The sequence below is a fragment of the Balearica regulorum genome, chromosome 1 (assembly GCF_011004875.1).
Source record: "Balearica regulorum gibbericeps isolate bBalReg1 chromosome 1, bBalReg1.pri, whole genome shotgun sequence".
NCBI classification, from domain to species: Eukaryota; Metazoa; Chordata; class Aves; order Gruiformes; family Gruidae; genus Balearica; species Balearica regulorum.
The window spans coordinates 64,759,882-64,898,920 of NC_046184.1; the positions used below are offsets into that span (position 1 = coordinate 64,759,882).

The following is a 139,039-nucleotide window of genomic DNA, read 5'->3' on the forward strand; positions in this document are numbered from 1 at the left end:
TGAAAAGCAGTTGATTTCTGCAGAAAGTTTCCAGTTTTGTTTTCTGAAAAGCTGAAAATGTTGAGTTTTCAGTGTTTTAGCTAAGACTCAGATTTCTGTAAGGAAAGGAAGAAATCTCTTGACCTACTTTGATGCAATCTGTTTTGGTTTCAATCAAGGTAAGCTTACAGATCAGCCTTTGTCCTCTTACCTACTTTCTCTTTGTTACTCAGACATGATTGACCATCTGAAATGTGCCATTGTGGTTGTATGGAGAGACTCTGAGGGCTTAAAGTGTCGACCACTACCAGGTGTTTTTTGATGGAAAGTGTCTTGCTCTTGATGTTCAATGTTCCTGGTGCTTAGCACCGTGATGCCAGGATTTCATTGAGAAGCCCTCAGGAAGGTGCAAGCTAGCTATCAAGGATCCATTCAACTCTGTGTAGTCTGAAACACAAAGATGAAGTATACTATTGAATGCTCATTTTCACTCGTCCAGCCACTAGAAAGAATATTCTCTCCATCTCAAGCCACCATTTTACACTGCAAATCAAAGTTGTTGTTTTAAATTACATCACTGTCATTAAATCTGCCGGTGGTGCAAATCCTGAACAGCCATGCCAGGACTAAACACATAACTGTGTGATGAAAAGAAGATGCCAAGGTGTGGATGGAAGGGAATAGTTTACTTTACTAAGAAAGACTCCAGGTGGGTGCAATTGCCCACGCTGGGACTAGCCACACAGTGCTTTTCATTGTCATAGATGGTAGGTGTTAGATGATGCAATGTGTACGGTGCCAGACAAATTACTTTTTTAGCTCATTCCTCTGGAAACAGGAGAAGAATCTGAACTGGATTTCTGTGCAAACCTGGAGCAGGAGCGGCAAGCTGCAACCTCAGCAGAGACCCGAGCAGTCAATGGGCTCAGTCTTTCAAATCAAAGCGGAGACTTGCTCTGGGGATCGGGAATTACATAGAAATTGCCTGGAGTTTGGAACAAGTCCACTTAGTTTTAAATTAAGCTGTGGACTGGGGAACACTCTTATTCAATGGATGTAATGAACCTAAAAGTTGGAAAAGCCTGCTGCTAAATGAAAGCCTTGATATAACTCCAGCAACCACTACAACCAGAAGCGTTGAAACGCCATGACAAAAGTTGTTCTCATGGCACTTTCAGCCCAAGCTGAAATTAAAAGCTGGGGTGGTTTTTTTTTTGTTGGTTTGTGGTTTTTCCCACTCCCCCCCCCCCCCCCCCCCCCCAGTATTTCCAGTCCAACACTGCCACGGTCTAAGTGGCGAGCTGGAAGTCAGCGACACTGACGTTAAAGCTCCCCGTACCACGACGGCCAAAGGCTACGAGGTAAAAGCTGTGGATGCTCGTGGCTGGAAAGGTAGCTGAAGCCCCGGCGAGCTCCCGCACCGGCCGGGGGTACCGTGAGGTGCCCCACCCGCTCTCGACTCCCCACCATCAGCGGCCGGGGCTGCCGTGAAGGTGAGGAGGGAAAGTTGCTTGAGCTGAAAACCCCGTTACCGGCCGGCGGGCCAAGCCCCGCCGGGCTCTCCCTCGGCGGCGGGCGCACTGGGAGCAGCTGCCGAGCCCCGTCCGCCGGCGGAGCGCCCCCGTCCCGCCCCCTCCCCACCCCTCCGCCCCCCCACCGGCGGCGGGGGCGAGGCTGCCCCGCGGGTGACCCTCCCGGCGGGCGCGCCCCCACCGCATCACATGAGGGGGCAGCGCGGCCGCTCGCTCAGCCCCGGCGCCCGCCTGCTTCCCGCCTGCCTGCCTCCCTCCTCTCGCCGCAGCCCGGGCTCAGCTGAGTCAAAGCTCGGATCAGGTTCCCTGCCTCCAGTATAAAAATCTCGGCGAGAAATCTCCGGCGGGAGAGAGAGACGGGACGCGGGAGGAGCGGGGTGTGAGGCGGCGGCCGGCGAGCCCGTCCGTGGGGAAGCGAAGGGACGCGCTGCGGCGGTAGCAGCAGCAGCAGCCGCTGCTCACCGGGGACGCCCGCGGCTCGCCCCTCTCAGCTGCGGGAGAAGAGCCTTTCGCCGCCCGAAGTAAGTCCGAGGGGGCGGCGGGGGCTCCTGGGGTCCGCCCGAGGGATGGTGCCTCCCGCGCTCGCTCCCCGAAGGGGAGGGTGGGAAGCGCTTCCCCCTCCCCGTCCTGCCCCGGCTCCGGGGGACGTGCCCCAAGCGGGGCTCCGCACCGCCGGCCCCACCTCGACTCTTCTCACCGCCCGGCGGGTGCCGGGCAGAGGAGCCATGGGGCTGGGTGGGATCCCGCACCCAGCGGGGTGGTGGGGAGCACCTGCAGTCGCGGAGGCACCTGCTCGGGGTGCAGGCGGGGGGGCGAGGTCTGGGGGTGCCCGGGAGCAGGAACGGGGTGGCGGGGGGTGGCGGGGCGCCGCGGTGCCCGCCGCGCTTTGCCGTGGTGCGGAGCGCCGCTGCCTGTGGCCGCCTGACGGCCGCCCCGCTCGGGGTGGCGGCGGTGGTTCGCTAAATGAGAGCGTTAAAAAGCCAAGGCAGGGTGAGAAGGACCAAGGTGGCGGTGAGGGACGTGACCCAGCGGGGAGGGGAGGCAGGAGTGCTCGGGCTGGTCCCTTTCGAGAGGACAAAAGGGCAGCGGAGTGACCCCAGAGCGGCAAACCCCCTGCGGGTCTCGGTTACCCTGTGCCAGGAACGTCCCGGCTGAGACTCGGGATAATGAGGTTAAATTGTACCCTCGGACCGAGCACTTGAACTGATATTTTTCTTGGGACTTTGCCGCCTTATCCCTAGTTTGCTTCTGGTGGAACAACTGAGCCTAGCAAGTGCTGATAGATCTATTTAAAACTGCCGTTGTTAGTTTCTGCCTTACGCTTCCCCTGGAAGGATGGGTTGGGAGAAAATCTGAGTTAACGGCAAAAACGGTTTCCTCCTGTTGAACATCCACATTATTCTGCAAATGTGTTATGGTCGCCAACACTGATGCTTTTAACTCCTTACCCTCCTTCATCCTTTCCCTTTTAAAAGTAGAGGGTTTTTTGGAGGGGAAAGGTACTCTTCATTCTCCGGGAGCTCATCTGCTCCTTTTACGTGTTCCAGTTGGCCGTCGCGCACCTCTCTCTTCCACATTGCAAGTGGTTTGCCTTGGTGGTGAATGTCTGCTGTGCGTTAGTTTAGTGATACGCTCTGAAGCGGGATTCTAGGATGTAAAACCTAGAGACCGGTTGGTTCTTCAGAGCGTTGTGCAAATGTTTGTGACGTGTATTAAGTCTTTCTCTGTGGGATAATCCTGCAGCTGCGGATAGTGGTAGGTGTTTTAACTAGATCCTGTTTGCTCTAAATGACTTGTATTACAGTGAGAGAACTCTTTACCTGTGGCTTATCAACTCTTGAACTCTCTGCCCTTTTCTTGTTTTCCATTTGGGTCTTGATTTTTTTTTTTTTTTTGAGCTTTTAGCAAAGTTCAACTTTTTGGACAAAAAATAGATGGAGTGCGTAATTGCTTGTATTAGGGTAAAGAAGGGAAGGGATGGAGAGAAAGAGAAGGGAAAGATATGTGAAGAGTTTTTGTAAAGAAATACTTGCCTTTTGCATTTTCTGGACAATATGCTTGAGCTGATTTACAAAGCACAATTTATGGGGTTTTTTTCTGTGTATTTCTGTTTACTCCTTCCAAACAAATAAGAACAAAAAAAAGCCTGAACTTTTGATCAAGATAAATGGTCTGAAGGGAAAAAGAAACCTGCATATTTGTGACAAAATTTTGTTAATTTGCTGTAGTAGTGAAAATTTGGAACTTAATGGAGAGAGTACTTCATTGGAGAGGATGAACAAAAAAAAAAGCAGCAATAAAAAAACCTGCTGCATAATTTAGTGACTCTTCCTAAAGAGAAGCAAAGAGGGGTTTAATATACTCCTGTCTCGAGGCGAAGCTAAACTCTTTGGTGACTTATTACTTATGAAGCTTTGGATGAAATTGAAGGAGAGAAACTTACTGACTTTAGCGTGCTCCAGAGCAAGCTCTTGGGTGGAAAAAAAAGAGAAGCTAGCAACAAACCTTTCTTTTACAAATGGTAAGTCTTTGTTCATAGTGTAGAAATGGCTTAAGAAAAACAGACTTTTTGCAATTATCCAGATGTCTATCACCAGTTATTTGAGATGCAGGCTGTGGGTGATACATCCTTGCCAGCAGAAGGTTGGTTTTACTATAGTATTACAAAACATAGTGCTGCTATCCCAGTACCATATGTCTGTATTCCTCTACGCCCCTGCTGACACTGGGGACAGTTTGGAGCCTTATCTTATTCCTGACACAGATGTACTGATGGATGGTTTGTGTAGATTCATCTTTCTGTCGCTAATGTGAAGATTATTACTTAGCTGACTTCCAGCCGTCACGGCTCCAGCAAGGTACTTCCTGACATGTCCTGTGTTTCTTCCCCATCATTCTGGGAACGATTGTTCCTAGGTCCTCAGATAACAATTAAAAATAATTTTTACAGGAGCTCTGAAAATAAACTCATTTAACTCATACTCTATTTTAGTGTGGTTTTACAGCAGGGAAGACATGATTTATCAAGTGTTATAGTGTAACAAGTGTTTTAGTGTAACACTAGGGCTTTAGGGATGGAGCTGGCATTGCTCACGAAACTTCCTGCTCTGTTCAGGCCCCCTCATTACCTACACTCCCCACCGTGGGGTTTTTCTGTGGGAACTGGTCTTTAACAATGTATGCTTTGGTTCAATATTTACAACCTCTTGCTGATCAGTGTATCAAAAGCATTTTCATTTAGAGGATTCATTTCAGGACTTTAATTGAGGAAATCTCTTTGTTTCAAGCCTCTATAATAAACCATTCAAAATGCTGTCTTTGAACGAACTAGGTCACTGTAACGCGCGGACACACAGAGTGATTCTCATCTGCTTAGGGTAGCCTGCATTCGGTCGACCCATATCCCTGGTGAGCTTGTCCCTGATTTATCCTTCTTGGACTGGCTTGTTCACAGGGAGCTTATGCTGAAAATTCACTGCTGGAGGTCATTCTCCATTCTTGGCATCTCTGGCAGCCTTAAGCTTAAATTGCAGCCTCATTTTCTATCCAATCAATACCACTCTTATGTTGCTGAGTTTCCATGGTGCCCCCAATCTTCTGTCTACATATTGATGTCTGACAGCAGGAATAGCATTCTGTGTCGCTATATATACTTACTAAACCTGTCAAAACTATTTAGGGTCTGTCGCACTAATTTATATCCATATCCTGATATTATTTGTATCTGTTGAGCTTTGACTGATGGAACTCGCTGCACTAAGGAATCAGCCCCAACAATGCACTCCAGGGATGGCTCGAGGGATGGACGTCTTGAGAAAGGGAAAAAGACTCTCTTCTAGAGTAGCTGGGGTAGTCTAGAATCCTTTGAGCACAATAGAGTCATTTTGAAAACATCCAAGTCTCAATGGCTCCAAGTTAATGCTTTGGAAATCATTCTCCATTGTGCTGCTCTGAATGCATAGAGGGTCCTCTCCGATGGAGCCGCGAGAGGAAAATAGAAAAGTGGGCATTGTCAAATGTTCAATGTGCATTTGAGGAGAGCTGGGGGAAATTTCAGTCAGTTGTCTCACATCAACTTTCTTCAGCAGAAGCACTGTGGAAAAATGAAATTAAAGGAGCGAGCAGTGTCTTCTGTCATGTGGATGTTTGTGTTTTACTGCAATAACCCACAGAGCACTGTAGTTGCATAAGAAACTGTATGGCCGTGTCCCTGTGGCCTGACACACTAAACAAGATGAGAAACGGCATATCTTCTTTGTGTTATTAACTTCCAAGGGACTGATACCTGTTATTTGTGCTGACAGAAATAGACACTAAAGACCAGTAGATTTGATTTTATTTTTTTTTTTTTAATTTAAATATGCTTTGCAAACCATTGATCTTGTATAAAACAGAGGCGGTCATCAGCTGGGGAAACGCTTTAATCCCACTACCTTGAACATGAGCTTGATCCAACCCATGAAATAAGAATTGGCAGTTAGTATGAAATTTGCAGCTTAAAATTTTGTTTGCTGTGAGTTGCCAGAAGAACTGATTTTGTGATGCCAAGTTCATGAATACTTTTCAGACCCTCTTCAGGCTCCCACAGTCTTTTCACTAGTGAAAAGTAAGGACCTTTAACACTTAAAAGGCCCTGTTGCAGGTGGTGTTTGACATAGTGGTATTAAAGTAGTTCAGTTTGTCAAGTTTTCAGCAATGGCTTACCTTATACTCATAGAGAGGAACTTTACCAAACTAGACACTCTCTTGGCCCATATGTCTCAGCTTATTTTATTCCAAGGAATAGAATCACTGAACCATTTAAAATATCTGGCTCTACCTCCTGCAGTGGCATTATGATGATTTTTTTTTTTTAACTTTTCTCATTTCCTTGCTTGCTTACATATGTGGGAGTGACTTTTTAAAATCTGTAGTCATCTTGCTTTTTAATGTCTTTCAGACCAAAGGTTGAGAGAACACAGCTGTAGGCAGTTTCATGGGAGATGAGAAGGGGGAATGTGAATATAATAAAAAGCTAGATATATTACTGGTACAGCCAGGTGATTTCTACCCCCTCTGTCTCTCTACTCCAGAAAACCTTTGCCCTTCCTTGCCTTCTCAGAATAGCAGATTCTGGTTTCAATGTGGATCACCTCTGGAGGGGAGGAGTAGAGTCTGAGGCAAAATCCAGTTTCATTAAGAAAAATTAAGAAAAATGTATTAATATGTTAATTTGGGCCCTAGGAGCATGTTGCTTGGCAAGTGCCATTGATTGCATGGCAGCTGCAATGGAAGGGTAAAGACTTTCAGCGCAGAAGAGCATTACAGGAGTTGAGAATTTTCTGATAAAAATAGTCTCTGAAAATAGCTAGTGCTTGGGGCTCCAGTCCACTGCCATTTAGTAAACTACAAAGTTCAATTTTAAAATGGACCTTTCTCTTCTGAGGCCTGCCAGCACTATTTCAGAGCTCACTAAAGGTTTCACGAGAGCCTTATAAAAATCTTCCTTCCTCGTTAATTTCTGCAGAGTTCCAGTGTAGCTTGGACTTTGTAAACATCCCCTATTTAGTTGTAGATGATGCCATCATCAAGTGCCTGTGGGGAGGGAAGAGAAAGAGAAGAAATTCTCTATTATCTCAGGCCAAATGCTTATTTTGGCACTGGTCCACAGCTAGCTAACAGCGTAAATGAAATTGAATTTTTGCTGTCTTCAAACAATATTTTTGGAGCAGCTCACTATCTGTACGAGTTCTCCTCCCAGGACAAAAACTAGACAGAATGACTGGGGGCAGGGGGGGGGGAAGAGGAGGCTGGATGGGCTCTTCTTTCGTTCAGCAAGCCTCTCTCTAAGCACCAGGGCTGATGCTCTGCTGTCTTAGCGGGGCTGGTCCAGCTGGCAGTGGAGATGGGCACAGCACTAGGGATGCTGGCAATGAGGTTGAGGTAGCCTGTTTCTCAGACTTGAGTGCAAAGTTGGTCTTGATCTTCTGAACTCATTAAGGAAGATAGACCGCTCTGCTGTTGTCTTCACTGCTGACTTTGCTACCTGCATCTGCCTGTTGCCTTAGGCTCTCCCTAAGGATTAGAAAGGTGAAAAACAGATAATTGTGCTCTACAGGTATAAAAGACAGGAGGAATTCCCTGTATATTGACACAAGCAGTAAATATATATCTGTGCAAGTCAGAATGTCCCTGTCTGATTGCAAGAAACAAAAATGACTGAACTGGCTTCTCAAATTCAGTTCCATGGGATATCAGGCACAAAACCAGTTTTGTTCTTGTGTTTTGTTTCTCAGAGCCATGCAAACAATGGCATTAGTTTCATAACCGACTAAAGATGATCTGACTATTGCATTTAAGGCTTCCTTGTTTCGACTGGATCACTAGTACAACAGATTTATTTATGGTGGTTTTTTTTTTTTTTTAGCTATACTCCTCACACATCATGTATCTTAAAGTGCAAAAGAGCCTTACTAGTGCAATGCAAATGTATGCGCCCATCTGTAGCCAGCAACAGAAGGCTCACAGTCTGGAGCATCTTTGTCTCTGTGACAGAAGCATCCAAACTGTGCTTCATACTGTGTGTAGGTAGTTCTCATATCAAAAACTTTGTATTTAAAAATAACTGTTTTACAGGTGTTTTGTCTTTTTTTTACAGGTTTACAGCATGCAAGCAACAGTGGGAAGAGTGACATTGGCTCAAAATGCCCATTTTAATATTTCTGTGATGGTCTTCTAGGCACTTTGTTAGATGGTAATGGATGGATCTCTTAAGAAAGGTCTACTGTCTGAAAGTGATATAGGAGGAAACTTAGAAATAGCCTTGGTAGAAAGATGGCACCTCTAATATGGTGCTGTCTCTACAGTGTTATGGCACTACAAGGTCACAGTTTGCTTTTGGACAGTTGAACTTCTTCCATTTCCATATTGAGATCTTTTTCAGCTCACTAAGAATCATATTCTTCCTGTCAAGCAGAGATTAATACTAAACCAGGCACACATCCTCCAACCATTTTTCAGGCAACGTTGATGCTTCAGCAAGAGCTTCATCAGAATAAGAACTATAGAATTCAGCCTAAGAAAGGGTGCCCACCCCTTTGTTTTGGTGACAATTTCTTCAAAATAAGACATGAATGAGTTATAGTGCTGGTAAATGATTGTGACTCTTCTTGCAGCAGAATCTCATTACTTTCATTAAAAGTGCCTTTGGAGTGAAGCACCTTTTAGTAAATTAGAGATAAATCAAGAGATTGTTCCGATACTCTGCCTTAATTCTGGTAGGAAAACACTTTAGTTTGAACTATAAAAATTACGTGGTCAAAAGTAGCCTCCCCACTATTATAAACAGAAATAGTTTGAACTACTTGTTCTACCTGGGGTGGTTTCTCCTGGAAACCTGGTCCTCTATGGTAGTAGCTTAGCTTTCCTTCTGATGCTGACGAAAGGCCCCTGAGATGCTCTGATTGCTTCCCGATAGCTTGTGCCACCTGACTGCCTGGTTGTTTGCTTGGATTGCTGCCTTCCCAGAGGTCACAAAGATGTTTTTGTTTGCGCAAGTCACTTGCTTTTATTAGAAGCCTGCCTGGGTGCAGCTGATATGCAGTAGGGACCGAGGGATGGAAAAAAAATCTGCTAGCTTTCCCTCTAAGGCCAACGGAAAGGATTTTCAGCAATCTTCCAAAAACACTGCAAGCTTTGATTCCGGAACTTCATGTCATTTCACTTATTAAATCCTCACTTTCCTAAGCTGTCCCTTCAGCCCATGTTTCTTCTTTGATTTACGTGTTGTCAGATGCTTTTGCTAATCTCTGTAGTTGATGTTTGCTTAAGTGATTATTTGGCAGAAGCGTGTGAGCAGGCGTGTGTGATTGCCGTTGGCATGGCAGTTAGTATGATATGGCATTAGCATACTTGCTCCGTGCTGCAGGCCTCCTCTTCTAGGCATATTTATGCAGCAGTGGGGGAAAAAAAAAAAAACAACAACAGAAAGCCATAGGGGAGCCAGTTACGGTATAGTGATCTTCTGGCCAGTTTGACCAAAGGCTGACAGAGTCCAGAGGAGCCTAAAGGCTGCTCTCGTTTTCTTTCTATTACTAATCATAAATAGATCATCCACCAGCAGAGGATTTATAATGAGCTGCGGGGATTATGGGCTGCCTAAACAGGGATATCTACATTGAGTCTAGTTCTCAGGAGTTTCCCTGCACTTGCAAAATAGTGTGGGTACAATGTTTATGGGGTGATAAAGAAGAAAAGGCAAGCTCCACACCCTTCGTGTTTCTTAGCTCAGGAACCTGTCTTTAAATGGGATATGCAGTTTAGTTTGCATCTTGGACTCGTTAATATTGAGTGGCCATTGGGATTACAGGTGTATGTGTTTTAAGAGATGTCAGTCTCTTCTCTGTCGCTTGTAATTTGAGCTCTAGTCTTTGCACATTTTGTGCATTGGAACAGCTTTATGGGCTATGAGTTACCTCACTGAGAACAGTGGAATTTACTTAGACAATGTAAATATAAAAGTATATATGAAACCTGTGCTTGATCAGCGCCTTACTTTGTAAGGTTAAACACATTTAGCTGAAATAAATCTCTCCGATGGTACAACAGGCATTCAGTTGCATGCCCTTTATGAGCGGGTGGGGATGAAACCTCTTGTGATAAGTTTTAGAGCACTGCATTTACTGTGGGGCCTTGGGCAGCTTCACTTGATATTTTTCTGGATGTCTGTCTAAGCATGAGCTGCTTGTGTGTTTTTTGGCAAAATTCAAATTATTGGAGAGCTGGTTTTCTCCTCCACTTTCTGATGTAAACCTTTTCTGTCTGTCCATGTCAATAACTACCTTTCCAAGACATGGTGTGGACCGGGCATAACCCCTCGCCAAAACATGTCCCTGTATGACCTTCTGGTGCTGTGAAGGTCCTGACTTTATCCTGATGAGAGGCAGAGGCTGCCGTCTTCCTGCTGGGATCAGCCCTCGGTGTTACCTCTGAAGGGAGAAAACTTCTGGGCTTAACATCTGAAATGTAAAGATGTCTGGAATGAGGACTGTAGGAAAGTGGGGAACACTTTCGCTCCCTGCCCCTGACCTACTGTAAAATTGGTCATGTTGTCATGATGAAAAAAATCTGAAGTTGAAAAAGGGATAGGAATGGGAGGAAAAGCGGGTGAACTCCCTGCTTTTACGCATAATTTTGATCTATAATTTGAGGCTGCTTTCAAAAACATTTATAGATCCTTTTAGTATTTTGCAGCTAATATTTACAAACACCTCTTATTTGGTAGCATAATGCAAACCATGGTCCTGGCCTTTCTCTGGCTGCTTCTCTGTGCCCAAGTACAGCAAATCTGTGCTAATTCTCACAAAGGGTGAGAGCCCTTGAGAATGGCTGGAGTTTGAATACTGCTGTACAAGGCAAGGACTAAAAACCAAGGGCAGCATATTGCAGCATGTACTTTGCTCATTTAATTGCTATGTACTATAGTTTGAATTATTTATGACTGTATCTACAAGGAGGTAGTCCTTTAAATAAGAATCCCTCTTTCTTTTACTAACCACAACTATAGGTTGAGTGGATATAGAGACTCTGTGCTTTTTATATAGGAAAAAAAATGAGATGTGTGGACAATTCACCCCAACATTGTGCTTTACACACATACTTTAAAAGTGAGTGTCTGTACAGAGAAACTTTCCAAACTGTAGGGATGTGTTATCTAACTTTAGACTTTCTAATTGCACAACATGTACTGTAAATGACAAGTTCACATCTTTCTCTATTGACACTTTCAGTATGTGCAATAAGGCTCTAATTCTAGCTGGGATTTTACCAACTGAGATTTCTCAAGTAATTGTAGGTGGGAATTTCTTGTGTTATTTAAATAGGAAATTCTGAAACAAACAAAACACTCAAAGCAGGAGAAGTCTATGATGTGTAAATTATGTGTCTAAGTCAAGAAAAATTGAGGTTGAAATATTTCACATCAGGCCTATTGAAGTGGAAATTCTTGAGTTACTGAATCCAAGATTTCTTTTCCAGGTCAGTGAAAGTCTAGTGTGTATCTGTACACTTGCAGCACTTAATGGGTGTTGAGGGAATGGAAACAAGAATTTGAGCCTACATATGAGATGGATACATTGGCTACAGTAACCTCCTCATGATGCCTCATGAAGTCCAGCTGATGCTGTTCATTATGGCATTTTGATGATCGTGATGTCTCACAAAAAGAGTGGTATAGTATATAGCCATGGGGAATGAGCACCATTTTCTCAAATTTATCTTTCCTCATCAGTTTAAATTTTTTTCAAAGCATACCTTTGAAAATTAGAATATAACTTATATGTACAGTACTAATTGTACGTATAATTTTAATAATTATAAACATTTATAAACAATTGTAGTAATTGTAAATTATTACAAAATTATTTGTATTACAAAATTATTTCTTTACAAAATAATTGTAAACAGCTTTATAATTTATAATTTTTATTTACAATTGCTACAATAATTATAGAATTTAATAAAAATGGAATTTTGATTCCATTTTTTCTCGAAAGACTTGAGCATGTTCTTTTCAATTGTTCCACAGGATGTTGTGTTTGCAACTATTTTAAATTTTTTTCTTTCTTTCCTTCCCATACAATCATAGAATGGCCTGGGTTGGAAGGGACATCAAAGATCATCTAGTTCCAACCCCGCTGCCATGGGCAGGGACACCCTCCACTGGACCAGGTTGCCCAGAGCCCCATCCAACCTGGCCTTGAACACTTCCAGGGAGGGGACATCCACAACTTCTCTGAGCAACCTGTTCCAGTGCCTCACTACCCTCACAGGGAAGAATTTCTTCTGAACATCTAATCTAAGTCTAGCATTCTACAGCTTAAAGCCATTGCCCCTTGTCCTGTCACTCCATGCCCTTGTAAACAGTCCCTCTCCAGCTTTCCTCTAGGCTCCCTTTAGGTACTGGAAGGCTGCACTTCGGTCTGCCTGGAGACCTTCTCTCTTCTCCAGGCTGAACAATGCCAGCTCTCTCAGCCTGTCCTCACAGGAGAGGTGCTCCAGCCCTCTGATCATCTTCGTGGCCCTCCTCTGGACTCGCTCCAACAGCTCCATGTCCTTCTTGTACTGGGGCCCCCAGAGCTCACGCAGTACTCCAGGTGGGAGTCTCACGAGAGCGGAGTAGAGGGGACAGTCCTCTCCCTTGACTTGCTGGTCATGGTTCTTTTGATGCAGCCCAGGACACAGTCGGCTTTGTGGGCTGCAAATGCACATTGCTGGGGTCACGTTGAGCTTCTCATGAAGCAGCATCTCCAAGTCCTTCTATTCAGGTCTGCTCTCATAGCTTACATTGCAAAAGACCTTTTAGCCTTTGTTCAGTGTTAAGTAGACCAGAATAAATATAGTTTTCACTGCCTGATGCAGTGTGTGTTTTGTGTGAAATGAAAGGGATATTTTTTTAATCTCATTTACATCTGCCTTTTGTTTGTCCGGGTTTAAAAAAGTACACTACGCCTAAAAAGTTTTTGGAGTAGCAGAACTTCCAAGGTGATCGCAGGTGAGCTGCCTGCATTGTGCAGCCTCGCCTACTTCTCCAGTTTCCTTGCTCAAATTACTCTCCGGACTCAGTTTTGCTGCCTTGCAAAGCTAAACCATTGAAGGCTGCTACTGCTTCTATAGCAGAAGCTGTATCGGGCTATGAAATAGGTCTGTATTTTTCTAAGACATGGATCATGCCCTGTGAGTAGCAGTGCAATTGTACAAGGTATGGAAGTAGGTGGAAGAGCATGGGTCAAGTTCTGTAAAACCAGGGTTATGTGGACTGCTTAAAACTCTTTGCAAGTAGCCTTCATCTTCCTTAGCTTTAAATGTGCATAGATCTGAAATGGATTTTTCCCCAGATAAACCACACCCAAGCTGTGTTGGTTTTGAAGGTGTATTTCCATAACTCTGAATAGCTGAGGTTTCCTTAATGTAACTTCTGAATTCCTGTGTCTCTAATATCTGTATTTTTATAACCACCAACTTCTCTTTGCTTTAACCTCTCTTCTATTTAAATAGTGTAGTAGGTCACCCTTCATAAATATTACACATTCTCTCATGTTTTTTGTTTTCAGTGGCCTTTTACAGCCCCACGCCAAGTTCTAAATCTGCAAAATGTTTCAGCTTCTTTGTTTCTAAGTATGCTCACAATTCTTGCCCCTATTTTAGTGAGCACATTTAGTTGAAATTTAACCTGGCATTCCACACTTGCATTATAATTTCTGTAGTCCAACTTTTTTTCATATTACAGTTTAAAATATTAGAAGCACTATTTTAAAGTTTTGTCTAGTCTGAAATGACTCCTCTGCTAAGCACAGCAATATGACATCTTTTGTTTCCAGAACTTTTTTGATGTCTAGAAGTTAATTCAGTAAACAGTGGTATGTAAGTGCATATATATATATATTGGTTCCATTAGACTTCAATGTGTCTGTGATGAATTTTATCTGATATTTGTGTTGTCCAGTTGTCCAAGTAGTTGTGAGGACAAGGACCTCCATACTGTTAACTAATACCATTTTATATGGGCAGCACATTTTGTTACCTTGTTTTTCATTCTTTTTCAGATACTTCATAAATGCACTCGACAGCACTGGTCCTAGGTTGAACTTTGGGTGCTACAACCCTGCTCCTCCTTCGTACAAAGAACTGATTATTGTTCTTAACCTGGGATTCTCAGTTCCTTGACTAATATTTAAAGAGTGACAGGACCTTACCTCTTACCCCAAGATTACTGAGCTCTCCTAATAGCTTTTTTCAAAGTCTTTGAAAATCTAAACAATTTACATCTAGTGAAAAATAGCCAGGATAAGTTTACAAAGGCTTCTTGTAGATTAGTGAGGCATGATTTATCATTGTGAAAAATGTGCTTTTTTAGACTTTTCTAGTTTGTGGCGCTTCTATTTCAGGCTAGCTGGTTTACACTTGCCTTTAACTGATTTTTCTCAGCTCTGGAAGCGCAGTTTAGTGCAATCGAATTTCTTGAGTTGTTTGGGTTTTTTTAGTTATTTACTTTATTTCCCCTAACTCTGTCTGGCATTTCTGCCTCAAGTTCTTCACTTGTATAACCCTAGGGCATGCATCTCTCTTCCCTGCTTTGAAGTGAAAATTGAAGCAGAGGAGCCATTTAACTTCTGTGCAATCTCCTCTGCCCTCATTGACTTCTCTGTATCAGGGCAGACTGCGGTACAGTCTGCAGGACCCACCGGCTCTTCTGGAGTTCCAGTTTCCTGTGTGCTTAAGGAATGCCTTATTGCTTGTCACTATGTATTTGCCTCGTTCCTCAACCTTGCTCTTGGACTTCTTAATCTCCATTTTGCGTCTCACCTGCCAAAGTTGTTCTCTCCTATTAGCTTCACTTGGGCTGGATTTCCATTTTCTTTCTCTTAAGGATGCTCTGTGAATGAATAAATTCTTAAACTATATTTAAGAAGGTTTTGGTTTCTTTCTTTCTTTCTGGCCAGGAGTATCATCAGTGATTGCACTTTGGCATCCTGTCAGAATATCTGCGCTTGTTCCTTGCATGCTTTATTAAAGAAAGGCTCGCAGGGAACAGAAAGAAGTGACTCACTGGTTCTCTTAGGACTGGTAGTGACCTCCCAATCATGTGGTAACTTTGGGGTGAAGATTTCAAAAGGTTGTGAGAGAATTCTATGTTTGCATCCTATGGAAATGTATCTGATCTGTGGCAATTTTCCCTTTGGAAATTAGTCTGGAAACATAGCCCTGTCTAATTTCTGAACCAACTCTTTTCCATTTTTTGGGACTAACTCGTTGTAGCCTTTCCTTCTGCAAGCTTCAAACCAGCTGCCACCATGTGAATTGGTTACACTGATGAGAAATCATTTAGAAAAAATACTGCATTTTCACGTTTCTAGAAAATGGTAATGTTGTCGTCATTTGATCACTGAGTATTTTACATCTATCATCTCTGGTCTGAATTGGAGGCTTGTATTTTATCATCCTCAAGACTGTAGCTCAGAATTTGTAGTCAGAAACACTCTCCTAAAGTACCTCCAGAAAAGTCAGATTTGTTCTTCTGACTTCTTCCTCTTTCTTACTTGGTTTGTGTGCAAGTATGGCGCAAGATTGTACGTCTTCTCCTTTTAGAAGAATTCCCTCTAAGCATTTAAACTAAAGTCCACCAAAGTAATTAGATATTTATATGTAAAAATAAATGTATGCTTGTATGTAGGCTCATTGTGATTTAGATTGGCTGTATAATTTGTCATTATCACTTTTTGTGTTACTGCCTTTTATTTTGATTAACACTTGAGCAAACTGTGCTCCAGGAAGCTGTTTGCGATATCAGAAATGCAAGCTGATTGCACTCATGTACATCTAATTTGATGCCCTGATGCTTTCCAGCTGTGGTAAATGGACAACTATTTGAAAACAAGTATGTTGTCAGAGTTGGAATATCCTGTGAAAACTACCCGTTTTCCCTTAAGTCTGGCTGTGTTCAATTAATCTGATGCTGACTTAGTCTCCCTGCGTTTCACAGAGAATGTTTTTAATATTAACTTCTCATAGTAAATGCTTCTAAAATGTCTTTCATTTAACTCCTGGAATTATTCATGTTCTGGGCAAAACTCATGCTCCCCTCCAATTTCTATTATGGAAAATCACGACTTGGCAAATTGAGGTTACAGGTACTGTAAGGTTATTACCTTTTAAGTCATGAATTCCAAAGCAAATCTTCGTTTTTTGAATGGGAAGAATCTTTTGTTGCATCCATCATTTGGAATCTATCCCCCATGCTTGGTGATGGTGGTGAGGACAGAGTTGGGGCATCCACTTATGTGCTTGCTCCTCAGCTGAAGGTCGGGAACAACCCCTTCCCCAGGTTGCATCTCTGTGCACAGATGGAGTGAGGGAGACAGGGGACAGCAGTGTTTTATCACTATGTGATGTCACAACAAACAATTTCAAAGCCTCTGTGCATCTTTTTTCTATTTTGATGCATGCTGGCATCTCTTTAGCAGAAGCAAATCAACTTATGCAGACATATGCCAAGAACAGGAAGGGAAGACTAATTGATCAGGAAGGCTGAAATGGTCTTCTGTATTTAACAGGATATTTTTTTTTTTTGTGCTAGTGGAACAAGATTTATAATAATCATTACTAATCACAAAGGTCACTTGAGCCCTTTCTTAAATTCATATCTTTGAAGAAAAGCATCTGTAAAGGAATATATGGAGAGGAAAGTAGCAGTTACAAACCTCAGCTAGGCAGTGCAGGCATGTTCTTACTTTTTTGCTAAAAACTAATTAGCAAACTAGTGCATGCAAGTTAGGTGCATTGCCACTTGTAAGCCCTGTCTCAGCATTTCAATGTAAGCCTGTTAACTGGATTGGGCTGGACTTAAAACAGAGCTCATTCCTGTTCTTGATGAGCTCAAGTGGCTTTTATGTAGGGTGCTGCGAATGGGCGCAAGGGCTTAGTGCTCCGTGTCATCGTGTGAGCCGCTAAATGCGTTGTAGCTTTTGCATGACACGTGCAGCATTGGCAGTAACAGAAGCCAACCAAGGCTGCAGTGACCTCCTCCTTCTAATGACAATGCTTTTAGATCACTTGCCTACGATGCCTCTGAGCGTGGCAAATGAAGGGGTGAGGACAAGTAGCTTTTGTTTAAATCATTGTTTAGGTGGAACAAGAAGAAAAATGTGTCTGGTTTTAATGGTACATCACTGCGCATAGGTTTTGGAATTGAAATAATGTGACCTTTCTTAATAGCACACCTGTGTTTGTGTTTCACACCCAGCTGCTATTGCCGCTGGACTGAACCACAGAGTTAGTGTACTCATCAGAAACATTTTTGTCATACAACAGGTAGAAACAAAGACCGCTGGCCTCCTGGGACTGGAGCAAGCCTCCAGCTTTGGATTGTGGGTCTATGGGATTTGGCAGCTCTGTTAATACAGCAGTGTCACGTTAGTCCACTGCTCTCGTGTTCCTCCCACCTCGGCTCATGCAGGATTCATGGTCTTGTCTTAGGGTGTGCTCTTCCATACGGGTGGTTTGCAGGCTGCAGGCAGCTCTGTGAGGTCCTAGCGTAGCCTGCCATTGACCCCATTCTCCTCCTTCCCTGTTTGCATGGTGGAGCAGAAAGCACCTGTGTAGAACTTGCATATCACAGCAATAGAAGTCACAAGCGTAGTAAAAGTCGAAATGATCCTGACAAATTGGACAGTTTCTCTGCAATTGAGAGTTTTTCACAGAGAAATGAAACATGCTGTCCCTTTGGGGTTAATAAAATGCGCACACATAAAATTTGGAAACATGGTTGTAGGATAGCAGGAGAACGTCTGACAGCAGTTTTCGTACGCTGCTGAGGATGCTGAGTATTCATGTGCTAACCCAGTCACTCCAGCACAGGTGACCTCTAGTCGTGGTTTGTATGGGTCACTACTATGTCACTTTGATGGACAGGGACTAACCCAGCCTCTGGATGCTTTCAGTCATGACACAATTTGGCCCGAGAATTTGTACCTCCAAGTGAGGATCGAGTGTAGTGGCTGGAATGTGTTTGACCCCGTTTGGTGCTACTTCAGCATCTGCCCCTTTGGAGGCTGGGTTTTTTAGGCAGAGACCTCTCATGGCATTTGGGTTTGACGTTTGTAATTCCTGCAACATCTGTCATCATTAACTTTCAAGGCAGATGAAGATGGTGTCCAAGAAAGGACCAAAGAGGAACACAGGGTGCTCTAAACCTGAGGACAGATAACTTGGATGATGTGCTGTGACAAACCAAGGCAGGACACACTGAGAAGCTTGCTCCCCCCTGTCTAACATTCGCTGTAAAACCAGCTGAGTGGCCATGCTCTTGCGCCCTTTTCCCAGGGCCGGGTCTGGGATGGCAGGTGGAGCAGTGGGGCTGGGATGAAGGGCTCTCACACTGTGGGCAGCAGAGGATGCCGTAGGTAGTGATTAAGAAATGCTGGCAGTGTGGTGGTAGGGAGTACAGTGACACAGATGGCAATGCATCTTTTTTTCTTTTTTTTTTTTTCCCCCTCTTGTGGCTAGAGCAGGACCGTGAATACAGAGGAGGTGCCATAGGGTAAGACATGCAGTATGGAAGTCCAGGGCAAGAGAAATGAAATAGTGCAGACACAGTGTGGAACGCATCTGTGGTGTTGTGTGGGAAGGTTGCATTTCACTTGCCTGCAGCCAGCTTGGTGTAGCTAATAGTATTTAATGCTCTGTTATTTGTTTGGGTTTTTTTCCCACCCCTTTAAGCAATGCATTTACCTCATAAAGGAAAAAGAAATGTTATTCATGTATGGAGTACCTTCCTGGGAACTAGGAATAGCACAGGGCAGTTTGCAGTTGACACAAACAGATTTATTCCTGGCTGAATAAGCTGTTCCTGAGATGCTGTGGGCCTCTTCCTAAGCAGGCGTGTGATCGGGCTTCCATGGAAATCTGGCTTTCTGTGTCATACTGTCAATTCAAAAGATTTCAGGAGCTTTTAAAAAGCTGGTCGTGATCTGGGCCCATTTCTTGTTGTTCTCCCCCATTCCCTTGGCCATTCTCACTACTTCTTTTAATTTACAGCACCTGAGGCTTGAGGAGAAATCCCATCACAAATCTACGTGGAGTTTCTGGATTCTTTACTGCATATAGAGTTCAGACTTTCTCTTGCTCTCTGGGGGCGGGGGGGGAAGAAAAAAATATCTATTGCTGACAGCAAATTGGGTTAAAAAGGCAAGAGATGAAATAAATATACATTATACTCCCTTGGATGTAAGGACAAATGGGTGGAGTATGAGAGTGCAAGGGAGCTAAGAGGCAGAGCTCCTTCAGAGATGATTCTCCAGGCAGATGAGGAGCTGGTTGGTCTGATGGCAGAAAGTTTGCGGATTCTTTGAGGAGGTTGGTGTTATGGTGCTCCTCAGAAGCCTTGGTGTTAGATAGCATCTCTTTCCCATTTTCCTGGTCACACGGCTGCATAAGATAAAAGCTTCATCGAGCTCCTAGAGCTTGGACTGGTCTTGCAAAATCCAGCCAGCCGTTGTGAGAGGGGTTAATTCACACCGTCGCCACAGAAGACAAAATAGATCTTTGAAACAAATGTGGTGGTGGGGGTAAACCCATCAATCATGTGAATACTGCTTTACAGTAATTCACAACTGCAGCTTTTTTCTTAAGCAAGGGCTGGCCGAGTCCGATCAATCCCTTGGCTCTCAAATAGGTCTCAGCAGGCAGTAGCTTGCTCCTTGTGGGTTTGTATGTACATGAAAGCCCACTTTATATTAACTCTGTGGAATAGTATTTTTTTTTTCCTCCCTCTAAACCCCTTAGCACTAATTCAGTGTAATTATACTCATTGAATACAGTACTGACAGCTCCACTCCTCCCCCTTTCCTGTCAGGATATTGGCCTAAAAATCACTAGATGAAGAAAATCCAAAACAATGCTGGGATTCTTTGTTCTGGCCATCTACATAGGTTTTTATTACTTTAATGTAATCCGTTGGTCACACTTTTAGGTATTTTCTTTAAAGCTAAAGACTGAAAATACATTATTTTTTTCCTTTTAAAAATTAATGAAGAATTAGACTTTAGTCTTTAAGGAAAATGCTAAATATTGCAAAACTCATTACTAACCGTGCATTGGCGTCATTACTAACAGCCTGAGGCTGCTGAGGACCTCTTTCTACCTTTCTTGAAATGGGGAAGGGTGCCAGACAAGGCAGGGAGCCTCTTTCCACCTGTTCCTTCCCATGTCTATGTCTGTGTCTTAGCACAGCATGTTTTAGTCTTTTCTAGCTCCATATGTATGAATGAAACTTATATAGTGGGAAATATCTGGAACGCCTTGATTAAAAAGGATTTTAGGCATTGGCAGGTGCGCTCTGAATGCAGTGCTGTAGAGAAATGTCTAAAAACAATTCTTGGGCATATATGTGAGAGAGCCAGACTAGGATGATGGTGCTGATGAGAGAGATACAAGGATAAGATGTCCTGTGTTGGTGTCAACATTTTCAAAAGGTGCAAAAAAGAAAAAAAGGAAAGGAAAAACTTTCCAACAAACTACTGGCAGGAGAAAGTTTGCTCTGTGACTTAAAGAGCTTAGTCTGCCTGACAGACTCAAGAAGAATAGATAACCACATTATAAATATCTTTTAGGGAAGAAAAATAACAAGTACTGAAGGCCTCTATAACTTACTGGGGAAAGCCATGATAAGAAAAATTCAATTACAAACTAATTTACTGTTTTACGGTGTTGATGGTGGGAGGCAGGATGATAATTTCTTACAAGCTTTCATAGAAGGCAGTGGATCCCTCATCTTATGAAGCGTAGACGGCAAACGTGGTGTCGTGGATTCCAGAAGATTGGTACAAGGAACTAACTGGGGACTTTTGCATAAGGACATCCATTTTGTCTTGACAGAAGAGTTTTTTTCAGCTGCTCAGAGGTGAAATGTGAGCAGGTCAGCAAAGCAGAGGTCTGTGTTTTAAAAGATAGCAAATGTGTCCTGCTTTAACAAGTAATGGAGTTCTCTTTTTAACTGTAATACACAAATACTGTAATTTAGGTGCCAATTTGCTTTCTACAAAGGCTGTAATATGTTGTGAGTCACACCTCTTGCGTTGCCCTTTATCGTATCGAATTGTAACTCAGCTGCTGTAAACCCAGTAGAATAGAGCCAAACATCATGTGAAAAACAGAGTGAACAGAGAAACATGCATTATAGAAACTAAAAGGGCCATGCTGGGATGGCGTTTACCATCAAAGTATAGAGTTGTTTACTTCTTCCTTTCTAAGTGTGTGTAGGTTTTTTGATGGTTGGGGTTTTTTTTTGGTTTGGTTGGGGTTTTTTGGGGGGGGTTTTTTGTTTTGTTTTTTTTTTCCTTCTGCTTACCTTGCCTTAGTGGAATGGTGCCTAACTGTGTGCTTTCCTTTACAACCAAGAGTGATTTTCTTGAGAGCAGACAGGCCACAGCCCTTGTGCCTGAAACCCTGATCCTTTAAGCACAAAAGGTCTCCATCCAAGCATTGTCTCACTGTCTTTAGGTCTTGCCTGTATAAAGCCTCTTGGAAAAGTAAATCTGAATGAAGAAAAATATGCATGTGAGGTACATTGTGTCAATTTTTTAATGTAAACAAATTTCTTAAGAGTGAAATAAACTTCATCAAACTAGGGTGTTACCAGCTCAAAGAAGAGTATCCGCACTATTGTGTGCTATTTCCTGCCCGCTTTTAGTTGGGGGATGTGCAAGCTATGGAGGGATAAGGAGGTCGTCTGGATTTTGCGAGACTGAGGAAACAGAGGCATTAGAGAAGAAGAGGGTGTCAGCTTTATTGGCTTCCTTTGCTCATGGGATTGAGGGACCTTTATTTTATGCTTTTTTAGTCATGAGGATAAGCTAGTTCCGTTTCCAGAATGAAGAGAAATGCTGATTTTTATCTCATTGAGAAAAATGAAGGTGCTTAGCAGCTTTAAGCTCTAGTTCAATTTGAGCACGGGCTATAGTTACAATAAATTGCTGGCTTTATTTAAGAAGATTCTGAAAGATCAAATCCCAAATAGAATTTTCCCAAATGGGAAAAACTTGTTTGTTCCTCTCTCTGAGAATATGGAACTATTCCACAAAGTAAATTTCCTTAAATTGAGTTTTCATGTGTAATACAACTTGGGTGGGGAGGACAGAGGTCAAAAAGCAGAAGTTGTAAGCCTGTGATGTGGCAAGTGGTTATAGTCTGCATCAGTTCCCCAGACCTTAGAGCAGCCTCTGTTCTTTCTTTCTCCTGCTTTGTTTTATGCAAAGGTCATGCTTCCCCAGTGTCCATTAGGACCTATTTCCTTTTGTTTTATCTCTGTGATTAATGTTGCCTAATTTAATGATGATGTTGATATAGTGGCACCATCTGGTGATCCAACTTCAAAAGGCTGAAGCTCTAGGCTGAGAACTTTGGATAGAACTGCCAGCATCAGGCCAACCTGGCTCCCGTGGGGCAGAGGGAAAGTCATTCTGGATTTCTGGAGTTGATGAGATATTTCTTCTCTAGCTTTATGCAGGTAGCTCCTCCTATTGCTAGAAAAAGTGGTTTCAACACGGTTTTGTCGTTTAGGTGAGGGCATGTTAATTTTGAGCTTTCTTCTGTGAGTAGTTGCCTAGATAGCAAACCTTGTAGTACAAGAGAGAACTTTGTTTAAACAACACGGACAATAAGTATCACCAGAGCCAGATAATTGCAGGTAAGCAGGCATCTTGATGAGATTAGAAGGGCAGCAGCAGATACAACAGAGGCATATACATGATGAGCTATTCTGATTAGCTCCTAATCCTTAAACAGACTTTACTGAACTCTACCTGGTTGAATTATTCTCTCTTGGAACATTGTTTTTTAATTTGTATTGCTGACACAGAAGATCCATCCATGCTACCTTTTGGGTAATTGTGAGCGGCCAAGGCTGAGAGTTCAAACCCTGGAGCAGACTGAATGGGGGAACAGCAGCCAGGAGCTGGTGCTCTTGCTGAACAGATGGTGACCCAGAAAGCTGTATGCTCAGCATTAAGTGCTTAATGACATGCAGGTGTCCTTCGTGGTTTGGAGCACTGAAGTTTTTAAATTTACTGTAGGAGGTTGGTTACTTTGAAGACCAAATGAGGCTTCCCACCTCTGTGGAGCCATTTATGGCACAATTTACTGCTACCAAAATCTATCCATTTAACGTAAACAGATGTGCAGCACTGAGCTGACCTGAACTTCCCTACAGTGGGAATTAAGCAGGAATCAACCAGACACATCTTCATTCAAGACAATTCAAAGCCTTAGCCTGAGGCCACCAGGGAGAAGAACCATTTAGAGGGTAATTCCTCACTAAGATATTACTGTTATCTGTTCTTAGCACTAAAACAAGTTGGTTTAGACCAGAGCTGTGTGGTTGCTCTGCCTGTGTGGAATAGCATCTTCCTACTAACTATTGCCACATCATGAATAAATAGTCATTTTTGATAACTAGTAAAACCTTTCCTAAGTGATTTCTTTCTTTCTGTTTGCAAGCCAGCTTTTGAAGAGGCAAAGCTACAGGGCCATGCAGGTGGGGAGAGAGGAAGAAGTCTCCAGGCCAGAGGAGTGGGGAGGATGAGGCAAGGTGCGAGGAGCAGTACTGTAAGGTTTCTTAGGCTCTTTCCTCTCCCCCTCTGCCATGTTGCAGTGTTCTCCCTTCTGGTTCTCATGAAAGATGAGGCGTAGAGTGATTCTGCATCGTGCCTTCAGTGCTGATGTCCTTCTGTAGTGAAATATGCTTCACTAGCTTTAACAGATGATACCTGTGGTCTTAGCCTTTGGGTATTTGGAAGGAATGATTCCCCTATAATGGGAAACAAGCAACAAGGTAAAAGCCCCACCTCAATAGTAGGCATTCAACAGGCGAAAAGAAGCATTATTTCTGCCTGCTTCCATTTGTGATAGACACGTTCTGATAGCTGTGGAAGAGAGACTTGGGATCAATGGAGAATGCCAGCTTTAGTTTCAGTTCATTTGTATACAAGTTGTCACTTCTATTTTTCTTTTTTTCAAAAGGCTTTGTGAATATACTGAGTCCCTCTCACTGTGACTCACAGGCTATATATACTACCTCCAGTAGCAGTCATCTGTCCATTGAGCCAAGTGGCTCCAGGAGGTCGTGCCTGTGCTGTTGGCGGAGGCACAGCTGAAGTGAGCCCTTCTCCTTGTGTGCCTGAACTCCCCTCCCTGGGGATTGCCCCGGGTGGCTCAGGCTACAGCTAGAATATGAGCCACTGTGGAGGGTAATACAGATTATAAAAAAGCCGAAGCTTAAGTATGAGCTCTGGGTCCAAGCTCGCTGGCCAGCAGAGGTGCTGATGCCACTCCCAGGAAGCTTGGCTTGCCATCTTGTTCACTGAATTAATGATGAATAAAGTTTAATGATTCTTGCCTCTCGGGTGATACCTTTTCACTAGAACACTATAAAAGGAATTAAATTGTGGCAAAGGGATTGAGGGAATGAAAGAGAATCATGCCTGATTAGCTTTTGGAAGGAGGAAAAAGAATCTCATGGTTCAGAATGGTAATCGGTCTGCAAGGGGCAACTATCTCCTGGAGTTATCACTTAATCTCTAGGTAGGCTCTCTTCTGAGTCGTACTTAATGGGTAAGCTTTGGACTGGCCTTTAGTGAAAAGGAGAGCTGCATTATCATTTCTCTGTCAGGATAAGGCAGGAAGGCAGTCTTAGGTAAGAATTTGCCTCTTGCTGAGATCTGCCCTTTACAGCTTTGCTTCCATAACCATCCCAAAGTGCCCTGTTGGCTTCTGCCTAATTTTTGGTATGCTTGAGATGAACTTTCGTTATTCTTGGAAGTCATTAATGATACAAGTATCCTAGTATAATCTATGACACTTTTATCCAGTACCTTCACAAAAGATTCTAGGTTTAGGGAATCGCTTACCACTGCTTCTTGCCTTCCTTCTCTCCTGCTTATCTCTTTTTCAAGTGGCGCAGGCAAATAAGCTCTTTGGAGCTGCTGCATCTCAGACTTTCCTTTCTCTCTTTCCCTCTTCCTTTCTTTCTGTCATTGGCATCAGCAAGCTCCCGCAGCTCTGTAGGACAGCACGCAGTAGCACATTTTCCTTTGTCTGACATTGGGATACATAGAGTCATTTAAATTTTTTTTATTTTTATTTTTTTAGTTTTACTGTGTATCTGTTTCAGATGCCCTGAAAGAAGGAGCTCTTTGCCACTGCAGTTATAGTGAGGTTGTGAGAAATGGGGAAATTAGAGGAACACACCAGAAAACTGGTACTATGTCTGACTGAATAAGCTATTGCCTCTTAAGTGCATTTGCTCCCTAATGCTAAAAACTGCTGTGATATTTGATGGATATCACATATCAGGATGAATCAAGCTATGTGATGCAGAGGTGATGGGGAGGAAAGGCAGGTGTATGCATTGGGGGCAAAATACTTCTGAAGTAGGGGATTTGATGAAGGGAATTGAAACACAGCTTTGTTTCTAATTACATTTTTTTCCTTGCAATGAGTTGCTCATCCTTCAGGCTTTCACTGCAGTTTATTTTCAGGCATGTCTCTCTTCTCCCCTCAATTTTCCATCCTTTCCTGGTAATCTGACAAGAAATTCTATCCAGGGAAGGGGCTGAGGAAATAACCCCTCCTCCCCAAATAACAGCATCTTTCTTGGCGAAATCGGCAGTTTTTGCAAGTGAACTATGTTCCCTCACACCTCCTGTGCTTTTCTTTTTCAAATCACATAACTTCCTGCATGAGGTAACCTTTTCTATCTCGGTCTGTCTCTCTCCCTTGCTTGCTCTCCCTCTGGCTTGCTTTTCAGTCAGCGTTGCTCTCTGGGTCCCTTGCTCGGTGATGAATGAGTTTCATTCATCTTTCTTTTGGGGGCTCTGTGAAAAGCTTTAGACTTTGCCTGCTCCCATTTTTTTGCTCGGCTATTCATTTCCATGGCAATGGAGAAAGGAGGGGGGCGGCAGAGTGGGTGGCAGTGGGGCCAGAGGTCAAGAGTGGCCACTTTCTGAATTAAAGCTTTGAATTCCATTAAAGGTGACACGTTGTAACCTGGAGTAACTCTCCAAGAACTTGGCTGTCAAAGTCATCAAAGCAAAGGGAGAGGGAGGCAGGAGAAAGAGAGAGATCAGAGGAGGAGGAACCCAAGAGCTTGGAGTTGCTGTCAGGATTACATCTGGTGACTTAATATAGGGGTAGTTCATTTGTGTTGGCATACACTGGGCTTCAGTGAGGCCGTGCTCCGAAATCTGCATGCAGATGGGGCGTGCGAGGTAGAGAGGATTCCCCTCATCCTTTGATTAGCAAATGTAATCTTCTGATTAAGTAAACAGCCCTTCCCCTCTGAGAAATGGGAGGGGGGAATTGAGTATAGATAAGTGTCTTGGCCAGTTTGGGATTTCATTAGGTTATTTTTTCATTTCTTTCGCAGAGGTGCCAGGCGGACTCAGCCAACAAAGATGAGGGATGTTTTCTTGGCATCGTGCAAATAGTCACTGAGAGAAAGTCTGTGTCCCAGAAGACAGCACGTGAAGTAGAGCAAAGTGTATCAAGCTGTTTCCAAACATCCAAAATTTAGGTGTTTTAAAAATGTTAAATTTGGAAACTTGCCAATCCACATATTAAAAAAACCCACAAAACCAAAAGAAAATCTGCTGAATTTTGTCATTTGCAGATGTTTCTGCTCTAAAGGTTGATTATGGGTGGGGAGAGGAATTGGAAGGAAGCACCAGGACCTCATGCCCTGTGTGCATAATATATTATGGATTCACATTACCTCTTCGAATGGTCTCGTCATCGTGGTAATCAGTGCCCGTGTTACAACTCCCCTTTCTCACTCGTGCCATCTGAAGAGCCAGTGGTTCAAAGCAGAAGTTTCTGTTAGTTCCCAAGCGCGTGACCTGGCTTCTGGCACTGTTGAGTTTCAGAACTTGTTATCCCTCCATCCCCAAGGTTATGCAGTTCTTCTTTTATGATGACCTGATCCTAATGTGTACTAGCAGGAAAGCCTACTAATTTTATAATATATAAAATTTTTCATCCTTGGCCTCATATGTTTTCTATATTAAATGAAAATGCAAAATTTGGTGCTAAACTCCTTGTGGAACTCACTTTGAAACCTCTCCCCAGCATTGTATTTCTCAGCTTGCTAAATCTGTCTAGATCCCAAACTGGACAATACCATTCCTGCCAGTCCTGAGTATGCCGCTAGCAAAAAATGCGCTGCACGCTCAGCAACCAAGATAAGTCTCTCTGTACTCTGAACCATGCTTGATGCCAAACCTTCAGCATCCAGGTCAAGTTGGGATGTCTGGAAAGATTCATTTTCTCCTCTCAGGGTACTTGACACCTCTTAGCTAGGTCTTTCTCATCATTATGGTTCCCCTGCCTGTTTTACTGTTCACTAACATCCCTGAGCTTCCTTGTGGCATTGTAACAAATGGCTTAACCGTGTTCCGAGGTGAAGGAGGATTCTGGGTTTTTTCTTTGGCTAGAAAATTGTGGCTTTTATTGCTGGAGGCTGTTAGGATTCTTTACCGAAAGTAAACTGTGACAGACTGTGTCTGTGTTTTGCTGTTGTGGGTTTTTTTTATTATTTATTTCTTTATATATTAAAAAATTAATAAAATTGCAAAATCTTTTAAAATAACAATCTTAAAGATTCTTTTTTATTTTCAGAGTTCATATTTTTGTGGGCTTTCCCCCCCATGTGTGGCGTATAAGACAGTAGTATCCAGTAATTGGTCCAGTAAGATAATGAAGTAATTTTTTTCTCTTTGGCACTTCTTTACTTGCTTTATTAGCAACAAGGAGAGACTCAAATCAAAAGGAACACTGGATTTTTAAGACCAAATTGCACAAATCTTGCATCTTTCTGATGCAGTAAAAGTAAGAACTGGGACTGTGTATAGTGGCCACAGGAGATAAAAGTGAGGAATTAGGAAAGTTATTAGAAAAGTTTGACATTCATGTGCGTGGTTTGTTTTGTTGGTGTGGGTTTTTTTAGTTTGTTTTTTTAGGGTAGAGAAGATAGGGAAGGAATAGTTTGAGGTGCCAGAAATACCCCAAACTGAGAATCAAAGAAGGAATAGATGCTTACATTACTGAATGAGAACTCTGTCAGTCATATGAAACTTTAGAGATGTTAAAAGCCCTCTAATTAGGGAGAGAATCAGCTGTAATATATATTATTCCATGCTAAAGGAGAGACTGCTGACAGAAACAGCTGTCACTTTGGAGACATGCTGCAGCTAATAAAGGAAACTAAACCAGCCAGGGAAAGGATCAAAACCATAACAGCAGCCACTGGTTCAGAGGTATGCAAACTCGGGCCGAAGGGACCTCAGAAATAGGGCAGAGGCAAAGTGAATGGGAAATAAAAGCATCGTAGGTCTTTTTACATGAAAGGTAGAAGGAAGCAGTGCAGGGACTGAGCATGGAGAGTTTCTTTGTTAATAAGAAAGATATTGACCTACTTTAGTAGACTCAGACTGTCAGTCTGCTGGCATGAGAATAGGAGGGGAGCCGCTCTCATATTTGTAATTATGGCATTTGATTGGCGATCTCTCTGTATCTGCAGGATGATGACGTTCGTTGCAGCATATTCTCAATGCAAGGGCGCTGTGAACTGCCCCAACGGCAGCTCTTGTACCAAGTGAGCTGGCTGGTGAACGAGGGCCATTCTCTTTTCCTCCTTGAGAGATTTGGCCCCTTTTTTAATCTGCTTTTGCTGGTGACATGCTTGTTTGAAACAAATCTGCTCCAGCAGGACTTTCAATTCTGTTTGTCCTCTCTCTATTCCTTTCACCTGAAACAGAATAAACAAGAAGTGAAGACAATGGGGAGGAAGCATAGCGGGTTGTTTTAATGTGGAGACTTGATTTACCTGTTCTGCTATGCTTATTGTACTTTTCTGCATACGCTTTCCTTCATGAGATGGTCCTGTAGTTTCATCCTCGGGGGTGTTGCCTTGCTTACTCTTCTTATATTTCTCTGCATTTTCATACCTGCTTGTAATACATTCTTCCCTTCTCTGTAGCAAACCCACCTGTTAGTGTTGACTCTCCTTTCAAAAGCCAGTGCCAGGAGAAATCACAAAGCTGACCTCATTGTTAATCTGTGTGTTATCTGAGGAGTGGGAGTACTCTGCCTTGCAGAGGCTATAATAAGATCGATTGGGTAAAGTGCAAGCAGTTTCCCTTCTTCTGTCAAGCCATTTTGAGAATTAAAATGCAGAAATACAGCAATACGTAAGCTGTAATAATTATGCCTTCCACTTAGAGACATATCTAGCTGAAAAGCAGATGTGACAAAACATTAAATCGCAGGACTTTTGCCTCCCTAGCCGACTGGGTCTTGACTGTAAAACTTGTACATGTTAGCATGAATGCCATGCAGTGATGTGGATGCTCCAGGGTCAGAAGAAGCAAAACCCCACGCCACACTAAGGGAATTTGACCAGGTCTGTGAGCATCCAGCCATGTACAAAACCAGTCCTGCTTGTGGTGTCAGGCGTGAGACTGTGGGGATCTTCCTGGCCGAGCACAGCACTGGTGCTGAGCACTGGCACAGGTTGCCCAGAGAGGTGTTGGAGTCTCCATCCTTGGAGATATTCAAAAGCTGCCTGGACGTGGTCCTGGGCAACCGGCTCTAGGTGGCCCTGCTTGAGCAGGGGGTTTTGACACGGTGACCCCCAGTGGTCCCTTCCAACCTCAACCCTTCTGTGATTCGTACAGACTAATTCTGTGACTCTTGAGAACTTGTCATGTTCAAACTTGTACTCCATCTCTGTCCTTCTGCTGGTCAATTTGTACATTACAGAACAGCAGTATATGCTAGTAGAAATGAGAGGAAGGCCATGCACTGTACATTATGTTAAAAGAGAAGGGGACAAATTATAATAAACTAGCTTTTTACTTGGAGGAACTAAGAGTAGAAACATTGCCATTTCAACTACTGGTCCAGTCATGGGCACAGACTGACATCCTGATAAAGTTTTGAGTCTGAAGAGACAACGTTCTTACCACTTCACCAAGGCTTAATTGCAGTGTAAGACAGCCTGGAGCTGCAGGGAAATTAGTCCTATGTTGTAGTTTATTCTGATGTAGCACTTAAGACTGCAATGCTTTCTAGGCATCCTGTGTGTCGTCTTTGGCCATGGAGCAGGGAAGCCAAAGTAGCCAGGGGCTAGCTTTGGTGGGAAGCTGTCTGAATCAGCACTGTCTTTACTTTACTTTGGAGGAAAGGCCAAACCTCCAGTATATGCAGAGGAACAGTTGGATATTTTGTGCAGTCTGAGTGGTGTGCAGAGGTCCTGATTGCATGAAGTGTTTAAATACAGCTTTCCCAAAACCCACGAGGTTGAATTGCTGCTAGAAAAACTGTTAGGAGTGTCCTGGGAACGGGTTGCTGTCAGCTGGGCACTGGAATGGCTTGAACTCCTCGCTCCTTCCTGCCCCCAGTCTCCAGCCTTTGTTACTAAGAGCTCTGCTTTTTCTTTCTAAGGTTATTTCTGGGTCAGTAAAGAGGAAGATATAATCCATGAGCCTTGTGAGGTAGTTAGCTTAATCATCCAACCTTCTTCTGGCAGAAAGCTGCTTACAACAAGCCTATCCTGTGACAGTGAGAGAGTGGAGGGGGGAAATGGGGTGGGGTAGCCTGGATCACAGATCTGGAAATAGGTACTGGAAATCCCACTCTTCTAACATAGAACTCCCATCGTTAAATCCCTCGGCAGCCTCTGACTTATATAAATGTTTATACGAGGGGGAATCAAATTACTCTGATCTTCTAGCAGTTGGAAATCTGACACCTACCTGTAACGGTTTTCATTTAAATTCTGCAGGGTTTAGCAGTATTATCTATTAAATTCTATGTTTCCATCCTTTGAAATCTTACAGGGTACTTTTCTTTAAAGTCTAGCCCGTAAGTTCCAGCCTAATTAAGCTACCATCATCTTGGATTGAGAAGAGAATCTTCTGAAGAATTTATTTTTCTCCATTTCCTTCAGTTTCTAAAAATGTCAGAACACAGAAACTAGTTGCCTGCTCTCAGGGTGTTTGAACAGCTGCCTTAGTCCCTGTGTCTTCAGCACAGCTGGTTGGGCTGAGCTTCATATTCAGATACTTTCTGTATCAGCCTTCCTCCTCAATGCACAGCCCACCGTCGCTGTGTCTCCTGGCCCATTCCATTCCTGATGATCATCTTCTTCCAAGTCCTTTCTCATCCCATCTGTTTTAGGCCTTTGCCATCTGTGACACAGTCCTCTACCCTGAAAGGTTTTGGAGTCTTTTCCTTGAGCGACAGAGTTGGGACTGATTGTTTTTCTGTTCAGTGTATCTAACATTCACACAGCTTTTGTCCCATCCCTGTCAGCTTTTGCAGACTTACCATGTCTACATAACATATATATGCAACATCTGTAAAAGTAGAGCCTTATTTTTTTTCTTTTTTTTTTTTTTCCCCTTGGGAACCTCTGAGCCGTAGTAGAGAGTCATCATTGTGCATTCTCTGTACCTTTTGGGCTGGCTCATTCCCTTGGGGTGGCTGTAGCATAGACCCTGCATGCCACGGAAGCAAGGGCCCTGTTGCTCTTCCTCTGCTGCAAATGTCTGCAATAAGATGGCATAAGAGGAGGAAAGGGACGTGGCACTAGCCTGCATCTTGGAATTTTATCCCTGGGAGAGAAGGATCGGTCCGATGCCCAGCTGAACTGAGCCTTTCTGTGTGCCCAGGTGCAGTCAGTCAGCAAGGCAGCATTCGCTGGGAAATGGGTTCAGGTCTGGGGGCTCAGGGAGTGGGAGGAAGGTTACAAGTATCACAGGCAACCTGTGTGAGATCCAGCCCTGGCTCTGGGAGGGCTTTTAGAGGGAATCAACTCTTCAGTCTCCGGCTTCATGTATGATGCTTGGGAGAGGTCTGTAAAAACAGGCTTCTGGTGTTACTCACATGCTCACTTCTTTCAGGTCCCAGGTATAGATGGTGTAGGTGTAAACTGTGTCGTGCCATCTACATGCTTGCTTTTTTTCCTATTTATAACTTTTGAATAGAAGTGCCTTTTTTTTTTTTTTTTGTCAGGTGAGGTGTGTGTGCTTAGACTGTACCTTGTATCTTCAGGAATGAATAAGACCTCAAGTGACAGGTCGTGTAGAAACACAGTGCTATAGTATATTTGCCTTTTTTTTTTTTTTTTCAATGTAAAAGAATGAGTAGACAAGGGGTGCAGACAAATTTGAATCCAAGTCCCTGTCCATTTCTCGCTGTGTTCATTGTGAGCGGATCGTGACTTTTCTCTACATCTGAAAAACTGCAAACTAGGCAAATGTTGACTCTGAGAAGACCAAGCAAATAATTTCTGCCCTTCTTTGGTTTGTACTGTTGCAGCATGAGGGCAGATCAATGGAGTGAATCAGAAGTCGAATATCTGCCCTGACCCGTAAAGACACATGGTCCTTGGGGTGGAGCGAGACGCTGGTAGAAGACACGCTGTCTTTATTCCCATCCGTTCCAAGGGCACACTGCTGGGAAGGCCAGTGCTGTTTGGCAGTGAGGATGTATTGAAGGTCTCTGCGCATCCGAGTGTCACAGTAACCAGCAGTGCCGCTCTAGGGACCTAGGAAGAGCACCAGACTAGCTGCTGTACTGAAGCTCTAATTTGCTCATTACTTTTGGCTGATGTGATTAGCAGTCAAGGCTAATTACCTGCAGGAGTGCTCCCTCTTGCCTCCCCGAATCCACACATGAAATAGCTGGTGGTGTCATCCTTGGCAATATAAGCCGTTCTTTCTTTTCATCACAGGAGAAGATACAAATATTAATGAAATGGAGACAGAGGAATGCTTCAGGATCAAATATCCTCTGTCCTCAACTTTTCTTCTTTCTGTATTCTGCTTTGTGTGGTTTTGTTTGTCCTATTGCTAGAACAAAGAATGTCAGAAATATTCTCAGAAGCAATCCCATACACATACACCTATTATGTGAACAGATCTAGGTATGCTCTGTGCCAGGAGTTTTTTACTGTTGGTGAAGAGTGTAACTGGCAAACATATACAGTACATTTATTTCCTTGTAAGTTAATGTGATGTAGTGACATTAGGAGGGGGTGGTAGAGAAGGAAGTTGATTGAAATGATCTGGAACTTCAAGCAAGTCTGAATTTAACGCTCCCTTCCTGCATGCCCACGTGCCAGCCCCTCTTTATTGGACAGGGAGGCATTCTTACTCAAAAGCTGAACTTTTCTTTTCTTAGCAAAAAGTAAAAATGGAAAAGAGCTAACAGATTTCAGTATACCATGTGGGTCACAAACTATCCAGAAGTGAAAAAACTAACATGGCTAGGCTGGCTTTGGGGTTTGATTCCTTGTCTCCCGTGCCGGCACACATCGCAGAAGGTGCATCCACCCTTGTTGAGCTAATTGTTTAAGAGTGGAATCAAGAATCATAAGGATTGATGTACAGGGAAAATTAAGAATGTATGACTGAAATCCGTACATCCTGCTGACTGAGTAGTAGCTTATGTGCTGAAGATTGTGTGGCTACAGTAATACAAAAAGGTAATGAAGTAAGTTAGGTTGTAATGAACCCTGTGAAGCCAGTGATTTCCAATATTCTAGCTATTCAGGATAAAGCTGAGCTACATTTATATTTAGCTGTATTTAAACTGCATTGCCATCTGAGGCGTTATCACCACTAGCTGGGCACTGAGCAGAAGTACAAAAGAACCACATTTTGTGAATCTAGGTGTCTCATGTGCCAGTAAGGTCCTAAGTCCCTCTGGACTTCTTATCTGAGCACTTGCCTGGTTAACCCTATCAGCACAACAGGTTACTAGAAAAAATCATGGAGTTTGTGGGATCTCCGCCCTCATTCATTAAAGGCAGCAAGGTGCCTTAATGTGGGTTTTTACTTTCTAAATCATGCAGCCTTACAGAAATGAACATGTGAACCTGTGGTTGTGTATGGGAGAGAAGATCCAGTGCTGGGATCCATTGAGTGTTTTGGAGTTTGTTTTGGATTTTTTTAAATTTATAATTACTTTTATTTTTGCAGAAGTTGAGGTGGGAAGGCAATATGTGTGCATGAAATTGTCCAGTACTTTAGGCTTTGTTTGTAAACAAAGAACCTTCCAGCTCTGCTTTCTCTTGGCATGTAATGAGCAATAACAAATAGCATCATTTTCAGAAAGTTTCAACAGTGGAAGATTACTATCAGCGTTGCTCTTCCATGTTTCAAATTTCCTTAGGAATCAATGGTGCCAAGAGTTCTGAATGCATGTAAGTCAATCAGAGATTTTTTCTATTTGAGCTTGGACTGTGCTACCTTACTCACACCTTATTGCAGTTGAAACTTGAACTCAATCCTCCTAGGTATTTTCTCTGATAGACACTAAAAGACAGTTTCAGGAAAGCTTAAATACCACTGTTTCTTTCAGGCAAGATATTTTGAAATCCACATTAGAGTTTTTCTACCTGCTTATTGGCAATAATTTCCAAATTCAGTTATATGGTATAGCTATAAAGAGAACAAACTGTTGCCAGAGTCCTCCCACTGCAGTCCTGGCCTCCAGGGACTCTGCAAACCGCTTTGCAATGTGCCGAGACCTTTGGGACACCCACACCCTGGGAGAGAAAAGAAGGATCATCAGTTTGTTTGGTAGCATTCTTGCATTGACTTTCTGACATTGCTATTAATAAGTATCAGGGATATATCGTCACTGTTCTACTTGGGGCCATCTCTAGCGTTGCAAAGTTGTTTTTTTTTTTTTCTTTCCCCCCCCGTGGATTTTTACGTGCTGGTAGATTCAAGACAGGACAGTGATCACATGGAGGTTTTTCACATTCTGATATATCATCATCACCAAGCATTTTCCAATTTTCCAATTTAAAACACAAATAGCTAACATTTTAGAACATACCTGCTATGATATAATCAGTCATGATATACAGTGTGTCTGAAATTCAAGAACATAGTCTTAAGAGCAATGTGTTTTTGTTTTGTTTTATTTTTTTCTCATTTGAATGGTTTTGCTTTAAAATGTCAAGTAGGGAATGCACCTGAGTGTGACATGTTGAGAATTTTATATATTCACTTGCATCTCTGACTGCTTTGCTGAACCATTTGCATTATGACTTATTCTCTCAGTCTTAAACTGGAGACCTCATCTGCGTCACTGATCATAGTGACTGCTGATAATTCCAAAACAATTGATAATTGGAATTACTACATGTTTCGGTTTCTGCCATCATTACAAGATCCATTTTGTGGCTTTGCATGTTGTTCAGTCACTGGTTCAAGGTGAATATAAAATGTTAATAGATCATTTTGACTGCTCATTTGTACAAGTATACATAATTAAATAAAGCACAAGGCAGTGAATAATTGGGCTGATGCTGTAAATTGTGTTCTCTAATGCCTACCTAGTCCATAAAACTCTATTTTGGCATCTAGGTAAACTTTGTGTTTAAGAATTGAGTTCTGGATAATATAAACCTTATCACCATTTTTTTTTTTTTTTTACTAAGTGTATAATTCTTATTTTCTGTCTGTCAGCCTTTTAGTGCATTCTTCACATTTTCATGTCTGAGTGTTTTCATGTGTAGTGACACAGACCTTTTGTAACATTTAAGTTTCTTTCCACAGTTTGTAAGCTGAAGTTGCTGGATTGTCAAATCTTTCCAACTCCTGGTGCTAACTTTTTTCAAGAGCTCAAACAATGTGGGGTTTGTTTTTTATTTTCATCGCATGTGGCTGGGGTTGATAATTTTCATATTAAAACACAGCCATTGCTCTCAGCTTGACAGTGCAGGGAGAAAATAGAAGCAGGAAAAGGGCAAAGTGCTGTTTGATACTTTGGAAATGCAGCATAATGCAATGGTGAAATGTTATGGTGGCAAAATTTAATTAGCTGTAACATAAGAGAAAACAAATCATGACATTTATTTTTAGGAAGAAGCCTCCCACAGAGAACTGCAGAATACCTTGCAGGGAGAAGCAGAGTAGAGTGCACTTTTTAGAGTACACATATTCTTATCAAGTAACAAAGCAAGAAAGTATCTTTAGAAACTGAGTTGGTTGTTGTTGTTATTATTATTACCACCACCCATGGAGAACAGTGAGTTGCTCCCACAGCAACTAGTGCAGAACAGATACATAACAGAGTTGGAATCCTAAGAAAACTAGGAGTATAAGTAACTGCTTTTGCAGACTAGCTATTCTGAAGAGAATATACAGCATATATTTTTGGTGGAAGAGGAAAAATGAGTAAAATGTTAAAATGAGACTAGAATGGGAGGGTAAGGTAGAAACTGAAAGAGAGAAAAATGATGGGAAAAGCAAGGTTAAAAGAAACCAAATGAAGAACCATTTAAGAACTGCAAGGGTAGACTATGGATTGGAAATTAGTATAAATGGAAAAGAGCTTTCTTTTTGCACTTTCTTTTTTTTCCGAAAGAGTATTTTGCTAACTCTCAGTTTCCCATATATTAGTCTGAATTAGCAGATGTCCTGACTCTCTGGATGTGGTCCCATTTTGCACCGCATCAAGCTACAGGATGTGAAATGCCCTGCTGTGTCTTTTACATAATCAGCAAGAATAATAGCTGAAGAAGTACAGAAATGGGATTTGTTGTCTTTATCTAGATCATATGGTTATAAGTAACCCATCACAGGCAGCTGTGTTCAAATATGTGTTTACATATATAGGTATACCTTTTTACCTGCATATGTGTGTGCATTTGGTTAGTTTTACCACATGTTAATAAACCAGGGAAGTGTCAGCAAATCATAGATGCTGAACAGCAAGAACAGACTAAAAGATTTGCCTTACATTGTAGTGCTGCATCTGGTTTGCCCTTCCTCACTCTTGTCATACTCATCATACCTCAGTTCACACTGTGAGGTAGTCTCCATATTCATACCTATGAAGGGATTGGAAATAGCACTGGACATTTCATAAGGAGATACCCAGAAAGGACGTGGTGGCGGCAAGCTTTTGTCTAGCAGGAATGCTGTGTGCTGGGAAACATGCAGTTGGATGTGACAGTCATGTGAAATGGACCTACTCTGGTAGGTACCAGAACCATGGCATGGGCTTAGCCAGAGTTCACCTAAAATTCAGCCTCTGCCTATTTAGATGATGTGGACCTGATTGTGCACTGATTCTGTTCACTGTTTGGACTCTGAGGAACGCATAATAGTCTGTGACTGTTGCTGGACCAGGCAAGGGCTAAGTCAACGCTGGCCCTGTCTGAAGCAGTGCTAGTCCTGTGAAAAAAGAAAGGTTTAGGAATAAGCATTAATTCACTATTTCATTCCTTATTTTGTGACAACATACTCCCTTGTGATAATTAGTACAGTGCTTGTTTAAAAATCATCCTCTATAGCTCAGCCAGAGGCAACTATTGCATGAGTAGGCAGCTTACAATCCAGCAGAGGGCAATGCTGTATTGCACCTATACAGATACCGCAAATGAGCCTGCCTCAAGGACCTTTGAATTATCTTCCCTAATGAGAAATCATGCATTTAATTCACGATAGATTATACTAACCTTGTGGTTAGGGTTTTGCAGTAAAGTCCTGGAGTGTTTCTGGGGAAGTTGCTTCTATTGGTGGTAGGGGTGTTGCCGATACAAGAAATGGACTGATTGCATTACCTGTTTGAGATGCACAGAAATGAAACAATCATGACTTGTCATAACTTTCCACCAAAACTATGAAGAGTTAACATCCCCCACCTTTCCTTTTTTTCCTTCCCCCACCTTTCCTCAGTACTTGCCTATTAACTTCTTTGGCTATTGCAGTTTTATTAAGGATTTTTTTCCCCATCATTGTTTCTTGCAAACTCATAAAAATGAGAAATGAAAAAACTCAGTAGTTAAAATTGACCATGTTCTTGGGAGACTCATTGAAACTGAATTCCTGTTGTACAGAAATTGTAACAACCATGCATATCACAATACTTTTCTGTCCATTAAACATCTGGGAAGAAATTTGAAACAAACGACCAATGGGAAATACCATTTAGAGTTACAAATATATTCAACTCTTTACTCCCTCCTGAAGTGTATAAAAAGCAGTGGAGATCTTACAAGGTCTGTTGCTCTAGTTTGATTTTGCAATCTCACAGGTTTATATGACTTTGATTTCATTTGCGGTCAATTGCACTCTTGTTGTCTCAGGACTCATCTGTTTGTAATTCTGGTTTAACTGAAGAGCCTTCAGGAGCTCTTCACTCTTACAAGGGTCCCTGGGCTCAGAGAGCAGCCCATGAATCTGATCTTTCAGCCACACACCAGCTCCCCTTTGTTACCACCATGGCAGCTCACAGTAGTAGTGTAGTCGCTGGGAAGCTGCTTTTACCATGCTGTTCTCCAAATTCCTCAGCCAGCAATAACAGTAAAGAGTTTCAGTTGAGTTTACAGGAACAGACACAAAAAGTGTTCCCAAGTGTCTGGACTAGAAGCACCTCTTTCAGAAACCTTCTGTACTTTCCCTGGCCTCCCAGGTTAGACTACTGTCTGTAGGTTGGACTACTGTCTGTAGCAACCTGCAGAGTCACTAGCAGTAGCAAATGGAGAAGGACTTCACTTTAGAAGTCCAAAATACATATGTGTTTTTGTCACACTTTTTTGGTTTTCCTCTGTTCCTACTTCCAAAACAAGTGAGCAGTGACTTCCGCATCTTGGAAGCCAGTTTGTTCTAGGGGACCAGCCACCCTTATTAGGATGTGGGGCATTGACTCCATTTGCTGTGGTTCGCATATCTGATTATAATTGCAGAGAGCAAAGGAGTGGAGAGGGTAGAGTGGATGAGAATGTTTCACTGGTGCTTGTCTCTAGGACTGTCAGGATGGTATGATACTGATGGATGACATATTGGAAAGGAAGGGACATAAATATAGCATAAGCCTTACTAATTTGATCCATGGGTGATAACACCCTTTTGCATTTAAATGTTGGTTTCTAGAGGCTGCCACTGTAACTACAGTAGAATCCAAAGAGAATGTACAAAGAGAACTTGCTGCAGAAGAGCGGACAGATGCAGTCCTTGTTGTGTGCAAGGTATACATGCCACTACTCCTGCTCTGCACAGGCACCGCATAAAGACATCCAGCCTGGGGCCAGCAAATTGCTATGATTAGGGACTTTTAAACCTTTATTGTAAAGAATAATAAAAAAAAAAGAACAAGTTAACCATTAAGGGGTTTAGGACAGTGGGGTACATGAGGGAGGTTGCTGTGAGCTTTTTCAGTGGCAAACTCAACAGTCTGGGATTTAGAACTAATCTCTGGGCAAACTGTTTTACTTAATTGATCTGTTCAGCAATGAAGTTGACTTTGGTTGCTTAAAATTCAAAGTCTGGAGCCGGTCACCTTGCTAATTCAGTGTGTGCATGTGGTGCCCTTAGTGATATAGACTGCCTGCTGCTTTCTAGGAGAACTGAGGGGCCTGGATCAAAGCTGTAAAGCCCATGCTGTACAGATAAGTGGCTTGAGCTACCTCCTCAGTAGGCACCGAGTCAGTGGAGCAGCCCCGAGTTGTACCAAGGGAGGAGGAGCTGTCTCAGGTGCTGTCACCGCTCCATACCTGCCTGACTGGGACCGTACCTGCCCGACTGGGACCGTCAAGGTGCTTTGGGGTTTTGGGTTCCCCTCCGCCTCCCCCCCCCCCCCAAAATATGTCCCCAAAAGTAGGTGATTAAAACTGGATGAGAAAATGAAATCTATTTGTACTGTAAACAACAGGCGTACGCGTGCAAAGAAGCATGACGAAGGCAAAAGACTGCTGTCACATTTCTCTTCTAGCAAGAAACAAAGCCTCCAAGTGTTGTTTATAAAACAAGCCTCAAAATCCAGCTTTTCTTAAGTCTTTAAGAGTGCAAATATAACTTGCAGCCAATGAAATTCCGTTGTCTCTGCTCTGTGGCAAAGTAAGTGTTTTAATTATACATTTTTTTAAGGACATTCGGACTAGGTCCCTGAATACCAAGTCCCAGCTGAGCATGAATTCAAATGACTGGGGCCTAAGCCCCTGATAATAAGGGTTTATTAAAGAAGCAGTAACGGAGCTGAACTGGAGAGGACTGAAATAATGGAATGCTTGTGGCAACCAGAAAATGATTGTTTATTGGCATAATCCCAGGATAAACTTCTGCCAAGAGCACACGGTCTTTCCTTGCCAGTTTCTTCATATGGGGAAATACAGTACTGAATTGCTGCACGTAATAGCAGTGCAGAAGAATGGGAGGAGGAGAAGTGGCAGTTTGTGTGAGGAAGGGAAAAAAATGTACATCTCAAATGGTGCAAACAATGTGATCCCTAGAGCTCCACTCATCATCAGGCTCTGAAGGGACCACCTGGGTTTCAACTTTAGGAATATGGTCTGAAAGATGTGTTTTAGGCTATGGAGTTCTCTCACTTGAATCTCTAAGTATCCCTGCTTGCAGCATGCAGGGAAGAAAAAAATTTGTAGCTTTATTTTAAAAATCCTGCCTTTATGATGGTTGAAGTGCTTACGAGCAGTTTCTTTCACACATGAAAAAAGAGGACTGTCTTGCAGCTCTGCTGAGAGACACGTTCTCAAGAAAATTCTGTTGAATCACACTTGGAAAATATTTTGTTCTCTGAGAAATGCAGTTATGAGATGCAACTATACATTACTGCAGGTTGAGTTTTAAAGTTTATGGAGTAACTGCTGCTTGTGCAAGGCAGAAGAGAGCAGTGAAGCTACGCTATATCGTACTGTCTTGCCCTTATCTAGTGATCTTTTGAATAGCATATTTAGTGAGGGAGTCGTGATTCACAGACCATCTCTGTTGGATTGGAAACATTTTTCTTTTCGGCCCAGACCTCTGTATCTGAATGCTATAAATACTATCCTACAAGGCACTTTCTAGTGGCAGTTTCTCCACATCTCCTGTGGAAGCTAATCATGTGATATAAAATACTTAAATATTCACTAGGGCATAATAATCCTACCTTCCAGGAAAATGCCTTTGAGGCCGTTAGAAACATCTGTAGTATGAGACAAATTCCCTGTATGGACAATTGAGATGCCCGCCTGAGAAATCTTTAAGCTGTGGCTAGGGTTCTCTCGAGGAGTAGGTAACAATGAAAACCTCAGCTATCAATCACAGACAGGATCTGAAGACAGATCTTCTAAGCTTTAAATTTTTGTTTTGAAATCAATACAAAATTCAACAAAAAAAGCATAGCTGTTAATGATTTTTCTCTTTTAATTTCTGCCAGTGAATTAGCACTAAGTTTGTGTAACTGATTTTTCAAAGTCCCAAAGGGGTCGTTCTCAAAGAGCTTCGGCAAGAGCCTAGTTGCTGTAATACAAGGTCCAAAGCTGAAAAACAGTCTAGTTTGGAGAGAAGTGGGAAAGGATATTGTCTGGAAACAACCGACCAGTACATCAGCATCAAATCTGAGCTGTTCTCAGCCTGCATTTTTTTTTTTTTTCCTTCTAGTTATTATTACATTTGGGTATGTGGCACAGATACAGCTTTTAAAAATTACCTTATTTATATGTTAATAAGAACTCAATTTGAATAAAACCTGCCTTCCAGCAGTTCAACTTCCTCCAGGGCTGTAGTCTCCCTTTGGAGGTTAAAAATGCCAACTTCTTCCTAAATGGAATCTTGTCTTTCTGGCATCTACTGTGCTTATTCTCTGATACTGTGATGATACAGTATGCCATGAGTACAGAAGTATGACTTGTCGCACAAGTCTGTGCAGAATCTGGACTTTATTTAAAAAAAAAAAGAAGTAAAAGCTAAAAACCCCCAAAAAACTCTTTAGCCATTGCGGTCTGGAAAGACAGCTATGAGGAAAGTTTTCAATGTGTTACCTGTTGCATTTTTATTTACCTGAATCTTGAGCAAACTGAAAAGTCGTCTTTGGATCATTTTGTTATTCTCAGCTGGCTATTAACTCTCTACACCAAAGATGATGATCTTAAATTCCAACATGTTTAGTACTTCTTTTTCCTCTCTGAGTATCCAGTTGCCCTGTTTGGACCCCCAGGATAGCAGTGGGTCTGGTTCTCCCTTAGCTGCCAAAATCTCCGGTTGTCTCCCTGAGACTTTCTGTCTCCTGCTTGCACAGTGAATACAGAACCTCTGGCAGATGCAGAATGAAGACTATGGGAACAGCATGAAATACGTGTTTGCCTGCCCACATTTTAAGAAGAGTTTCAGTTTTGCATTGAAAATTTTGCTTTAGTTACTCAATGAATTTTCAGTTCTCTCATTATTGGTGTGTATGATCTTCCCATCCAATGAGTCTGTTAAATATTTAGTAGTAGAAATAACTCTTAATTTTTTTTTTTTCCTTGTGGTCTTGCTTAATGTTCTCCCAGTGCTGTAAGTTATTCTGCGTTACAGAAGTGTAGATGGAATAGGATATGTGTCTGGTTTTGGAAGGATGTGCTTTCCCTTAGGAAGTCTCACTTTCCAATAGTTTGGTGAATGCTATCTTCCCCATTTGGAGAGAGGACTTTGCTTATTTTTTTGTTTAAAAAAAAGTTGTTTTAGTGGTCTTAAGAGAACTCTGTGACCTGAAGCAGCTATAAGGTGCAGAATGACTCATAAGGAGATTCTCTTTTAAAATGTGTGTGCAAGGGTAAAGGAATGAAGAGGAGGGGAGACATCATCTGGGATTGGAGATGATGAGATTTGGAAGGGTAATTGAAAGAACAGGGTGAAATGGTGACCATCAAATTGCAGCTGGGATGTCAGATAATAAGAATTTTTAATTTGAATGGAGTTTCTTTATTTTTTCCAATACCTTCCAGCAGATGGGGATGATAACAGAGAAGGCTAATCAGTCATGAAAACACATTCCCACCATCCCTGGGTAGATGAAAACAGGCATTTAAAAACTGAATGTATTTTGACCTGTTGCATAACCAGAAGGTAGCCAGGGCATAGTGTGCTTTGAGTAGTACTCCTACAGCAGCATGCAGGCTTATTCTGTAGCTACCAAAATTTTGCTGCAAGTATGTATTGACTACCGAAATGGAAAGATTTTATGGAATACAGGAAAAGAGCTCAACAGTTGAAAAGCCAAAAAGGCTACTCTGAAGTCTCATCTCTTATGTATTGCACACTGTACAACTTTATCCTCTGCCGTCTGCATCAAATGATATAGCTACAATATCCTTTGACATTTTTTACCTTGGATAGAAATAAGAAACTTACTGCAGATAAGGTAAGTAACTGGAGCAGGGGCAACTCTGTCTTCCTGGCCATATTTGAAAGTGGGATTTTCTGTCTAGGATGCTTTTCTGGTTAAGGTGCAAGACTAAAATTTTCTGAAAAAGTTCTCTCTCCATCACACACTTTTTTGGATAATTACAAACAAGTTGATTTATGTCTCTAAACTTCAGTTTCTGTTCTGCCAAGTGAAGGGGATTGTACTTTGCTCTCTTCCCCTGACTTGCTTCTTTTTAGGACATATGTCTCCTATGGATGGAGGCACCACTTTGAGGTGATGTCACAGAATGCAGCTGTTCACCATCAGTGCCTGACAGTGCTTCACCACAGCAGTTGAAAGTTGTTGCCCACTACTCGCACAAATATGGTTGTGGTGAATGTTGGCCAGGCTCCCATACCTGAAAAGGGAGTGGCACTGCATCCCAACTCATTTTTTCCTACCATTAAATGCCACGGTGAATGACCTTTTGTGAATTCAACGTAGGGTCCATCCCGAGTGGTAGTTAAATTGCACTGGAATAAGAGAGGCAGTTCTTAAAGCCCGAGCTAAACAGGAAGGGCTATGAAGTACCTGAAAGGAGATTGTAACGATGTAGGTGTTGGTCTCTTTTCCCAGGTAACAAGTGATAGGACGAGTTTGAATGGCCTCAAGTTGTGCCAGGGGAGGTTTAGATTGCATGTTAGGAAAAATTTCTTCATGGAAAGGGTTATCAAGCATTGGAACAGGCTGCCCAGGGAAGTGGTTGAGTCACCATCCCTGGAGGTATTTAAAAGATGTGTAGATGTGGTGCTTAGGGACATGGTTTAGTGGTGGACTTGGCAGTGTTAGGGTAATGGTTGGACTTGATGATCTTAAAGGTCTTTTCCAACCTAAATGATTCTATGATTCTATGACTATCAATGGCAGAAGATGAGGTCTGGGCTCTTCTCTTTCTTTGCTGACTGGTATCATATTGGAGGGCATACGTGCTTCAGAGATGTCATTTGCTTTCTGACTGGCAAAGAGGAGATAACATGCTACACCAGTGCTGCCCTCTGCTCACTAGCTGCTTTCGGAGGAGAATGATTTAAAAGCACATTCTAGCCCTGTCTTGCAACGTGGCTGAAACACAAATTTCATTTGCAGGTCACATTTGTTTTGCTTGAATTAATTTTTTTTCTCATTCTTTTTTGCATAGATGTCCCAGTGCCCTGAGATTTGTCACTTGAATCAAGGAGATAATTTATCTGAGAAAAAATAATAAATGTAGTCCCTCAAAAATATTAATAGAGGGCGTAGGTGAGAGGCCATGTGCTTTCAGCTTAAATAGATTTCTGACTGCATTGCGTATTTTGGAGTGCCATCTGAACAGACAGACAGCAAAGGAGACAGGGAATCATAATAAGTAAAGGAAATAAAATGGGCTGTTTTCTTCAGCAGTATAGAGTATTTCCCAGGGTCTGATTGGAGGGGAAAAAAAAAATCTCCAGCCTGGCAGTCAGCTTGGGCAAATCAAAACTTTAATATTTGACAAAATTTGATTACTTTCAAGGAACGGTAGTTATCAAAGTTAAAGGGGCTCCGCAGTGTCTTGCAGCTTTGCCTGAACAACGTGCTGAGCCATTGGGAGCTGCACAGTGTTGGTGTTTCTCTCCTCTGCCTGGGGGAGTCCGACCACCTTGCTCAAAGCCTGGAACCATGGAGGCACGAGATCCAGGAAAGCAGAGCAAGCTGCAGCTGATGCTGGATAATAAAATTATCCTCCCCTTCACATAATCATTTTTATTATGGGTTTCTCAGTGTTTTTTGAAGGAGGCAAGTGCTATTACCCTCATTTCATAGATGGAGAAGTGAGGGCAGTGACAGATGCTGTGATTTGCCTGTTGCAATTGAGCTGAAAGTATCCTCATTGGGGCAGAGGGAGAAAAAGAGAAGGAGAATACAGTGGAGGCATCTGCCTGGCTTGTACAGTACAGCTGTTCATTATGAAAATCGTGTCACAGCTTAAACAGATCTCAAATCATGATGCATTCACAATAATGGAATGACCACTGGGGCTGTGGTGACATCAGTGTATATCTGCACACTTTTTTTGGTCATAGTAGTAGTAATAATAATCTTTGACTGTGGACCTAATTACAAAAATAGTTCTATTCATTGATCACTCCTGTTTTTTCTGACTGTGGTACCCATAGGACATTGTTACAACTGCTGTAGTCAAGAAAATGAGGTTTCATAAATTTGTTCTGTTTAATAAATGAATTTATAATAGCAAAGAAAACTTTCTTTTGGCCAGACAGAAACGATGAGAGACTCTTTACAGCCCTCTGTTTAGAAAGTGGGTGGGAATATGCCGCTCCTTACTCTAACACTTTCAGAAGGTACCCAAATTCATCTCTGGTAGATGGAAATATATTAGCTAGCCAAATAGATATCAGCAGTACTCCTTATACCAGAAGACTCTCTATTACAGTGTTTATTTGCCCTTTTCTGGTCCTGTAGTGTCACGATACCTGAGTAGCAGAGGTCTGGACACTTGTCAGAGGCATTGCAAAACCATTAAAAAATGCTTTGTTTTGATAATCTCAGACAACCCGAAGAACATTAGGTAGAGCAAAGACAGTAGCCAGTTTGGGGCGGGAAAGGAGGCAGAAGGAATAGCTGTAATAAGAGCTTGTTTTCCCCCAGATAGGCATGCTTTGTCTCTCTGCCATTGTCAAGTAATTACATCCTTCGCAGGCTGGAGGAGCAGTGAAGGTGGAGTTGAAAGAGAATGGAGAGAGAGGATTTCCCAGTAGTTGTGGCTGGGGAAACTCATGACCACAACAGGTGGACTCTCCAGCAGAGACACATTGATGCAGATGATGGACAGGAGAGTTGAGCCAGCAGCTTGGCCTCGTTCTTACTGAAAGGAAAGTGATGGGGGACAAGGGAGGTGAGTCTCCTGTGGTCTTCCTGGGGGGTTGTTGGCTGGTCAAATCCAGCGCTGTTTAATCTCATCTTTAGTCTTGGGGAAATGAAATTGTAGAGAACCCCAGTGTGACTTCGTAGATAGTGACACAGCAGCTGTGATCATTGCGGGAAGAGCAGGGAGGGAAAAAAAATTGCAGTAACGGAAGTGGCTTAAAATGTCTTTTTTAGTTAGGATCTGGAAATACAGCAGAATGAATTGAAATATCAGCCTTGGTTTGGGTTTTTTTGTTTTGTTTTCTTCAGCATCTCAGCTAGAGCAGTGGGAGGGGAAGGTTAATAGAAGAGGCAGTTGCAGAAGTCAGTATTAGTTATCGCTCAAGAGCCCTGACTCGCTCAGACCCACTGCGAGCAAAAGAGAGGAAGAAAATGTGTTCATTGTGGGTGAGAGTGAAATAAGAGCTCGGGGAGAGGAGGGGAGAAAACTGATTTCAGCAGTGATGCTCATTTCAACGATGTAGTTTCTAAGAGAAATTTTGAAGGCGAGGGCTAAGGACATGATCTCTATACGCTGGCTGGGGACCAACAGAGAAAATAGCAACCGCCCTTTTTACATGTAATAAATATGCTTCTCTTGAAAGGACAGCATGTTTTTTCACCCTTTTATTGTCATGGTTAATTTCTTAGCATCAGCTTCTGATGCTGAATGGGTTTATGTTTTGTTCTTTTTTTTTTTTTTCAATTATGACATTTTAAAAGTATTAGGTGTGTTCCCTAAGCTTTCTGAAAATAAATCACTTTTGTAAAATCTTGTGTTGGAAACTTGGAAAGAGAGAAGCATAAAATTTTTAATCCCCTTTGGAGAGTTTTGGCCATCTCTCTTAGATTTTTTTAGTTCACTGGCCTTTTAACCGTCCATACTGCCTGTTAGGTTTGTTTAGGTCTGTGTTTCCACTTGCTACACTTCTTCTTTCAGGATGAAACTATTTGTTACCATTATATTTTTTGCTCACAATACTGTGGCATGAATGCTAAACTTTCACAAAAAAACCCCAAACAAACAAAAACTGGTTCCTCCTTCTGTGATCGGATGAAGGCTATAATGTCCTGAGTTGGGAGAATTTTGCTTAAAACTTGCAATGAAGGAATTGCACACCTCTTAGTGCTCCCAGAGACATGGAGCTGGTTAACGAGAGGTCCAAATGCAGGTTTAGATTTCTAGGTCTGATATTATGTTGCAGAAATATCTGGAGAATCTATGTATGAGAAACAGTAGGATACTTTCTATAGCTTATGTAAAATTACATTTTTAATGGAAGGGTATACAGTTTAGTATTAGTAAAAATGAAGAAAAAGAAAATTATTTTAATTCATAAAAATGTTTTCCAAAACTTGCCATCTTGTTGGAATTTATGTTCTCCCATAAAACATTTTAATTTTGGCAAAACATTTTGGAAGAAAGGAAGAAATGTTCCGTCTGTATTTGTTTGGATCAGCTCTTTTCTTGAGTCTTGAGTCAGTCTAAATTATGCTCAGCACTAAAAGGCAGAATTAATGTACCCAGGGGTATCTGTTATCAACTCAAACTATTAATTTATGTCTGGGGAGCTAGAAATATAAAATATCCACAGCATGTGTGTTTGCCTTAGCCTGATGTGAGAGACAAACATACAATCAACTATGCAAATATCAAAGGCTAGGGGAACTGTTATCCACAACTTAACTAATTACTTTAGCTTATTTACTTGAACAAAGCTAGATGGGGCATGTTAATTGATCATTGGTTTTGACTTTTTGTTGTTTATGTTTCAATAATTTTCTTCAGTCATGCAGTTCTTGGTTCCCTGCTTGTTTTTATAGCATTGGCATAACTTGCTGGCCTCAATGCTTATTTTTTCTGGCCTTTAATGATGTCCATGTTGAAAAGAGAACATGAAGTTGATTACATATTGAAAAATGTTGTCCCCGAGCTGCACACTGCAATTTTGGAAGTGATGTGTTTGACTTGGGCTTATCAGAAGGGTCATGCTATGATTTTTTTTTCCTTTTTAGCTAACTGTTTGAATCTGGCTTGTTATTATGGGTATGCTGTGCTGTAGCTGAGAGTAACTGCTGATTTAAAAAAAAAAAAAAAAGAGTTTGCAAAATACAGTTTCAGCCTTCTAGAGTTTTCCTGCTTCTCCCTGGCTGATCTGCCAGGGAGAAACAGATGGTTAAACTCAATTTTATTCTTTTTTAAATTTGCCACTATAGTGCTGAATAAATTGCAGCTTACCCAACTCTTTCCAGTACTGGCTCAGTTTGGAAGCAATTACCTCTTCCCTACCAGCTAGTGCTTCCCCTCTCCTGCATGGGGGCAGAGGCAATAGGAAAAAGAAAAGCTGAGAAGCACCTGTTAGTTGAAACTCCCTGATTCTCTATTATTTTGCCAGACAGAGCAACCGGCAGGCTGCACGGTGTCGTGTGTGTTGGAACGGGGACCTCGAGGTTGGGCGCTGAGATGCCGAGCCTGCTACCCAGCTGTCCTGCAGCTGAAATGCTGGGAGCTTTTTTCAGTAGGGTTTGGGGTTTTCCTACACCGTTTTGAACTAACTTGTTAGCACACAGACTCAGATCACCGGTGTCCACTGTTCAGTGTTGTTGACGCAGCTCCTGAAATTTCCTTACTGTATCACAAGAGAATACCAATCCCCGACGGAGAAGTAAAGGGAGTAAGGGAAATGAGCACACAGATTTGCTTTGGGCAGAACTGCAGGAACTGCAGGTCTCTGAATTAGTGATGACTTTTTTTTTTCTTTTTTTTTTGGTATGCTGATCAACCTCCCCACCCCCAAATGAGGGTAAAATATCATTTCATTACTGAACTTGTCCAAAGAAGAAAACTCAGTGTTTCATGATCATTCTAGTAGATTTTCTTTAATAAAATAATTCTGAACCATAACCATGGTTAGAAATGAGAATAAGGTGTGTTTTTTCAGCCAGAGATAGTATCATTTGGTTGAGCAATCAGTGGTTATAATTAAAGGTTCTTTCTTTCCTTAAAACTTGGCTCACTTTTAGGCTTAGACTACTAAGGCTATAGTAGTTGTTCTGTAGAAATGAACACAGCACTTGTTCAGTCCACGAAGGTGCAACTAAATGATGAAAATCAGCAAGTTGGCTCAAGGCTTTGTGCTGTGAGGGGAGTTTGGGGATCTTTACTCCTAAGGAAGCATACAGAGAAATGTATGTGATTTCCATGTCTACTTTTAGTACACAGGAAGGAAAAATAAGGTGAATAAGATTTAGCACTAGATAAAGAAGCAAAATTACAGTGGCAGGGTAGCCAAGACAAAGAAATAAATTACTGCAGTGGAAAACTGCAGTAGTCGGGGTGGAAAGACACTTAATGAAAAGCTGGTACCTAGAAGGCATTTGAGTGAGATCAGAGAGAAATATTGGGGGCAGGTGGCCTGGGCAATGAATTGGAGAAGCTGGAAAGAGGTGTAGTACCTGCAGATGGATTTTATTGGGTTATAGCCCACACACTCTGAAATGGTAATCGTGACTGGTAGACAGGACTTGAAGGTCCGGAAAAGATAGAAACCAGAGTAAAAGTGATATAGCTGTAATGGAAATTAATGATACACTGTGTAAACAAATAAGAACTCCTGGTATGCATAAGATAGGATTCATATGACTCAAAACTACTTTGGAAGAGTATGGAAAAATATTTACTGTTTTTGTGTCAACCCAAAGTTGGATGTGAATTTAATTAGAAGTCCTTGTAGTGTTATGTATGAGAACAATATAATAAGATCTCTCATTATAGAAGGGTTTATCTCTCCAAATTTAGATTAGAAGGTAAATGGTGCTAATAATAATAGGGGCTAATTATTTGTGGATATGATTTCTTCACTACCTACCATAGGACTATAAAAAGTTGATGCTATTTTAGAATTTAATTCAGTATGATCTTACAACTCATCCTTAAAGCTCATCCTTAAAAATAACCACTAATATCAAGTGTTAACAATCTGATTCAGTTTATATTACATATGATTATGAACATAAATCTAATTAAAGTTTTCAATTTTAAAAGTTGACTTTTAAGAAATTAAGTAAACTAGTAATGTGTGTTGGACCGATGCAAGATTTTTAGTAAAGGATTATTTCAAATCTCTTTTTATCAAAGTAAAAAAAAAAAAAAAAAAAAAAAGAAGAAATTTGTTTCCTCAAGAAAAAAGAGGGGTTAAAAAGCCTGTAGAGAGGAATTCCAAATCTAACTGGGGAGCAGCCTACTAAAGTGCTGTCAGGAGCTTGCAGGAATTTAAGAAGATGGTACTGATCATCCAAGCAAGTAGTGTCTTGGAAGTCCAGAAGTAGCACATTCCTGAGACTCACCAAAAACCAAGCTGACTTAAATCTTGCAAGGGAAATGAAAAGCAAATCTAGATTTTACTTTTTCCCCGAGTCCTGCAAATAAAGACAACAAAGGAAATGTGTATGTGTGCAAGGGGAGGGGGGACATTGTACAGTTGGAAGATTACAGATCACAAAGGTCTGGCTCCAAAAGTATGTGAGCATTTGCCTCGGTTTTCCATATGGGAGATCAGGTAGGACATGGGGCCGTGCACCAGGTGGTGAAGGAGAAAGAGACCTGGAGAAGCAGAAGTTTCCACAGATGTTACATAGGTCAAACTCCTAAGAACCGAATGCTTTTAACTTCTCTTTTACAGGAAAAACTGTGTGTTACCATCTCGGAGTACTGCAAAAATGGCACTTGACATTTCAGATTCATTAAGACTGTAAAAACATGCATCAAATACGTCCTGTTGTTGTACAACTGGAGCATAGCAAATACAATATTTGCTGCCAGAGGGGGAAAGAAACAGATCCAGGTAACTGCAGACATGTTCATCTGCCCTCGATGGACTGCAAAATAGAACACGTTTTGAATAAGAGAGTAATTTAAGAGGTGGAGGTAAATGCTAAGTTTCATTAAACACTGCATGTATTTACTGAAATGAGACTGATCTCCCAAACTATCTCACTTAAAAACTGATTTTGTAGATGTGACTAATCTGGCACTAATCAAACTGTAATTTATTAAAGTATTTGTTGTGGGACTTGATGAGAAATTATTCATTCAAGCAGGAAAAAGAGAGAGATTAATGCAAAAGGTAGTTCTAACATGGGTAAGGAGCTTAAAGAGTACTCAAAATAAGCAGTGTTGTGAAGAGAAATAATGGGCTGTAGGAATTGAAGTCTGCTTTTGGGATGCATTTTATTTATTCATGATCATGGGATGAAAATGATAGTGTACTAAAAGACAAAGCTGGGGCTCATATTTATGCTCAAAATATTGTTTATGGGCAAAGAGGAACCATACCTTTTATATATATTTATATGAAGTAAAAAAATTAGTGTAATTGAAATGTTAACAGTCTAATCCAAGAATCATCATTAGTGTAAATGTAATTATTACAGAGAAGGAATATGTCTATGCAGATGTTATAATAATAAGAACAATAACACCACCACAATTAAAATTGTTATACATACTCTTAGATTCAACTGCTTTTCCTAATGTTATGCTGACGCTTCCCCAGCTCCTCTCAGCCCTAAGGTTGGTAGTTTTGTTATAGTGTTGGTGGTAGGGATGGTTATGGTGACTGTCAGCATCTTGAGTCCTTTGCCAGGAATATGATGTTCATGTTGATGGTTTCTTCTTTGTCACTTTAGGATCAACTTGGGGTTGGTTCTGTACGTTTGCTAACGTGCTTTTATGCCTTTTGCTTTTTTTTCATTGGTCTGCAGCTCCCATGTTATGTCCAAAGTTACTATATATGGCGCCTTTTAGATATGTTGGAAACTATTTCTGTGTTCTCTTTCTTACTCCAATTTTGTCCAGCTCCAGATTTGCATCTCTTTTCTGACCATCAGTGAGTTGTTTATAGTTGAAGGGTCTCCATTGTCAAGCCTATGCCCATCTTGTGTATCCTATGCCTGTGCTCCTCTGCGCTGCACCCCGTGTCTCCACTTCTCAAGGCCTTTGCTAAGATACCAGTCCTGTATTTCTCTATAGTGCATTATTATAATAGAGTTGTAAAACCTGAGTAGCTCCGTACAATGATGAAGAAAAGTAAATCAAATTAGCCATAGCTAGTTAGTCAATTAGAAAAATTGCTGTTGCAGCTAAACCAAATGTGACGAAGCTGCAGACAGGCCAAGGAAAGCTCGGACAGAGCAAGCCTCGACAAGCCTCGGTCCTGAGGCCTTGCAAACTCACTACAAGGCCCCTGGCCTGTCATTAGCGATGACAATACATACAGCATTGCAGTACGTGCAAGGTTGCAGGGTAACAGCATTATTAACACAGCTGATGTTTGGCATATTATACTGGAATAGCTGGACGGTATGGATGGGTTAAATCATGTGAGAAAACCTGATAGTTCAGAGTGGGAGATTACACTCATATGGACTAATAATAAAATACTTGCTTCTGTAATCTGGGACCATGCCAGTAGCTTTGGAAAGAACAGATGAAGGGAAGGGCTTGTGAGTAATAGTTACTAACAGCAAAAAAGCCACCTGCAAAAGGCATATGTGATCCTAGGATGTGCCGCATATGCTAGTTTCAGTAAGGCTATGAAAAATAAACACTTGCTCACCAATGGAGCTTCATCTGAAATTGCTTTGTTGGATGCTTGTGTTCGGGAAAGACTTGTTCAAATGTGGGAAATGGAGAACCTGTGCATAAGTTAATTGCATGAGTGCAGATGGAGTTGCTCCAGCAAGCTTGACTTGCGGTAACAGAGACCCAAAGGTCTACTGAGCACAGCATGAAAACAGCTGGGCCACCTTGGGCTGCCAACTTGGGTATGAAGGAAGCAAGCTGCATTTGCAAGGTCTTGGATTGGAGGGAGTAAATTTTTTCTCTTGGGCTGTTAGACAAAGCCTGGCACTGCATGAAAGCGTCTGTAGTGCTTCTGGATCCAAATAGAAGTGTCTGCATGTGCTGTGCTCTGTGGATACTGGTTTGGGTCTCTGGTAGAGCTGGGATTTTGTGCTGCAGTCCATAGAATCATAGAAAGGTTAGGGTTGGAAGGGACCTCAAAGATCATCTAGTTCCAACCCCCCTGCTGCGGGCAGGGACACCCTCCACTGGACCAGGTTGTCCAAAGCCCCATCCAACCTGGCCTTGAACACTTCCAGGGATGGGGCCCTCCACAACCTCTCTGGGCGACCTGTTCCAGTGCCTCACCACCCTCACAGTAAAGAATTTCTTTTTAACATCTAATCTAAATCGACCCTCCTTTAGCTTATAGGATAGATATTTCCTCAAAAGAGTTGGTACACTTAGTCATGTGGACTGTACTGTATACTGTAATATATGATTTAATGAATCAGGTTCAGGAGAGATGAGTGCAATTGTAAAATCAGGTTGGGGGTAGTGAGGGATTTGGAATGGGAGGCTTAAGCTCCACTCAGAAAGTCCTTTAAACTGCAACTGTACCGTGACTTCTTCCTGACTCTCTTTCTGGTTCTCAACGTGCAATTGAACCCATGGATGTATAGTTGATGAAGTCATTAATTTTCTGATCGGCTCCCATTTTTTAATTTTCCTTTCATTTTTTTACTCCCAAGCAGAGATTGACTGTGAAATCAACCGTAAGACTGAAGTAATTCCTGGGCCTCATTTTTGTTGGCAGAAGCCACTTGCTATGGTGCATCTCAGCTGGGCTTCGCTTCTTACCTCGTTATACACGTCATGTTTTCCTAACACTCTCTGGTTTAGTGTTTAACCATCACTAACTACTGCTCCCATTCCTGTTTTGGTGCTCTTTTCATGATAACTCACTCTCTTTTTCTGCTCTCGTTCCAGCTCGCCATTTAAACTGTTCTCTTTTTCTCTCTCTTTACCTTTTCTCTCTTCTGAAGTTTCACCCCAAACATCTCTTTTCTTTCCTTCTCTTTTATATTTGTCTCCACCTGTTGATTGTAAATGCCACTACCATTTGTTTAAATGCTGATGCCATGCTCTGTTTAGGGGCTGTCATACAGGATTTTAGAAATGCTTTCCTTTCATGACACATGATTTAATTGTTACCATTGGTGCAAGATAGAAGGGTCATTATAAAAAAAAGTCAACATTTTGCATGTCATGAAACACTTGTTTTTCATTGCTATTAGAATTTTTTGGCAGTTCTTTAAACCAAAGTTTGCGCTAGAAATGTTATCACAGAATCTAATGAAAAGGAAAAATTGTCACCTACAATTTTTTTTGGGAAAAAAAAAAAAGATAAAGTTTTTTTTCAGTGGAATATATTGTTTTCACGAACCAGTCCAGTTTGACAATTTTTTCTCCTGATCCATCTTTTTAATGGCCAGTTGAAATATTTCCAAGGAAAACTGAAGATTGAACTCAAATGTTTATTGGTGGGTGGGAGTTTTCTGGCCTACTAAAAAAAAATCTTATATTTAATAGGTACTGTATATAGGCTGTCAGTGGCATTTGTAATTTTGTGGGAGCACCTGTTCTTGCTGATCTGTCACTTGCAAAACAATTATGCAGTTTTCTTTAGTCACCCCGGTTACATCAAATTTGAGGTCTAGGTGTGTTGTGAGGCAAGGCCTCCTTCTGTACAATATGGCTTTTCACTTGTTGGTAATTAATAGTAAAGGCACTTCTGGAAGCAGCCTGGCTCTTTCAGCCAGAGGGAGAGATATATATAGATATATATATGCAGGTTTAGTGTTTGCCTTAGTCTACTTAGCAAGTATGTTGGCTGTAGGGAGACTTGGAGTCTTAGGAAAACATGCTATATTAAGGTTCTGTAAGGTTTTGTTTATAAGGCTTCTGGAACATTTTAGACTCCAAAACTCAACTATTTTCCCTGCCTGTTTTGCTGAAAATAATGTTGATCAGATTTGAGTTCGAGTGTTTCTCAACTTAATACAAGGCAGCTTCCCTAGAAGCAGTTATCCAGGGCTCCTGGTGACTGCCCTCAGCCCCTGGGGTACGTGTGACCGCATCCCAGGTCCCTGGGGTGGGCAGCAGGGATGCAGGAGGGAGCCCTAAGCCCACTGCAGGCATCTCTTGTGTGGCGACATCCTGTGCAACACACAGCCCGATGCTGCCTTGCTGCAGCTTCTCACATCCCCAGACAGCGTGCTGGGATGGTGTCTTGAGGTTGTGGAAGAATTTGTCTCTCCATATATTTCCACACAAGTGCTTAATACTCCTTCAACGAGGGAGTCTGCTGAGTTGTTTAGAAGAGAGGAGGTGAGAAGATAAATTGTTGTGAAAGTGGGATGTGAGATGAGGTGTGGTGCGACTGGTGGTGAAGTTTCTCCAAGAGAATGGGGCTGAGAGGGGAAGTTTGGTGTCTCAACAGTGTTGCAACTGTGGTTATGGAGAACCAGTTTGAGGTAAGCCGAATAAAAAGGCAGGTTGTGTATTTTTTTTTTTTTATTGTTTATTTTATATATTTCATTATCTGTAAAACATGAGAGGCTCTAAGTGTAAACACGTAGCAGAAAAAAGGGAAAACCAAACCCAAGCTCATGCAGGACTCGTGCTCTCTAGTTTCTGGGTTCTGAGTTCACTGGAATTGCTGGTGGTCCTTCTTCATGACGGGAAATGATACTTTCTTTTGAAGTAAATCAAACTGGGGCTAATGACAGCTCTTTCAGACATTTGAATGCCAAGTCTCTTGCAATCTTCACATGAACTATATTTAAAGGAAACTATTAAATTTTCTCATCTGGCTTCTAGCGTGTTATTAAAGCTGAATACTTAAAAGTCTCTGTGTTTGGGATTCCTCTCCTGTTTTCCATGTCAATTACAATTATGTTGCTTTTGCATAAGAGGTTGCCAGCAGGGAATACTGAGGAGCGCCAAATTAAATTTCAAATACATTTTGTTCTTTGTTCATGGTGAGAATTATTTCTTCCCTAAGGTTGCTGTGCTCAGCAAAATGAGCTCAGGTTCCCTCTAAACTCTCTGTAGCATCAGTTTAGTGGGGTTTTTAAGGCCATCCTAGTGGTTAGCAGTGTTGACACCTCCTCAGAGGACTGGCATAGGATGAATGTCATGGTCCCTAGTTGGGAAAAAAAAAAAAAAAAGCTGGGGAGACTTTCCATACGAGTGATCTCCACTCCACCATCTTGGTACCCAGCTGTCTACTAGAGATATGTCTCTGGGAAATGGGGAAGTTGCTTATTTTTAACATATGTATTTGTTACGGCCCTTCTTTTAAGTCAAGAATGCCAAAATGAGACAATAAAATTATAGCAAAGTGAAAGGGAAATATGTGTGTAAGCCATTGAAATCAGCCAGCTCTGAATGACTTTTGGTGATTGGCTAATAACTGATGCTTCACCACCAAGCAGATGTTTTTAATACCTTTTTATATCTGAATATTTGCTTCCCAAATCCAGGTTTTTGGGTTCATTAGCATGCTATGGATGGCCTTTAGCTGTGTGTGGAAGTCCTATCTTTGTGCCTATTTTGCATTTCAGGTAATTAGCTTAATTGATATTAGGAGGAGACACTAATTGGAGGGGAAGGAAAAGGTAGGTAGTAACATGCCAATGACAATTAAGATAGTACATTATGTATTATCTATACAAGTTTTCATGAAAGAAGCTCTTTTCAGATGTCAAGTAAGCCTAATAAGAACTTGAACCTTGCAAAGTGGACAGTGTAGCATTCCCTACCTCATATGAACGGTTAAGGTGAAACACAAGGTATATGTTATGTTTAGTTTTACACAATAAATCACAGCCAGGGGTCAGGAAAGAAGGGAGTAGTTCCCGGCCCATCAGGAACCTTGATTCTCTGACAGGTTTCCTGAAGATGAACAATAATTACTGAACTTCTTGTGGCAAAACTCATCCATTGTATCAGTGATGTAGATAAGGGATTAGATACACAGGCTGGAAAATAACTGTTAAAAATCTTTGTATTCTCTCTGGAATGAAGGTAACTGCCCATTCTCCCCATGGCTAATTACGTTTGACCTGCTTGTGTCTTGTGGCCCTGAAGGAGAGCTTCCCAAAAACGCTGTAGCAACATTTTAGATGGGGGTCCCACTTTTTACAGTCTAACCAACCTTTTTTTCCTCTCTCTTGTTAATCCCCAGAATGCAACAGCAACAACAGCAACGTCGAATGTTCACAGCTGCCCTCCTGGCACTTGTTTTCATTCTGGCAGCTGTGAGTACCACCGAGGCCGGCAAAAAAGAAAACCAGGTAAGGTCTAGCGTAATCAGAGTTAATCCTCGAGACAGAGTGCAAGTGTGGGAGAATGTCAAATGCTTCTGGTTTTGTTATGAAATTCAGGTCATTCGTTAACCTTTTGACATACAAGGTAGGAATTTGTGGCTATGACGTGTTTTTCTGTGTTAAACAGGAAAACAGAAAGTAGTTTCCATGAAAGCTGGCAGCTTGACGGCCCTGGAGACTGGAGTCCTTAGTTTATCGCAGGTATTGCAAGGCAGCTTAAAATTTGCTCTGGAGTAGGTTCATGCTTGACTTAGGGAGAACCAAACAGGAGTGATGAAAGAGCAGTTATCATGTCGCTCGTTCAGTGTTGTATATGACAACGCTACGCCAATGCTGTGTGATGTGGAAATCCTCCGACAAAGAGTTGAACTAACTCGCTGCTGCATACAGACAGCCAGACGTCCAGCAGTAATTGCTTTCTGTCAGTGATCAACTCACACCTCATTATAGGAGAGACAGGCCTGGGGTGGAAAATTCATATCTGTCAAACCCAATTTTGACATTTTTTTAAGGAATATATCTTTCAGTGTTTTTCTTAAGGTCTTATTATTTACAGGCTACTTACACACCAGTTAATATGACCTGTGAGTCTATCAGAATTAGTGTTCCCATTAAAAAATGTGTTTTAACCATTGTGGCTGTATGGAAATACGAGAAAATGTGAAAGTAAATACACAAGAGCTAGAAGGAAAATAATTTTACATAAGGTTAAAGTTACTTATGATGTTTTGGGGGCCTAACTATTTTTGTGAACCCTTCAGTTTTATAACATTGCTGTCTTTTCTCATCAGACGTGGGTTTAAGGATTTAAATGAAATCACGATCCTTACTTTTGTCCCTGAGCAACAAACCCATCTGTATTAACAGCATTTAGAGAATGCTTCTGCATGTAGGTTTTTTTTGCCTTTGGAGTTTTGATCATATTCTGACATAAATGTGACATGGTATACCAAGTGAAAATTTGTATCCCACAGCTGTTCCCTGGAGGTGCTCGAATCCTCTGATACACAACGTCAACACATGCATTTCTAATCTGTGTAGTGTGTAGTACTTCAGTTGGAACTGAAAACATTTGCATGCCATCAGCTACTGGAGACAGAGGAGTGTCGTTTCTGAGTTAGTGCTCCTGCATGTTTTGGTCAGTGATCTCTGAGGGTTGCTAGATGATTCCCCATTCTGAAGAGGAGAATCCACTTGAGAATATCTAAGTGGACTAGCATACACGGTAGTGGAACTGAATTTGAACAATCCACCCTGCTTTGGAGTCAAAGAGTCTGACCTGTCTGCAGAACTGTGAAGAGGATGCCAGACCTTTTGCTTTTGAAGCGATTGTTTTATGAATGTCTTCCTTATTCACCCTTTCAGGTGCTGTGACTGTTCAGTGAAGTTTAGGGAACTTCTCCATGGGCTCTGGGTACTGACCACTTCTTTTGCTTGGGTTTGATTCCTTGTCTTCATCCAGAGAAAAAGGCGAAGAAGTCTGACTGTGGGGAATGGCAGTGGAGTGTCTGTGTGCCCACCAGTGGTGACTGTGGCCTGGGGACGCGCGAGGGCACTCGCACTGGAGCTGAATGCAAACAAACCACCAAGACTCAGAAGTGTAAGATTCCCTGCAACTGGAAGAAGCAATTTGGAGGTAAGCATCACTCTCTTGAGGGATTTGCTTTTGTTTTTACTTAGGTGTGGAAGAAGAAAGCTGTATTTTCTGCTTAGCTCTGCAAATGTCATGGTTAAGGGGCTACTTCTGTATTTCAAGTTCATCACAGCTAGAACATGTAAGGCATCAGAAGGCAGCTTCTTCAGAGCAAAGCGGCTCTTCTGCAGAGAGTCCATGTAACATATTTACTGTAAACTCAGTGTTCCAGCAGTGTGTTTAAATCTGCTGCCTTGTGGTGTACAACCCTAGCTAAGGCAGCAATGTAAGCATCGTGTGTTCTCTCACAACTGTGAATGTCTGCAGAAGTTGCCACAGACAGGCTTTCCGTGACCTTGCAATGTGTGATTTGCAGCATGGGGCATGGGTGGCTACCAGTGTGTGTATTGAAAGCAGCGAATGAAGACCAGTGTGTTTCATCTATATTATTTAGTTTGGAAGGTTCCTCTATAACAGTTCAGAAAGTTACATCAGATCTGTCCTGGACAAGATGTCTGTCCAGGACTCAGATCTGATTATTCTTGCAAACTTGACTTTTTTTCTAGTGAATGGCTTGTACGGCTTTCACATCATTGTGACCTTACCAAGGCAATCAGTGCAGCAGTTTCAGACTTGACAAGTTCATAGTTGCACATGCGCTCTTGAAACTATTCAATCCTTATTAGGTAACCTTTGACATCACACAAATGGAGGAACAGTCATATAGAATATGAATGACATTTCTCACTGGTGTTGTTTCTTTCTTTTATTTATTTTGTATCTTTATAGTTGAATGTATTTTCCTTTACATGTCAATAATATATATCCATGCAAAAGCAAGAGATTCCATTTTAAAGTATTTTTTGGGGGGGGAGGCTGCAATTGTCACTGCAAATAATCTTTAAATTTTTCTTGGGATTCCTTTCTTCAGTTGCACGATCATTTTGCCTACAAGCACGGGGTCTCCATGATATCCTATTAGAGTCATAACATCAGGACCAGTCAGCACGGGTTTATGAAAGGCAGGTCCTGCTTGACCAGCCTGATCTCCTTCTATGACAAAGTGATGCTCTTAGTGGATGAGGAAAAGGCTGTGGATGTTGTCTACCCAGACTTTAGCAAAGCCTTTGACACTGTTTCCCACAGTATTCTCTTGGAGAAGCTGGCTGTTCATGGCTTGAACAGGCATACTTTTCACTGAGTAAAAAAAACTGGCTGGATGGCTGGGCCCAAAGGGTTGTGATGAATGGAGTTAAATCAAGTAGGTGGTCAGTCACAAGTGGTGTTCCCCAGAGCTCAGTCCTGGGGCCAGTTCTCTTGAATATCTTTGTCAATGAGCTGGATGAGGAATCGAGTGCACCCTTAGTAAGTTTGCAGACGACACCAAGTTGTGTGGGAGTGTCGATCTGCTTGAGGGTAGGAAGGCTCTACAGAGGGATCTGGACAGGCTGGATCGGTGGGCCGAGGCCAACAGTATGAGGTCCAACAAGGCTCAGTGCCGGGTTGTGCACATGGGTCACAACAACTCCATGCAACGCTACAGGCTGGGGGAAGAGTGGCTGGAAAGCTGCCTGGCGGAAAAGGACCTGGGGCTGTTGGTCGACAGCCGGGTGAACATGAGCCATCTTTGTGCCCAGGTGGCCAAGAAGGCCAACAGCATCCTGGCTTGTATCAGGAATAGTGTGGCCAGCAGGAGTAGGGAAGTGATCATCCCCCTGTACTCGGCACTGGTGAGGCTGCACCTCGGGTACTGTGTTCAGCTCTAGGCCCCTCACTACAAGAAGGACATTGAGGTGCTGGAGCATGTCCAAAGAAGGGCAACAAACCTGGTCAAGGGACTGCAGCACAAGTCTTATGAGGAGTGGCTGAGGGAACTGGGGTTGTTTAGTCTGGAGAAGAGGAGGCTGAGGGGAGACCTTATTGCTTTCTACAACTACCTGAAAGGAGGTTGTAGCCAGGTGGGTGTTGGTCTCTTCTCCCAAGTAACAAGCGATAGGACAAGAGGAAAGGGCCTCAAGTTGCACCGGGGGAAGTTTAGATTGGATATTAGGAAAAATTTGTTCACTGAAAGGGTTATCAAGCATTGGAACAGGCTGCCCAGGGAAGTGGTTGAGCTACCATCCCTGGAGGTATTTAAAAGAGGTGTAGATGTGGTGCTTAGGGACATGGTTTAGTGGTGAACTTGGCAGTGCTAGGTTAATGGTTGGACTTGATGATCTTAAAGGTCTTTTCCAACCAAAACGATTCTATAATTCTATGATTTATATTTTCACACTCAGTCATTCTGGTTTACATATTGCCATTTATTTACTCATTGCAGCAGAGTGCAAATACCAGTTCCAGGCCTGGGGAGAATGTGACTTGAATACTGCCTTGAAGACTCGAACTGGGAACCTAAAGAGAGCCCTTCATAATGCTGACTGCCAGAAGACTGTCACAATCTCAAAGCCCTGTGGGAAGCTTACCAAACCCAAACCTCAAGGTAAATTCCATTTGCTGAAAACTACACACCAGTTCATATAAATTGCTTGATTTGTGGTGTCCCACGTGACCAGTAGGAACTCAGTAGTACAGGAGATTGTCCTTTCATGACCTTTCCTCAGTTCTGCACTGCTCCTCTCTCCCAGCTGTCAGGCAGACAATATTCCTGAGTTGCATAGTCAAGGCCATCTCACACAGAAGGGGTGAGCTGAAGATTAGAGATCCAATTCTAACCTTAGACCACCTGTACTGCTACCAGTTTGCTGATGCTCACTAGACCTCCAAAGTACAGATGCTTTTCATAAGTCACCTGCTGATGGGAACAGGCCAGTAATAGCACACAAAAAGGTATCATCTTGATAAAGACACCTTTTAGGTAGGTTTTGTTTTGGTATCAAATAATGACTAGTTGAAAAAGGGACTGCTTTCCTTCTAGACAGGTAGTATTGAAGGGATGTTCTGTTCACTGCACACTGAAAAGAGGGTATGCGGATGTTCAGCATCTTTGGGATTATATATTCTTTATTCAAAGATAGCAGGAAGGAGAGTATGGAATGTATATGTCTTGCATTTAAACACGAGTGACAGTGCAATTCCTGGTACACAGAAAGGCATATGCCCTGCATTTGTGTTTCCAGATGTCCCTTAGATAGACTTATTTTCTTTCTAATCATTAAAAGCCTTTTAATGTACTCTCTTGTTGGAGTAGCAGGTGTTATGTGTGTAAGGTGATTTATAGTGGGAGCTAAAACTGTGAGATCTTTTTTGAGATAGACAAGTAATGTGTTTTAAGTGGATTATACAAGCTATGCTACCCTGGCATTTGTTTGCTTAAAACCAGCTAGCTTTAACACATTCCAGGCTCTGAATACTTGGATAATTATGAAAACAAATGTGATTAGGAGTGACAGGTGCAACTTGGACCAGCAATTTTCAAATTGTGGATAATGGTGCACTATTGATCTGAGGGATACCTGCAGGTGGCCTGCTCTGCTTGTGCAACCAGAGACACGTCTGATGGGGTTGCAGATGCTTTCTGTGTGCACATGCATCCAGCTGCTTTGCAGTCAGTACAGCTGTAACTGGTCTTCCTCGCACACCATCCGTGGAGTTATCCGATAATCACTAAGTCTAGACCTGCGTAGATAACGACAAGCTGTGAAGTAGAAAGGATACAACTAGATTTTGAGGGACCACTGACTTGGTTGAGTGGCATCAATAAACATCATCATTTGGGGATGGAAGTGACTGGGTGGGAATGCAGGAAAGGCTTTGAGCTGTGTGATTTTATGTTTATTAGTTTGGGGTGGAAGGACTTTGTTTTGTTTGGGTTATTTTGGAGTAAATTTCCATGCCCAAGTCACTTTTGGAGTTTATTGAATGAAACTTCGTATTGTGCTGCCAGAACGCCGCTGCCACTCGAGCCACTAGTAGCCCTCTGCCTTGTTCTGCTCCCGCTGTCAGTATATTCTGTCAATGGCTGTTGGAAGAGGGGAGAGGGAGACGAAGCAGAGCATTGATGCAGCATCGTTTCATGAGAGCAGTGCTGTTGGGTGGTACAGGTTGTTTCGAGTTACAGTTTTAAAGGCAGATCTTGTGAAATTGCTGGATTGGAGTTAACCATAACTGATTCCGGATATGAGTGAGTTATAGCTAGACAAACTCGGATTGGCGCTGACTGCAGCAAACATAGTTATGTGGTTCGACTTAATTAGGAAATGCAGGAATGCAAAAGGAGAAATAGGTACAAACGTAGGTTGTGATCATAATAACTGTGGGCAGAAATTCTGCTCTCCTGATTGGCATTAGAAATCTCACGGCATCTTCCTGCATGCCACCTGCTCGTTCATCTGCTGTTGGCATTAGTAGGAGCAGCACGCATGGAAGTCACACGCTTGCAGCCTGCCTGGGCCCTGAGCTAAAGATAAGAAATCCATAATCGCAGATCTGTGGCATAACTGCATAGGAGCTACACCGGACAGTGTGTTGGCAGCAGTAGGAGGAACTAGAGTAAGAAATTAGGTCAAGGAGATTAGTACTGTGTGAAATGTTGTGCCCTACTGAGCTTTATTTCTGAATTAAAAATCTGAGTGCTGACATGTCAGCTGGAATAAGAGTATTTGTTTTCTTCCTGAGGTGAAGGAAATTACAGGTTGGAGGTAAGTCCCCACCCACATCTAGATAAAGGAAAAATTAAACTGTATTCAATCTACAGTTATAATAGGACAGATTAATTCTTTGGAGGTGAGAAGTAAGATCTAGATTATTGTCTGAGCACTTGGAATGGACTGCAGGTACATATTAGGCTCCCTTTTCACCATAGCTTTGCATCAATGGTTCAAGACTACAGAGAAAAGCATATGATACATTCTTTGAAAGCAGCAATTTTTTCTGAGGCATAGTGTTGCATAAGGTCTCTATTGATGTGCAGCTAGACCTGTAAATGCTGATCAAGTGCCGTATGTTCCTGCTGTGATTGCCTGGAGTAGCAGGGCAGTGGCTCTCTGGCATTTTGGAGCTCTGGCAGCAGAATGGGAAGTGAGGTGCTTACTGATTACAGGAATCTGTTCTACCGCTAAATGCTTACCTTTCTGACTGGTGTATGCTTCAAGAGCTGCATCACTGAATACATCTCTGACAGGTTGGGAGTACCAAAAGCAGATGTAAACTGACTAAGAATATTGCACTGAAAAATATATTCAGAAAAGGGCTTGTTTTAATGTTTTTCCTGACTAACCCCCTTTCCTGTGCCCTGAATTTTCCTTCTGTTAGGTTGTGTTTGTAACTTCTCCATTATATCACTCTTCCTTTTGATTTCATATTGTCAATGGGGTGAAGTAACAGACCCTATTTAGCTTCTCCAATCAATTGTAGTTTTATATATCTTCTGTTACTTTTGTCACTTGCCATCTTTTAAAGCTACGACCTCTGACTTAAGTTTTTTGTTGTATAACAATTTATCCACGATAAGTATGCTCTCTGCTGGACCTACCTAAATTCCTTCTATTATTTCTAAATCATTTTGGAGATGAAGAGACTGGCCTCTACACAGTGTTCCGAGCATGTCCTCTACAGATTTGCGTTGAAAAAGAAAATATCATTGTAATAATTCCTTTATTGTTCGTTACACCCACTAAATAACCCTCAATATATTTTCTTTTCATCACTGCTTGTATGTGGAGCAGATATCTGTATCTGAGACCTTCACAGTTCTCCCTACCTCTTATATTTTTTAAAAAAAGTTAATTAATGTGATTGGTTAAGAACCCAAGAAGGTATGTGGGTAAGGCAGACTGTTTCATCTAGGCTTGCCCAATGAAGCATTGTGTATCAGATTTCACCAGATACATTTACTTAGTGTGGCTTGGTGTCTGACGTTCCTCCTCAATTTCTCTGTTCTTTGAGAAAAATGCAAACAGATTGATGTAATCTGTAACTGCTGCTCTCCTATTGCTTATCCCTCTTTCCAGCTTATGAACACGCAGTAACTTTGCTGGTAGGATGAATCCTGAGTCTTTCTTCTCACCTAAATATTTGGAACACAACTGCTGTTTCATAGAAATTTGATCTGTGCTTATCAGAAAGGAAAATTATACCTGCAGAAAAATCCCAAGGGTTATCATTTTGCACATTTGCTGATAAAGTATATTTTGGTTTTCCAAGAATTTCTATGAGCTGTGGCAAAAATTCTGCTAAACTAAACCAGGAGATACTCATTAAACCTTGGGAATCAATGCCTCCTGCTTCATAAACTAGCGATCTAAGTGTTTCTTATGGATTTATTTGATTTATTTTATTACTAGTCAGCATTCATAGAAAAGCCTTAAAATCTTTTTGAAGCACTCTCATTAGTTTGGAAACTTTAAAAAAAAAAAAAAGTATTTTTTCCTTATTAGCAATTGCTCTATCTCAGAATTTTTTCTTCTGAACAGCTGACTCAGAAGTGTGGATTGTAGTCTGCATCACTGGACATTTTGGAGCTCACTGCTTGCAAGAGGAGAATTGTTAGAGAAATTCTGCTGTGTATCGGATTTAAGGGGGAGAGCAGATGGTGAATCAGGAATTTGAATTTTATTTGGATTTCTGATGAGCTCTTTTCTCCATAGGCTTGCTGAGGTGTTCTCAGATTGGAAGACAGTAGCTTGGTCTTGGGCTTACAAGAAACTGTAATCTGTTCTGAATATTGTGCATTTGGACAGAGAGATTTCAGCAATGTGACAGTGATATGCAGACACCATGGGTTTGTGTATTTAGTACACAAATGAGGTCATGAGAAAGCTTGTCACAAAAGGCTGGAAAGGATGAAAGGATAATTTTTATCACAAAATCCCAGTGGAGGCAGCCACCTCTCCTCTAGCACACACAATTGCATATTCTAATCAGTGTCTGCAAGGCCGGGGATGTTCAAGGTCTCCCTAAACTATCTTGACAGATGTGAAAGACTCAGGCACTTCTGTCGAGTGGCTGCTCTAATGGCCAGCTTGCGCTGAAGAGCAGAAAACACTTCCGACATACTCCATCTGGCCTACTTCACGGCCACCCAAACTTGATTGATGGGTTGTTCGGGTTCCAGCCAGCCAGAAAGTAAAAGAATGGGTATTGTTAGGATTCAGGAAACTTTTTGCTTTAACTGCTGAGAGAGGAGGAATTTATTTTTATTGAGCTGGCTTGCCTGATAGGCTTTATTTCTTTTTTCATTCTTTCCGTCAGTCTCATTCTTCCTTTCTCTTTCCCCATATCTCTTGTACTTTTAGCTATTTATTGTCCTGATTGAGATAAAAATTAAATAGAATAAGTACTCTACCTGCTCTTTCTGCAACGTACCCTTCATCTTTTGAATTATGCTCCTTATTTCTCTGACAAGCTTTTTCACCCAGCTGTACTTAGTTCTTTTTAATAAATCTCCTTTCCAACTTTTTATCAATTACAGTGTATCTGATCTGTGAGTTACTTATCCTGGCTCAGCTCAGTCCTTGCCACATAGGAAAACTATTCCAACTAAGGTTGGCAAACATTAACACTGCTTACACCACTGTTTTCTTTAATAATCGGGGGTGGCGTCCAAAGTCGCATTCTCCAACACGTGGTGTTTGGAAAGGTTTCTCACTTGAAGGCAAGATCTACCCAAGTTGGTTAATGGTTGTAATCTCTTTCCTGTAATGCAGATCAGGTATAGCATTTGAGAGTCTAGCAAGGCATCAGTGCCGTTCCCTGTGTTTGGCATGGTGTGCATGCTAGTGCAGTGGAGGAAAGACTACACTCCTTGTGTTTTTAATAATTTCATATTGTTTTGAAGAGCTTTACTTAAGAGTTTAGTGCAATATAAATAATCTGCACTGTGTTGTTTCTTTTATCTAGTAATCTTTTACAGGTAGCAATTAGCTAATCCTCCTATCACTGCTTGGAGCTGAGGAAGTACAATTTAAAGAAAAGTAATAATTGAAAGTCAGAAAGGCTAAATGATTTTCCAGGTTTACACAGTATCAGTGGCCGGTCCAGGCACTCAGGAATTGTTGACTCTTGGCTCCATGCTCTGACTAGTAGCTGCTGCTCCCTGTTTTCCTAGTCTACAATTACAATTATCAGAATGTGACCATTTACTTCAAGGTGAGTGTCTGAACTACAGTCTTTAAGTGGGGTCTTTGATTATGACATTATTAATCTCAGTGGACTTAAGACAGTAGTTGACCCTGATTTACCTTGTGTCTTCTTAGGGAGCTCGATGTCAAAACATAGAGCTGGACTTTGTTAATGAGCAGGTATATCCCCGTCCTTATTTTGCTGCCAGAGCAGAAAACAATGTGGGTTTTGAGCACTACAGTTGCAGCCTTGGTTTCTGCCTGCAGACAGGACATCTTACTCGCAGCGCACTGCCAGGACAGACTGACTGTGCTGTGGCAGGGTGACTTGGCTGCTGGTTGTCACAAGCAGCTGACAGTGATGTCTGAGTGAATTGCTCACCTGATAAGCTGCTATCCTTGCTCAGAAAAACTGGGTGCTGCACTGACAAAAGGACCAACTGTGGCCCACTCCATTTTGCATGCTGGGCAATCTGCTTTTTCTGGGGTGCCCTCCCTCAACTTTGCCTTTGTGCAGCAGCAAAATGTCTCCTTCTGAAGAGTAGCTGGAGGGGATGCAGGGGGAGAAGAAATGACTTATTAGGACTGCGATTTTCTTTTGTTTTAAAGATGCTGGTGTCTCCTGTTTTGGTATCACACTGATGCTGTATCTCTCTCCGTAGGTTTCAGAATTCCCCATCTCTAATGTAACTCATTAGTCGTGCAGGCATGCAGCTAGCGTAATAATTAGTATTACAGGAGGCAGAATAATAGGATCTGCTCAAACTAATTAGATACAAAAATGAGGGATTTTCTCATATTAGGAAACAGCTGTGATAGTTAAACAAAAACCTGAAAGGCAAAATTGGGAAGTTTTTCCCTTGCTCTAAAGGATGAGGCAGGTTTATTGAAGAATGGCCTCTGCACTGACCATGAGCCTGCAGTGAAATACAGTGATCTGAGCTCTGCGGGGCAGACACTGGCAGTGGGTGCCCAGTGGGAACAGCATAGCTGGCTGTTATTATTGTCGTTATCATCATGATTATTTGTATTGCATGAGTGCCCAGAGGCCTCAGCTGAAAAAGGGTGCCATTGTACTAAGCATCGCATAAACATCGTGAGAGGCAGTTTTTGCCATGAATAATTTATGCCTTATGGAGCTGAGAAATATGAAAACCAAGAGAAGAAACAGTGGTCCAGGGGGGGTGAGACTGGGTACTATATGCTTGGTTGCGTTTCCCTGTGCCCCTTGCTAGTCTGAGGACAAGGCTTGTTATTTCAAGATGAAGAAAACTCACTGGAAACTTTAGACTGTGAGGACACATCTCTGTGATTTGGCTCCTGCTGCTGTATCATGAGGAAATAAGATTTTCTCAATTTAAGTGGGAACAAGAGTAAGCTGTATAAGAAATGGTGGTTACAGCGTGGACCAGCCTCAAGCTGCTAGTAAGCTGCCAGTGCAGCCCATAACTAATAAAGTTTGGATGTCTTTTAATGGTGTTTTTTTCTGCTTCCATTTCCTTATATTTCTTGGAGGCTTTGCACTGTGGTTTCCCTTGAGATTGCTTTTGTACCTTTGAAAAATTATACTGTTTGGATAAATATTTTGAATGCATCGTTAGATCATAACTTAATATCGATCTGATTGACACAGCCCTGATTCTAGGGAGCTGGGAAATGCTTGTAGGAGAGGAAGAAAAAGAAATCTTTAAAAAAAAACAAAAAACAAAGTAGTATTTTTCAAGTTTTAGTTGTTCTGCAGCTTTTACAGGTGTTTTTGAAAAGAAAAAGGTTGGGAAGTTCCATGGGGAACCTAGCCCTCCATGTTTTCTCACCCCCGATTGTATTTCAGATTATTTTTTTTCTGTGCTACCCCAAAAGATGAAAAACTGGATGTAAACAAATGTTCTTATTTAACCCTCTTTTGCCTGCAGGAGTTTCTTTTAGGATTTAATACAGTCCTTTTGGGGGTGAAAGTTTAAATAGCCTTGTGTGTGCCAATTCTGTTACGTGCTCGTTGTCTCACTTTCCTGGCTTGCGAGAGCAGTCCAGCCTCCTTGGCAGTAGTCAGTGCCCTTGAGCCGTGAAAATGCCTGAAGCTGTGGGTGTTGCTGTGATAAAAGATATGCCATCAGCAAATGTTTACACTCATTACTGTTCCCAGCAGTGAAACAGAGAGAAAGCCCTGTTCCTTCTTTTCTGCCCTTTCCTTCCCTTTTCTACTTCTTCACTTCCTTTCTTTTCGAGCTTTCTTTTTTCTCCTTATCTCATTTTCTACGTCACCATCTCTCTATCTGTTCTTCTAGCTGTGCTTACTACGAAAGTTTGTGACTTTTTCAGAGTGTGGAGCACTGATCAAAGCCATGCCCCTGTCCCTTGCCCAGAGGGTAGATCCCATCTGGGGCAGATGCAGAAAGCACAACCGAGAAATGCGGAGAAATGTGCATTCCTGGTTTTCAAAAACTAAATCAAATGGGGTCTCTATGCACAGTGTATCACAAATAACTTTCTGTTAAATAGCTTTTATATATAATATAATATATATTTATATACAGTATAGGTCTCAGTTTGACATATAAACTGCCTCAATGTGTGATCTTTTTGCTATATAGGTATATGTCAAACCCCAAATGGATCATTAATAACTTTTGTTTCCAGAAGTCTCTTGCAGACATGCAGAGTAAACTCTGGATGTATCAGTCTGTGCCCACACCTGCCTCGCCAGCATTAAGAGGGATCTTGTGTACAGCATAGGCAGAGGGCTGAAGAGCCAGCTGAGCCGGGGTCCTCTCTTGTGCTGAGCGTAGAACATGACAAAGAACAATAAGAAAGTCCGTACCCTATGGAAGCAGCAGTACAAATGTACCAGTGGCAGATGAGAAGAAGCAGGACACAGAAGAGAGCAAAGTGAGCTACTTCGGGAAATCACTTACCTGTTAGCCAGACCCCTTCAGCAGCCTCCAATTGCAAAACAAGCTTCGCGTGAAAAGTTTATCCATTGCAACCTTCTGAATATTTGTCTTAAGGATCTAAAATCTTAGATACATGTGGTTCAAACGTAAAGAAAATGAGATTAAACTTTCCTGATCTTTGTCTTTGGCAATTAGGCCATCTGGCAAAATCAGAAAATGCGTGTGTCTCTGTGTAGGCAATTTTGAAAGTTTTTCTCCTAAATTTTTGAATGAGGAAATCACCAAAATTAAACTTTTCTGATTAAAATCCTTGGCTTCCACAAATTACCTCTTAAAAAAAACTTCCGGTAATTCCTGATGAGTTTTATGTAAGGATGTTAAAAGTGAACTTTTTTTAGGTCCTTTCATTCAAATGTCAGTTTAAGCAATCGCTTCTGACTGTTTAAGAGCGTTTCAGAGCTTTGTGGATGGTTTTAGAATAAATTGGATTAATTTTTCCCTGCTTTTATTTCTTCTTGCAATTCCAGTGAGAAAGAAAATGACGAGAAACTTTTTGCCATGAGTGGCGCTCTGGTCCATTTCTTTGTCAGATCCGTTAGAGTTTGTTACAGTCATAAATCTAGCTGATCCCCATTCATAAACACACATTGCAGCGTGCCTTCCTGTCTTACACGGTGCAGCTCCACCCTTTAGGTTTTGAATTGGGTCATCTTGTGTTCAACTGGGAACAAATCCAAGTCTATCCAAAATGGGAATTTAGCGAAGTGAGAAGCAGAACAAACTTGCTGGAGAGGAGTGACTGGAAGAGTCAAGAAATGAGAAACACTTACAGACAACTAGAGAAAGTAGTTAAACGGCACAGAGCTAAAGTTATAGGGGATATAATCAATTGTAATATATTAATGAAGTAAAAGTCACATCAGAGTCATTGATTCATTGGAGACATGCCTTCTACTGCTGTTTAACTAGTGGAGTATTGCTTTTTTTCCATCCAGTAGAACTGTGTTACTCAAAGAGGCTTTTTGAAGAATTAATTTTGGAACAAAATTGCTATCGTAATGTAGTTTTTCCTTCTTTAAACCATTTGAAATACATACATGCTGTATATAGTGCAGGAAAATAGGAGGAAAAGAAATTAGATGGCCATGAAAGGTTCTTTTCTCTAGAAGCAGAAAAAATCTCAGAAATCAAGGGATTTGTTTCTACAGTCATGGAATCACAGGATAGTACAGTTTCAGCTCCTGGAGAGCAGGATGAAACTCTTTTAGGGTGATATTTTTTTCACCGAGGGATAAAATCCTTGGCTTCGTCAAAGTCAAGACTACTCCCTTCCGCATGGGTTGGCATTTCATCCCCAAAATTCAAAAGTGCCCTGCACCCAGTTGCACCATTGCCCTTCTCCACCATAGCAATCAGTAGTTTGGAAAATTTGCCCCAGTGAGAGGTAGAGCGCCCTTTAGAAAACCTGCCTCTCTATATATTCAGTGGGGCTGAGTGCTGTTTCCTGGGAAAACTGTCCCCTGAACACCTGGCATTGAAATTTTTGTCTCTTAACTTTCCATCAGCACAGCTGATTTGTTATTTCAAATGATTTATACTGCTTTTGGGGACACTGCTTAATGTTTATATGTAGGAGTTCAGCAGTGCCCTGAGTGAATTTTTACCACCTTCTCAACAAATGAAAATAAATACCTGCAAATCTTGGCTTACAAAGCTTGGCTTCCATTAAAATGTAATTACCTCCCTTTTGTGCCTTATACATTAAGAGTGGCTTCAAATGGTATGTGGCTTCTGTTCGACATAATTGCTTTCTTGTGCTGCTTGCATAGTAAGAATGAGGCTCCAGAATAAAGGTGACTATTTAAAGAGGGCTTCTCTGTCATTCCAAATTGCATAGAGAAACTTCCTGCTTATCAAATTAATTTCTTTACTGGTAAGATCCTTACTGGAATTTTTGTTACTGGTCATCACAGACTGGTGGGTCCAGTGCTAATCCATGACCACCCACCTTTTAATCTTGCGAATAATTCTTAGGCATACAACTATTCATAGGGTTATTCAGGTGATGTGTGATTAGATAAATCCAGTGTGTGTGCACTGGCGCAGTTTGCCCTTGCAGGGCTATCTGTACAATGCTACATGGGTGTTTTTAACTTGCTGGAAACGCTCTGGGTTCCAGCGGGGAACAGGGTGGCTGTGCAGTGCTTGGTCGCTGTGCCCTGCAGGGACTGCCGGGTATTCTGAATTTGCTCTTTGCACGTGCCTGGTCCAGGCTCCTGGCCTCCATCGGAGCAAGAGCACTGCTAGGCAGCCTCTCGCTGTGGGATAGGAGGGAAGGAGGAAAGTGTATGCCGTAAAACAGACACAATAATTGAGGACTGTTTTGTCATCCTCATTAATCCTCTGGAGCATACGTAGCTCACTCCTCGGTACTTTTGTTTTGCTGCAAGGATGCACAGGCATGCTAAAGCTAAGTATTTCCTTGGGGTGAAGGAAGCCCAGTCCAGAGTGGAGAAGGCATAGCTCCTGCTTTCCTCAGAGTGGCTGTGTGCTGAGCCACGCCGGAGGTGGAAGGGCAGTTTGGCTGGGGCACTAACGCACAGTGCACCTGAAGCCGCAGGCAAATAGCTACCCTCGTCCCTTCCCTGTGCTGCGCAGCTGCTCGCCTCAAGCGTTTGAGAGATGGCGAGCGATAGCACCCACTCCCACGTCAGTGCTGACCCTGCTAGTGCTATCTGTAGGAGAAATACCTTTGCTAAGGCATTTAATGTATTTAAATTAATGTGTTTAACTGTAAATATCAAATGTATTTGTATACCTTTCATAAAGTTTTATTTTGAGATGTTTCCAGTTTTGTGGCCTGCAAGCCAGATGTGGTGTGTGGGATAATTCTGTTGCAGTTTGGCACTGAGCTCTGCTGAGCAGGTCTGTGAACTGGCCAAAGTCTGCACTCCTGAAATCCAGGGTTCTCATCTTGCTTTTTGCTTTGTTCCTTCCTCTCTGGATCCTGAACTCCACTATAGGTAGCTCATACCTCCAACTGGTGTCTGGCTCAGCACTGAAAAGACTGGACCACTTAGCTTTAAAGCAGATGCTGCAGTGAGTAGATTCAGATTAAAATTCTGCGTGAGCTGGTGTGAACCTGGATTTCATCTGGTCAGGTCATCTCATCATAGTGGCTCTTGATATTATGGTGGCACTTGTCTGCAGCAAACACACTCCCTGTAGCCAATGCACAGGTGATGCACAGATCCACAGCTCTGTCTTTGCAAATATTGCATTAATCAGGTAGTGTGAAGTGAAGGAAACTGCGGTTGTCCTAAAGTGCTTGCAAATGGCAGCGTTCTGCTGCTGAGCGTTCTGCTCAGGGTAGTCCCTGTCACTGTGCAGCTGTTCTACTTCCTTCTGGCTCAGTGGTGACTGTCATTGAGATCAAGGTGCTTTGCTAGCGCCAGTGAGATGTGGAGAGCAGCATAGTGGCTTCCCCATCCTAAGGCTGTTTCAGGGAGCACTGCTTGCTGGGTACTATAATTTCTGATGGCAGGCTGGGACCACATGGCTGAACCAAGGGTCTGCGTCCAGTCTGTGCTAAGCTGAATTGAATTTCAATAATTTTCCTGTATGAAATAGGAATCTGAATGGAGTTATTTGGAGACCGTGTACTTGGGGATCTTTCCGTCACCAAGTCAAGCCTGGCTACCCTTGGAAGGGACGCATTGGCAGACCAAACGATCAGGGTGGACATGGATCCCAGCGTGGCTGTGTGAGCTGACGAGATAGCATGCCATAAAAGTTGAAATAGTCATGTAGGGTAAACAGAGATGAGGACGATGAAAGCCTGAATGACACTGATGCAAAGAGTAGGTCTGAGCAATGAAAAAACATGAATAAAGTACGTCTTAAAGCATCTTTTTACTTTGTTAGCCATGGATATACTGTAGTCTGTAGCCTGACCATAGTCAAAACAGGTGGAGGGTAGCTGTGTACAGGCTTGTGCATGAGAGTGTGAAAGGCAACATTTCATGGGTCAGTACCTGGGTATTGGTTGTCTGTAGCAGGGTTTTTAAAAGAGCCTAAGGGACTGGGAAATAATTGAGCAGTGTTCTTTTTTTCTTTTTTATATTACCACAACTCTGGGGGTGCATGTCATTCCATGGAGCAAATGTGCTTTGCATCAATACAGCTTGCCTGTCTGAAAGGTTAAGCTGTGGTGGCGTGAGTACCTTTAACGTTGAGAGGAATTACATCCCACACATGAGGGTTTTACTTTGCTGAGGCATGACCAGGCCAAAGAAGCCCACCGTCTTTGTAGGTAGACAGGTTTGGCAGTTTGGGGATATGCAGGTTATCACAAGGTAGACAAACAGGGAGGATCGAGCTTTTGCTAACAGGAGCTGATATAGACCCTCAGGGCCAAGTGCAAATGAATAAACAGTGTGTTGTCTGGTTCCTCAAGTCAAGTGAGGACGGGGACCTGATGCGATCACTTGACTCACAGACCCAAACCTTCTTCTCGTGGTGACTTCACCCCCTACTGTGACTGCACGTACTCTTCAGCAGAGTCCTGTTGGTGGTCTGCCCACATTCATTTGTCTCCTCTGCCTTTAGTAAATTTAGTCTGCAGAGTGCTTTTCTGCTTGTGCTGGGTCTAAATAGATTTTACAGATTCCAGTGCTGGTCTGATTGACAAAATCGCCTGTTTCTTTCAGAGAAAGTGGTGTTGGGGTGGGAGGGGCGAAGAGAGAGTGGAGAGAGAGTGCAATCAGTACAGAATCCAGGAGGGTCAGTGATACAGGGGGGAAATTAGAGGAAGAGGGGGATGTGGATAAAGAAGATAGGAGGGGAGACAGCAAATCTGTAGGGGAGAAAAAGCTTTAGCTTGAAAGCAAGGTTGCTAATAACTTAATGAAAAATGACATTTGGGAATGACAGTTTGTAAAATAGTGCCAGATTCTGTGAATGGCTCTGGACCACAGGCATGCGTACCACACACGTGTGCATACACACGCCACACCCACACCCCCACACCCCCAAAGGTGGGGAAATAAAAGTAAAATAGTAAAAAAAAAATCATGTTCACATTTTCAGACTAAAACAAATTACTTCTTGTTATAAATTATTATCCCTTTAAATGTTAAGCAAAGTTTTTAAGGGAAAGAGATTTTAGAGCAGATTATGTGACTAAACCTGAAATAGGTATTTTATTTTGCTTTGACTAAAGGATTATTGGAAATTGTTTTAGTTTTGTTGAAAAAGATAAAGAAAAAACTGTTGTGAAATACTAACAAACAGGAAAAACAACCATCAGAGAAATGTGATAACCAAAGTCTGCTGTCTGCTGGAGGCACCCTGGCCCTATCCATAGCTGAAAGATGTCAGTGTAGCTCCCTTGACTTTAATGCAAGTAAGCTGGTTTCACCAGAGCTGATGATTGCTTGACTGTCCACACCACCCAAACTGGTCAGCGAGGAAAGAATCTTATTCACAAAGAAGAGTACCACCTTAAGGGCCAAGTGCTTGTCTTCTCATTCAAGGTGATATTTGTTATTTAACCTGAGATGGCTTTCATTGGTTTGTTTGGGTTTGGGTTTTTGTTTGGTTTGTTGTTGTTTCTGGTTTTGTTTTGTTTTGTTTTTTTTGGGGGGGGCAGGGGAGAGTATTGAGAAGGAAGAAACAAAGACAGGATTCAAAGCAGAAAAGCGAAACCTGGGTTAAGGCAAACATGGGTCTACTTGCTTGCTATTTTGGTTCCAGGAAAGATGCTTCGCAGAAACGCAGTTTCCGGCTCTCTGCAGTGCCTGTTGTGCTGTGTTTTGTGGTGGTACCCACAAGGATTTATTCACGTTCCCAGGCAGAGCTGTTGTTTCCTTCGTTACAAGGCGACGTGATACAGGAGTTCCTAATCCCCTTAATTCATATTCATTTTTTAGGCCCCTCTGTGAATTTCCTGTACTTGTAGAACTCCACACTACCCTATAGCACAGTGAAAGTTACCGCAGACGGTAGTATAATGTATAAACTTCCACTTGACCCTGTGCATTGTTCCCTTATTTACCCCAAATCAATCAGAGAAGCAGATGCTCCCTAGTCCCTTCCCCGTCCTGCCAGTACGAGCTGGCTGGACAGACCGTGATGCTCTCGTGACTCCAGACCAAACTTCAGTCGCCTCTCAAGTGCGCGTAGGTGTTTGTCCCAGACAAAGCGGGAAGGGTTGGCAATGGAGGAGCTAAAGAAACAAGTGAGCTTTCTCACCACGCTCTGGAGTCGCTCTCACATTCAGAGAAAGCCAAAGACTAACAATGAAATCGAAAGGAAGCCAGGGAGGGGTATGTGTGTGGGTAGTGTGTGCAGAGCTTGCTTCCAGCACTCCGCTGAGCCATGACCCGGTTTCTCCAGGAGCTGCCTGCTGTTTTCTTATTTTCAAAGTGAGTTCCTGAGACAATGCTTTGCATGCCAAACAGGGTGAGCTGCTCAGATAGGAATGGTTCTGAACCGGACATGAACCCCCTTTCCATCTTCTCTAGCGCCTCGATGGCTCGATTTTTTTCTTCTTTTCCTTCTGTTTTCCCTTTCCTTGTTCAGAATGAGGAGACAAAATTAGTTCTTACGTGCAGGGATGGATGAAATTTATTGCAGTGACTGCTAGATGCTAATTTTTTATGGTTATTGTTTTGACAGAATCCAAGAAGAAGAAAAAGGAAGGCAAGAAACAAGAGAAGATGCTGGATTAATGGAGCCAACTTGGGCAATGTGAAAAAGGGACATCAGCAAACATGATCAGTTAACAGTTTCATTTATACCTAGGCATTTTATCCTAAAATTATTTATAGCTTAATGGTACCGTAGGAGGAAACAAGCAAACACAGAAAAAAAAAATCCTTTTTTTATTACTTTAGTATTTTTAATGTATAACCCTAACAACAATTTTTAGAGGCCTGTAATAAAGGACTCCAAACTCATTTAGAAAATCATGTCTATTGTATATTGAACAATGTAGAAGTTTTTAAAATATTTTTTTCTCAAGTCTTGCCATAGGTCTCAATCTGGTAATTAGTCCATGCAAACAGAACCTGAACCTGTGTGGAGCTCCGCTGAAGCCAGTGGTGCCCTGTGTGAACATAGAAGTCTGGTTGGATGCAATTATATTTATGATTGGGACCTTATATCTGGAAAGAAACAGACTTATTTCTTAAGTTCTTATTACTTCTGGATAACTGTATGAAATTATTTGTTTAAGGAAAGGATGGGGGCATTTTGTTGAGTATTTACAGGCATAGAATTTTTTGGATGTGTGGTAAATGTTCATTCCAAAATGCCACCATCTCCAGGTAAAAAACAGTAGCACTCCTATTCTTGGCCATATTTTGGATGTTGGCAGTAAAAATGCTGAAATCTTTCAACGTAGAAGAGGCCTAATTTTTCATGATTTTCTAGCAATGATTTTTCCAAGTGGAATGATAGCAAAACTTTCCACTTTTTAGCATATCAATGCTGGTGGATGGTAGTGTCCTCTGTTTTACCTATAAAAGCTGAAAAGTGCTTTCTTTTATTTGTTTATTTTGCCAGAAGGGAGAATATACTTTTCACAAAAATCCAGTTGACATTGTTGCAATTCTTCCTGACCCAACTCCTTTTTATATCAGTGGGAATTTTTCTGTTGATTTTAATTATAGCTGGTTGAAAAATAATATGTGTGGTGGGAAGTAACAAGAAATCTGTTTGGAAACTGCCTGAGATATAGTTCATATTTTTGACCAAAAAAAAAAGGACAGTTTGTGGGACTTGAAACCAATAGGAATTAAATTATTTTTTGTTTCTCTCTTAGTAAAGCTGAAGGGAAATATAAAACCAGTACCTTTTGCTTTCTTCCATTTTTAGAGAAGCAAAAAAACCTTGGAGAAGCTCAGTCAAAATACAAATAGTTTTGTGAATTTTTTTAATTTTTTTTTTTAAATGGTCGCAGGAAAAAAAAAATTTACAACCAGCTGGTTTTGAGTTTGTTCAATTTTACCTGTTTTAAATGATAATAAGTCCTGAGAAAAGTGACAAAGTAGAAAAAAGATCTGACAAAGGGCTGGTCTGTCCCCAGGTAAAGGGTTGTTTAACAAACTAAACAACCAGCAGACCAGAGTTTTTAGAGGAAACATAAGGGATTTCAGTTCCCACATTAATTTCAAAATCATTGCTTTTAAAATTCTAAATCTTAAAATTTAACATCAAGAAATACACTTTGCCATTTGGGTAGGCTGCAGGCTTGCCTGCTGGTCAAGAGGAACAGTCTCCCTTGCACTGCTGTGGGTACCCACTGACTTCAGCGAAGCTGCAGCAGAGTATGTTCATCCGAGTAAATCCCATTGCTCTCTTGGCATTAGCTTGTAGACAAGCAGAGAGTCTTTCTTCCAGACTAACATCGCTCCCCTTTTCTATGCAAAAAAATTATAACAATTGCAGACCTTGCCCTCTTTTTTCTCACATGGAGGGTATGGCTGATCTGAACTCACAGTGAGGCAAGTCCTTCTGTAGATGTTCCCAAACCCTTTTGAAGCCAGCTAGCCAAGGCTGCACACAGCTCAAGGTAGACTAGCCACACAATTATTTCCCAGACTTCTTGGGTGTATTTTGCAGTCTGTGTTAATGTCCTTGTTATTTTGACTACGCTGTTAGACATACTTGAGCCCGTGGTATAGCTAAAAATGTCCCCAATATGTGGTGGATGTGCAATGACCAAATCCAAAATCATAAAGGCTCATATTTGGCTGGTTCTGGGTGCTATTTGGTTTGTTCATGGTCTGATCAGGTCTACCTGTGCTTGTGCCTCAGAATTAAACTAATGGATTGGTAGGTCTGATTGACAGCAAAGGGAGAAAGAAGCTTTTTCACTCACCAAAGGTTTGTCTGTCTAAATGCTGCATCAGTTCACTTAAAGTGGTTCAGCTTTGAGTGCAAACACTGTTGCACCATTGTCTTACACTGGTTAATCTAGTCCAAGTTTCATGGGGAGCTGGCAGGGGTTGGGAATGATTCTGAGACCAACAGTTTGACTATCCTTTAGATGTGACTTCTGATTTCCACCTCTGTGAGTAAGAAGAAAATAAATTCCCCTGTGTTTCCTCTGACACCTTATGGCCCTTATGATTAACTGCCCATCTGGCTTGTTAAAGGAACATTCCTAATAGTTTGAAGGAATTCAGTTCCTATGGCGGTACAGGGCCTCCATGGAGAGAGTTTACAGAAAGCAAAGAAACAAACAAAAAAATACCATGTTAGGACCAGAAGAATGCAGCAGTCCTGGTAGCAAAGGGTGTGAAATAGGAGAACACTTCCTCTGTACTACTCAGCCACATATGTTTGGATCTATATTGTCATCTTATTGTTGACAGTAATTGGAATTTTATCTGTCATAGTTTATAAACAATGAAGAAAATTTCCAAGAAACCAGCAGAAAACATTCTGTGGAAACTCTGGCTATGAAGGAGATGATAAAAGGATAAAAGTAATTCATGGCAGAACATAGAGGAAGTTGAATATAATAGGTCAGTCAGGTCAGCGCTGGTACCTAACAGGAGCAGTTGCTTCACTAGTGACGTTACCAAGAAAGCAGGAGGCAAGTATCTGAACAAAACCTCTTCCCACCCTATCTTGCTTAGTTTCCACTTGAGTCATTCTGAAATTTCTCCTTATTTGCTTTCTAATCTTCTACCCTCCTTCCTTCAGGAGGGCAAGCTTGTCTGACGGTGCTGTGGGGGCAGCAACTTCAGATGAAATGTGTGTTTTACCCTCTTGGTGCTATCCTGTTACAGTGGAAAATGACTTAGCATAGATGTGTTGCTTAGCTAGTTTAACCAGCTGAGGCTTGTTTCATGAATGTCCCTCTCAAGAAGTGGTTTCCATCTTCATTTGCCTTAGCTGTAATATGGTACGGGGAGAGGATAGAAATCCCCCAAATGACAGCCTTTTTCTGAGCACTCAAATCTCTTAGAAAAGAGAGGGGTGAGTTGCTGAACATCAGCTAAGGATGAATCTGCATCCAGACTCCGAATTCTAGCAAGTTTAAACTTAGGGGAATTTGGGTATAGCTCCCTTCCCTTCATCTAAGTAGGCTGAGCCATGCTTCTAAGCAATTAGGCCTGTCTATATCTTGATTCAAAACAATGTCTGAGGATTGGGGCATTTTCAGACTTTGACATGTCTCCTGACAGAAGTGCCCATATTGAAAGAAAATCATTGCTTGTCAGCCCTGCATATTTAACGGACTATTAAGTGCAGCAACACTACAGGGCAAGGCTCCAGGAAGAGAAAACATTTGTTGTACATGCAGGTAGATACTAAGTTGTAACTTACTGATTCTCATCTTCTAATGCCATAATGACATTCTGGACTGTACTGTTTTTCAAAGGAGAAAAATTAGAAGAAATGAAGGAAGAATAATAATAAAAAAACATATCAACAGACAGTGTTGGAGACTTTGTCAAGAAGAGACAAGTATGAAGTCAGGAGCATTTTGTACAAACTTCTTTGCATGCTCCTTGAGTAGGGATGGCAGGATTACTGGCTGGCACATTTGTTTTTATGCTTTGCTTGATTTGTGCCTTAATGAAAACTAATCAAATGTAGAATGTTGCAGAGAAGTCCCACTCCAACCTCAAAAGGACGTGTCCAACAGGAGGCAATGTCAAAAGGACACAATAGTATGTCTGTCTTTTCTGGTTTAGGAATGCAAGTTATGATGATGTTGACAGCAGAAAACATAATGTATTTCTTTAACTTTGGTGTATATCCTTCACCACTTGGCATGTGGCAATGGACAATTCAAATAAAACAATGGAGCATTAGGATGAACTAAAAGGAAGTGAATACTTATGGAGACTGTTTATGGAAACAGGCCTATAAAACTCCTGAAACTAACCATGCTGCTAGCAGGGAGCTTTGAAGGTAAACATTGTGTAGCATTCCCCTTTCTTTAATAGAATTCCTTAACATATGATGAACTTTGTCTAAGTTTCCTTAGTCTAATGTCAACGATGAGGGTGGGACAGAAGCCAGCCTGACTTTGCCTCAGTCTAGGAACTGCAATAACATTAACAATGTAAACCTGCCACTTGTCTAAAGCAAAATACTGGGGCGGTACATCATTTTAACGGGACACAGTAGTCTTTCACATGTCCCACATTCTTATAGGAAGGAGAAACAGTACGTCAATGGGGGTAGGTATCTCATATTTAATCGTTTTAAACTCTCCAGGACAGCATCTTCTGTGAACTTCTGTGTTCCCTCCTTTGCAGGGACAGATTATACCTGTTGCCTGCCTTCCCCCACTCATCCCTAATTTTGATAGTATTTTTAGATTTTCTGTCAATTCTCCTCTCAGCCAAACTTCTGTGGATATTGTGAATCCTTCCTCATGCTTGAGGCTGTATTCTCTATTTCCTCCTGGATTGTTGCAGAACAGCCCCAGCAAGCCCCTACCATCAGGTACCTCTCCTTGTGTCCTTCTAAGATTAAAAGGCACAGTAGCAACTTGTTTATCAGAAGATGACAATGATCAAGGAAATATGAGAATGAGCAAAGAGATTCATTGGGAGGGTGGCTTGCCGGTAAAACCTTTGTCATAGCTCAACCTGGGTGAGGCTTTCTAGGGAATAGAAATGCATCACATTTGATCAAAAATTAGAATGATGAAAGAATATCAGCCCTCAAACAGAAAAACACCTTAGCTAGATAAACAGTGGCAAGAAGCTGCCTCCTTTCCCACTGTGTCCTCTTTTACCATCAAATTAAAGGGAAGAGGCGTGGCACATCATAGAACTTCAGGGATAGTGGAAGACTTGCCTGAGCAAAGTAGAGCGCAGATAGAGCCTCTTCAACCCCATGGTTGTTTGCGTTTGGAGAAGCAACAGAAAATTTTGTGTGGTTTTGGACCAAAACTAAACGATGCTGAAGTCTAATCATTTTCCTAATGTCTCCTTTCTGCTATTCTTCAGAAATGACAGTCTGCCTTGTGGCCTCATCACTCTGACCTGAGCAGAAATGAGATATTTTAAGGAAAACATGGGAATTCAACTGTTCAACTATCATTATCTCATTGGTGGGGCTGTGCAATCCTTTCACCCTTTCTGCAGTTTGCCATTCAAAAGAGTAGTGTCTTGGGGTCCCAGATGGCTAAAAACTCAGTAGGTGTCTCCTAGCCTTTAAAATGCTTGGCTTGGAGTGAGTTGCCTGTGAAAAACCTGTACCCGCAGTTCTTATTCCTTTCTTTAAAAAAACACAGTAACAAACAAAACCCACAACAAAACTGAAAGTTTGTGTCCAATGTATAAATTTACTGATGAGATAAAACAGAGGCTCCCAAGTATTCCCATTTCAGAAGGTCATTCAAAGTTAAAGACTCTACAGAAGCTTTAGCCCTGAATTCTGTGATATAAAGCTAGGAAAATGGATAGCCTCTGCGGGGCTCTCTTCCCCATAGCCAATTTCATTCAATTAATTACACTGTTTGAATTCCCTCACCCTAATCTACCTGGCAACAAGATATTATTTAACTTTTCTCATTAGGTCGTTCATTACACTTCCCATATTATAATTACATAGTTCATCTAGATTTTTACAGCTAAAGGAAATGGCTCTGATAATCCAGCGTGTGTTGTGGTTGCTGAGGGGACCTGAAGCAGAAGCAGACTAGTGCAGCTGCAGCTTGGATCTGGAAACCACTAAGGAGGATGTCAGCATCAGGCACAGCAGCTCTCTAAATATACATGCATACATGCTGCCTATATGTATCCATATATGGGGAAGCAAAACTCTATTAAAAAGTGCATCCATAACTCAAAACGTGTCTCACAACTAGTGCTGCCACGTTTCCAAGCTAAAGTAGAAGTGAAAGAGCTTTTTGCCCTGTGGTGTTATTTACATGAGGATGCAACAGTAGTATGTAGGATGAAGAGCTAGGTTTCTTCCCACTCGCCAGCATATCAGTTTAAGGATAGCGGTGTCTGAGGAAAATGCGAAACACATGCCAGTGAAATGGCCAATAGGACTTAGTATCAGAGTGATGTTCTCTTCTGTCACGCCAAGTACATGGAAGGGCTTTGTTCAAAGCCTCAAAGTGGATGAGCTGCTTCAGTTAGGCGTGAACATAGAAACCCAGGCAGAAAAAGTCTTTTTCTCTGCCAATAAAAAGTGAGGAAAATGGAAAAAAAAAAAAGGAAAAAAAGTAAAACAGAAATCATCTTGGTACTTGTAGTTTGGGTATTAAACAGAAAGAAGGAATGAAAGTCAAAATAACAAATTAAAGCCTGAATATCATGTTAAATGGATTTCTAATTCTGTATATATCTATTAAACCAGTGCTATATGATATCCTCTCATGGGTTACTCTCTTTTTCCTGTTCCTTTTCCTTTTTTTTCCAGTTTGTATATTGATTTTGTAAGCTAGCAGTGTGTTACCTTTTCAATTTTTTTAAACTTGTATGAAAGCCATATATCCGTATTGTAGAATGAAAACATTAATCCTGTAACATCCCTTAATGTTTCCCTTAGCTCTGTGGGATTGTGGGAGGTTCTAGAGAATGTATATGTTTACCAATTGTATCGACATAATTTACTTGCTCTTAGTGGCGATAAAGAATTAAATAAACTAATACACAGAAGCGTGGTGTTCTCATTTGGTTGTAGTAAGTGTAGTAGGGGACTTCTGAAGTTTCTTAAAGTAATTCCAAGTATTCTTAGTGGTCCATCTTTATTATACTAATTTCCCATCGGGTATAGGTGTTGCTTGTCACAGAAACACTTTTCTTTGTAAAGTCACAAAAAAGTTTTAGACCGTAGAAAGAAATCTGCTAGAAAATTATTCTGGCAGAAAACAGCTCTTTGGTTTGTGCATACTGAAGTCTGTCTGCCCCAAACTCCTGACACTTATCAGATCTGTAAAGCAGCTTGTTTCAGTATACAGTTATTTCAACTTGTATAATACTGACACAATGATGGGTTACAGATGAGGAGTTTGATTATTTTTTTTTAATTACTCTATTAGCTAAGCAATGGGAAGACCTTATTCCCAGCCCTGTCATGCTCAGCTGTTTGACTTTAACAGTGACTTTAATGAGTGCATGTGTTTGGTGAGAGATGATTAAGCCTCAAGAGTAGAGCAAAGAAGTTAAATTACATTAATGGACTAAATAGAATTATGCAGAAATTCAGGTAATGCTCATTGTATGTTAATTTCTTCTCCTTTCTTTTTGTTCTTTCATTATCCTTTGTTCCTAAGTCTATTTTCTTTTCCAAATACTTTTCTTGGTTTTGTTTCTGTGTCCAACTATTAGTTAAAATGTTAGAAAAATTAATTACTCCACACAAACCATTCCATCACTCACTGCCAAAAGAGGGAGATGCTTCACATTGTTTACAAGACTAGGAGATTTATACAGACTTCTGAAATTGTTTGGAAGAAAGTGAAGTATTATCAAATATGAAAACTGACAGTGTGTTCTTCAAACCACTAATAGACTCAGCAACCTAAATCCTATCACCGGAAAGGAGACCAAGTACTCACTATTGTTTAATTACAAAAGAAAAAAAAATATTTCTTTTTAACATGCTACTTAGCATTTAGTTACATTTTTAGGTTACTGAGCAATGAGAGAGTTTTACGATGCTCTTGTTCTTCCGTAGGAGATATCTGATCTCATCAGTAAGCCTGAGCTGCTTGAGGATTGTCTCAAGTCCTGCTTAGCTTCCCAAAGCTAAGCACATCATACAGGGCACACAGGTCTCTGATTTCTCCTGTCCTTCCCACCTCTGTCCCCAAATGCTGACTGAGCTATAAACAGGCATGGCAAAGAGCTCTTAGATCAGCTCCTTTCTGGTGGGTTGCCTTCATGGAATAGGGTCGTAGAAGGCCATCTCTATCTTTACATGGCCTCTTTTTGTTATATATGGAATATATGAATGGAGAGGACTTCGTGCAGAAGAGACTTGAGTTCTGCTCTCACTCTGTGCTCCAAACTTCTGGGAGCGATGGTTCATTAAGTGGGTCTATGGATGCAGTGGTGAGTGGGACGAGATGTCCACACAAAAGTAACCACCAGCAGTGTGGAGGCTACTTTGAGAACTGTTAAGAGCCCAGAGCCCAACCTATGCGCTACTACAGCTGAAGTTAAAAACCTGTTTGTACTTCGTCATCCTTCTGGCCTTGCACAGGGTAGAATTGTAATTAATACTCAAATGCATGATAGTTGCACATGGACACACACAGAGACACACTCACTTCACCCCTTCCCTTGTAAATGACAGAGCAACACCTGATTGTCACTGAGAACACAGAATTTGCACAATCAACTGTTCATGTTCAAGATGCAGCATTCCCACAAAGTAGTAATACAACTCTTTGTCCATTATCATCTTCTACAGTGATGTGGGAAGTCACCTACATGGACATCCTCTCTCAGTTTATCTTGCTTAGCCTGTACTAATCATCTCTACAGAAACCCAAATAGAAGAAAAAAACTCGGTAATCTTATAGTAAAACACAAGTCTGTCATAAAATCTTCACTGTTTACTGACAGCATTTCTTAAGAAAGACCATTACACTTGCCTTGTGGTCAAATGAGATTTGACATTAAAAATAAATACACACGCACACACACCCCAACCTGTGTACACACAGTGTCTTTTACAGAAAAATGTCTCCATCCCTTCCGGGTACTCTGAGTTGTAGAAGGCTCCATTGCTACACAATCACCATTGAAACTATTGTCTCCATTGGCAAAAAATATTTTTATTTGTATTTAGTCAGTCTCTGCTTTCTTAGTTACAGTGTAGTCCTTTTAATTTGCTGCTTCCCTCCATTTCTACCCCAGGAGCAGAAGATAAGAGCTTGGATCTGAAAAGGTCAGTAACTATTTTTTGTCCTGTTCATTAGATAAAGCCTCTCCAGAGCAGAACACAAGAAAAAAGCCTTCTTAAAAAAAAAAAAAAAAATCAGTTAATTGATAGCTATTTAGCAGTTGCTAAGTGTTTGTTACTGGAGGTTCTGCAGTCAGAGTAGAAAAAAATGTAGTGTGCTGGGGATGGAGGAAGGGAAAAGAGCTTTCCACAACAATGACAATTAACTTGCATACTATTGCATTTTGAAATACGGGCTGTTATTATGTTTTCTTTTGTTTTTTACTTCAAAAACCTACTGTTCATAATAAAGGAGTTCTACACCCAAGTGATTATATTTTTTTTTTCTATCTGAAAAACTTCAGCTTTTTTATAACATGAATTCTTGTACTTCTATTACTCATTACATAGCACTACAGATGCTCATGGGACCTAGATACTTGACCTTGGTCAAGTGCAGTTGGTGTTGCTCCAGGGTGCACAGTTGGCCTCAGTCTGATGAAATGACTGCCTGGAGATGTGCTTGATGCAAAGGGAATCTCCAGCTGCGAGAATGGACTGACTTCCACTTTCTCCTCACTGCATTTATGGCAGAGGTAGTGGCCAAAGAGATGTAACACAGGGCACTATTATCCCTATTGGCTTTTCTCCCTCTTTTTTTTTTTCTCTCTTCCTTGCTTGCTTTCTTTCTTCCTTTCTTCCACTCTCTGCTTGGGCTTAGGCCATGTACTGCTGACCCAGAACTCAGGGAGTAAGTGATTACCTGGGAAGGGACATGTCCGTGATGTCTGCAATTGCATGGAATGACTGTTGTAAATAGTCTCCAAACTTCTGTGGGGCTGGGAGTTTTGGGGATAAATGTTAAGGATTAGAGGTGATTTTGGAAGATGGGAATAGAATCCCTGATATAAAGTTCCTCACAACAAAAAAGTAGGTACACGTGTCAGAAAAAGATACAAAAAAGGGCCCAGACTGAGGTGCTGAAGAGTCCTGTCCCAAAAATAGGATTACCTGGGCAGTTGATGGAATTGGCTACAAGTAAAGCCAGAGATTTCTCCTTTTGTCTTCTGACCAGATACAGTAAAAAAAAGATTTATGTTGCATTCAGGATCTGATTTTGGATATATTCTGAATGTGAAGTGCACCATTTAAAGCCTGGAGAAATATCTTAAGACTTATGATATAAGGTATAAAGATCCGAAAATATGTAATATCTCAGTTCTATAAGAATTTACACGAGTGCTGTGCTTTATGTGCTGCAGATGATAGTCCTACTGATTCAACAGGACACTTCCCAGTGCAAAAACCCAAGGAGTGGCAGGGCCAGAACTCCATTTATCCTCAGCTGGGAGCGAACTACAACATTTGTTCTTTTTGCTATTGTCCTCCTTTGATGACAGGGGTCCATCAAGCCGCCTGCACAACTGAGTGTCGCGAAGACAAAACATACGCTCCCCTTGATAAAGACTATGTAGTAAGTAGTTGAATTTGAACTGGGCCTGTGTATCATCAGTGCTACTTGCTGTCTTATCAGGAAAGCTCCCTAAATAAGCCACTGCTCTATCTACCAGCATGGGAAGAAAAAGACCAGTAAGTTTTCTTTCAGTGCAGCGTGTACCCAAAAGAGCAAGTGCTCTGCAACCTTAACGTAAAGGTTGCAATAAAGAGGTACAATAAAGGCAGAATGACAAGTTCTTAGAGGAAGAAAAACCAATGGAAAAAACAGCCACCTTCCTATTTTGCAGCATTTATGCTACAGGTCCCTTGGAGTGGATGGATTTCATCAAGGGAGATGAAAAACACTCTAATCTTAAAAGCAGAAATAGATGTTATCTGCTGTTGTTATTATTAGCAATGACAACAACCATTTAACACCATTATTGTGCTTTGTACTATAGTTTAGAAATATGTCTCAGTTAACACCTTTGATTCAAAAACTTTTATGCAATTTGTCAGTGCTAAGTACCCACCATCCCTGTGCCTGAGGTGGAAGGTTAATCTCAGAGGTTGTCCTTAGGCTCCCTCTGTTGTCAATGGAGCATGACAAGTCTATTCAGAAGGTGATTCAGAGCAGACGGCTAATTTAGCAAAGCTGAAAGACGTCATGAAGGGCCTCTCTCTGCTAGCTGTGGAGGGAGCTTAGGGAATGAAGTGCATTAGGCTGACCTGAGTTTTGCCTGGTACTCTGCCCTCCCATTAAGATAGCAAGCTGCAACACTGAAGGCCAGCACTTCAAAGATATTTAGGAATTTTAAAAGTAAGGGGACTGAACAGCTTTGATGACAGGGGCCAAAAAAAGTAAAAAGGCAAGTGGGCTAAGACCATGGATTGTGGCAGCGTGATCAGACATGAAGTCCCAGTGCAAATCTTTCTTGTCAGAGAGGAGGGAGGACTGCCCACGTAGCACGGCCCCGAGCGGGACCGGGGAGTGGGAGAGAGGTGAAAGAGGAGAGCTCGCCATTGCCTCCTTCTTGGCCCTGACATCGGTATTGAGGCAGAGGGGACAGAAAGTCCCCACTTATGTTCCCTTCTTGGCCTCAGCAGAGGGAGGGAGGGAGGCTGAGCAAGGGGCTGTGCCCCACTGGGCTCCGGGTCCTTTGTGCCACACAGCAGGTGTGAGGGGAAGCTCCTCTCCCTGGATGAATGTGTGTGTGGATGTGGATGTTCCTGCTTCTTTCATGGCCACGCTGGGAACCAGAGCGAAGCTGCATTTCTCAACAGCAGGCCAGTAATTCCTGGAAACAAGCGAGCACAGGAAGGGGCCACGGAGAGAGAATGGGGATGGTTTGGGAATAGCTCTGCAGGACCACTCCTTATCTAGCATTGCCCGTTGACAGATTTAGGGCTTCGTCCCACAAGGTGTTCAGCATCTCCTGAGAGACCTAAAACTGGTATCTTAATTACTTTTCTCTGTGAAAAGCTGATCTGGCCAAAAAAAACCCCCAAAAACTTCTCTAAATTCTTCCATTGAAAGGGGCTACATAAACTGAAAAAAAATTATCGTAGTACCCACAGGCCCCTCTTATTCACATCCCAGTTCCTCACTTGCTCTCTGTTTGGCACAGGCGAGTTCTCGCCAGCCCGACGCTCTTCCCCTTGCATCCATATCAGCGGCTGCAATGACAAGAGCTCTAAGCCAAATGCCTGGCACACAGGAGCCTCTGCCAGGACAAACCCCACATATTTAGATCTGTGCTTTCGGTGCCAGGTGGGAGGTGTGAACATCAAAGAAAGGAGGCCTGAGGCTGTGGCTGGCAGGCTCTGCTGTTGATCCAGGGGCCCAGCCACTGTCAGGGAGCTTCAGAAAAACAGAATTAAGCACATGAGTTAGAGCTGATGGGTTGGGGTGCTGAATTCACCACATACTGCATGACACATTTCAAGCTGGTGCTGGTTTTGCCCCAAAGCCAAATCATATCATCTCTGAAAAGAAAGGCTGAACTTGCTTTGAAATTTAAGTTTTTGAGTATGGTTTTAGCAATCTAGGCAACTAAAAACCCAATCCTCTGTTATTTTCTCTATCAGACACAGTAGGCTGGGCTGTGATAATTGCAGCCTGTAGGGACTGAACCTCCAGCTGCTGAAGCTAAAGCATGGTGCTGAGTTAAAAGACCACCTCTCAGGTGCATTGAAGCATCCAGGATTGTGTGCAGATAGCCTTAACTCTCCCTGTGTCCCCAAGATCACTATTCCCTACTGGCTGGGCTCTTCAGGAGGTATAGAGCAAACCAAAAGGAACATGGGGTTCAGGACCTTAAGAAGGGACTTGTCCAGATGAGCTGGACCCTTAATACAAAGTCCTGAGCAGCCTGCACCTTCAGAGTGGGGAGAAGCTCAGATAAACTTCTGGGTTTACTGTTTCCTAGATCTAACTTCTGCTGATGATGTGAGGATTGTAGTAATCTTTTTTTTTTTTTTTTCCTGAATCACCTGCTGAAACATTGCAAGACTTTAATGAGATCCCTAAAAATACCTTTGAGGATCTAAGCCAAAACCTGGAAATCAGAAGAAACTTGTGGTTTTTTTATAGATCAGATCACCTGAATGTACAAAACTCTCCTTTTCATAAGTTAAAGAAACTTAACTTCTCCAGCATTTTGCCTTGCAGATATCTGAGAACTGAGCTAGAGGGAATCAGACCATTTGACTGCCAGGATCATTGTCAACTATTGCAAAAAGTGCTTGAAACTTCTGAGGTGTGGCGCTCAAGAAGCTGAGCAGAGACGATCTTTTCAATAGTATGAATTTAAATCTCTGTAGTTGATTGAGCATGATATGGTATTTGATGTAAAGACTAGGGCTGACTGAGACAAGAGCAGGCCACCTCAGGCAGTAGTTTCCAAAGGATGTGACCTACCGGGAGAAGTGGGGAGGTCTGTGTATTTGGCAAACCTTCTGATAGCATGCCCTTCTTTTTTCTTCTTATGTGCCTTTAAAAGCAACTCACTTTGGAATGGGAGTAATAAAAACGTTTTGGTTCTCTGGTGTGAATTACTAGTCCTACTATCACGACTTCTCATGCACTACTATAGTCTCTGCTGGTGCAGCTTTTGCTTTTCTGATACAGCACTTTCACCTGTGGAGCGATTTTCTGAGTGAAATCAGATGAGACTTTCCAGAAACTGAAATGGAGATTCTGCAAGCAAATGCCTTACTGAAATATAAAACACGAGAGGTGAGACAGAGAGGTTAAGCCAAAAGGAAATGAGAAATCATAAAGCAAACATGCCTTCCATCACAATAATGTGTTTTGGAAAATGCACCGGATTTTCAGCATCTGAAAGTGGTCTGGATCAACCAGTGATAGAAGGAGTTTGTTAGTGAGCACAGCTGAAGCCTTTGAACTGTGATGGGTAAGAACTGGGGAAAACAAGAGGAACATGCTGCATCCTTAAAAACAATAGCAGGAGTGGTAGGCATAGAGCTTCCTTTGTGCACGTGTGAGCAGGTATCCTGATTTTGTGAGGGATAGACTTAATTTTCTTCCTAGTAGCTGATATAGTGCTGGGTTTTGGATTTAGGATGAGAATAATGTTGATCACACACTAACATTGTAGTTGTTGCCAAGCAGTCAAGGACTTTTCAGCTTCTCATACTGGCCTGTCAATGAGAAGGTGGGGGGTGCCCAAGAAGCTGGGAGGGGACACAGCCAGGACAGCTGCCCCAAACTGGCCAAAGGGATATCCCATATCATATGATGTCATGTGGCTTGGCTGGGAGATGTGGCAGCTTGGGAACTAGCTGAGCATCAGCTCTGAGTGGTGAGCATCATCTTCTTATTGTTATTCCTTTTCTGTCCTACTAAACTATCTTTATCTCAACCCACAAGTTTTACCTCTTTTCTTTTTGATTCTCTCCCTTATCCCACTGTGGGAGAGGGGAGTGAGCAAACAGCTGTGTAGTTGTTTTAGCTGCCTGCTGGGTTAAACCACAATAGCAGGTAAGTAGAAACCAAATTACGTACACAGATTTATTCAGGCAATTTTGTCATCACAATCCAAAGTGTAGGGAATGCACCTGGAGCACCATAGCAACATGGTCACTGGCTTTCAGAGCTGCTTTCCTCAGAGGTTACAGGCCTGATGACTAGCACACCAAATAAAGGTCACTGTTCCCTCAGTGAGGGACTTCCACCTGGAAAGCAACAAATCAAGGCTGTTAATAAGCTTCTTATACTTTATATCCTGTATAACATTCCTGCAATCTCTTGTATTCCTGCCGCATTAGTCTTGGTGCTAATATTTTTGTACAAAGTACAAGAAAAGTGTCATCCATTTTGGCTTTGGCTTACATTCCTGTGAGATATCTGAATTGAGCCTTCTCCTTTTCAGCTGTGCAAAACTGGCCTGGCCTATGAGATCAACAGGTCCTGCGGGTTTCTCAAGAGGACCAGATGGTCCAGATTTTCAGGGAGGTGCGAGATGGAAAAAGGGATAGGAAGAAGACAATGCACACAAATTCCCACCAGAAATGGATACAGCAGAAGATAACACTGCCATTAAAACCTGAAGAGACATTTTATACGTATAGAAGGAAAAAGAATGCGTCTAAGAATGAAATTTTTATAATGCCAACCGTGTAATTTTGGAACTACTAAACTCATGTTCCTAGAAGTCACAGCTTTCCATTTTGAAAAAAAAAAAAAAAAAAAGGCATTGAACTCCAGCCATGTTGTGGTAACAGATTTGGGCAATTCGTAGATATGGTTGGTCATCTGCAGTCATTCCACTCCAGTGACAGAAGGGATAACCGTTATCTACACCAGAAAGTCATCTTGAATTATGTGAGGAAAGGAAAAAATGAAAAATTCTGAATAAACACTGGATGAGAAAGGTGACAGATTCCCAATGAAGCGCACAAAGAAAATGAGCCAAAAGAAAACTAAACTTGCAAGCTTGGTCTGCAGTTTTGAGGAGGTTTTCCCTGGCAAGTTGTAGGGATGACAGGATACGGTTTCTTCCTAGAATACGTGTATCTAGTGCTTGCAGTGCAAACCCTGGCTTCCAGCCAGGGAAAACATCTTTTCCTCAGAAGCTTGTTTTCGTAGTCTGCCAGGTAAGCTTGCGAAACAGCACTCATAAAATGAGACAGACTACTGCTCAAAACAGTTAACAGCTCTGCTTCAAGAGATTTTAATTGGGGAGAGAATGGATTACAGGTAACTTTTGGCTTGGAACGAAAAGCTGAAATAAAAACTCTGCTTCCTTAGCATAATTTGTCCCGGTAAACATCCATCAGGACTTGAGCATGCCACGCTCATACCATACAAGAGCTCAGGGAGTTTAACTTGCCATTCTTTGGTGAGATACTTCTGCTCAGATACTCTGCTCTCTGTCATAGCACATTATGCTTCTTCAAGCTACTTGCTTTCTAGTCTTCACCTCGTCAGAAGAGTCTGCTCCATGAAACGTATTCAACAGTCATGGGATGGAGCTAAAGGCTTTTCTCCATTCACTGGCTTTCTCTGCGTGACTTCTTTAAATTAAAACTTCCCATACTCCTTTTTAACTGCTTGCATGTTGAAAAATTTTAGAAGGAAATCTGGATTTTTTTTCCATGCAACTGACAGAAAACATGGTGCCTGAATGAAGAGCTAACATCAGTTGCTTTTCCAAAAAGCTGGTCTGGAAGAGCCCTGACCCCTACTTGAGATAACTTCCCTCATAATGATTCTTGGCTGTCTAGGAAATGCCTGAGTTTGGCCTAGTCCTGGATGTTCCTTTACTCAACTGCAGCATCCCAGAGGCAGGACAGGACACTCTGCAAGGGGCATCGTGTTTACAAGCATCATCTGCCACAGCTTTTCTCTCCATTTCTTTCCAAGAGTGGGCTGTAAAGAAATAAAGTGGCACGGTGAACAGAAATACAGCTGATGTTTTCAGCCTGCTTTATTTCTTTATCAACTGTTTATGTTGATGATGCCCTGCAGAGTCCATTTGCTATCTGGCACAGGTGGAGAATGCACTGGAGACAACTGTTTTACATAATGTTTATGCAGGTCATATTTTTTTCATAATATACAGAATGTAGAATACTATGATTTGTTTCCAAAATTGCCCAGTTCATGCAACTGGCCACCTAGACCAGGAGACCAGCTGGAAACATACCCTAGTAGCTCCAGCCAAGAAAGCTGTTGGATACATGTAGGGGAAAAACCTAAAATACAGTGGAGGAGTGGAACATGAATCATTGGCGCCGCTTTTGTGTACATAGAAGCAGGAGACAAAAGTCTAGGTGAGAAGGGGTACAGTGAGAATCGGGTTTACCCAGGACAAAGGTAAATGTCTGAGTAGTAGGGGTGCCATAGAACAGCTGAGTCTTCTGTCCTACAAGCTGGACAACATGCTAAGACTTGCACTGTATCAGACCTACTGAAATGGTTATGTACTTACATATATAAGCATATAAATATGTGTATAGGGAAGGCATATATACATATATAGATTTTGATATATTGCCTATATCTAAATATATTTTTACATAGCCTATATGTGCATTTTGCGGGTTCTCTCTTGAAAACTTAGTGTGTGCTTAAGTTGTGGAACTGTTTCTGGTGGGTGGTTATGATAGCTAAAAATTTAAGCGGTTTCAAAGAGTAATTGAACAAATTCATAGGAAAAAAAAAGTCCATTCAGGACTGTTAAATGCAAAGTTACCATCTGTAATTTAGGAAGTCTCCAAGATGCAGCTGTTGACTTGGCAGTAGACATGAACCGGAAGCTGAGAGATTGTCTTGCTTGCCCTGATCTTATTCTATCCCCTGGTGCCGCTGGCCTGTCTGTATTGAAAACTCTTAGGGCTGGGCTGATACTTGACCTCTAAAAGTACTTCACTGTACCGTCCCCACCAGTAAAAAAAGGCAAAAATTAGCTAATAAACCAAAGGCGTCAAGGAGCAATAACCAAAAGAAGAGAAAGGGAAGAGAGCAGAAAGCATTTTGGCTGTGTGGAGGCAGCACACAGTGCTTGCTGGACTTCAGCTCTTACCAGGTTGTCTGTCCTCATGTTTTCTGTAATTTTTCCAGTGTTTAACTGTAAGCCATTGAGTCCCTTACTGCACCCTTTATTAAACAAGCTTTCTTTCTGTTTCCCTGAAACAGCAATCTGGTGTCAGTGAGCACAGTGAAACAGAGCTGAAGAAGAACAAAGAGATCAGAGAGCCCTGAGGGACCGGTGCCCAGAGATGTGCCCAGGGAGCCTGGCTCTGTGTCCTGCTGCTGCAGAGCACAAAGGTGAAGGCTGCTGCCACCCTTTCACGTCTTCTGTCCTCCTCTCCTCTGGGCAGGAGGGAGAGTCTTGCCACAGGCTGGGATAAAGCCTGAGATGTCACGTATCAGCCCTATGTTTGTGGTTTTAAGCTGTCATATTTACCCCACATTCACTAATATTTTTAAAATAAGCAAATAATTCTCACTTAGTTTTTTCTTTTGGGTCCACTCTTCTATACCTCTGTTGTTTTTCAACAGCTCCTACATGCTCTTTCTGCATGGGATGGATTCATTATTGGAAGTTAATTGCAAGCATCTTCCTGCAGGGATTTGCAATCTGAAATCTTGCTTGGTTTTTAGCTGGACACATGCAGCATGGCATGGGCTGTGTCTCTGTCCCTAAGTGAGTCTGTGAAACTATTAGAATTGTCTCACTGTCAGGAATTATAACATTTTCAGATTCAAAAAATGACATAAATGAGCTATTTATTCTGACATTTTTGCTAACAAACCACACTGCTGGATTCTTTCCAGAAAGCAAACAGAAAAAGGGCATCTGTGCATTCAGAGTGAACCCATTTATAATCTGAATTAGTATTAGTGGAAGATATTTTACACTTGATTTACTGAGAGGTTTTTGTTTCATATGGGTCTCCCTGACTTTTTGCTTTTGGCTAAATTTCCACTGAGCTACATGGGAGCCTGACAATCAGAAGAATTGAACCATCATGCCCTCATCTTTATCACTTATGAGATGCTTTATTTGAGTTCTAGTAAACTGGGAAGTTTCAGTAACAGGTGAACACCCCTGTATAAGTAATTATTTTGCCTACTCTGAAATATAACCTGGAAGGTTGTCTTTCTGCGAAGGGAATATGCTTATCTTCCCCCCCCCCCCGGAGTGTAGTTACAAATTGAACTTGTGCTGATTTTATAAAGTGGTGGCGTATACTCTGAATGCAAAACAGCAAAACAGCTATTGCTGACAGGGGCTGGCATGTACTGTCACCCCATGAGCAAACAATAAAATTTTACTACTGTGTCCATATAGTTCTGAAGAGAACAGGAGCTTTCCGGGAAAGCAGAAAAATCCAAGTGGTTCAGTGGGACTATTAAAAACTTGAAGCATTTCTCTTCAGTCATTGCTAAAAAAATATAGCTGACCTATCTGTCATACAAGTGAATTTGAGCAAATGATACATGGTTAGCTTATAGTGAAATGATTTAGTCTCCACCTATTTGTTCCTTAAATACATCATTACTGATTTTTTTTTTCATTACGCCCATTCTTTACATTGTCATGTGATTTTCAAGGCAGAGTGCACTCCATAAATTTATCCCCTCTCACTATCATAGCTGTGAAAACACATTTTCAGCCTTTAGCTGTCTCGGTTGTTTGAGATGGCCGCCTTCTGCAAACACACTGACACAACGTCAGTGCTGTGATTTCCCAGGCTTCCAGCAGGGAGCCCAAGCGCTGACCAGCTCTCCTACCAAAACCATCATCTCCTCCCCACAAGGAATAGACTAAAAAACCATCACCTGCTGGGCAGACTAGAGAAGATATTTTGGTGCCAGCCAGGCTGTGCCCATTGTGCAGGCACAAGACCTTTTTTTTTTTTCCCCCAGAGGGGCTCTGGCACATGGTGCAGTGCTTTGCAGGGCCTTTACTCAAGGCAATCTCTGGCTGGGACACCTTCATGCTTGCTTTTGTCCTTTCCAGTGCTCCCTGATCTGGCAGCATTTGTGGCCAAGCTCTTGCTTCTTGGCTACCTCCAGGAACTCCCAGTCAGAGTTGCCATCAGGTAATGTGGTTCCTCCCAACCCATTTTTGCTTCTGACACAGTCTTGTCCCTTGCCACCTTTACTGAAAAATCAAGGGAGGACTGAGACAGTGTTAGGTGAAAAACATGACTGCAAGTCGCTGTATTTGGCTTATAAAACCTTAGGTAGGTGAGGGCAAATTTGCCTTATAGTCTAAGTAAAGAAAGCACACTAGCATCCTAGGCATTTTGTTTCATTCAATGTTCTTTTCCCTTCCCAATGTCATTTGATTCTGACATTTGCACCAGGGGAATAACCAAAAAGCTTTCACTGTATATGTGCCTCCATAAGCTAACGTCCTCTATGGGCAGTTAGGTAGGAGATCAGACAGATTGCCCTGGAACACTAATTAACACAGAGCATTTACTGACATTACATCACATCAAAACCAATTACACTTCCATTACACTCGTCTACTTTACCCTGTCCTGCATATGTGTCTGCTGAATCCCGTCCATATTTAATTTGGGAGAGGATTAGCTAATGAGGTGGTAGAATCAGTCATTAGACTGGCAGCAAGGCAATGAAAGCCGTCCAGCAAATACTTTCTGATTTGGAAGTTTTCTCCAAAGGGTAGCAAAGAAAAAGTAAACTGGAGCAGGCCCTCTTCATTAATCCAGCTTCCCATAGGAATGGTTTGACCACAATTCCCTTATGAGTGATTTTTTTTTTTCTCTTTCTTCTGTCTCATGGTAGTGTGGGGTGATTGAAAGAATAGCTATTGAGCAAAAAGCATTTGTGCAATAACTATTCCGGAATAGAGGAGAGATTTACATCTGCACAAACCGACCCCAGAAAATCCACTTTGGTCAAACAGTAAATATTCAGGGATCAAAGTGATGCTCCAGAAATACTCTATCGGTGGAATTATTCTGGAATAATTCTAATGCTATATCTCTGTTTCCAGCTCTGTTAATGTAATTTATACACAGGGGCAGACACAGAGCTTGCAGCATTCGCACCCAAGCAATTGTGAGCAGCATCGAGCAGATTTGTGCCTCACTTGCTGGAAACGAGCATGCAGGGACAATTAAAAGAGAAGCTCAGAGGTTGCAGCAGGGAGAGGAATCGGGAATTTGTTAGGGAGGAAAGGATACTCAGTGCTATCAGGGAGAGAACAGAAATGAGCCTGGGTCCAGCTGGGACAAACAGAGCAGAAGGGGTGGTGGCTCCCAGAGAGCAGATGAGCTCTGATGGCCGCACAGTGCCCCAGGTACATGGATGAACTTGGTTTGGAGAGGAGCTCCATGTGCAGGACCAGCAGAGCATGCAGCTCCCACGCTGTCAGAGCTCGTGTGCTGAGCCGTGTGAAGGGTGAGGAGGATAGCGGAGCTGTGGAAAGCTGCAGCGTGGGCCAGTTTTGTGGTGGTTTATGTTGGCATTGCTTCGTGAGAGTTAAGGGAATTGAGCATGCTTGCAGAAGCCGAGCATATTTGGGTCAGCAAGTATTGTAGGACTTTTCTATTATAAAGCTGTGTGTCATTAAGAAGTTAATTTTGAAAATACTTTAAAAGTAACAAAACTAGGAAGTCTGTGTTTTGACAGCAATGCTATGAATTCCACGGACTGAGAGGAAGGAAGAAAGAGGGTGGTGTGGGTGCTGTTACCTCAGCAATGTTTTATTTGCTGCTGAGTGTTATTCTCACACACTTCTTCAGCCAGGCTGCTGCTGGTGCCTCGCTTTTTGAACAGTGACAACTGTTAGGTACAGCTGTATCTAAAATGCACAGTCAAGAGATTAGTTGATTCTCTGCCTTTTTAAAAATGACAGCTGATGTTAATAGCTTGTAGCTTTCAATCATGAAGGGAAGAGCAAACAAAACCTTTTCTGCTAATAATGTTTACACAAGTCCTAAGGCAGACTGTTTTATTCTTTCCTACAGTCAAGTTAAAATAAACCAAACCAGACTGTCCAAAGAAGGGAAGAATGAAAGACTTTTTTATCTGGGCTCTGCCCTCCTGTTCTCCACCCCCTATTCTCCACAGCAACAAACTGATTGAACTGTGAAAGATGGGAAATCCAGCGTCACAGATTACAAGGAAATGCAGCACGTTCGCTTTCTTTATCAGGAGACAGAACTGCCTTCTAGTCACAGCTCCAGCTAGCCCTTTCAGAGCCCTGTTAACAGCAGCCTGGCTGAGCATGGCAGTTTGACAGGGCTAGGCTGATCCGTATTGTTTTGCTATTGCTTTTCAGTCAAGCTGCCATCATTCTGCTGTTTGGCTGCTTTGAGTGGCAGTGTGCAAGGGCCACATTTCCAACTTGAGGACCTTTTCGAAGTGAAGTTGCACAAAACTTCACAGATGAGGATTTAAATGAGGGAAGCCACAAAATTAAGACACTGAAATTACAATCCCCATACCAGTGTGAAGTCAGCCACAAATTCAAAACGTGGGAGGAAGTGATGGGAAGAGGAATATGAGAGTCACTTCAGCACATAGTTTAGTCCCATATATTTTCCATGACACAAAATCTATGTTTTGTTTTATATATGAGCACAACTTGCTGAGGCTTTAATGTTATCTTTCTGATTTAATGCTTTTAGCTATTCATCTCTAACACTGTACTGAATTTTTGTTTTATTTCAACCTAAGGTGCACAGGAAGGAGCGAATGTGTGTGTGTGTGTGTGTGATGCTCCTCAGTAAACTATGCTTATATTCACTTTGCACTTTGGAAATACCATATGGATATCTGAGGCACTTTTGATCATGGTATCTCATGGACTGGCCACAGAATCATACAGTTTTTCAGCTGCACTCCTGCATAGATTAATTTACTGTGTGTCTCAGTTTATAATAGCTAGACTGCTGCCAGTACCTGGGCTACATGGTTTAGAGGTCATCTGAGATATGTTATAGTCCATACCAGTGTGGCATGCACTAAATGGTAGGTGGCTGAATCACAGTGCAGTATCAGCCAACAAAAGCAGTAATAAAGGGATTTGGCAGTAGGAATAGAAAGGACAACGTGAGTTTTGGATACTGCAAAGATTCTAAGACGCAGGAGAAACAGCAGCCACAGCTATTAGCAACGATCTAAATAAAGGACTGTAGGAGTGAGAAAAGAGAAGAGAGCACAGAAGCTTGTGCTATTATTAATCATCGTAGAGACAGAGCAGGGAAGACAGGGGATTCAGGATCTGGCTTGTTAGATTTGAGCGCGTGGAGGAACTTGGAGCTGTGACAGTCTAGGAGGGCACCCTGCCACAGTGTGCCTTACACTTTGCCCTTCCAAGGTCATATTTAAAACTCTAGTGGCTGCATGCACTTGCTGGGAAGCTGATGAGATTTAAAGGCAGTCTAAAAACATTCACGCTGCCCTCAGCCTTGCCTCAGAATGGCCATTGGTGCCCAGCATATCACCAAGCAACTCGGGGGTGGGGGTGGGGTGGGGGTGGTTATACAGAGCTTTTTAACGCAAGATGTTTTAGCACAGTCCAAAGATGCTGTCATGACACAGGCCAGCAGTGATTCACTGCCTCTCAGCTACCATGTGATTAACCCCCCTCTCATTCATTCTCTCTAATTACTACTTTTTTTAAAAAAAAAAATCATCATGTTCTCATCTTTTCCCATATAAAACCGTCAACTTGTCAAAAATGAGAGGAGCTGGAAAAAATTCCTCTCCTTTTCACCTTGTCTGGCTTCCTTCAAACTGAGCTATGCAAAGCTCTAGTGCAGCCTGACAAGTCCTAACTGCTGAGATTTCACAGATGCTGGGGGAATGGTGGTGGGAGGGAACAGGGGAATTGCTCCTGCAAGGCCTTTGCTGCAAGCTACTGCGTTCTGCAGGGACTCTCGCAGACACCTTGGCATTGAAGGAGGACAGCTAAAATGGAGCAGAGGGAGTCACGTTCAACAGGAAAGCAATGGATGTAGGAATAGAAAAATATGATGATAAATCTTCTGTTTCAATGTAAGAAAAGCTGCTGATTTAAGCAGCCAAGAAAAGTGGAAACTTATTTCTGTAATGGGATTTGCCCCTGGAAAGGAAGTAGAGGGTCTTGAGTCATTATTTGATATGTTTTATTTTGAGACAAAGGACTTATTTTACAAACTGAAACTGGATTGAAGGATTACTGTGCTACAAGCAGGCCATCTGTCCATAACTGTATTAGACATGATAATGTTCTTTTCTTCACAGTTATTAATACCATGGCTCCAGTTGGCCTGCTCCTCTGCATCGTCTGCCTGGATCTGCCTGGTAAACAGGCGGTGGAAGAGACTGCTATATTCCCAAGACAAAAATATTGGTTTGAGTCTAAAAACTTGCACTGCGGAGTTAGTGAAGTGAAGGGAGCATCTTTCTTCTGCCATGCAATATACAAAACCCTGGTAGCTGGAAACTTTGGTAGTTCAGTGTTCAGCAGCAGATCTGGACCCCTCTACGCCGCTGGTGTCATTCTGACATTCACTGCATACAACGGCACTAGACCACGACAGTGCCTTTTTCTTACTTTACCCTTTCATATCATTTAGACATTTCTTAGCCGAGACATTTGGAGAGGCATTCCTGATTTGTTACTTTCTTGTGCAGGTCTCTAGTTCCCTGCCACGTACAATTATAACTGCTGGCATATTTAGGAAGAAAGATAATATTATACGGGTTATATGAGCAGAGTGGAGAGCAAACATGATGAAAAGTGAGATCTGCAGAAAGCAACCTGCTTTTGTAACAGCAAAGTTTCAGCTTATTTGCCTCTTTGATTGTGACACCTTTTGTTTTTTCCAGAAGGAAGCAAAGTGTAAATAGCATTTAATCATCAGAATACATAGGGATGCAAATACTTTGTGATTGTATTGTGACTTTCTTCTGCCACCATCTGGAACAGCAGTTGAGTTTACAGCTGGAAAAATATGTAGCTCGTTGTCTTTTTTCTCAGTTGTCACCTTTCCAGATGGCAGATAGGAGCCAAGTTTCTCTTCAGTAGTCATCAAGCCCTATTTCTTAGTCAGAAGCTGCTGTAGGAGCGCCCCTTTCTCCTAAGTTATACCAGACTCACTGTCTTTCAGGTGGCAGGAATTCACTCAGGATCCATCTTGGTCCAGAGATTCTTTGCAGTTTTCTGAAAAACATGTACATAACCTTTATGTTACTGGATGATCAACCATCAGAGATATTGGTTATGACTCTTCATCAGCTACAGTTTCTTCTCCTCCAGGTTTGGCTTCCCAGATGGACACCACCTTCCCTTTCTTTTACATTTGGTATGCTTGTCCCTGGGTCCTGAGCTCTTGTTTTCATTTGCCAGGAGCTCAGAGCTTCTGGAGGGCAGGACTTGTGGAAGAAGCACTTCTTCCATCAGCTTCTCAGAGCAAGGGACATTTCTCCTGGCAGCCATCCAGCTCTTGCAAGCTGAATATGCCAGAAAGGTCACAGTTTCAGCCTCTTCAGAAAGCTTTTCCTCTTTTTCCATTTGAACCGTCCACCTTTGAATAACAGAGTTCTGAACTGAAAGAATAACTTGTCATACTGTGATCTGCAGCAGCATCACCCTGGGCCCCCTTTGTAAACTGTGGGGATGAGTGGGAGGCTTTGAATACACCGTGCCTCATCCAAAAGGAGGCACCGCAAAGGGTCAGAGGACTGCTACTCTGGAAGTGCTTATGCTTCTCTATTGGCTGCAGAGTGAGCCTGACATACCTAGCTCATCTCCAGATGTCCATGTTGTAGACGGCTGTAATAAGGTGAGAGCAAGTCAGTTTCTCTTCTAGTCTTAGGCACTGGTTTGTCTTTCAAGGGATTCAATATATTATGTCTATAGTATATTCTTCAGTCGTAGCCCTGCATTTCATACAGTCCTCGTTAATCATAACCTCCTGTGTTAATCTTAGAGGTCTGGAGAAATGTAAGCCCATGTCCAGGGCAGATTGCCCTAACCGCTGCTTCACGCTGAGCTGCAGCAAAGCGGCTCCCTGCTCCTGGTACCTACCTGGGGGAGCACTGAGCAGAGGGAGCTGAGCCTGGCTGACCAGGGCTGCTGCCCTTGAGGGAAGGGACCAGGGTCTGGTGGGAGCAATGGCTAAAAGGAGCCTGCCGGGAGCAACTGCAGGGGCTTGGAGAGCAGCTGGTGCTTTGAGGAGGCATTTGGGGCCAAGCATACAGTACCATAAGGATGGGAACACCAAGGAAGAGCACTAGAACAAATAGCTCTAGGCAATTTATGTCTTCTTGCTCCCTTCTTCCTGGCCATTGTCTTCTATTGAGACACTCTCATCACTTTGGTTCTTAAATTGTGAGACGTCCCACAGTGCAGGTTGTCTCAATCCAGAGGAAGTGCAGTTACACAATTACAGTGGGGGCAGTGTCATTAGAAAAAATTTGAAAGAATGTTCCTTAGGCATAATGGCATCATTTTGCCAATATTCTGTAACTCAATAAACAAGCAGTAGAGTACTGATTCATAGCCAGTGGAAAAAAGAATCACAATTCTCACTAATAACATTTCTCATTTCTGATTTGACAATAGCTGATGGCAGCTTTTATAGACCAATCTCTGCTGAGCACAGCCCTGCAAGGAAATGAACCTGTGAGTTAATGTATTGCATAGACTTAGCTCAGGAATAATTTGTGCAAATTGATGATAAAAGACAAATCAAACAAAAGAAGCTAGCTATGACAGCAGCTAGCGAAGGACAGGCCTAGAGAAGGTAGGTGACTTCCCCATGCACTTCAGTCAGAGTCCACAAGGTGCCCTGCTCTTCCAGCTGAGCCTAGATCCAACACAAATGTAAGCCAACCCTTTGCAACAGCTGCTTTTGGTAGTGACTTCTCCCTTTCACTTGTAATTCCCATCTCAGTAAATGTTCTTCACTGCAAGGAGGGAGTGAACAGTGTAACACCAGGTTGAAAGGGGAGATGAAGAAAAATGAGTGCAGATGCCACACATAGGGAAAGTGAGTGGCAGTGTATTTCTGGGGCCAAAGGAGAGTTTCTCAGATTCTCCTTGGACTCAGTATTTCAGGGCAAATCATCACCTTAGGAGAGCTACTTCTTGTTGGGGCTGCCTCTTTGCAGTAAAATGCTTTTACCAGTTTCTGTATCTGATGGAGGATGTGTGAGCCTATAGGCTAGTCAATGTTTTGTATTGAAGGCCAAAGTTTACCGTAAAAGGCTAAGTTACTGTCATTCCTCAGTGTGTATTAAGCTTCGAATGAAAAGCAATCTTGATCACTTCATGCTTCTTGTATCTCCAGGTGCTCCCTGTGTCCTTTTAGATAGACTGAGTGGAGATGCTTGACAAAATGTGTCTCAGGTTTGTCTCCAGTAATCAACTGACAGTTTCTAAGGAAAAAAAGTGCTTTTTCCCTGCAAATCATTGCCAAGTGATTGATAACACTAGTATGTGTGAGCCTAAATCAGCTTGATTGAGAGCAGAGATTGACCTGGTTTTCTGCATGCATCAGATCATTTAAATAGAGAAACAGTCTTGAGAAAACTGTCTGTAGCTCTTCAACTTTTGTGGATTAACTGTTTATTAGTGCAAGGAGGACTAAGCCACTGCTTTGAGCATACAGATGCAGAGTGAATGGTCTATGTTGATGGCCCCCACACAAACAGTAAAACATGGGAAAGGTGCAGTGTCGTGTCACCAGAGGAGCAGACAGTCCTTTCTCAGTGGTCCTATAGAGACAGGGGCTAACGTAGCATGAAGTAAACTGAGCTTCAAGTTGTAAAAGCTGTTAAGGGATGCATGGGAGCCTCTTAGTGGTAAAACCGTGTAAGTTTATATTCTGGTGGAGTTAGCCTAACACAAAATAGGCTTGCCATGTCTGAAATGGAGTCAGGATCAACACGTTCCCTGAAAGAACTGGTCAATCACCTAGTCCTCATTCAGGCTTGAGGGACCTGTTTTTCTTCCTTCTTTGAGGAGAAAACTGCATGAGTTTTGTTTTTGGAGACATCTAAGTCCTCAGTTCCATCAAAAGAAAGTGCCCCCCTGTGGGTCTCAAATGTTCCTTTCCCCTGCCCATGACCAATCTGCAATAAAGATATCATGTGATATTGAGGCACTGAAGCTTTCTTGTCCTGAGGAACAGATGATATGTGAAGGGTAGGGTCAAGCAAAATGAAACTTCTAACCAAATGAAGTGCAATGCCTTGTGCTAAGTGAAAATAGCCTGATTGATACCTTTTCTGGAGGAAAAAAGAAGAGTGAATCAGGGAAGTTGCTTAAAAAAAAATCATTAGTGCACAGCACAAAAGGTGGTTTGCTTTCTTTTTCTTCTATGTGCAGATTGAACCTGGCTCCTAGAAGACTAGACTTATCCCTTATGTTATTATCAGCCCTCACTCACCTGGGGAAATATTCTCCTGGTAGAGAAAAAAAATTATTCCTTCCATGTATGGAGGAACTTATGGCTAAACCACTAGAGACTGGAAAGTTTTGTTTTCAGTTTCTACTTCTGAAGTATCTCAGAGGTATGGGGAGGATAAATTCACAATGAAGAACTCAGCTAGAATACAAATGTTAAGACGAAATAAAAATGGCAAACACTGTCCATCCTGCCAGTTCTCATCCACATTTTATTAACCACTTTATCTGTTCTGCTCTCATTAATTATTTTTGAGCATATCTTTTTCTCTTTTCATTTTGCACTCATCCTGAGTACACTGAGCTGCAACAAGCAAGAACTATTCAGCAGATGTTTCTGCTTTGCGGACTCTGGCATTCCTTACTTGGTTGTTTCTTGACAACTAGAAATCCTGACTGGGATGTTTCATTTTTCTCACATGAGCTTTGGGAGCACCACAGAATAACATCTAATCAGTACTAATTCCTGTAGCTTGTATTAGCATTAATTACTCAACTTTGGGGACAGAACGTACCCTTAGCAAATTTGCAGATGATGTTAAATTGGGGGAATGCTTAACATGCTGAACAGCAGAGTTACAATCCAAAGAAACTTAAGTATTGGGCCAACAGGAACTTCATGAAGTGCAGGAAGAGGAGTTTAAAGCTCTGCACCTGGGGAGGACTAACACCAGCCATCAGCGCAGGCTGGGAACAGACTGGCTGAAAAAGACCTGGGGGTTACAGCTGAGTTGTGAGTTAGCAGTGCGCTCTCATTGCAAACAACACAAACTGCATCATGGGCAATGTCAGGGGCAGCGTGGTCAGCAGTCCAAGGGGAGGTGATAATTTGACACGGGTGAAGTCAACAACAAAACAGTAGTTCACAGACTCTACAGTCCAAGAGGGAAGGGGCGACACTAGAGAGGGTCGAGTAGAAGACTAATAGGATGATCAGGGGCCTGGAGCACAGACCTACAAGGAGAGGTTGGGGAGCTAGGCTCGCCTAGCCTGGTGCAGAGACTATGGGTCAAACTAATAGCAGCATACAGCTACAAGGTCGGGAGCTACAGAGATGCCTGAGACAAACTCTTCTCAATAGTGGCAGATGGTGTAACAAGGAGCAACAGTCACATGTTGCAGCTTTGGATGTTCAGGTTAGACATTAGGAAAACCTTCCTCATGGGGAGGGTGGTGCAGGACTGGAACTGGTTACCCAGAGAGGTCAGGAACTCTCTGTCCTTGGAGGTTCTCAGGACTCAGCTAGGCAAAGCAACAAATGATCTGATCCAGTGTTGGCAACAGCCCTGCTTCTTATGGGAGGCAGGACCAGAGGCATCCAGAGATCCCGTCCAGCCAGCACTCCAATGATTGTATGAATTTGAGGGATGTCATACGCCAATCTAAAAGAATCCTGCTGCATTCAAATTTTAATTGAACAGTCTATAGTTATGAAGTGTTACTGAGAAGTGAACTGTATCTTCACGTACAATGGGGAAACTATTCTCCCAAATCGTGCTTCACGTGTTATAAAGCTGCAACAGAGTACATGCGTCCCAGATGAGTTTAACATAGGGCAACTCTTCACACTGGCTTGTGCCCCAGTTCTGGGAGACTCGTAGTACCTGCCAACATTGAAGTATGGATTTTGTTTTAAGCCTTTGCATCTATCTGTTGTTTGGTTAAGGTCCAAAAGTATATGCATAATTCTTTGATGAATCAAAAGCATTTGCAAGTCCTTGGCTGGCTTCTGGTGGTAGTTCTACTCCTGAGGTACCTCAGCTGTGGCTAACTCTGAAGAAATGTCAGACAAACTGAATGTACATTTTACATTGTGCACATCTGTGTCCCATATTCAGGTTACTGGTTCACAAAATAGCTATCTGTCTTCCAAGTGAAACTTCCATGAAAACACAAGCTGCCGTCATGTCTTCATGAGTGTAGTCCTTCCCAGAAGGAAACCCCCTCAACATCTGCAGAAGCAATAACTATTTCAGCAGGAGTGCTTGCTGTCCCTTGCAAAATCCACCCAAAACAGCTGAGGGGCATTTTTAAAAGTAAAGTAGAACTTGCAAGAAGTCCATGGCATTCTTTAGTGCTTTATCAGATTCTTGCCTTGTTGCACTAAAGACAAGAAGATTATCTCTCTGGTCAACTCATTATTCATAGAACTGATTAATTTGCTGTCACACAGCCAAAGATATTTTTTCACAGTACCTCATGTCAGTATGAGTGAAAACTGTAGAGCCTGAATCCAAAGTGTGTTTCAGGCCTGCAGAAACCTTTGCTAAGGCTCTTTTTTTAGTCACCCTGTACAAAGCTCGAAGGGAGAGCATTATATGTTGAGACATTCTCATTTCACTGCAGCATTTGGATAATACGTATATCTGTAAGTGTATGGCTATGTAAGTTCATACCTCTTAAAACTGGATGCCCCATGGAAAGTTCAATGTACTTTTTTTTCAGAATTGTTTTGCGTTTCTCTTCTTGTTTTCACAATTTTGTTTTGAGTACTTTTCTGGTACTCTTATTCCATGGAGATAGTTGTTATATCTAGTGTAGAACAACCCTTTGCTATATTCAAGCCCCATTATGTGGCCAATGCTTTTTGATCAGCTTGAAAGTGTTGCAAGATGTCGTTTGCAGCTAAGAACAGGTACGTTAGTGAATCTCCTATTTGATAAAGGCTTCTTATCAGTAGAGAGATAAGAACTATAATAAACATTACATGCATGTAACATGAAGGGAAGTTATGGGGTCCTGCTGACAGTTCTTGTCTTTTGCATCCTTTCAAAAATATGGTACTTTAAGGTTAAAAGGCTTCCTGATTTGAACTTTGAATTCAGAAGTGTGTAAAGTTATATGTTTTATTAACCCAAAAATCTCCTGCAAATCTTTCAGCCAGCATCTTGTTGTCCAGTATTGTGTCTTTGGTTTCAGACATTGATATTTGCTTAGTGTAACTGAGTTTGCGTTACTGTAATGAGAATTATTTCATCCAGGAAAGGAAGAATAACAAAGTTCAAGTACTGTGACTTTTTGTTTGATCTTCACTCATGCTTTAATTTCCATATCAATTATGTATTATAGGAAGCCAGAGACAGAATTAGTGTCAAGAAAAAACAGAAAGAAAAAATTGCTGGAACATGCAAGATTCTCCAGAGTCAGCTCATTCAGCCATTATACTAAATACATTTGTACAAGGTTCTTTTTGTCTCATCATTTTATCCTGAAGCTGTGATTTAGTCAAACAAAAGAATGGAAAAGTACCACATGCTATAATGGACGCGTGTACAAAACACTCATTTGTGCCTTTTCTGAAGCTGTTACATTGTCCTGTTTTCAGCCCCCTGCACAATGTATGGGGCTCGGAGACTGTTCTGTACCTCTGCCAGCTGCCCTCTGTGCAGTGATAACGCCAATTCCCACCTTCTCTACTGTTATAACACAAGTGGCCCATCTGCGACAGAAGTAGTATGAAAAGAAATAACATCTGCAACAGTTGTGTGTCTCAGTAGCAACCCCTCAGAAGGACTCGTGGATGGACCCTTCACAAAGGTTTAGATCAACATGATGCAGTGACCCACTTCTTTAAGAGAGACACAACTGTTTTGAAAAGGAATCATTCGTGAAACAGTAAGTAAGTATTTAAAAAAAAAAAAAAAAGTTTAGGCTGTCATAGAGTCTTGCTGTTAATCTCTGTGGAGCTGCTGGTCTTTTTAAAAAGGTATCATTGAATTAATATAAAGCCAGATGCATATATAATTAGGAGATTGCTATGTGAAATACAGCTTTTTTTAAAGATCACTTATTATTGACATGAATTCTTGATGCTAGAGATACCATTTGGTGTGTGGCTAAGCATAAAGACCCGTAAGTATCCATGGTTCAGAAAGAGAGGCTGGAAGTGAAGATGATATTTGTCTGAGGATTGTAGACACCTATATTAGGAATCTGAAAGAGATTATCTCCATGAGAGCTGGGTGCATAAGGAGAATCAGTGTTTTATTTAGCTTTTTGTAAATATCTAACCAACAGAAATTCCTTTAAGGTACCTGAAGTATCATCTTTGCACTGGCAAATTTGACACAGGACACAAGGGAATCCAGTGCTCGTCTGCACATAAATTAAATTTGGGAAAGATACCATAGGATAATTGAAACAGCACTATGGGCCTATATGCGGACAAATGAATGAACCCTAGATCTCCAGTCACTATGTTAGGAGTTCAGACATCCAGACCACAGGTAAATACATAAAGGTAGTCCTCCAGATTTCTGAATTTCAGTGGAATGAATAATCTAAGTGAATAGTCTCCACTGAAGTTGAATGGGAGTACAAAGCTATTTTAAATACATGCCCAAAGATCCATAAAAACTTGTTCCTGAATTGTTGGACTTGTTATAGGTGAGGCTTTAGTTAATAGTTATAGTGATTCAAGATCTGAGCTCACTATCTGGGCTCACAGTTGTGCAAGAGTAGCCCTTCTGGGCAATGACAGAGCTCAGAGGGTCCATTCATGAAAGTGCTCAACTTTCGTTCAGTGACTCCTTAATAGATCTCTCATATTTGGTGACTTACTAGGCTGTTCTGGCTTGTATAGGAATAAGCCTAAGTACTTCTAAGGTTTCTTTGGCCTGGGTAAATTCCAGTGATCTCTTCTTTGATGTTTTTTTGTAAATGCCCTGGGTGTAGACTCCCTTCAGAGAAGCAAGTTCATGGGATGCAATTACGTCCTACACAGATGTGGACACAGAACATTCACCAGTTGTTTGCTGTTTCCCACAGCACAATACTTGTAGGTAGTCTGTTTAAAAGTTGGTTTTCCCAGAAACTCTAGGTATTATAAGATTACATACTGACAAAGTTTTCACTTCCAACTGCGCGAGAGATTCATGCACCTAGACAAAGCAATGAAACATCTGAGTTTCTACCCTTGCACTGTGTTCTTTGGACTTAGGCCAGGTGCTTCAGGATCTGTATAATTCCTCCTATGCATGTCTTCTGTTCAGCCCATTTTTTTTCCTCCCTGAGTATTCCCCAGTGCATAAAACCAAATTCCTTGTCAGCTGAATCTGGTGAACTGACTTCTGTGAGATTTTGTTCACATACCCCTAGCATTTTTAAAGTGGTCTCTGAAAAGAGTTCTTATGTGTTGGATCCCAAAGTAAATCAGTTTGCAATCAGGAGCAGTTACCCTGTTTGTATTCCTGTAGTTTTTCAGAGGTCTAAACCTCCTTGTCATTACCTTCCGAACTGTTCACTCCCTTTCTCACTTTGTATGACTGTGACATTCTGGTATTTGCATTTCTTATTCAAATGTCAGTTGTACTCAAGGAGTTAATGAATTAAGAAGACAACAGACTCACACTGAGAAAGCATACATGAGGCACCAGGTACAATTCAGCCTGTTCCTAATCTATATCTGCCCATTAAAGAATACTGTGTTAAATCTCCAGTTTAGTGAAGCTTTCAGTATTACACTGATTTCATCAAAGCAATGGCAATTTACACTAGCTGGGTGCCTGGTTATGTTCAGAATTTTAAAAACAGCCCAGCATACAAGTGTAGTGAATATAAAGGATTATCAAATAAGCCCTATTTGTGGTTCATTACAAATCTCACTGGTGTTCAAAATGCTTGTATGGTTTTCTTTGAGGGTATAACTCTACCATTTCAATTTTGGTTTCTTCATCCTACCTGCTGTGTTACGAGTTTTTTTCCATAAAATTACGTTGCAGCAGAAGACCATAGTATCTTGGGTGAGACAGTCAATGGGCAGAAACTGCAATCTGGACATTTGAAGGGGAGATCAAATTACACAGCTTGCTGTAGAAAGTGCAAACAAATTTTAATCTGGTTGGTGCTTATCTATTTTTGCAAGTACATCACTTTGGAAAGAGTCTGGCTCAGCTAATCTATAGCTGTCATGGAAATGTAATTTTTCCTTCCTCCAAACCAATAACGGGCACCTGGCAAGCTTGCTTGTGCACCCATGCATTCAAGTCTAGCAGTTTCCATGGAAACCCATCAAACTGTCGCACCCGTTTTCTAACATGCTGCCACTTCACAAACACGGGACAAGCTGTTTTGCACAAAATTCCTGGATAATGCTATTTTGTTTTCTCTCTGAAGACAATTCAGTAAGACTAAATGTTTGCAGACTGCAAGGATTGCTTCTTATTCTAACCAAAACAACTCATTTATATGAGAACATGCAGGCTGAGGCTTTCACAAACTCACTGAAAAATACATTTTAGGCTGTTGAACTCCCCATCTTTAGATGATAAAAATGAAGAGTTCCTTTTAAAATATAAGTATATTTATACTGTGATTTTGTTAATACACTACCTATGTCTTTGGTTCTCTTCTGGACAGGTATTTCAATTCCAAACTCAAGATACCAGACATAGCTGCATCTTTTGAGGGACTCCCATGCTAACTTTTAAGTTAGTTTGATAAATTTGTTCAAGGAGTTTAAGAACATGATCTCTGTGAGTACAGTAGATGGGACTCAGAGATCCATGAGGTCTTGTCCACTGTGTGGCTTAAGGCCCATCTGGTGACTAAAAAAGCCAATGTTTCTTTGATTATGAATAATTCAGATTTCAAGTTGTATCCCAATATACCCAACAAAAAGGTTTTCAGAGGAGCCTCAGAATCTCAGAGGTACGAGTGAGTCTGGCACTCTCTCATCACAACTATCCAAACATGTAGGTTTCAGATACGGTCCAACACATATAGTCCTGTTAGGTTTTCCATTTGAGTAAAACTCACGGCATGTACCCTCCCACTCTATGCAACTCAACATCTATTGATCATTCAGCCAGTAGCAAGGTTTTCCAGCAAACAAATATCCTGATATCACCATCTTTTGATTCACACGGTGCTCATTTTTAAAAATGATTCCTGAATCTTAGAACCTGCCAGATTCCATAAATGAGGAGTACGTTATGGGACTGCTTGCCTTTTTGACAATATCAAGCCTTTTTCTGTATTTGTTTCTTCACTATGCAGTACTGTTTTATTGATATCAGCAGCTGGCCCTCATTTAAATTGGAGAAACATCAAACACTGTGAATTCATCCTGTGCAACAGCAAAAAATAGTTAATGGTACATGTGAGATGAAGCTCAAAGAAAAGGTTCAAAGGAAAGGACAATTAGTTGGAAGGAGCCACAGAATTAATGCACAGCAAAATTTACAAGAAAGTCTTATCCAGTGAATATTTATAATGGAGATTAGACGGAGCTGGAAGCTAAAGGGACATAAATGGGATAAATATCCATTTATCAAGAAGAATCTTTCAGCTGAGGAAACCTGAGACTGAATAGTGCATACTGTAAAAAATTGAATACACTTAATATTGGCTTGCTTAATGGAAAAGTTTGTCTATGCTATTTAGCATTAATTTAATGCTAATGTTCCCATTTAATAACAATTGATATTAAACAGTTTCCTATTTAATGTTAATTGAAATTCACTGGTCTCCAGTTCCAGATAGTATTTAATGTCACTTATTTCAACTAGTGACAAAAAAAAAGCATTTTTATTTTGACCCAAAAACTTTTCAAGAAAGCTAAAATACAAGAGACACAGATCAGGCAGTAGAAGTATAAAATTTAATTTAATTGTATTATTGTTGAAAAAAATTACCATTAAAGCCCTAGAAACATAATTAAATGCCACAAACCACAAAGGATACGCTGAGGTGATACTGCAATGGATGTAAACTAAGTCTTTTTTTTTTCCCCTTTACTTTTTTTTTCTCTTTCTGATTGAGCATGGGAAGAATGAGGTTGTAGTAAGGAAATGGATTCTGGTTTGACCACCATCTTTTCCAGATTAAAGACTGTACTCACCTTCTGACTTTCCAGGGCAGATGCCACTGGCCTGCCAGCAAAACCTGATGGCAGTACCCCTTAATTTACGTTCCCTATTTGGCTAGCTCTATGAATATACACTCAAAATATGCCTTGTGGGTTCCAGATTGTGAACTGTATAAAGCTCCTCAGCACCCGACAGCCTCTCCCTGAAGGTATCTATGATGCCCAGTGCTCTAGGACCTAAGCTTCTTTTTAGACCCAGCATCTAACTCTTTTTGGAAATTATATTCTGTCTCCACTGCAGGTGTGTTACTTGTATCACATGGACTGTGTGTGCAGCCTGTTCGTAAATTATCTTTGTCCCTTCCCTCATGCATGTACATGTACAGAGTAAAAAGAATATGTAGCACCTGAGGGTAGGTTCATAAAGAGAAATATTTTCATGTATGTTAAGTAAAATTGCATAACTATTTACGAGTGATCTACCAGTCTAGCTATCTAGTCTGCCACTGATGTCAAGGTCTTCTTACTGCCCTCATTCTTGCAATATTTCTTTGCTACCATTTTGTTCTGCAGGATTTGTGACTCCAGTTTGACACAAGGTATCATGGTTATGTTTTCTGTGCACTGTCTGACTGGTTTATTTCAAAAAGTACAATGAGTCAATTATACTATTGCCTGTTTTCTAAGTGCTGGAGAGGAGCTCTAATTGCTTTCTGTCAGTTGACTCAGGCATGGCTATTTCCTAAGTCATTTCACCAGCAGAATAGTCTCCCACTGAGAATACTCCCTCCTTATTGTGGAAACTTGTATTTTGGTGGGTCATAATTAAGAACAGTGATGTTATTAATCTTCGCTGCATTTTCTAACCTTTAAAGCAGAGAAGAGCATAATTTATAATGTTAAGGAATAAAATTGTGGCCCACTCCTTCCCTGAGGGGAAATAGGTTTCCTGCACAATTCACAATTCTTTCCCACAGTGAATATAGCCTGTAGCAGGCTTTTAAAAGGAGACCTAATTGTAGAAGAGTGGGAGGCAATATGGATGGCATTACTTTACTGTTTGCCTCATTGCTCTCGCACACAGAAAGTAAAGAATAAATTCAGGGATATGCTAATGGTAATGGGTCCATTTTGGACGGGAGCTAGCCGTGTCCACAGTGAGCACCACTGACGGATCATCCTGTTTCTGATTCTGCTGACACACAAACGTCTGTGTATCTGAATCAGTCTGAGGCATTGCACATGTCAAACTGTTGCTTTCCCCGTGCTTGCATTGATAATTCATCTTCTGCACTAAAATTTGACAAGCATAAAATTTTGAAAAGGCCAAGTTTGGGGTCTCTTGAGATTATTTTTGACCTCAGCTTTGACAGCAAATGAAAGAAATCACTAGCTGTGTGCATTTTGCGAGTCCATTAAGCAACTGAAGGCCTGGCAAGTTGCTGTTATTAGTAGGATTAGTGATAGCAACCTTTCCGTAGCTAATGGAAGCCATCCTTGACATTAAAGGCTAGGCAAATGCAGAAGGGCTTGCATCACTGCGGGGGCAAAATAAATACAGGCAGTGATCCATTGAGGTACTGTGTGGACAAATAGGGGCTTTCCAAATGGAAATCCTATTGTCTTGAAACCATGAGGCCCTATCCTGGTGGGGTCCTTGATCTCTGAGCTATCAGCATTTCAGAAGGAGACTCTAAGGCTTTAATGAGGTTTGTTGTATGTTCTTCTTCATGGTGACCTGAAATCTCTGGAATCTGAACTGCTGGTCTGATGACTGTGGTGTCTTATCCAGGTGGTACAGGAAAGTAATCCCCAATTGAACATGACTTTGCAGGGTCAAATTGGAAGGTTCAAGGAAATATTCCAGACCAACTTTTACCTGAGGACTGCCATCTCCAAAGACAGCAGTAGGGAAGGAGATACTCCTCCAGAGGGGAAATCTGTGGGCTCACTCTCCTTGTGTCTTTCTGCTATTTGCAGAAGTGCTGTAACGGTGCACCTTTCTTAAGCCAACATTTGCCAGCACAAAATGCTCTCTCCCCTCTTTCCAGTTTGGTCTCTCTGTCACTCTACCTTCCTTCAAAAAAATTCTTATCCAAAGACCCATATTTTGCCATTCTATCAGCAATAAATGACACTTGTGATACTCTTACTCACATTAACAGGTAACTTACTCTGAGAGGAGCCAGTGTCAGTGATGGAGTTACTTATGCAGTAAAGATGTCAATCTATTTTTACAAGTGCACCAGAGTAAGAAAGTCCAATTAAATGAAGCTTAGAAAAAGTATAAGAACTGTATGTTAGGAAATGATCATGTCTGGGACAGTAACCACTCAGAGATTAACAGTATAGATGTGAATGGGGGTCCTCTTTCCCAATTTTACATTTTTGATGTTAGCCTTTATGTGATAGCTGCTGAAAGAAGGGAAGGACCGACTCTAGCAGGAATGAACTTGGTATTAATGAAGAAGGAGCTCTGTGTTCTCCACTTCTTGTGAGGGCAAGAGAGAAAGAGGCAGCAAAGACCACAAAACCAGGACAGACTGCAGTTTAACAGATGGAGGTATTCTAGTTTAGCAGAGGAGAAAGGGAGAAACTGAGATGAAAGCTGAGATGCTGAAGAAGCACATATATTGCAAAGTAGCATTGCAATAGATTGCTGTTTCATATTTGTTAACATTTCCATTTTATTACAGCCAGGCTTTAATAGAAATATCTTCTTGTAATTTAAGCGAAGTGATAAAACAGACTCTGAGTCTTCGATCTGATTTGTCACTGGGACTGCTGACGTTCCCTGAAAAACCCTCTGACATACTAGAATATTCTAAGAAGCCCTTTGCTCTCCGACACTGGTCAAATAATAACTGTATGTTCTTCTACCTGGCTTGCAAGGGCTGATTAGAGCATCAGTGCAGCAAAGGTGCCTGTCAAAGAGCAAACACATCAGAACTGATTGGCAAGCTTGCCAGACACAGGTCAACAGAAAATTTATGAAGCTGCTTTTGACAATTTATAGTCTACTAGTGTGGACTTTGGCTAAATCAATAGAAATATTATTTATTAATAAAACCTTACAGAATTTTGCATAGTAGCTTGGTTTTATAAGTCTTGTTGGTTTTACTAAGTCTTGCTTTTAGGGAATAGAGTTGTCTTTCTTTAAGGTCAATTCTTTCTTTTGGGGTTTGATTTAGTCTCTTTAGAAGGAGGAGTAAATCCTTTGCAATGAAAAAGAGTATGACATGGGAAAAGCAGAGCTGGAGCCAGAGCTGGTGCAGGCCCATAGGCTAGTCGACTTTTTTGCCGGAGATCTTCCAGCCACATTCCCATGCTGCCAAAAGTGCTGTCTGTGTGTCCCAGCTCTGCCCATTCACCTCAGCAGTGCTGACTCCTCCTGCCCACATACCTGGCTCTGGCACAGCAGTCCCAATACAGGGAAATACCTCATCTGACTCTTGCCAGACGCTCTTCATTTGTCAAGCATAGTTTTTGTGTGGCTATCTAGTAGCAAAGCATTTCCATGCTGTTTGAAGAACAGAGAAAAGTAAGGAGGAAAGACAAGGAATTTCAGTCAAAGAGAACTGATTTCACTTCCAAAAGGAAAAAAAAAAAAAAGTGAATTGGTGTCCGTTAGAAAAAAGTAACCTCAAGGCAATTCAGAAAGTTGCTGGAATTGCTGGCAATGTGGTCCTATATTGTTCTCTACTCAATTTCTGTTCTGGCTGTCCAGTATGTCAGTTTATTTTTTATTTGTAATTGTTTTTAAACTCATAGCCAGCTGAGCTAAATGAGTTCATCCTTAGAAACAGGCTATAATTTATTATGAATTGTCTAGTGTGCCATGTAAATTCATGCAGACTCAGGCATTTGTGCCCTTTTAGCATCTCATGGCACACAGAGTATAGTGATAAACCTTTCATACCTTCAAAGTCATATCCTTGTTCTGTATTGTCCTAAAATCATCGACATAATCAACACTGAAGGTGGCCTATGATTTGAAGAAATGAATGAAGGCAGGCAGGAAAGAGGGACAGAGATTAACTTTCACAGTAGCAAGAGACATGATGCAAAGAAAATATCTCATTTAGGGAAGAAAAAGAGCCAATTATATTTCCTGAGAAAAAACAGTGAAAGAAGCAATCTTTTAGGAGGTGAAGTGAAACTTGAGTCCAGTCTTGAGTTCTACTGTGACTATTTTATCCTTTGGAGGATTCCTTTATGTAAGGATAATCTTCTGATGACATTTATCTGCACCAGGAGCTTTGACAGTTTACCTAAAGACTATGGAAGAGTATAAGAGGATGGTTCAGAAAATGAGGTGTGATTTGGGCAACATTGGGCTTCAGCGCAGTTAACATCTTAAGATGTTAACTAAGTCCATTTGGGAACTATCTGTCTTGACAGTATGCTATATTTTCCTCTTAGAATCATGCCTTTAACATGATCCCTGGTGAAGCCTTCTAGTTCATAAGTTTTTGTCTCATCTACAGCTGTTTGTAGTCATTTGTAGTCACCACTACCATTTGCTAACATTTTACACTCACTTTACGTAAAGGATGACAGTGGGCAAATACACCTGGGAGCTTCCTGTCTGACTTGTGGGCATGTGGAGAAATACCCTGTGCTGTGCCATTAAGAGTGATGTAGATGATGTCAGTGATGTAAAAACGTTAAGTACATGGTGTAGCATCTTAGCTCTGAGGGTTTAAAGCAATACAGCGTCTGTGGTGGATGATTTCATTGTCATTAATAACAACTGTCAATGACAGTGGGAAGTGGCAGAGGAAAAGTCTCAGTTTGGTTTACACTGAATGTGCTCTACTTGCAAAAAATTCCTATGTCCCGTCTGCAGGGTTTCCAAACAATTACTAGTACTTTGCATTGGAGATAACCATTTTTCCTCTTCTGTAAAGAAGAGCACAGTGACTGCACCTTGTGTCTGGGCCTTGTGCTGACAGAGGCAAAGTTTTAGAGAAGTATCAGTTCTCGTTTTTCAAAAAGGAAGTGAATTGCTCTAAATCATGCATGACACTGACCTCCTGCCCTCCCCAGGCAAAAATCTCAGCACTCAGTTACACTTGAGTTGGAGACAATTTCTCAGAGGATCCTCTGCTGAACCAGAGCTCAGCAACAACTAGTTAGTTCTCTTATCTCTTTCAAGTTACATGGTGTCAATATCCTGAGGTTTGTATCGCTGGCATAGGTCAATTTTTTAGTATTAGAAGGTGTTGGGAAAGATAAAACCTATTTAATGCAATTGTCTTGCAAAAAGCTAATGCTCCCATTAAAGGGACTTTTGAAGGTGTAAACCTTAAAATGGAAGAAAACCAACTTGTAATGGAAAAATGTGGGATTTTTCTCCTTAGTTTGGAAAGTAAAATATGAAAATTGTAATTGTTTTTTTTCACTGAATTTTATCTGAAATACATAAATGTGTAGTAGTTGTTGATTCACACTTTTCAGTGAATATAAAATTCAACAGAGGTATTGCCATTGATTAAATTTAGTATACATATTACAGAGTATGTGAATGTAAGATATGTAAATATGATAGTTCCTTCTGAAATAGATGGATAGGGCTGGCGGTGTGTTGTTACATTAACTTATCACATACATAAGGAGTGCAAAAGTGTATGTCTGTGACAGACAGTAGGATCAAGGGCCACACTAGAAATTGAAATCTTAGCTCTTTTTTTTTTTTCTCCATAAGTCATAAACTGATTTATCTCTCACTAATTTTATAGATGTTTGCAATTAAATTGCATCTTGCCTTCTCTGAACCCATCTCCTCCTTTGACTGCATTCTTCTAGTGAAGGAAAATTATGCTGAGCTTGTGACATCCATAGCAACGTATTATCTTGACATCAAACGCAGGGTCAAACAAGGGTAGGTGCCTTATTGCAAGAAGAATAAGCTTTTACAGGAAGCCTGTCCGATGAAGTAAACATTCCCATTGCTCCAGGTTTCTTAGGGGAGTGTTAGCCAGCATACATTTGTGTTTATCAGTTCCAAATGGTGCGAAGACTAAAGAAAAAACAAAGGCCCTATATGCTTCTACAACACACCTCAGATAGAGAGACTGAAGGTCAGGCAGATATGTTATCAGTTTGAGAGATATATTTTTCAAGCATTTTAAACCCATAATAATAACAAAAAAGTATTCCAGGAAAGCAATGCATTCTGTCCTGCGGAAACCTTATTTGTATTTTTTCCGAACTTGAAGCCATCTAGTAACCTGAACATTTCAAATGACATTCCCAAGATACAATTCCTTAAAATGTGATGCAGATTTTAAACCATGGATGTAGTTAAGCCTGGAAGCATTTCTACTGAATTGATATGGATTCTCCATTCTTGAAAACTGTGACATTAAAAGTGGTCATAGTCCCATAGAGGACGCACTTGTGCAAATAGAGATAATTCACTCCTGAAAGCTGCATGACCCGTATTGTGCTGTTGGCCAAACTAGACTGTCACAGTGGCAGCTTGGGATTATATATGTATCTGTGAGACACCGTTTACTGAAGAATCAAGCACTTCTTAGTTTTGTTCAAGATTTTTTCATTGATTAGTGGCTTTAACTCATTTTTTTTCCCTCAGTAAATGTGCACTAAAAAGAAATTATAATTACCAATTTGTGGGGAAAAAGTGGGAAAACATTTGTCTTCATTTCTTCATGCATCTGTTTAGCTGCAAGCCAGAAGAGTGAGTGAGCGAGCCAGAAAGCTGTAGGCAAGGGTTATCCCAGGCTGTTAGGTATATTGGGTGATGGATGCCTCCTGATGCTCACCGTGCTGGTAGCCTTGGCAGCTCCCACCTGAGCAAATCACAAGCACAGACAACAGCAGAACACACATCTTATTTAAAGGATGAGGGAACACTTTTGCTGCTGTTTCGGCTTTGGGGAAGTGCTTCATTCCTCTGTTCTCCAGATAAAGCAACTGTTGTGGGAAGTGAGGGCTGGGCTGCAAGCAGAGCCAGGGCTAGGAAGGAAAGTGCAGTGTTAAGTAGCTTCGTTCTCTTCCTGACACCAGCAACAAACTGAAATGGTGCCAAATCCAAAGTGTTGGTCCTGCTTCCTCAACTGCTACAGTTTGAGACGAGCCATTAGCCTACAACCAGCTTTTCCCTGTTCTGACTGTGAGCAGAGACAGCCCCTTTGCTGATATATAAATGCTTGTGTAGAGTGCAGAGAAGTTTCTTGCTTTTAACTTACTGCAAAATGCATCCAGGATGGTCTAAAATTTGGCTTTTCATGTTTGAGAGCTCGGATGGATCCATGAATTCCTTCTGTTTTTTTCCTATACCACAAAGTTTTGCCTGGGCCAGTTCTCTTGAATTGTTGGAGTAGTGTTGTTTGAGGAATGATCGCAATGAAAGCATAACTTCTTTGTTAATGTTAGTTTATAGGCTCTTATGACCAGAGCAATTAAACTGTTGCTATTAAAAATGAATATATATGGCAGGAATTTATTTATGCATATTCAGAAAGAGCTTGAGGATGAGCCCAGTGGAAAAATAAATACTGGCAATGTTCTGAAATCTCAGAGTGAAAAATGCTATGACTAAACCAATGATGCTGCTGTTCTATGTAATCTCCCCTTTAGTGAAAAGAAAGCAGGACACAGATTCACATTACATTATTTTTGCCTCCCCAGATGGTCTTTCTCAGGGAGCTGGAAAATTTGCTTTTACTAGAAATTACTGCTAGGTTTGTGTTTTGTTTGTTTTTAAAATTTTCAATATTGTGGAGAAAACCAAAAATTCCCTGTGAATATTTCCATCTTTGATGTGCTGCATCAGTAAATTAGTGGCTACATATATTCATTCTTTTTTCTTACCCACCTACAACTTTTTCCTCTCCCCAAAAAGGTGAGGAATTTGATTTACCAAGAAATTTAAGAGAATACTTTGAGGATTCTGTTGAACAAATATATTTTCTGTGACTTGAACTAGACTTTAACTAAGGCACAGAAGGAGAAAGAAAGAGCAAAAAAACTGTAAATGAGAAAGAGAGCAAAAACTACCTACTTTTCTATTTTAAATTAATCTCTGCATTGACTTTTTTTTTTTTATTTCATGAATTTTCTTAATTAGTCTTGGCACAATTGTTGTACTCACCGATTGTTATCTTTTACAAGGCATTGCGGCATATCATTACACTGAAAGTGCACTTAACAGAGTTACTGAAGGATGTGTCACAACATCTTAAAAGACATCTATCTGTCTCTAACTTTGGAAATCTACTTCCTGAAAAAGCTGTACTGCAGCACTGGTGAGGAAAGACTATAACACATCAAAGATACTTCTCAAATGTCATCCTTGTATCCCGGTACAAGGATGTGGTACCTGCTGATCGCTGGTTTCTGCATTGAGAAAATTCTTCTTTAAATTGATGAGGAATCAACATAATTCAGAGGTGATGCAAGGTGAAAGTGAAGATGAATTTCAAGCACATTGTATGTTTTTACCTGACAATATTCAAATAATTCCACCTTATTATTTCCTACATGTCTCAAGGAAGTTGAAGTTCCCTGCAGCTGTAGCAGTAGGCAAGAATGAATACAGTTCATTTGTCAACGTGTCACTGACCTATTTCAGAATAACCTGTAGAGTAGTTACAAGTTCCAGATTTATTTCTCTGGTGAGGCAGTGAAAGTGGTTTTGTTGCAGATAGATAAACTGACACTGGAAACAAGCTCTCCCCTTCCCTTGCAGCATTCCTATGGGCAGCAATGCCCTTCAAAAAAACCCCAGGCAGGGCCATGGGAGCCTTTGAAGGACTGTGTATGAGTGAAAGGTTTAGTGCACAACAAATAAACACACATAAACTATCAGATGCCACCATATATTCTGCTGGAAAAGTAAGCAACAAAAAAAGACGCATACTCACACGCACAGGCATCACCCACAATATATATTGGCATTCGTGCACATACTCCCAAGCGCACGTAAAGATGAAGCAAAGGTTTTTCCATTCCACTGTAACCATAAATGTACAAAAGCTTATTACTTTCTCACCTTCAGAATTTAATATCCGCACAGGGAAGAACAATTAGGCAAGTGTTAGCCTCATATATTTATCATGTCAGCATCAGGGCAACTTGTTAACCTTGACAGAGGATTAAAAAGGGGGTTATTGCATTATATGGACTTGGCAATTCCCTAAAGAGAGAGGGAAAATGAGGAAGGGCTTAACAAGCCCTTTCCCATTAGTTTCCTGTAATTTATGATCTCCAGGAATGTAGAGGAGAAGTGGGAATGAGCTGGGACTTTTGGATCTCTTTCTTTTCCTCTGTGGCACATGCCATTCTCAAGACAAGTGTAGCTGTAATTATCTTAGTTGCTTGAGGACCAGGGTTGTTTATTAGGAAAAATCTGTTTCCCATCTTTCCTGCGTTTGATGGGAATAAAATACTCCTACGAGCTTCGTGAACTTGTAGCGCACTCAATTTAATTTCTTTTCAAGTGTCTTCTCTGTTAGCCCCATACTTTTGAGACTATCCACAGAATAACAGCGTGGTGATTGTTTTGTAAAATCCTCTTAAGTTTCATTAGATTTTGTTGGATTCTGTAATCAGCTATGACCAATTCTTTGAGACTCATTGTCATGGTTTAACCCCAGTTGGCAATTAAGTCCCATGCAGCCGCTTGCTCACTCCTGCCTGGCAGGATGGGGGAGAGAATAGGAAGAGTAAAAGTGAGAAAACTCATGGGTTGAGATAAAGAAAGTTTAATAGGTAAAGCAAAAGCCACGCGCGCAAGCAGAGCAAACCAAGGAATTCATTCCCCACTTCCCATGGGCAGGCAGGTGTTCAGCCATCCCCAGGAAAGCAGGGCTCCATCACGCCTAACGGTTACCTGGGAAGACCAACGCCATCACTCTGAATGTCCCCCCGACCTTCCTTCTTCTTCCTCCTTCTTCCTCCAGACTTATATGCTGAGCGTGACATCATATGGTATGGAATATCCCTTGGGTCAGCTGCGGTCAGGTGTCCCAGCTGTCTTCCCTCCCAACCCCTTGTGCACCCCCAGCTACTCGCTGGTGGGGTGGGGTGAGGAGCAGAAAAGGCCTTGGCTCTGTGTGAGCACTGCTCAGCTGTAACGAAAACATCTCTATATTGTCAACACTTTTTTCAGCACAAATCCAAACCATAACCACGAGCTAGCTACTATGAAGAAAATTAACTCAATCCCAGCCAAAACCAGCACGCCCATGAGTATAAGTGCATTTATTTTGCTAAACTTTGTTCTGCTCTCCTCTGTTGCCTAGGGCTAATATTTGTTTTGTGTGACACCTTGTAAAAGTATTAGAACATTTTGGGCATACATAGAGGGAGGTGACTCCATTTCATTAGTGACTCTCTGAAAGTAAAGAACAATATTCAATTTCTCCCTGATATGACCAGCAAAGGAAAAGAGAAAGGTAGGGAGGAGGTGGTGGTGATGGTTTCAATCTTCCTCGTTAAAACCTGCAAAGGAATTATTAATTACATCAGCCTCAGTGTTGACAGAATAGATGAGTTGAAGTGCAAGCAGCCAGCCCAGCCCCTCCTTGGTCTCTGGCTTGTACTGGGGCAGCTGAAATGAAGGAATTGTGGAGGGCAGTTTGAGCAGCTCAGACCTGCGCGCTGCTTGGCTTCAGAAAGCCACCTGCTCACAATGCTTTCCTGAGACATGCATGTGTTTCCAATGGAAAATAGTTCATGTTCATAATATCAATTTCTCAGTCTCCCTTTCAGAGGTGTAGAGAGAAAATGCAAGGCAAGGCAGAGTCAGGCACCATGCCTGGGATTCAGAATGTAAAATAAACCCTTTGAATCAAAGTTTCTATTCCTCTATGTTCCAGTTAAGCTAGTAGGCTTGAAAAGATACAGAAATAGTTAAGTTTTTCATAGTAGCTTGTATGGAACTATGGTTTGGATTTGTAATGAAAACAGTATAGACAACATAGAGACAGCGTCAAGGCTTTTTCTGCTTCTCACACCACTCTGTCCGCAGGATGGCTGGGGATGCACGAGGAGTTGGGAGGGGACACAGCCGGGACAGCTGACCCAAACTGACCAAAGGGATATCCCATACCATATGATGTTGTGTTCAGCAATAAAAAGCTGCGGGAAGAAGGAGGAAAGGGTACGTTTGGAGTTATGGCATTTGTCTTCCTAAATAATTTATGTGTGATGGAGCCCTGCTTTCCTGGAAATGGCTGAACACCTGCCTGCCCATGGGAAGTGGGGAATTAATTCCTTGTTTTGCTCTGCTTGTGCGCACGGCTTTTGCTTTACCTGTTAAACTGTCTTTACCTTAACCCATGTGTTTTCTCACTTTTACCCTTCTGATTTTCTCCCCCCATCCCACTGGGGGATTGAGTGAGGAGCTGCGTGGGGCTGAGCTGACAACTGAGGTTAACACACAACAGTCCTTTTTGGTGCTCAACGTGGGGCATGATCCACAGCCCTGGGATTGATAGTCCCATGCTCTCATGCCAGTAAAATCTATCTCTTTGGGCTTAATGTTTTTGTCTTGAAGTATCATTTGTTTACAGCAGTTTGAAAGAGATGCAAAAAGGGCCCTGTTTAGACATGGCAGTAATTACATACACTTAAGTGCAAGTTGAGTGAAAAACAGAGGCGAGCATCTCCTTTTTTCAGGGAAATGAGTCCTTGTTCTGTGTACTGGAGGAAACTGGAAGTTGGATCCTTCTCTGCCCTTGCACTGAATTAACTGGGGATCTAGCCTATGATGATGTAAGAGCATGTTCTCTTCAGAGGGGTAGTATGTGTACCTTGGCGATTCACTATCTTCATTAATCAATAAAGAGCTGACTTTTTATGCAAAACTGAGCTTCTAAAATTTTCATGATTGCTTAATGGAAGGGACCAAGGAAAAGCCAGCCAAAGCCTGTTGGCTATTTGGGATTTGAATATGCATAAATTTCCATTCACAATTAATGCAGCGATGCACTCTGTATGAAGAGCAAAATCACAGGTTGTCCCTGAAATGATTTTTAGATGACTTGAAGACACCCAGTTTTGTTCTTTGATTGTGTACTTAGGACAATAAAAGCCCCGAGGGATCCTAGAAGGGACATGTCTTGTGCATCCTTTGTGCTAACTAATTCAAAGTGAAATGTTCTAGCTGCTGGATTAGAAGCATTCATTATCATAGCAATTTGATTTTAAAAGTTTGTGCTATTTCTTTCTGTGTTTTTCTTTTACTTAAAAATTCAAAGCCTCGTTAGAGCAGAATAGAGAATTTTATTTTAATAATTTGCAAATTTCTAGGAATAAATGTTATTCGACATATTCCTTCCATAACAGAGATAACTTTTTTTTTTTTTGGTAGCATCTTGCAGGTTTGCCAAGATGGCACATCAGACTGAATGGACTTCTGATCAAAGTAGAGCTACCGTTCAATCTTAAGTCTTTGTGTCTTAGTCTAAGTGTAAGATTTTGCATGGGACAGTGTAGGAAATAGTATATAGAAACCATTAGGGATGGAACACGATAAAAATGGGGATAGTAATTTTGCATAAATGAGCAACAATAGAGGCAGCTCATGCCAGTTTAACTTAAGTTAGTACATCAGGAAATTAGATAAGTGGAAAACTTTAGAGACGCAGGTCGGAAGAGCTTGATCTGATCACAAGGCAGCTGATAAACTTATTTTATAACTTAGATTAAGGCAAAGCACTATTACAATATTTGACCACCTTATATAAGTTATATACTGAGATAAATTTATGCAAATAATTAAAATAAAGACCATCATGGACAAGGTGCTTTCCTTCTATTAAGCCTGCGCTCATGCAGAGACTTTTATCTATTCATACTTTAAAAATACCTCTGTGACTTTAGCTCATGAATTTAGGTAACTTGGGTAAGATTTCTGCCTTAGTAAGTTAATTTCTTTAGAAATAATCTTTACATTAGCTTTGTATAGTCCTTCATATCATATGCACTTCTTAGTGTAATTGTTGGCTGCCTACCCTTTATATCTCTGTGTGACAGGATATGTATGACATACTATTTACTTATTTAGTCATTGCATTGCAGTTTCAAACAAAAATTCTTTTTATCCCTTACAGTTGCTTGGGGCAGGTTACTTGAACTCTCTTGATTCTCAGCTAATGTCAACATGTGAGAGCAACAGAACCTGTCCGGTTCATGTCCTTTTTTACACAAAACTTATTTGTTGCATGTGCAAGGAATGTGTAGCATTGCCAAATGGATAACCCCATGGAGACTGACATTGTAGCTTGCTGTGGGAGGGCTTGTACTTGGAACGAAGAAAATTCCAGAGCAGCGGGGACCTGAACTTGAGCGCTCTCCATCCTGCGCTGATCTTCAAGCACAATCTGTCTGATTTTATTGAATCTGGCCTTTAATCCAGTGCAGGAGGAAAACAAGTAGTAAAGCTTCAGGTATTTTTCTCAAAATGCAATTCCTCTTTGATATTAATCTAGTCCCACATATTCTAGTGATCATGAGAGCATTGCTGGAGGAAATGAACTACCTCCAGGCTGGATTCCACCCCTCCTCCTTAGCTCAGTCTGCCCAATAATTTATATAATGCTTAGAAACAGCAGCCAAGAGTTGCTTTAGATGGAGGGAAACCTGTACTCATATTCCTCCTAAAAATCCATCACATTTCTCCCTAAGCCACCACCTGTTTTCTGTGAAAGCTTGAAACAAGCTGTCTGAAGTAAACATGAGTTCTTTGGTTCACCTCAGTTGAAGATGAATCAAATGCTCTTCCAGTGCCGTTCTCCATAGACATCATAACAAGTGCAAACTGGTAAGCTAGTAAGATATGTGACTGTTTCCACTGTTCTGTTGCCATCTCACCTTTCACAGGGTTGATTGATAGTATTTTACCATATTTTGTATTCACCCTAAGTCATATACTGTTCATTTTCTGCAGCATCATCAATACCAGTTTGGGGGTTTGTTTGTAAATTGTTGCCCAATGAAGTCCAAAAGCAGTACCTCAGTAAAAAAAGAGGAAAAAAAAAAAAAAAAATCTCAGTTTATGTTTCATCTAGCTTAGAAGCTGAAAATTGAGGAAAAAAGGGATGTTAAACTTGAGGGGGACACACACTTTGCTTTCGCCCAGAATAGATTTTATGCTACCCTTTGAAGATTTACTTCATTTGGGGATTGTCTCTCCCCTTTCCTCAAGAGCCTGGATCAGAGCTGTTTGCCCTTGAAGGCTGCTTCTGGTTAACAGGAGTTGTCCTCCCACACTCTTGATAACTTCTCCTGGTGAGGATGAGTGAATTAAAAAAACCAAAATCACTGGAAATGTCAGAAATATGCTTTTCTTTGTGATATTTTAATGAGGTTGCAGCTTATGGTAATCAAGAAATTCCCCACTCTGGAAAAGAAAAGGGGTTTATGTTAATCTGCTGTGACACTGATTGTTTTCCTAGTGAGAAATGATGTTGTGCCTGTGTAGCTGTGTGACAGCAGCCGCAGCCCGTGCCACCTCGCTGTTGGGCCCGGAGGCTCAGAGGCGGGTTTGGGAAATGGGTGATAGAGGGCTACTGTTGCTTGACACGAGCTGTCTAGGTGTCCTTTAGAGGCACTGTATTAAAGGTCCTCCCTTTGACCACTGCCCCAGGGAAGGTACAGCGCTCTGTGTTTTCTTTTTGCACATGCGGTGGTTTGTGAGATCAAGAACATATTACATCTTTTAGAACATGCAATTACAATTCATGAGAATCTTCCTGTTGAAATATTATTGTCTGGGTATGTTAGCTCTCTCCCTTAAACATTCCTTTCATAAGAGCTGTCTGTTTTCCTTGGGAATTTTATTGGCTTGTACTTAAAAACTTTTAAAACTAATAGATTGAGGTTTCATTATAGTTAAAAGATGAGAGTGTCGGGCAGTCTTGGATAGAAATTTTTTAACTGTGGGATCTTAAAACATTTTCCTGAAGATCATTACTTTGAAATTTGGACTGTATAACTAACTAGGAACATATTTCGATAAGAAGTGGAACTGTTTTACCAGTAGAGTCTGGGAGAGCCTGGATTAACCTGCAGTCACAAGACTTGTATATATTGAACACATTGTCTTGTTTACCCACACCATGCTTTTCCATGCAGGAATATATCATGCTCCTTCAGCCTATGTTCTGTGGGCCCTGGAAGTCCATTGGCTTTGGGGAGATGAATGAAAGTTAGAGGAGAAAAGAAAGCTTATTGCTTGTTGGCAAAAATGAGCTTTGTAGGAGGCTGCATTTCCAAGAAAAACATTTTGGGTGTCTACAGATAAAAAACCCAGAAAGTTATTGTCTTCTGAAATGGAGGGGTAATTCAGGAGCCTCGACAGCACACCAAAGGCTTCAGGGATCTCTCTCAAGAAGACGGAGTTAGTTGTCTTGGAAAAAAAGCTAGGGTGAATAAATCCATTGTGTTCATCCAGAGATAAATAGGAAAAACAAATACTGATGAGAGGAGTCTGTTCAAGCTGATGAATTACAAATAATCTACTATATGTGAGTATATTGAAAAGACGAACTCCACTGGCAAACTCACATGTATAAGGCAAGTCCTGTATAGTCCTGCAAGAAAGCTTGTGCACTTCTTTGAAAAGCTACACTTTATATAGAGGGAGTTGGGAACAGAGTTTCATAAAGTACAGGCCAAACAGAAAAGACTCCTTTGTACACTCATGTTGCCTGGGACAGAGACAGTCACTTCACCAGTTCCTATCATTCTTCTAGGAAAGTTGCTCTGTATTGGGAGGCTGGAACAAGTACTAAAATAGACAGTACAAGTTGGATAGTCATTAAAAAAAACCCACACCAAACATTAAATGCCACCCTGTGCTTCAGAAAAATAAGAGCCTGGGTCCCATGTGTTCTCGGGCATGCAACAATTCATGCAGTACCTTTACCTGGAAAGGTTGTGCAGGACCTCGTTAAGTTCTGAAGCTGGGTGCCTTTAGGCACACATTCTTTCTCTGTCTGTCTTTCTCTTTGCCTGAGGCCCAGTAACTATATCTGTATTTTGGGAAAACACAGACAGACTCGGACACAGACATATAAAATCTCCCATTCGGACTGCTTTCTATTTCTCCTCACAAAGAGAGGGAGAAGTGCATGACTAGCTTTCAAAACTGATTGTGTCTATGAGGGACTGGAGCAGCAGGAGGGATGAATCGTATTCATGCCAGTTTGCAGAGTGAGAGAGGAGTCTAGAAGGTGTGGGATGCTCCACATTTCTCAGAGGCTTGGTTTTCCTGGATGGGAAAGACAGATGGTAGGTGATTAAGAACTAGAAATCTTTTCGCTGCAGTTTTCAGAGTTGCCTTTCTATATGCAAGTAAGGGCAAATCTCCCTAGCTTTCCTGTTTTCATCCTCTTTGTCCTGATCCCCTTCCCTTTGCTCAGTTCCCTCAGTCACATCTGCTGTGGAAGTCTTGTCTCCAGCTGGGAGGATGAGATGAATGGAAACTTTTCAAAGCTGTATGTTGATGACAGCGCAGGGGGCTCAGATGAACAACAAACATCTTTTTTTAATACAACTAAATGCAAGGTTATTCATCAAGGAATGAAAATTGTAGGCCGTATTTATATAAGATGAAGGTTGTATTTTAAAAACATTGATTGAGATAAAGCACTGAAGGATCGGAGTGGATAATCATTGCAACATGAGCTCTAAGGATGATGTAGTGGCAAGACAAGAGTCTATGCAGTCCTTGATTGTGTAAATAAATATCAATCAGAAGCAGAGGTGCTGTTACTGCCATATGCAGCAAGACTGTATACAGCTTTTTGTATTTAAACCAAGATTATCTGAAAAGCAGGAATTCTATTTTGAAGGCTGTTTCAAGGTATAGTCATTGTTTTTAGCCCTGCAAACTGAATTTTTTTTTTAAATTTTGTTGTGTGAAAGCTAGAAAACGCAAAGGAAGTCAAGCTAGCCACAAGTAGTGGTACCACTCCCCTGGGTCATCATGGATTTAAATTTAAGTGGCTGGATTGAGTGCCTCATGGGGCGCCTTGGACCCTGGGTACATCTTGGCCGCTGATGCATTTGAGCCTCCTTGATGGTCCCAAGCCCCAGCCACCTCCTTTCCCTGCCACTGCAGATCTCCCATCCCCTGGAAGTGCTGCAGCAGTGTCTGGGCATGTTTGCCCTTTGGGATACCTAGGATAGTGGTGCTTCTTAGCAGGTCATGGATTAAGCTTTGTGGGTGTCTGCTTTACTGTATTTGGATCAGGGATTTGAACCTGAGATTTTCATGCCAGGAGTAGTGCCAGGAGAGGTCTTTTACAACACATTATGAACTACTATTTTCTCAGTTTGTGTCCACTGAGCTTCAGTGAGTTACAAAAACTGCAATAACTCCAACTGGAGACAATCAATGTAGAGCACTGCTGTCTTAGTGATTAGGTCAATCCCTCAGATTACGGGAGTTAAAGATTCAAGATCCCTGTTTTGAACTGCGTAGACTTGAACATGTGTCAGCCACATCCTCGGAAAATATTTTCATTGTTGGTCTAACTCTGAGGCAATTCAGGAACCGCCTGTAAATCAATATGTTTCCATGGAAAGCTTTGGCTTTCATTGAGAAAAGGTGTTTTAAATATAACAGTATTCACAATCAGCTATATTTCATATTTTAAAAAGCATATTGGCAAACTGAAATGTCTAGAAAAGAGCTACAAGAAATACTAGCATCCTGGAAAATGTTCTTTACTACAAAAACTCATGACATTCAGTCTTTTTAGTTTATCTTTAAAGGTAAATGGTGCCTGTTCACAGTAGATAAGTCCCTATAAGAGGAGCAGATTTACTAGGAGACAACATTTTAAACTTCTGAAGGCATAGAAAACTGCAAAAAGGCTCTCATGGCTGGGACCTCAAGCTACTCAAATTCAGAACAGAAATCAATGGCAAATGTTTAAGATAAGGATAGTCAATCACTGAAGCACCTTTTAGAGAAATGGATTATATCTACCAGCAACTGTTGTCATTAAACCAGGATTATTTTAAAACTGTCTCAAGATTCAGCAGAAAGTTTTTCTATAAAATAAGTTTTAATTTAAGTGGAATTTCTGAACTTGCTGTAGGAATCACTTCATGGTATCCCATGGTCTGTCTTATGCAGAAGGTCAGACTAGGTAATCGTATTGATCATTTCTAGATAAAGTTTTGAAAATACTTTTTTTGCCTCATAAGTCACTGTGAATGATGATAGTAAAAATATTAGGTCAAACAAAATGATTTCTCAGTAGACATCCTGTCAAAATTTATTTAAATGAAACAAAGCTTGTTATTCCATTCCTTTCCTTAAATTTTCCACTTACTAAAATGTAATTTAGGTGATTTTTAAAAAATATTGCTTTCTTGTGACATTTTCATAAAAATATTTCAATTACTCATTCTGAAACTTTGGCTTTCTTCTTTCCCAGGTATAATTTTTGAGAAACTTTAGACAAATAGCTTTGCTTGACTCAAATATGTGTTTTTCATTCCAGTACTGAAAGAGTCTATACCTTGTCATCTGACCTCAAATGACAGGATTTTGAGAAAAGAATCTGAATTCATGCTCTGACATTTTTCCCCATACTGAAGGGCACATAAGCCCTGGGCTTACATGCCAGCTTTCTCCCTTGAAGATTTGCTAAGCAGCCATCTTAGTTGTAGAGAGATGATAGAAAAAAAATTGTGGATTCTTGTTTATATGGATGTTCACTAGTTATGCTTAATAAACAGTAGCAAATTGCCATGATAAAGGTGGATAAATAGCTGCTGGAGGCCAATTAGTGTCAGACCACCTCACTGCTGAATAGGGTTGTAGCTGGCCACAAGAAAACGCTGATGCTGAATCTCACCAGTATCAGTGATGATTTCTGCACAGGAAATAGATTATTCTGCCAATTTCACTCTATTTTCATTGAGATTTTATAGGACAGTTCCAAAGGGTACACAGAGATGTACCCATGCAGCTTTCCCCAGAGATGAAAGAGAAAGGTTATGAGAAGATTTTTACCACAAATGCACGATGATTTGTTTTCAAAATGTCCTCCTCTTCATTTCCTACTAAGCATGCCATAGATGAGGAAAGCTCCCAGCAATATGGAGAGGTGGTGTACCTAAAACCACAGAGAGGGCATTCTGGAATGGCATCCCTCATGCTTTCTTACTGTGTGGTGAATCTAACGGACTGTTAAAAATACATTTCTTTTGAACATTCCCTCATTTAGTGTAAAATGAGAAGCTTGCAAATGGATTAAGTTTCAAAGAGTCTCTGCCTGAACTGTTGTTTTATTTTTAAGATAAATAGTGCCATCTAAAAAAGTCTCAGCTGGAAGACTGCAATAATCACCTAATCTCATTATTTTCAAAAATTTGCATGCTGTGACTTCAGAAGAGAAAAAGCGTTTAGAACCCACCTCCATTTGTTTTGGCATCCCATTACAGATAGTCCTAAAGATGAACAGGGATCTCATAACTCCTGAAACTTAGTTTTTGAGGAAGATAGCTGCCTACAAGGAAGCGAGTTTATGTTCAAATGCAGCCTCTTGCATGGTGAGAGCATCACCACCAGCATCTCCATGACTCCAGAAGCTTGTGCACTTCAGCACAAGACAAAGGGTTGCCACCGTGTCTTTCCCCAAGGTGAAAACTGAGGGATGGGAGGAGACGAAAGAGGAAAGGTGGCAGGGCTGGGGAGAGTTGGGTGAGATCAAGAGCTTAATTTTAATTCAAAAAATAGTTTTGAGCAATGAAACTTGAGTTTGTTCAGCATCTCAGATACCAGGCCTGTTTCCTTGTGTAATTCTTATTAGTCTACTTTGTGTTTGTGGTCGATTGGCAAATCAGGTTACAGAGCTGCATATGAAACATCTCTCTTCAAAAGCTGGAGAGAAGAAATGCCTTTGGATCCTGATTTGAAGAGCCTGAAGCATTGGACAGGTGGCAGAGCATCCTGGGTGGCAGCCTGGGGTCCCCAGCTGGGAGAGCCGCCTGTGAAACTCCTCCATGGGAATGATTTATCATTGTAATGCATTTCCCTCTGATTAAACAGCAGGCAACAATCATCTTCAGCTGCAGACACATTTGTAATGATGAATGTGTCATGAGGAATATACTGCCTTCTCAGTGCACTGAAAGTATAACTTTTTTCTAGGCTACTGCTGTATTTATTCTGTTGGGTTTGAATTGCAGCCAATATATGTCATGGATAGGAATGGACCTTCTGGGATGTGTTCAGATGCAGACCTTCAAAACATCCATCTTCCTCATTAATAAACTCAGAGGCACATGAGGAGTTGGGCACTGCAGTCCTCTTTTCGTACGCTTCCCTTCCATGACAGGGCCCTGAAAAGCTCCTTTGTAAGGAGCTGGGTGCCTTGGAGAGGAAGGCCTGAAAGCTGGCTTGCTGGGAAGAAGCTGCTTTTTTTTTTTTTGGTTAACTGGAGGCAGTGAGGAAAAAAAAGAGGGCTTAATAAAATTGAACACTTTTCTTCTACTTTGTATTCCTACATGTAACTTTGCCCCAGGTTGCTGCCTGTTTCTCAGGCTTGAAGTGATACTTCAGCGGCCCAGGAATGCTTGCCTAGCTCTAGAAAACCTTGGTTTGCATCCCTGTCTGTCATGTCCAAGAAGATTCAAGCATCCATCTTCCATTTGAATCTGTAGGAGTAACTGATCCGGCTTAGTGATAAGCTTCTGCTTATGGGGCTAAACAGAGTGACCACCTAACCCTGTGGTTGGAGGATTGATAAAAAAGGGGGAAAGTCATTACTGGTAGTTGGTGCAGCTAATATCTATGCATTCCCAGGTACCTGCTGCCCCAGGTGAGTATCCTAACTCAGGTATCCAGTGGATAAGGAGTCACTCGTTTGCTCTAGACTAATTTAAGTAGTTCTTGAAAAATAGGAAAAGTTCAGCCAGGAGGTATGAGGTGACACTGCTGACAGCCCGGTCTCACTGTCAGTGTCCTACATCACTCCAGGGGTGTGGGAGCCCAGGCTGCCATGTTCTGCCCAAGTGCTGTGGCCATGGAGGAGGATGCGCAAGGTGAGTTGTGCTGCGCTGTTGGCAGTGTGGGCAGCAGAGCCCAGCTGGCAGGTTTGCTCCGAGAACGCCTATTGCTTCAGGCCAGACAGGCAGAGGAATGTTTGTTTATAAGTTTTTGAATCCCAGCAGAGCTTGGGGATGAACCGAGAGCCTCCCTGGTGAGCGCTCAGCAGGCAGAGGCAGCTCTAGCAATGCAGCTACAAGTATTTAGGCACTAGAGACGTTTTACCAGTCCTTTACTTAGTCCTCTACCTGAGGTCCTATTACTGCACAGGGAGCCTGCGCCCAGTACTTGCATACTCAAAGTCCTTGCTCAGCTACCATGTAAGTTCTTCTTAGCTCCTTAAGTAGAATATTTCTCTCTGTCATTTTGTATGGCTGCTTCTTTGTCCTTATGGCAAAAAGTATGGGTAAAGTTGGATATGTTTTGTTATCTTCCTGTATTATAATTCTTGCTGAAACTTCTGGACTGTTTGTTTCTTATGTCAGAAGTGTGGGCACAGGGGAAATGAGACCTGTTTGGTATTGCTGAATTATGCTGAAGATGTTTGCTCACTTTTTCTCTTTGCTGTGGACTAGTGACCTGAAATCAATCACCTTTCCTTTCTGCTTTGCCCATTACAGTCTCAGTATGAGAAATGTGATAAAGCCAGGATGGAAGATGCTTTATGCTGCAGAACATAGGTGAGACTACTTAAAATAACCGTTTATTACTAAGAAAAACAACCAGGAAAAGAAACCTTGTCTTGCTTTTTCCTGAACATAAATGTTATATGTGTGTGTGTGTGTGTATATATATATGGCTCTTTTTCACACTGGCCTTAAAATTAGGTGAATTTGCTCTGTATTTTCGTACCCTTACCTTTTTCACATGCACAACAGTAAGCTGTTAAATGAAGCAGTGAAAATGGGATACCACACATTTCCTCATACCTCCCTTGGAAATCGCACAACATTTTGGAGCTTTTTGGCCAGCAAACAGGATTTGCTCCTTACTGGAAGCCAGATGTAGGTAATTTTTTTCTGTGCTTTGTTCTCCATGCTCCTTTCAGGCTGTTGTAGTTTTCTCTGTCGCTCTTGAAGACCACACAGTAGTCAATCCAGGTTGCTAAACAAGGAGGGACCTGGGGAGCCGATGGTGCTGCAAGGACTGCCGCTCCACACCAGACAGTGCCCACGAGGGGCACTGACCCTGCTGAAAACTCCTGATTAAGACACAGCAGCATCTGACATCTAATTGCTTTGTGTAGGAGTTTTCAGTGAAACATCCTGAGAGTGTAATAACTTTTGCAATTGATGGCACTTCTTAGAGCCTTTCTTGTTATTTAATTGATTCCAGGCTGGTGCTTACCAAGAAAAATGCTGTTTGTGGGTGCTTGAGCTATTTATTATCCATTAATAACTACGTGGGTGGACAGCTCTATTGTGCTGATCAATACACAGAGCTGTGCTCCTGAAACAGAGGGGTGTGGGGAATTTGGCATCCGGGCTGTGCAGAGAGATGAGATCTCCCTTCTTGCCTTACAAGGGTCCTTCTAGGCCTTTGCTCAGCTGGTATAAACCCTTACAGAGGTCCATCACTCCCAGGTGTTTGGAGAGGCGTGTTTGCACCAGGCATGAAGGACAGGCTGTGTGTCAGTGCTGAGCCACCTCCTCCCAGCTGAGGTACAGAATAAAAATGGAACAGCAAACATCCGTGCTCTAGACTGGGAAAGAGTACTGCTTTTCACTGTTTTCCTGAGGTTTAACACAGATTTCTTTTTTGGTCTACTCAAACCATACTAACTGAACAATTACATTGAATATAAATTTTAATATAAATCTTGAAATAAATATTTGCACTAAGGAGACGGTAGTTTGTTATACTTCAGCTTCTGTGCCTGCTTTTGTATAATGTCCACAATGTCAACATCCTGGTCTTCAGCTTTTTCAGTGAGACTGAGAAATATTTTCAGTTGTACATATGTCTGTGTATATGCATATGAAGAAGATATGCAAATATTAGAGACATTGAAATATAGTTTTCCAATTCATGGAAAACTGGGAAATTATTATTTTTTTGTTTTGTTTAGACTTGGAACAAAAACTTGTTTCTACAACTTCCTATGAAATGAGTAATCCTGAAAAAAATCTGTTTTGAAAATTGTATATTATATGGTTCATGACTTCCACTGATTTGTCATAACACAATATAGAAATACATACCAAAAGCAATGAATAAATGATGGAATTGTGTTAAATGAAATTTTCATTTTTACTGACTTTATAATTTCTGGTTTTGAATTGCTTTTCTGATGCTTATGTCACTTCAGGTATGACACTCCAAATAAGAAGTTTCACCCTGATATAATTTTCTGACAAATATATTGGTGAGATATATTCATGAATTGTTACTGGGCTCATATTTGCTCTCAGGTGAAGGTTAGTTTTGAATTACTGACCTGATGAAAAGCAGCAGAAATTAAAGATAAAAACCATAGCCCTCTCTACCCAAGTGCTACATTTTCATCTAGGTTCTTCCTTTAAGTGCTTTGCTTTGGGGCAGCAATAGCCACCACCATTAACATATTTTGTCATCAACAGGTTGTGATCACTTTTAGCCACTGAGGAGCTAGAGATGATTTCAAGGCAGTGACCTAGAGATGAGAGGTACTTTATCTCATTAGAAGATAATCAGCACTATCTGGGCCCCTGAAGAATTACTGTTTCATGATTAGGCCCATAACCTGATGGAAAATAAGCCCCTTGGAGGAGGTAACTTTGAGCAGTAGGCAAAAAGCAATACAGCAGAAGATGATAGGTTGTGCAACTGAAATTATTTTAAACCAGAATCTCAGGGCTTCTCCTGGCAAATGAATAACAAAGGGTAGATTTTTTTTTTTTTTTTTAATTCAGTATATTCATTGCTTATCCATCACGGTCACAACCTAAAACCGAAGTGTCCAACAAAACAGGAAGAGCAGTGGCTTGCATGAAATTGAACCCGAATCTGTTATTTTTTTTTGCCCCTTCTGCACAATATGCAAAGTAGGAGAGGGAGGGGAGGATGGAAATGGAAAAAGTGCATGGAAACTACTGCCTGTCCCTTGCTTGCCCTTTGGGGCTTTGTCAAATTAGGCCTTTGCAATCAGATTAGCAGTTTCCTTTGTAAGGCTCCTCTCATTTCAGGTTAGTATTCATATGTGGTAATGTTATTGCAAAGTGACTTTCCTAGCACATTCGGTAAGATGCATGCTGATGGGGAGTGACTGAGAGGAGCTAACGTGATGGGGATGTCAGACAGCGTAAGCAGAGCAGTGCTGCTCTGCTCTTTCCAGCTTGTGCTGCACCAAGCTGGAGTTCTTTGCCATATTTCTTTGCTCACTTCACATGCAGATCCTTTGTGGGGGATGAGGAGGGCAGTTCCATGCCAGCTGTGAGCACTGCAGTCAGAGCAGGGAAAGACAACGGTTCTCCTACGCCCTTGGGAAACTTACCTCAAAAGTTCTGCTGCCTTCAAGGACACACAAAACTGGACATCACAGCATCAGCAGTAGCTGTTATAAGAACCAAATGTTCTCCCAGAGGGATGTAGACTAAAACCACTCCTGGATGAAGGCATAAGAGCCAATTAATTTTGGTGTTTTTTCCTCCAAGCAGTTTGCAACTTTGCATAAAGGATTTCTCCTTTCGCATCTCTACTTTTTTATCTCATCCCTTGCACAACCCATGTCAGAAGTACATCTGAGATTGTGACTCTGACTGTAATCACAAGCAACTAATTAATCATTAAGCAGTAATTATTTTTTTTCCAGCATAATACCAGTTACTATAATTATTGTTACATCTGCATCTATAAAATCTAGCAAAGACTGAAACCCTGGGGCTGTGCACACCTGGGCTGGGAAGAATCTCATTTAGCTGTAGCTGTTCAAAAGAAGGTCTTCTGAGCTAGTCCCCCTGGCTCTCCCTATCATCAGTATAGGCAGAAAAAAACTGTATCCAAAGAGGCCTTCAACCTATTTAAATAAGGATTCTATTCTAAAGAAAATTATTTTTCTACATTGCCCCTAGGAGGGTGCCCTACTTTTGATGGATGAAGCGTGACATCCCTCACCTTCATTTCTTGCTGTGGCTTCATAGTTCTTTGCAAACACCATTGACTTTCACTTTTCAACCTTTTCCGCTCTGAACAGTGTCTGCCCAGGAATTAGTACGTATTTTAGCATTTATCTTTCAAAATATATAGTCCTCCCTTTTGTAAATAGTTACGATTTGCAAGGTCCAAAGTATTAGAGTAGCACTTATACAAGTGTTCATAAAAACATAATCATGATGATTGTCTGTTTTGGAGTATGACACAAGCATGCCCAGAACAAAAAGCACGGTCATTTCTGTTCTCTGTGAAGTGCTATGGAAATCTGCTTATGCTTCTTTAAGTATGGTACACCTCTTTGATGTCTTCTGCTCAAGGCTGTGCGTAAGTCATGCAGCCTCTCCCTGCCCTGTGCAAATTTACAATGAGGTGTTTGAGTAGCTGCGCTCAGCTGGTTTTGTCGCCAATATCTATTTGTAGCTTTGTTATATGCAGTTTCTCCAGGGGCTGCCTACGCAGGACTGATTCCAGTGCGCTGCCCTGACGTGTAGACCTCCCCGACACCCTGTGCTTGGCCACCTAAAACATCCCCTCAGACAAGCTAGCAATGTGGGAAAACAAGGTTTGGAGAGGACTTCAGATCAGTGTGGAGACAGATCTGTTGCCAGCACATGCTTGAGAGGTATTTTTGCTAGTAAATGGCTCCCAGACCTCTGTGTACAGGCACTGTTGTACACCCAGTGATGACAGATCAGGGCTCTTGAGTCCATTGCACAAGTGAAACCAGTAATGGGCAGTTGAATGGCAGAGAATTTTTCCTGTTCCACTCCAAAATCTTGGTGGACAATCAGTCTCTGAAGAGTTTTATGCCCTCTTTCCTTCCACCCAGGTAAGACTGGATAAACCAATACACATGTTTTGAAAAGCCTTTTCATTTTTCTTATTAATATTTTTGGTATTTAAGCTTTCTGAATGAAAGGTACTTGAACCAAAAATGAACTTTTTAAAAAAAGTGTTACGATAGTGTCTTAAGATAAGTTTGATTTTTTTTCCTAGAACATTTCAAAACCAGGCAATCCATTGAAATTGACCCCTTCCCACAAAACAAACAAACAAACAAGCAAATGAACAAATCAGCATTTTATAATGGAAAAAAGTTTCACTGGAAATTTCCCAACCACTCCATTATTTTGTAATTGTCTAGCTCATGTCTTCTCAGCATGATATTAAAGCCACCAAACAGAAGATATTTCCCCCTCCCTTGTATAAAATTTTGGGGTTTTTTTTCCATATGTCTAATGAAAAAATATACCAATTAAAAAACATTGAAAACTCTTGGTTTCTTTATTTTTCATTTTAGGAAGACAGCATAACAAAATCTGGGATTTGATGTCCATATT

At 41.5% G+C, this 139,039-nt stretch overlaps 1 protein-coding gene across 1 annotated transcript; it reads left to right on the plus strand.

Moving 5' to 3' along the window:
* The first annotated feature begins 1,905 nt into the window (after window positions 1-1,905).
* On the plus strand, window positions 1,906-83,634 carry PTN (pleiotrophin). The gene is made up of 5 exons (XM_075755735.1): window positions 1,906-2,032; window positions 57,266-57,369; window positions 58,864-59,043; window positions 61,361-61,522; window positions 76,670-83,634. The coding sequence occupies exons 2-5, from the start codon at window positions 57,267-57,269 to the stop codon at window positions 76,720-76,722; spliced, it is 498 nt and encodes a 165-aa protein (XP_075611850.1). The 5' UTR covers window positions 1,906-2,032; window position 57,266; the 3' UTR covers window positions 76,723-83,634.
* Window positions 83,635-139,039: the final 55,405 nt, after the last annotated feature.

Excerpts from the sequence above, each read along its gene's own strand:
- PTN (XM_075755735.1), top strand. The coding sequence starts at position 57,267 with ATGCAACAGCAACAACAGCAACGTCGAATGTTCACAGCTGCCCTCCTG. Across the intron at positions 57,370-58,863 it reads CGAGGCCGGCAAAAAAGAAA|ATCCAGAGAAAAAGGCGAAG; the intron begins ACCAGGTAAGGT and ends TTCCTTGTCTTC. Across the intron at positions 59,044-61,360 it reads CTGGAAGAAGCAATTTGGAG|CAGAGTGCAAATACCAGTTC; the intron begins GTAAGCATCACT and ends TACTCATTGCAG.